Here is a 144,179-nt window from a genome sequence, read left to right as displayed (position 1 = left end):
ACACTCAAGCCTTAAGTGCCTAAAATATTTGACTCACGGCTCAAAAAATTAGTAACAGGGAGTTTCAGTCCTGTTAAGAAAACAGTCTTTTGCTGGTTTAGCAGAGATGTTTCTCCCCTCTGTTAAATTCATTAAGTCAGACTGGATGTTTTTCAAAGCTCTTTCACAGTTACTATGAAACACACTCTGGTCCCATAGGGCAGTCAGAGGATCACAAGGCCGGCTGATCTGCATCTTTTAATGACCCAAACTTAATCACCAATAAATCCCAGGCTGGCTTCTGGTCAACTGCTAGTATTTGAGGATATGAGGCAGAAAGAGGAACATGTTTTCCCTTAGCTGGGACCCTGAACTCACACCTACCATGGGCTGGAACCTAAAGCCAGAATGAATGTACAGCCCACAAGCCTGGTGGCAATGCAGGCCTTATTTTTCACTAGCTGAACTGAACTTAGGAGTTGAGTCCTCAGTCACCTACTGGCAGCAGACATTGCCTCCTCACTTCACGTCTCTTCTCACTTCTGGGACACTGTCTCCTTCTGCGGTCTGTCCACTCCTAAGGATTAAGATGCCTCCAAGCTGGGAGTGGTGGTGCATGCCTGTAATCCCAGCACTCTAGGAGACCAAGGCCAGGAGTTCGAGCCTAGCTTGGGCAACTTAGTGAGACCATGTCCCAAAATAAAAACTAATACTAATAAAAAGGGCTGGGGATATAACTCAGCGTGAAGGCCCTGGGTTCCAGCCCCAGTACCACAAAAAGAAATTTGTTTTTTCAACCAGTTGGCGATCCTTCCTATTTTTCCCCATAGGCCAGACTCTCCCATGCATGCAGCTAAACAGAAATGTCACATTCACCTGATGGCCCTGGCTATACAGAACCTCTGTCCACAGGCATGCTTCAAACTTCAGTTAATTAAAGAGAAGTTTCAAATCAAGTTGCTCACCATTCTAGCAGCTGCTGTACTGGGCAGCACAGATGGAGACATGGCCACCATCAGGGGAATTTCTGCCATGCTCGAGGAACAAGAGCTACTGATCCCTGCCTCTCCACCCCAGCCCCACCCAGTCTCTGTCTGCAGATAGGCAGAGGATTTTCTCTGAAGTGTATTTAGCTCACATCACATTTGTCCTGAAACTGTCCTGTGCCTGTTATGGCAACCAAAAAAGAATGCAAGTTCCTTCAGGAGCTGACCCGCATGGGGAGGCCAGAGGCCATGGGTGGGCCACTAGGACTGTCACCGGCAGAGAACGATGGCCATGTGGATTGCATCATAGCAATGAAGGCAGTGAGAGGGGGTCAGAGAATCCCAGCTGGATGGGGAGGGGATCAGGGATCAGAGTCCAGGCCGACTTCCAGTGGGCCTGGGCCATGGGAGGGTCCAGTGGGCCTTGGGACAGGGATGCGGTGGAGGGCAGGTGAGCAAAGGCCAGAGAAGCCAAAAGCCCAGGGAACTCACTAGAAATCCAAGCCCAAGGCAAATGGGGGTCCACCTGAGGGCCCACAGCACTGCCTGGAGGTCTGCACGGGAGGTGTGGGCTAGAGGTGACCACTGGCCCCATGGTCTCCTCTCCCCTCAGTCTGGCCCTCACGTCTCCTTTCCACCCACAGCTGTCCCAGCTCCCCTCCCGACCCGGGCTGCTCATCCATCAGCCACATCCAGCTCTGCTCTGCTTCTCTATGCCCTCAGCAGCCCCGGTCAGGGTGACTGCTCGCACGCTGCTGTCCAGCCTCCCAGGGGTGCCAGAGCTCCGTGAAGACAGGTGTCCCCAGTGCTGGGTCCACCTGGGCCCGACTGGGAGGCCCAGGACCTGGATGTTCCAGGTGAAGAGGCGCCTCCTTCCCACTCCCGAGGACCCAGTGCTAGGGCCTCTGTGTTCAAGACACCACCACACCCACACAGGAGCACACAGACGCCCACAAACACACAGTTCAAACCCATCCTCACACAAACACCAACACAAACGCTCTCACACTTGCATCCACACACAAACACCCCCCACACACACAACCCCACTCACATACACACAGTCGCAAGCACCCGACACACAGACACCCTCACACCCACACGCGGTCCAAACGTACAGCAACACACGCATCAACACAGACACTGACACCCACACAAATACACAGTCACAAACACAGATACACAAATACTGCACCCCACAAATGTGGTCACAAACTCAGACCCACACTCACCTCCACACTCAAACACACAATCACAAACACCTCCACACTCATATCTACACCCAAACACAACTGCAAACACACATCCACATACAACCCACCCCAAACACAAACACCTACACATGAAAACAGTCACATACAAAACGTTCATCCACACACACACCCCCCCCACACACAGTTCAAACAGACATCCACACATGACCACTCCACACTGAAACACCACACACCCACAAAGTCACACACACACTCCACATACAAACATTCCACATACTCACACTACACTCAAGCCATCACAAACACATGCACACACACGCCCTGCACACACATAGTCACAAACACACAGACACACATCCCTCATAGAAACACCCCCCACACATCCACACATAGAGTCACACACACACACACACAAACACCCACACACTTCCATGCTCATAGGGTTCAGCCCTTTCCCACTACTCGGGAAGAAGGGGAACCTCTCCCTGAGGGTGTGTGTTTGTAACAACTGAAGGCAGCACATGAAGCTGGGGCTGTAGCTCAGTGGGAAACCGATGGTCTAGCATGTGTGAGGCCCCGACTTCCATCTGCAGCACTGCAAAAGATAAAAAGAGGAAAGGGGCAACAAGGAGAGTGCTCCTTCTTGTCCCCTCTCCTAAGTCAGTCCCACAGCCTCCCGTTTGACCAGTGAAGTGCTGCAAATCACGGAGGTTCAGGATGGCAGTGGTGGAGATGTCTATGAGTTTATGGTGGGAGCTCACTACTTTCCCATTTCTCCTGAATGTCAGTGTCCAGGCTTCCCTTGGACCCACGAGGGAGGAGCCCCAAGCTGCCAGCCACACGGAGCAGGAGAGCCCTGGAGGACGCTCTGTAGCCCAGGGCAGTACCTTTGTCTGCACAGCCTGCGGCCCCAGGGTGACCACACCATGGGTTGGAGGGCTCCTCATCCTCTCTGTGGAAAGGATGGTCGATCTGTTTGTCCACCAGTTTTAAGTTTTATAAGTATCACTTGATTCCCAGCCCAGGAAGCAGCAATCACTCCAGGAGCAGGGTAGAGCTCTTCTGTGGTGAGGCCCGGGCAGCAACACCAAGACTGGGGGTTGTGCATTCTGCATCATTAACAGCAACTGAGGAGCACTGGGCTGCCTACCAGCCCCTTCTCTGCTGCTCTGGATTACCGGAAGCTTCCTGCAAGTTCTTGTGCCTCCAAATATACTGGGCCAGGAAGATTTTCCTCCAGGTGTGGGAGGGGAGGTAGCAGGCAAGCAATCAGAAGAGAACCACTCCCCACTCCCTGCCCCATGATTTCAGGGACCAGGCTGGACAGCAGACACCACAGGCCACCCAGCCATGGGCATCTGGCACAGATGGCCTGTGTCCATAGTGTCCAGACCTCACAGCTCAGGTGAATGCATTTCAGCAGAGAAAGCACAGGAAGGGTGGCCATGGCTCCTACTTCTTGCTTGGCCTCCAAGAGTGACTTGGACTGAGAGAACTTTCTGGAACAGAAGACTTCAGTCTTGAAATCACAGACATCCTGGCTAAACCAGGACAAGCTGGTCACCCTAAGACCAACCTGTCTTCTGGGTTGGAAGCAGTCACCCAACTGCATTAAGCCCCCCACCCTTAATGTACATTAAGGGTGTACATCCTCAGGAGAGTGTTCCCTTCATTCTTTTCCTTTCCTGAAGATGAAGAGATTTCATTTACCTTGCTCACCATCTGTGTATCTGTATTTGGGCTTGGCACACGCTCCAGGGAGAGGAATATGTTTTTGCTTCTTGTGAGCCCAGAGGTGCTGATAACTTCCTAATTTAGGAGCAGCAGTTCTCCAGTTTAGCAGCTGGCACCAGCTCACCCAGCTCCATGAAGTATACGTTTCTGCAGAGACTGGAGAACAATGAGGCCTGGCAGCCTTTCCCTGGGTTTTTGGCAAGCTCAAAACTACACTTCTTTGAGTACACTGAGCCTTGTCATTTCTTATGGATTCTTTGTTTCCTTTTGTTTTCCTCCCCTCCACTGATGCTCCCAGGGAAACAAACACGTGAGTTCCCAACCCCACCATTCTGCCTCTGGCATATCCTCCCTCTCCTCCCAGAAGGAGCCTGCTTTTTGTCATTGGGGTCCCCTACGGAAGTGATGTGACTATTGATGAAGGGGAAAACATTGCATATATTTCTGAATCTTTTGCCTATTGGTTCTAATCCAAGAAAGTTAAAAGCCAGAGAACTTGCCAAATATTCTGTTTTATGTGGGATGTGCCTGGGGGCAGTGCAGTCTCCTAACTTCCAGCCCAATTAAGAGGTTTTTGGGGCTTAGAAACCCCCCAGCTAATTTTTCTCAGGTGAGCCCCAGAGGACACAGGTGCATTCTGCAGTCTACCTCCTGGCTAACTAGCTGGTTTATCAGTCCTCCCCTTGATCATAGACCAAGTGTACCTATGTCCTGCTCCAAGCCTTTCTATTACCCAGCCCCTATCCATGTAAATTTCAGGGCCTTCTGTGGGTGTGACTTTCTGCCCCATTCCTTGGCCCCACGTGACTTTCTTTGGCCAATGGGATGTTAGCAGACATAACACAACAGAAGCTGGAAAAGCATTTGCACGTCACTCTCCTGCTCCTTCTCCTTTGTCCAGAGATCAGGAAGAGTATCCCGGAGGAGGAGCGGTGTGCAGCTAAGCCAGGCTACCCAGCTGTCCCAGCGGCCTGTGTCCTAGACAGGCCACCTTGTACTAACCAGCAGACACCCAACATCTGAAGTCCTGCCCAGCGGAGCCGCCTGAGTCCCTGACCCACAGACTCGTGGACCAGTGTTAATAGTGCAACATTATTGCTAGTGTCAGGTGAAGTTTTCTTTCATTGTGTTTTTCCAATTTGTATTTTTTATTAGTACGAGTTTGCAGTATATAACGATCACATTTATTGTGGGGAGGTGGTACGTGTACATAGCACATCACAATTCTTTTTTCATCCCCTTCCCTTCCCTCCCTCTCCTCCATCTCTTCGTCCCTCCCATTTTCAAGAAATATCTATCTCCCTATTTTCTATTATCTTTTATTTTGCTCTTTATTTATATTTAGGGTTTCTCACATAAAAGAAACCATGCAATATTTAAGCTGTGCATACTATTTATTTCACTTATGTTAGCGTCTTAAGAGGCATCCATTTTCCTACAAGTGGCCCAAGTTTATCTTTCTTTATGGCAGACTAGTATTCTACTTTGTATAAATACCACATTTTCTTTATCCATTTCTTCTTGTCTATTCTACAACATTATTGTGGCAATTGATGACAGTCACTTGACTCCCATCCAGCTACAGAGGGAGCCTTCAGAATCTCTGCTATCTTGGGACCCAGTGGAGTACTAGGTGTAGCTGGAGGGAGAAGGTACCAATGGAAAAAGCTTAAGTGTGCACTGGGCAGTCACAATGTGACTGTGGGCCACCTATTTGGTTTATTCCTCTCATATTCTATTGCCTCACCTCTGAAATGGGAAAACCAGGAAGATAAACAGTGAGCCTCTGAAAAACTAAGTGAGATTTCCAGTAGTCTCACTGTTCTGAGATCACAGGAACTAGAAATCGGAATTCATCCTAGAACAAAGGCCTGGCTGTATATACGGCCTCTCCATAGGAAACCCCTACAGCCCTGGCCCAGAAGCAGGCATGGGCTGGGCACGAGGAGGGACCGCTCCTGCCCCTCCTCAGCCTTGGGTTACCTCCATCCCTGATTGGGCTAAGGTAACTAAGCCCAAGCAAGTCCACCTACCAGAGGAATGGAGGAACTTGGCATGCCGAGAGACAAGACCAAAGGGCCAAAGACATAGGGAGAGAAACCAGACAAGGGAAGGAAACCCACAGCGACTCATATTTGGACTTGGCTTCCAAGGGCTTAAGACAAAGATGAATGATATGGTAAAGGCAACAGAGGAAAAGATAGATGGGAAAATGCATAGCATTTCATCAGCATTGAAAAGCTATGAAAGGAATTAAAAAGGAAAATTTGAGAACTAAAAAATTCAAGAACTAAAACGAAGAATTCAGTAGATCGGAGTTTGCAGCCTTGTTGGTCATTACGACTCTCTGATGCCATGGTAGGCAGCCTCTCACTAGCTGCGCTCCACCCAAAGAAGAGGGTTGGTAAGGAGGGCCCCATGCCGTGGCTCTCACAAAGCTAACTGCTCACAAAACCAGCAATGGAAAAGCACCCAAGAAACTGGCTACAAAACCCCCTCACAAGAGAGCACCCTCTACTGGAAGGGGGAAGCAACCTCGTTGTTATAAGCCTGGCTCTGAGGTACTCGGTGATGAGACGTTATCGAAAGTCTACCGAAATTCTGATTCGAAAACTTCCTTTCCAGTGTCTTGTATGAGAAATAGCTCAGGACTTCAAAACAGATTGGTGCTTCCTACTGGTGCTTTGCAGGAGTCAAATGAGGCCTACTGGTTGGCCTGTTTGAAGATACCAAGCTGTGTGCTATCCATGCCAAACATGTAACAATTATGCCAAAAGATATCCAACTAGCATACCTTGTACAGAGAGAATATACCTAAGCATCCACTATGATGGGAAACATTCCATTCTCAAAAACACTGTTTTTCTCTTCTTCCTTTTATTGGTATTTCTGAATGTTAAATATTTTTTCCATAGGGTCAAAAGGTACCTAAGCATATGACATCAAGTAGGAAAATAAAGGACAGAAACCAGAAAGTGGCAGTTTTTTCCATTTTCATGTGTGTGTGAATTTTTAATAGATAATGTGGGAATATAAAACATTAACACAAGTCAAAATATTTAGGAACACATTTTAGCAGTTAAACTTCTTAACAATGATAAATTTTTTGGGACAAAGCCAATTGGACAAATCCAATTGGATTTTTTAAAAAAGTAAGTATATTATTTATGGCCAAATAATAATTCATTAGGTAGATTTATTACTAATATGACATATCCTTATGACAATCTATTCTTTTTTTTTTTTTTTGGTACTGGGGATCGAACTTGGGTCCTTACACTTGTAATCTATTCTTAATAGATTAGAACGAGGAAAAAAAAGAGGATTAGTGAATTGGAAATAGCAATAAAGAATTCAGGCAGAAACACAGAAGAAATATAAAATATGAAAAAGCATAAAAGATGCATGGATAAAATGTAAAAACTATTCTATATGTAACTGTAGCCCACATAGAGAAGAAAGAGATGACTAGGTAAGGAAATATTTGCAGAACTAATAGCTGACAACTTTCTAAACCTGAGAAAAGACATTAATCCATAGATTAAAAATCACTACATACTCTGAGAAAGAGAAATATAAAAGTAATCGCACCTCATGATAGTTAAATTGCTAAAAATAAAGACAAAAAATGTCTTGAAAACAGAAAAAGAAAAAAGAAAGAATCCCTTCAGGGGTACAACAGTAAGACTAAAATTGGCTCTTCAACAGGAATGTCATGTCTAAAGGCCTGGAAGGAAGACTAACCTGGAATTCTACATCCAGTGAAAACAGCTTTCAAAAAAGAAGGGAAAATATAGACATTCAAAGGTAGCAAAAACAGAGAGACTCTGTCGCCTGTAGACACAGCCTAAAATAAGACAGAGGAAAGGGACCCCAGAAGAAAAAACTTAAAGGCATAAAAATTAAGAGCTATAGTTATAGAGAAAGAAAAAAAATAAATATAAATATTTAACTATATCCCTTGTCAAAATTTGTGTCTTGTGGGATTTTAAAATATGTGTAGATCATAAACAAGTCTCAAAAACAGACTTCTGGATCACCTACAGCAACCCCAAAGGGAAATGAGATGGAACACTCTGATACTCAACCACCTGGACTCTCTGAACTGGCAACAAAAGAGGATCTGGGAAAAATGAAATCAGAAATAATTGCTCAGATAACAGCAAAGATTGTGCTCATGGTGCAAGACATGATTAATAAATCTAGAGAGGACACAGATAAAAACATAGAGGATCTGAGGAACATGATGGAATCTCAACATAGGAAACAAATGGAATCCATAAAACAGATGCAAACAGATTTCCAAGAGATTAAAAACTCCATCAAAAGTCTGCCCAGCAGAATGAACCAATGTGAGGATAGACTTTCACATATAGAAGATAAGATTGCAATTAGTGAGGAGGAAAAGAAAAATTGCTTTAAAATTGTAAGGGAACACGAGAAATCAATCCAGCAGCTGCTAGACGATGCAAAGAAGAATAACATAAGACTGATTGGAGTCAATGAAGAAAGAGGAGAGAGTGCAGATGACATAAAAAAAACTCTTCACAGGAGTTATGGCAGAAAACTTCCCAAGGAGAGGAAAAGAACTTGACATACAGATAAGTGAGGCATATAGGACTCCAGCTAGCCTTGATCAAAAAAAAATCTACACATAGGCATATAATAGTTAGGATTCCAGAAATCCAACAGAAGAATCAAATTCTACAAGCAGTGAGAGAAAAGAAACAAATCACATACAAAGGAAAGCCCATCAGAATCACAGCAGACTTCTCAATACAAACCCTCAAGTCAAGAAGAGCTTGGAGTGATGTATTTCAAGCCCTAAAGGAAAACAGCCTCCAACCCAGATTGATGTACCCTGCAAAACTATCTTTCAAAATGGATGGAGAAATAAGATACTTTCATGACAAAGAGCACCTCAGGAACTTCATGAATACCAAACCAGCACTCCAAAAAATTTTAGACAATACCCTAGGAAAAGACAATGAGGATCACAACCCCGGGAAACCCAGCAGAATGAATCCATTGGGCGTGACAAATTAAACACAAAGGGGGAGAATCCAACAAAAAGAAAAAGTCATGACAAGGATTTTAAAACTTTTAACTTCATCTCCCTAATAAGTGTATAATTCAATCTTATTATTGTACTGATTAGTATTTTTCTGATTCTAGAGTTGCACACCATTCCTTGTGCTATACTGGCTATTTATCATCTTCTTACATCTACATTTTAATTGGGTTGTCTATTAATGAGTTCTAAGAATTCTTTATATATTCTGGTCATAGGTTATATGTATTGTAAATATGGTCTGTTTAAGGACCACTTTCCATTTTAATGATGTCATTTAAAGTTCTAAATTTTGATGGAATCTCATTTATCAATTTTTTTCTTTTCTACATCATGTTTTTTGAATCCTAGGTAGTTCTTGCCTACCCTGAATTCATGAATATTTTCCCTTATAATTTCTTCTTAAAGTTTTATACTTTTAGGCTTTCTTATTTAGGTTCATAGATCCCTTCGAGTTATTTTCATGTATGAAAAAAAAGGGTTGAGGTTAATTTTTTATATACGGATACCAGGTGTTCTAGTGCCGTTTGCTGAAGACACTGTCTCTTCCTCTGCTCTTGAATTGAGTTTATATTCTATAAAATGCTAATGTTAAATAATCTTTCAAAACTCGGTGGACCATATATGTGTGGTTCTATTTCTAGATTCTCTGTTTTATTCAAATGATCTATATGTCTTTCCTTACACCAACACTGCCTTGATTACTGTAGCTTTAGAAGAAGTCTTAAAATTAGGTACTGAACGTCTTCCAACACTTTTTTTTTAACTTTTCTAGGTCCTTTGTACTCCTGCATAACTTTTAAATTTCAATATCCAGTTCTTCATTTATAGCAAGTATACACAGACCTGAATTTTTATATATACCTTGTGTTTTCTAATCCTGCTAAATTCAATTACAAGTTCTAGGGGCTCCTAGAGATTTCTTAGTCTTTTCTCTGTAGATGATCATTTCATCTACATATAAAGATTTTGCTTCTGCCATGCCAATCCTATCCTAGTTGTGTCATTTTATTGCCAGACCATTTTGGTGGGGACTAGGTTTCAAAGTTTAATGGACAGATAAAGAGTAAGCATATCTGCCCTTGTTCCCCACCTGAAGGAGAAAGCATTGTATCTCCTCCATTTATATAAGGCATTCTCGCTGGAAGTATGGAGTACATGTCTTTAATCTGTTGAGAAGGTTCTGTTCTACTTCTAGGCTCCTGATAGCTTTTACCATGAACAGCTGTAGAATTTAGTCCAATACTTTTTCTTCAACTAGTGACAGGATCATATGGCTTTTTTCTTTCCTCTGTTAAAATGATGACTTTTGGGGGTGGATCTTCCAATGCTGAACCCCAACACTGCCATCCCTATAACAAAACCACTTTCTACATCCTGCCAGATCTGACTTCCAATAGTTTGTTTTGTTAAACAAATTTCTATCTATGTTCATACTTTTTTTTTCTATTATCTTTATCCAGTTTTAGGATTAGCACAATGTTGAGTTTCTAAAATGAGGGGAGAAGTGTTCCTTCTTTTTTCTGCTTTAAATGTTTGATATAATTTATCAGTTAAAATGTTTATGAGCCTGCTGTTGTCATATAGGTAGGTTTTCAAGCTAGGAATATACTTTCTTTAATAGGTGCTATTCAAATTTTATATTTCCTCCAGAGTTAGTTTCATTAATTTGTCTTCCAAGGTACTTTTTAGAAGTTGTCAACTTTATTTCAAAAAAGATTTTTGTAATATGCTTTCTATATCCTTTTAAATTCTGTAAAATCTGTGGTAATGTCTCCTAGATCTTAATACTGTAATTTTAAAAATGTATAACTGATATTGTGCAACAGGAAGAAAAGGTCTAAAAAAGCAGGGGAATTGTGAGGGGTAGGGAAGGGAAAAAAGGGAAAGGAAAAGATATAAGAAGAGGAAAAAAAATGGAAACAAAGTCTTTGCAAATAGGGAAGGGTGGAGGGGGTGAAGGGAGGGCAAGGGAAGGGGAAAAAAACAAGAACCAAGATACTCTTGTAAAGGTACAGGATCCCAATGATGAATGTAACTGTATTTTATACCAAAAATGTACCAATAAACTTAATGGGAAAAAAAATAAAATAAAATATGTGTAGATTTAAAATCCTTCATAATAGGAAAAAAGTAGGCTCAATAAAGCCAGGTCTAACATTGTGTGAAAGAAATAAGTCTTAGATTATATAACACAGTTATAAGTCACAGATGCATGTTATAATATTCAGGGTAATTACTAGAATACAAATAATATTTAAGCATCAAGTATACACAAGGAAAATAAATAATAAAACTTAAGCTAAAAGTAGGCAAAGAACCAAAGTCATGAAAAAACAACATAAAACAAGTGCAACACAGAGTAAATGATAGATATAAATCTAAATGTATAGATTACTATGTTACATGTAAATGGGTAGAATACTCCAAGGGAGACTAAAATCATCTGAATTTGATTTTGTTTCTAGTTGGTTGGTTTTTTGTTTGTTTGTTTGTTTGTTTGTATGTTGTGGTGCTGAGGATTGAAACTTTTGTGCATGCTAGGCAAGACTTCCCAAGAGCTACACCCTGCTCAAACTTCAATATATGTTAATTACAAGAGATTTGCCTCAAATAAGAGCAAAAATGAATGGAAGTAAAAGTTGGGGGGAAAATATTTCAGATAAAAGAAAGCTGCTATCACTACATTAATATTAGACAAAGTAGATGTCCAGGCAAGAAGCACTGTTAGAGGCAAAACGAATGTTTCAGAGTAGTAAAATGAACAATCTATCCATACAGTAAGAATGGACAGAACTAGAGAAAATGACAACTTCACAATAATAGGAAGAGGTAATCACACTTTTCTCAATATTTGATGGAGAGCAGGTAGAAAATTCGGAAGGATGTAGATCAGGAAAACACACTTAGTGTGACCTACTTAGCACCATATCCAATGATGAGGGAATACACATTCCTAAGTGCACGCATAACACTTCATAAAATGAGCCAGGTACTGAGTCATAAGGCAAACCTCAAATTCCGAGGGATTTAGATCATTCAGAGGCAAGTCCTTGGACCACCTTAAAATCAAACTAGGAATTAATAAGAAGAAGTTAATTAGAAAATCCCCTTCTCTGCCTTACTAGACAATTCTGGCCTGAGATATCTGTCCATCCCTCTGTAATTCATAGAGGACCTTAAAGGAAGGAAAGACCACCAGCACCACTAAAGCTAGCTCTGACTTAGAAATGCCAGCACCGTATCAACTCAGAGAATGGAGGAGCCAGTGCTACAGAAGCCTAGGGAAGCAGCAAATGCAAATACACTGGGCTTTAATCCAATAGAGTAAAAGGAAATATGACTTTGGCCTTCATGAAGCAGAGGTAAACTGAACTCTGGATAAAGTTGGGACCCTGGAAGACTACCCCTTCTTAGAAGAAAGACAAAAAACTCAAGTACTTGATTCTGCTCAGAAAAGGTGCAAGGAAAGTCTCACAGTAGCAACTGAATCCCTAAACTCACCCCACCTCAATCAGATTTAATGTTTTAATTTTTACTTTCCAGAAAGTAAAGAAATCCCTCTGTCAAATGTCATTTCAGTGGGGTGAATCCTTGGCTGCTTGGCTAAAGCAAAAATCAATTGCTTCCTAGAGACACTTCTATTGCAGGGAATCTCATAGAAAAAACCAGCAACACACTGAAGCAAAACTCCCAGTACTTCTTTAATATCACAGACTTCGAGAGGAAATGGCTGACAAAAAAGGAAAGTAAGTAGATACAATAAACAGGGTAACTGGATCCCTAGGCTATGCTAACAGAATTGTGCAGATCAAATTATAAACCCAATATGCTTTAAGTGATGACACACATAAAGAAGGAATAAACAGCATGTTGAAAAAGCAAGATTCTATGAAACAAAAAAGCCAGAAATAAATTAGAGTTTTAGGACTGAAAATGACTCCAAAAGTTGATTTTAAAATGTGATAATTGTTTTAATAGCAAAGTTGGTAGCATAGGCAAGTGGAATGATTTGTGAACTGGAAGACAGATGGAGGGGGATTTTAGGGAAGGCAATGGAAATATGAAGAGGCAGAGGGACAGAGATGGAGAGAGGGAGGAATAAGGACCAGGAAGCCAGAATGCAGGGGGCTTCTGAGCAGGGAGGTGACCAGTATGAGACTCCCCAAAAGGTCCCCATCTAGGTATGTCGAAGCCTGCCCATCTCCCAGTGCTGCAGGCCATGTTCTTGTTCTGGCCACTGAAGAGACTTGAGGGATCACTTCATAGCGGGGCCCCATGGTTCTCTTTCTGATGCCTGGACTGAGCGAGACACTGGGGGGTGAGGCTGCTATGACAGTGACAGATATCAGCTGAGTCAACTGGGAAACAGCTAAGAAGTGGAGCAGAGGATCACAAACTGGATGCTCTAAAAACGTCTTTCAGGAAATATCAGTAAATTGGGATCACTTTCTTTGACTGTGGGGTGGATCAGTCAGTGCTTACTAGAGAAACAGATTTAATGCAAGATATACAAGTATATAAGAGTTTACAAGACTGGCTTACAATGGCCGCCCACAGAGTCAGGTGTGGAAGAGTGCAGAAGGCTTGTCTTTGCCCTGGAGATCTGACCTGGAGCTCACTGTAGTGTCCCATGGGAGTCATATCAGGAGGCTGAAGGGCCTGCACCCGAAACTGAAGAATCTGCACTGGAAGCCAGGAGATGGCGTTCAAGCTGAAGGTAAAGACTGGAGCTCCTCTGAAGAAACAGAAGCAAGCCTTCCTTCTTTGTTTCCCTTTTATATCACTCTATTGGTTGCTGTCACTCACACCCAGTAAATCCCAGAAAATCTTCAGGAAATCTCTTCAGTCACACCCAGAACTATGGTGATCCAATTTAGTTGGGTGATTCTTACTCAAGTTGACACAATCAGTTAACTATTGCAATCCACCCCTTGTCACCTTGACAACCAGACACATTTCTTTAAACCATAGTCTCCAGATACAAAGACAAGTTCATAATTACACCTAACATGTTATAACTATCCCATGTACAAACAGAAATGCATTAATTCCCTCCCCAGAATAGAAGGCAAGTTTTCTTTGGGTGATGCTTGCTCCTAACATTTCAGAACTTATTCATCATACCATAGGTTTAACAATACTTAAGAACCAATATTAAGTTTATCAATATTATATTACATAGGAAACATATTAGGAGAGAAGTACTACAATTATAATCCTCATTTCTGTAGCTGATCATGGGGTCATAGCTGGTATTTACAGCTACCTTCTGCTACCCATTCTGTATTCCCTTTGCCTTCAGCAAGCACCTCAGCAGGTCTTGGTTCTTTCCCTGGTAGGGGGACCCACACCTTCATTCCCAAAGGTTCTGGACCATTTCTCATCCTGCCTGGATTGCGTTGTTGTAGTTTCCCACTGACATTAATAGCAGGGTATGATAACACTAGGAGGTTCCCTAAAGGATCTCCCAACTCCAAGTATATTTTCCTTTCCTCCATTGTGGAGTAATAGTCCAATTTACCCTTGATAGTGTGAGTCAATCACCCCTGCCAACACTGTAACTCCCTTTTTAGCTTGTTTACTCAAAGGCATGAGAAGAACAAAATGATCCGGGGGAAGGCGTACCTTCCAGTTCAACAGTATCACTGTTGTGCTTCCTGCTTTAAGCCTTCCCCTCTCTGGAACCAAGACTTCTAAGCCAGCAGAACATAAGCTCACGGGAATAGGAAGCAAAAATTATGCTAATGGATCACTAGAGTAATGGTGAGTGGTACCATTCCCACTTCCACACATTGATTCCTGGATCTGTGAACCCTAGCTATGGGAGACAGTACCATACAGTGGATGCTGATTCAGAGCATATGCAGCTAACCCCAGACCCACCCAGATCCAGCAAACCCCTCACTGCTAGAGGGGAGAGTAAGGAGGAGAGGAGAGAGAGAGGGAGCAGATGAGAGAATGGAGTAGAAAACTCAAAAGCAAACTGGACAGGGAGGCTAAATTTGTGGCATTAGAGTAGAGCTGAGGGCATCAGGTGCCAGTCCCAGGTGTCTAAAGTGGGCCGGGTGGGAGTAACAGGAGCTCAGAAGGCAGATGTGGGAACAGGGCAGGGTGGGTGAGCCCCCAGGCCCTGGGCCTGCCAGCTCCTCCTCCCTCTCAGAACGGAATCAGTCAGGTAACTGGGGCAGGGGAGTCTGCCTGCAAAGCACCAAGAGGCCACAGATTCGAGGGTTAAGGAGGTGGCCTGGAGCCTGGCAGCAACTCTGCTGAGAGGAGCAAGGAGAGGCCAGGGCAGAGAGAAAGGGGGAGTGGAGAGGCCGGGTTAGGACTAGGATGGGAGTGGGGGTCCCCACAGGGTCAGCAGGTGGAACCTTCATCCTCCCCCAGGCCTACCAGGGGACCCCAGGTTGGGAGCGCTCAGGGTCTGTGAAGAGGGTTGGAATGGGGAGTAGTCCAAGGGTGAAGGAACAGGGTTATAGGGAGCAGGAGATCTGGCCACTACCAGTTCCAAACAGGCCAAAAGGTCTCAGTTCCATCTGTCCACAACTGTAATCTGGGGCCCAGGATGGAATGGGCAGAGCGCTGCACCCGGGTCTGGACAGCATTCATGAAGCCCCTCTCCCTATCTCCCTTTTGCTGTGGGCGCTGTCAGTGGGGGTGCCTGGGGCTGCTGGGCATCTCTGATGAGTGGGTAGGTGGGGAAAGCTCCAGACGAAGGATGTGGGGCACATTGCTAGAAGGGGCACTACCACCCCTTCCCACATCTGGGCACCTTCAGAACCACGCCCCTCATTGGCAGAGCTGAGACCTTAGTCCTTTGGCCCCTGGATGCTGTCTTGCTAAGGTTATGTCTGGTCCGGTTCAGAGATGATCCAGGAGGTCAGTGGTGGTTCTGGGAGCAGTCAGGATGAGTTGTTGAGATGGGTCATGATGAGAGGATTACTGGATGCAGTACCAGTATTTACCACCAGAGAGAAGCACAGGGCCACACTTCAAAATCTGATCACCCAAAGCAGCCTGCAGAATCTCAGGGGGTGAAAAGGGGCCTGCCACTGTGGATCCCCACGCTCATCACACATTTCCTCTGCAAAAAGCACACAAGGAATTCAAGTGACGTGGGGAAGCTGCTGATTTTCAAAAGACAATAAAGAGGCAGATCTGAAAATGTCCCTTGAAGGGCTGCAGATTCTCAGTTCAGAAGCTGGGGCAGCTGAGACCCCGGTTAAATCACTGGCTTAAGTCATCCAGCTCTTCCTCTGTCCCCCACTTCAGTTCTCTCTCCAAGCCTCCACTGGTACCTCTCAGGAGCTTCACTATGGGGTGGAGATGGGGCCATCCAGGCAGCCCTCATGGAGGAGAGAGTAGCCCTTGAACTTGACCTCAGTGTAAGACAGAAGCTGATTCCACTGAACAGTGTGCGGTGGGCAATTAGTGGAGTAACAGCTTGGGCAGAGGCAGACGGAGAAGGCTGGCACAGGTGAGGGGAAGCAGGCGGTGGGGGTGGATGGGACGGGACGGTTGCAGTATGCTGGTTCTTGCCAGCTGCCTGGGCTTCTGCCTTTAGAATCGGTGTCTGGCTCACTTAGGAATTTTCCTGAATTCCATTATGTTGAAAGTGCAGGACATGGCAGGAGTTCTCCAGATTATCTCATGTGGAGGTGGGAGTAAGCAGACGGTTGCCATGGCCACTGTGGTGGGTTCAGCTGCCCCTTGGTGACTGGAGGCCAACCCTGGAGGAGGAGAATGGCCTTGCCCCATTTCTCCATCATGACTCGAACCCCTGGCAGCCAGAGCTGCTGACCACAGGGGCCTGGTGCTGACCTCATAACTGGTTGTCCCTGGCAGCCCAGGGCTCCTAAATCTGAGGCAGCTTCATCTGGGAGGTGCAGCAAGTGGCCCCCACCCTCACTCAACCCCCTCAAAGTCAGGGGACTCCTCCCCAGGCTCAGCCGCACCCAGCAGAGCTTCTTGCTGCTCCTACTGTAGATGCAGGAAACCGAAGGGACAAGCAAGGGGCGGTGGAGGCCAGGATGGAGTCTCTGTGGCTTTCGAGGGGCCAGTGCCAGGGTGGGCCCTGCTGCCCCAGTCAGTGCTGCTGCTTCAGTGGGGAACGACCCTAAAGATTCCACCAGCCTGACCTTGGTCCTCACTGCCTGCATGGGCCTCGCCTGGTCTCCCAACCCCAGACCCCATCCTGTCCTCCTTGGCAGCTTTTCTTATGAACTCAGATTTGAGAAGCTGAGGTTAGGACTTGGGCCCTGGAGACCAGCAGAGCCAAGCGCAAGGCCCAGCTCGACTCATCCTGAGTAGGAGTCTGAGTACCCCACAAGGCATTGGACTCAGGGCAGAGATGGAAGCTTCCCCTAGGGCAGTGGTGAGGGTCAGATGAAAGACCTGCAGACGCCCTTTGACAGGCCTGGCCAGTGCCACGTGTCAGTAACAGCTGACACCATTTCAACTGTTTTCCCTTTTACCGAGGCTGGCCTCCCCTCTGACCTCCCCAGTGAGGCATCTCTCAATCTCCTAAATGTCCTGGGTGGTGCTAGCAGCATGCTTGGCTCTCCTGGTTTGGGCCATTCCATAAAATGTCCTCCAGTCAATTTTATTTTTACAAGTTAACTGTGTTTGTTCCCAAACCCTTTTGATGTTGGTTTCTCTTGAGGTTATAAATTCACTATTTAAATATTATATAAATGAGTAGTGTTCTAACTGTGTAGTCCCATGACTCCTTTACACTCTTGAGCATTACTGATGACTCCAAGGAGCTTTTTATGGTGGGGTTTATATCTATCTGTCTTTACCATAGTCAAAATTAAAACAGGGAGATTTTCTAAACACACGCTCACATCCATCAGAGTGGGTCAGGGGTGCTGGAAATCTTTGCGTTTATATTCATGAGAAAAGGAGAGCTCGAAGGACAAATGACATTTTAATATGATCTTGAAAATACCTTGGACTTGCAGATCCCCAAAGGGTCACAAGGGTCCCTAAGATACCTGTTCCACCCTCTAGGAGCCTCTGATGAAAGGCCAGTGTGGAAGAAAGTTGATGAATGTCAAACAGGTTGAAAGCTTCCGAAAGCCTCCACAGATGAGGAAAATAATTGGGAGAAACAACCACACAAATAATGCAGGACTCGTCTCCACATTTCTTGCCCCTTTAGAGAAGCCAAAACTGGAAATCAATGGTGATTATGATGCGGTTTTGTAACAAAGGCCTCTCCTGTCGGCAGACCCATGCTCAGGGAAAAGGTTTTGGTTCTATACCAAAAGACAGAGAAATGAATGTGCTTTAAATATTTTCAATAAAAATACAATGTTAAAGAAATATCCATTGGGTTACGTAGAATTTTCCCACCTGTCCAGCCTCCCCAACTAACTATATTTACAGACACTGTCAGACTGTTGACTCAACCCAGCTCCTCCACTACCACAAATGACCCTTCTGCCTGTAGGCGGGATACCAGCCCCAAGTCTGGTCCTTGCCTTTCCTCATTGTGCCTTTGACCACCATCGCTTGACACATTCTTCAGTTACTCTTGAGCATGGGATTGGAAGTCAGGTTAGCTGGATTCCAACAGTAGTCCCTTAAAGAAGTCACCTAGCCTCTCTGAGCCCCAGCTTCCTCCTCCACAAAATGGGAACTTATCTACAAGTGTACATTTCTATCAGCTCTCAATGAAGGCCAGCTGCTTGTGCAGCTGTGGGGGGTGCTGTGGTTATTAATGTCGCATTCCCCCGTGCAATGCCCCTCACTTGTCCATCTCACTCCCAGCCTTGGTGACCATAATACACCTAGACCACAACAGCCCAGCCCCGGCCTTCCTGCCTCTGGACTCTTCCATCAAACCAAGCCATTGTTTTGCTCAGGATTGTCAGAGTGGAGAGCTCATTACACTACTCATCAAACAAATCCTTTTTGACCCAGTGTCGACCTGCGTGGGTGGCTTCACCTCTTTGTGCCACAGCAATTACTTCCTTCCTAAAGGCCATAGCTAAGGTGTCCTCATGGCTGGGATCTGGATGCATAAGCCCTAAACATCTTTCTAAGAGCCCTGGACAGCTGAGTGCAACCCATTCCTCGGGTAGGAAGACAGGTACAGCTGCAGCACCTAGTCCCCTGCCTGGGGCCACACAGGATGGGGCAGAGGTCTCCCTGACACTAGCCTGGAATGTTCTGGTTTTACCTCCCCTCCCCTGTGCCTCCCTTTCTGGGCGCCTTTGCTCACCCTGTTCCTTCTCCGGAGATGCCCTCCTGCCTCTCTAGACCCTGCCAGTCCTCCAGGATCTGAGATTTGGCTACACCGGCTGCCCAGAGTGCCTGCAGGCCCTGTAGGGTAGGGCCCTTGTTCTGTCATTCACATTAGAGAGGTCACTCACACCCCAAGGCTGAAGTCTGGGAGTTGCCAGGGAGATGTGGCAGAGTCGGTGGGCTGGATAAGACCAGTGGTAGAGGGGGCCTCTGGCAAGAGGGCTGAGGCCTGGAGCATAGGGCACTGACATTACAGGTTCAGAAAGAAGAGGGGGCCACCACTGAGGCTGGGAGACAACCAGGAGTGTAGTGTTCTAGAACCGAGTAAGAGAGTCTCGGGCAGCAGGAGCAGTCAGGGGGAGCCAAGAATGGTATCCGCACAGGGATCCGCCTTTGGTCTGCAGGGGGGACAAACGATGAACCCCAGTTAACTGAAATGTCACGAACCCCCAGAGGAACTTTCTTCTCCTAGTAAGCAGACCGACTGCCAAACAACTGTGCTGGATTATTGTACTTTAAAGTCTATCAGTAAATATTTGAGAATGTTTATTTTCTCTCCTTAATAGCTTCTATTTTGCATCTCGGGCCCATCAGCGTGATATAGGTTCTGCTGGCCTTTTAGGTAAAAACCTTGGTCATGCTGAGTCAGAGCAAGAAGGTGCAGGGTAGCTGGGTGAGGTGGCACCTGCCTGTAATCTCAGCTACCCGGTAGGGCAAGGCAAGAGGATTGAAAGTTCAAGGCCAACCTGGGCAACACAGCAAGACCTTATGGCAAAATAAGAGATAAAAAGGGCTAAGAATGTAGCTCAGTGCTTCCTGAATTCTATCCTCAGTTCTAAAAACAAAGTGAAAGCGGCCTTCTTGAAGGTGAGTGACAGTACCTGGGCCCACATGACCCAAAACAAAGGTACAGTGGCTTCCACGGGGGTGGGACTTGTGGGCTTGGAGCAGGATCCCAGAGCCTTCGGGTCCTCTGGCTGGTGTGGGCTCCGGAAGGACCTACAGTGTGCAGGGATTGGTCCTCCTGCTGCCCGAGGAAGTCTGAGCCCCCAGTTCCGCCTTTCCCTGGTCTTGTGTCCCTGTCCCCAGAACCCCTCCTCATGGCTGCAGAAGTTCTGCATCACAGTACCTTGGTAACGCTCTAATCAATGCCTGTCCATTTCTGATCAATATCTGTCTCTGGAGTGGGCACCTGGGTCAGGGGTGGGGTGGGAACCAAGTGTACTCGTCTGGGTACCTCTGATACCAGGCACACAGCGCCACAGTGTATGTTTGTGATACAAATGAATATATTCATTGCGAGGTTTTGGTACATTTGCATATCATGGGAAAACCTGGCGACAGGAGCAGTGGATGAGTGAATGATCAACCCGCGCGCCCACCCCAGTGCCTGGCCCATTGTCTTGTACCAAGCATATGTTCAGAAAGTTTTGGCTGAGAAAATGAGACATTGGTTCTTTGTATAATTTCTAGCTAGGGTGTGTACCTTGGTGTCTTTGAGGCTGAGCCAGAGGGCAGGGCAGTCCACAATGGCTGTGACTCAGATCTCAGGGGACTCCTGGCCACAGCCAGTCCCCAGAGGCTGCTCCTGCGGGAGGCTTAGCCCGCTGGCTGGAAGAGAAGCTGCCAGCTGGGGTCTCAGCTGTCACACTTTTGGCTTCCCTGGAAACTGCTCACTACCTAGACCCCAGCATGGGTATCACAGAAAGCCCCAGACTACAGGACCCCAGGAACCACTGTCCTTCGCTGAGGGCATTTGAAATTTGGCTAAAGGCAGAAGGAGTCCTGATTCTCCGAATGAAGGCAGCCATCGAGGACAAGTGCTAGGGTCGGGGGCCATGTGCTGTGTAGCACCGCGGTTGAAAGCACTGACTTGAAAGTTTAACAGTAAAGTATCTGAGCTCGTAGCCTACTCTTTTACTGAGGACCTGAGCTGTGTGGCCTCAGACAGGTGTACAGTCTCTGTGATCCTCAGTGTAGCCAGCTCTGATACCCACTCATCAGCATGACAGACCTGAGTGCAAAAAGGGCCAGTGGTGTCCCCAAGGCTATGAGATGTCTGCCCCAGCCTCCCGCCAGGGCACCAGGCCTTGAATCCAGCTCAGCTGAGACCCACAGCTCACCCTACCCCACGCTGTCTTCTGAGGCTGCAACGGTGCAGGACTCAGTGGGTGAAAATCAGACTGTCCTTCCAGGTGGAGAACAGCTGAAGACAGGGAAATGGCAGGCCTGGGAGAAGCAGCCGGCACTTCCCCACCTTGACTCCCTGGATCCAGCCTTTGTCTGCTCTGTCAGGAAGGGGGTCCCCAGGGAGCCACAGCTGAAGGTCCCCCGTCACCTCATGTGCTGCCTTGGCCAGACCCGGGTGTCTGGGAGGCCCAGGTTTCAGCCCCAACTGAGGTCCCTCTACTCTAGATCTGACCGGGGCCTTTCAGGGAGCAGAGCTGGGGGAGCTCCCAGAGAGCCCCTAGAGCCCCCTGGAAGCCCAACCTGCCCCAGGCTGCTGCCCCAGTGAGGGGCTCTCCCCTGTGGGTCGGAGGGCTACCTGCACTTCTCTGTGCCCCAGACACTGAGCCAGGCACCCACAGGGCAGCCAGCACCTGCTGCTCAGCAAAGTAGACGACTCCTCCTTCTCCTTCTTTGCCCAAGGCCCAACAGTAAAGAAGCCAGCAGCAGCCTGCCCCGGGGCCCCTGGGCCCAGAGAAGGAGGACACAGCCACTTACAGGTGGCTACTGAGATACACAATTGCTCTGCCCAGCCCATCTCCCCGGCCTGCAGTGGTTGCCTCTGCCTTCCAGTTTATCTTGCAGGCTCCCTGTGGACAGCAAGCTACAGCCCCAGGGACCCCAGACCACCACGGCTCTCCAGTGACCTGCCAACCTCTGGTTTGTGAAGAAAGGGCATGGGGAGGAGTAGGAGAGAGGGCCAGGGTGGGAGGGGTCAGGACTGGGGTTCAGACTTCTGGAATGGAGCAGAGGTCATGGGGGCAAGCCCAGCCTGGGGCCATGAGGACGACAACGTCAGTGAGCTAAGAGATACCAGCCTTGCAAAGTCCATGAGGCTGGGGCCATGGAGGTTACAGAGCCCCAAAGGTCATGGGCCCTGAAGCTCTCTTGGAGAGTGGAAAACATTCGCGTTTCGTGCCTTTCACAGGCTGCTCCCTCTGAAGCATAACAAACTCAGTGACAGCTGGACTTGAGAAACTCCAAACTGCCTTGTGGATGCAACTGGGCCAGCTGGGGAGCTGACAATAGAACTTCATAGAAAGAAGCAAAAAGAGCATCCAAAAACCACTTCTACCAAAGCAGAGGGACAGCTCTGTCTTGCCTCAGGTCAGGGTCTTGCCTCACTAGTGGAAACCAGGTAATCTTCCTGGGAAACCACACACACAGAAAGGGCCTGTGATTTAAACTCCTGAACCACTAATTCCAATCACAGGGCAAGAGGACATTCATCCCAGGACAACCAGCCAGGAGCTCTGCTGGCCAGCTGCTGCCCACTCAGCCCTGCTAGGGCCCCACAGGGTAAAACACAGGGATGGGCCACTGGGTACCCACACCAGCCCCTGCTTGCTGACCAGTTATGGGTCCACCTTCCTGTGGTCCGCTGAATAGTGACCTCCACAGATGACTACACTGTAACCCCAAGAACCTGGATGTACATTCCCTTACATGGCAAAATGGACTTGCAAGCCCAATGTAATGAGGAAGATCCTCAAAGAGGCATAAGAGAGAGAATCAGAGAAGGTGATGTGGCCCCAGAAACAGAGGGGGCGGAGAGAGATTGAAGATGTTATGGCTACGAAGATGGAGGAAGGAGCCACAAGCAAAGCCATGTGGTGGACTCTAGAAGCTTGGAATGGCCAGGACAGATCAGATTGTCCCCAGAGCTCTGGGAAAGGAACACAGACAGGCCTGCTCTCTTCACTTCAGCCCAGTGAGACTGACTGGGCACTTCTGACCTCCAGAACTGTAAGTTAAGAAGTGTGTGCTGGTTTTGTGTTTTGTTTTGGTGTTTTGGTACCGGGGATTGAACTCAGGACCTTGCACTTGCAAGGCAGACACGGTGCCCCTGAGCTAAATCCCCTACTGTGTGTGTGCTATTTTAAGCCACCATATGCCTGGAGTCGTTTGTTATAGCAGTCATGAGAAACTCACCCAAACCCAGGGGTCCCTGCTCTCCTACTGACACAGCCCCTACCACCCTCAATCGCCAGTTTGCTCTGGCGCCCCCAAGGGAGCTGGGCCCTGAAGTTCTAGGAAAATCCAAGTCAACAAAGCCATGTTTTCCTGCTAGTCCCCACAAGACCCACCTTACCTGTAGGCCAAGTGGGGCCCCAGGACGAGGCAGTCACCAACCTGCATGGCACTTCTCTTGCCCTTGATGAGGCCTGTGGTATTTTCCCCTCCAGTCCCAGATAGGAGTATTTGAAAGAGGTGTGTGAGCCTCATCAGAATCTTTCCTGAGCTGGGAGTGGGTGGCCACGTAGCAGAGAGGTGTTGGGAAGAGGTCCAGGGAAAGGGAGTGGGGCACCAGCCCTCAGAGCCCTGCCCTGCCTGTCCGGCTCCCAGCTCCCACCTGCCCCTCCTCCCAACTCTGAGCAGGCACACTTTTGCTCAACAGAGCTGCTCCTGGCCATGCTGAAGGGATGGGGTCTTCCCTTTTCCCAGCCTGAACACCCATGCCCCCCACACACCCCAACATACCACATTAAGGGCAGCACTAGGGAGACAAGCTCTCCCGGGGCATCTTCCCAGAGTAAGGGGACTAACCAGGATCTATGCCATGCCCAGGGTGGCCCAGGCTTTCAGAGCCTCATGTCTGAGACAACCTATGAAGAGTGTCCCCCTTCCAACCTCCAGTACCTCAGAATGTGACTCTATTTGGACCTGCAGATCGTTAGAGAAGTGATTAATTTATATGGAGTCATTGGGGCAGTCCCTTGTCCAATGTGACTGGTGTTCTTCTGAGAAGAGGAGGGCATCCACAGAGGGAGGACCATGGGAAGAGGAAGCAGGAGGGCGGCCATCAGGTGGCCATGGAGAAACCAACCCGCTGGCACCCTGGCCTTGGACTTCCAGCCTCAGAACTAAAAGAACAAAGGTCTGTCGTCTAAGCCACTTAGTCCATGGTTCAGTGATAATGACAGGCACTAGAGACACCAGGGGCCTTAAACTCTCAGCCCACGGAACTCATGTGGGCCACAGGAGTGAGGTCACCTACCCTGCAAACTGCAACATCTAAAAACAATGGAGACCCACTGTGGCCGGACCAGACCAGCACCTAGACTGGCGCCCTCAACAGGACCCTTGGAGGGCATCCCAAAAATGTCTCGACCCTTGTCTCTGCGCTCGAGTTCCTTCTGCTGTTATGGGCAGGCTCACACCCCTCTCTCACCGCTGCCCTCTGTGCTGTCCCCTCACACCCAGGGAGTGTCTGGCTCCTGTGGGTGAGATGCTGACTGGCTTCCACACGGTTCCCCCACATCTGACGTGATGTGGGAAAAGCTGACCGGCTGCTCGTGATGGAGGGGCACACTCCGCAGGCACCGGTCACTTGGGTCCATCTTTAATTATGTTAAATATTAATGAAAGTACAGCATGACAGTGATTCACATAACATACCTTACAGGACTATGGGAGTACAGTTTCATACAATCCGTAACTTCAATACCAGGTTGTGAGAAACGCTCCATCTCGCTTTGGTTTGGGGTGACAGGCTAGAGAGCCACCACCTGAAATGGTACCTGCGCTGTCAACGAGAGCTGGGCCTCAACAGAGAAAACAAAGGCAATGGATGTGGCCTCTGGAGAGGCCCCTAGAGAGAAAACCATGTCCGATGGCACTGGGTGGCACAGAAGGGGTGGGCCAGCATATATAAAAAAGATCAGTAATGAACCAAATAATATTGGAAATAATACCCTCAGTAATACTTCTGTAAGAAGCAGATTACACTACATGTTATTCACATGCATAGGAGTGCATAAGGGAAATCCTTTGTAATCATGGTCGGAGTGGAATAGTAAAACACACACTGGAAATGACAAGTTAATTGGCAGAGAAATTAATCTATAAAAGCATCCTGTCCAGAGCAGAGGAGCCTCATCAGCAACAGAACTGAGGGGAACCCACTCAGAAAACGCACCCACACATGCACACGCTGTGTTCCAAATAAATACACACACGCACACGCGCACACACACACACACACACACTGAAGTGATATCTCCCTAAAGCATCCTTGTTTCAGGCCAGCTCTTCCTGCTGGCTGCTGCTCTGCGTGCTGGCTGTGAGTGAAAGGCGGAGATTGTCCTTGCACGTGGGTGTTCAGGACACACAGCTCCTTCAGTAGAACCAGGCCCAGCCATGCCTGTGCTGGGGGCTCCATGGGCACCCTCCAGTGGGCTGAGCTCCTGCCTCTGATGGCAGGACAGATGACGCCAGAAGGTTCGGACAGCTGAGCATTCCAGGTCCTCATGCCACCCAAGCCCAGCCTGACTCACATGTACAAGTTACAGCTGGGTGTTTAGTGTCTGCACCTCCTGACTTTGGCAGACCAGATCTGGGAACATAGTTTACAGGATGCTTCCCTCGACAGCACTCAGTGCAATCCTTTATTGTCTTCCTGGCCTGGGGCTGTCCGCCAAATGGATTCAAGCATTCTTTTCAGTCTTACCCATGACTTCCAAGAAACGACAAGACCTTCAGCACATCCACCGTAAACTACATTGCCAAGAGGTCTGGAAAGTTCCATCAAGAACATGGCTTAGCAATCACATTCTACAGCCTAGGATTCCACATTCAGCCCAAGTTTAGCTTGTGCATTGTGTTTCTGATTCAGGACACAAATATCTCCTTGAATAAGGAATTCTGACCACACATGGTGGAGAACATGGATAATAAACTACCTCCAGCTGGGAAGGTGAAGGGATGGAACTTGTGGCCGGCCAGAATAAAAAAATTAAACCCCCTCAGTTCTCGGGTGACCCTGTATACATGATGAGGGCTTCAGTCACCAAGATCGTCGGTGTAGTGCTCAATTCCTTGAGGTTGCTCTATTCCAGCATTGACGGCAAAAATTTCTCCTCCAAATATAAACTGAATTTCTTGAGAAAACAACTAAAGAAGCAGAAGAGAGAGCTAGGGCTAGTCAAATGCAGGAAGCAGTTTGTTTTAAATGTATCCATTTTCTATGTTTAAACATTAAAAAATCGTGAGGGCAGGGTGGGAAGAGGTCAGAGAGAGCAATGTGCTGCCAAAAATGAACTGATGTTTTCCTCCTGGAAGCAGTGAAGTGACCAAACAGGGTTTATTTCTAATGTTACTGAAGGGCTCACTCGGGAGTAAAAAAATGAAAATAAAAGCGACTCCGTTCTCCATAGAGGATGCGTTCTCTGCACAGATGAGGGGGTGATCTGACAAAGAGTGTTCCGAACTGGAAACTGCATGTGAAGTTTAAGTTCTGGCAAGCCCTGGGCTATGATCTCTATCGAGCTGCTTAATCGGGTCCCAGAAGGGTCAAGCCCCAGAGTGGGACTCCAGGACAGGTAGAGCTGGGCTGTGACCTCCCAAGGCCCCTCTCTGCGGCTCAAAGCACTCTTGGAGCAGAGCTGAATTCCTACCAAAGTGCAGCTTCCAAAGGCCTCAGGTGGAGGAACTCTGGCGGAGTCTCTGAGCTACAGAGCCACAGAACATCAGAAAGGAAGTTCTGAAATGGTGCTAATTAATAGGTGCCTGGGGAGGAAAAGAAGACTGGAGTCTCTGGGGTTTTCTCCAGCTGTGAGTAAAACAGCTCCCCACCTACAGAGATTGTTAGAGTCATGGCGATGACAGAGTCAGTGGGCCCAGTGCCCAAGGCACTCAGCTCTCATGGTGCCTTCCACGCAAATGCTTCATCAGCAAGAACCTGTGCCAGCCTGGCATTGAAAGGCCCGTAGAAGTCCCGCAGAATCTTCTGTGTGACCGGCCACATGGGCCCCAGGTTCCGATCCTCAGGACGCCTCACATTGGATGCAGGGCTCTTGGTCATCAAGGCCTCTTGCTTCTCACTTAGGGGCCCTGGATGGGAAGGGAAAGGATCTTATAAGGCTGAAGATATGGCAGAATTTTTGCAAAAATTCCAGCTATGCTTGATGCTGACACAGGAGTTTCCTTTAAGAAGAATGTGTTTGAGAATTCAAATTCTCTGGCAAGAACTATTTGGAGATGAGGGAGAAAGTGGAACTACCATTATGAAATTCCAAAGAAATCTTGCGTCCTGGTGTCTAACACCCACACTCGGCGTCTGCCTGGTATTTTAAGATGATGCCACATTCACCTGAGGCTCACCTCAGGGATTCATTTCTGGTTGCCCTTAATGGCCTGCTTTCCATGGCTCTCAGCCTGTCTTGGATAACTGGGTGACCTGCCAGGAACAGTCCAGGCACTAAAGTTTCCCTCTGAACCAGCCTGCTGGAATTCTGCCACAGTCATTTCCACTATGCTATGAAGAGGCCATAGGGGGGATAAGCCACCTGTGCCCAGAGACTCACCCATGGGACATGCATCAGTGACAAGAGGGCCTGGCATAAGCCAGCAGGGGCTGCCACTCCATCCCTCAGCTCCTTTGACCACAAGCTGCTCACTGGTTTAACCCACCTGACCCGGTCACTGCCCAGGCTTCTTGAGCCCTGGCTCTCGGGATCTGGCCAAAGTCCTTAGCATATCCCAGTGTCTTAGGGTTATACAAGATAGAAAACGACCCTTACTGTCCTTTTTAAAGACAAAGACAAGCTCATTAATCATTAATGTGACAGAGACCATGGGTGACCAAAACAAAGAAAAAAGTGACCACATTTCAACACATTAACAGCTGTCCAAAATAAGGAGAAAGAAAATAAAATGACTAAACAGTCCTGAGTCCCAGTGGTATAAGCAGGTATAGCTCAAGAAATATTCAACTGGCAAGATTCTTAGGCAAGATCCTTACAGAGGGTCACAAGAGGTTCTTCCAGGAAGAAGTATGATTTTTTCTAACCCTGATCAGCCTTTGCAGATGTCCTTGGTGACCCATCACATAGCAGCACTCCCCAACTTTGCATATACCTCTGTCACTGCCACAACTAGTACCATGGCCGGCTAGCACTGTGTCCCGCAGAACTCTGGGCTAAGGACAGACTCCCCCTCCCCAGAGCCATGGCCAGCAGCCAAAACGCAGCCACGCAGCCCTGACTCTAGAGATTCCTCCAGCAACACCTGAGATGAACAGCCCATTCCCTCCTCCACACCTCACGCCTCCTGCCGCACTGTTCCAGTCACGCACTGTCACATGGTCATTCCTTCAAAGCTCAAACTGCTCCCTTTTCTTCCATGAAGCTCCTACAATCCTTGGACAGCTGGGGTTCCCAGTACGGATCTATTGTAAGGGCACTAACCACGGCAGGCAACTAGTTAGTTACCCAGTGTATTCAGCTGTGGCCTTCTTCTCTTCCTCTACTAGACTGCGAGCTTATGGAGGGGAAGCTACCTCCTTTGCCCTGGCGAATCCTTCACCACATTATTTGTGTATAATGACCCATAAGCAGCTGCTGCTCGATAAACACATACTAAAGTAGCCTCCCAGCAGCCCTCTCTGCCCCAGATCGCCACATCTATACTGGACCCGGTGTCCACGGGCTCACACTGTGCTCCCTCAGTCTGAAGTACAACACGTACCCAGGTTCAGGAAGTGGAAGACCCTGTGCATCGTGTACTTGACATTAGATGCATGGTCTTCCAGGCGCAGAATGAGGAACTGTTCCTTATTAAAAACAGTGAGCCAGTCCAGAAGGTATACAGCATACAGCCCAACCTGGAGCCTCACCTAGGAGAGAGGAGAAGGACATTATTTCAGGAAGCATATTTCCAAAAGGATCATGGCATTTCACTATAAAACAACACAGGAGAGACATCCTAGCTCACAATCACCTTCAGAAGTTGCACTTTAACACAACATGCTCCCGTATCTTCATGGGGAGCTTTGCAATACAAGAGCAAATACTCACACTTAGGGTTGCATTTACTTTTGCAACAGCCCCATAGGTAGCTACACACCTCCACATCGTAGGTGAGGACTGCAGTGCAGAAAAGAGGTCAAGGCTGCAGCAATCTGGAGTACACATGTTCTTTGCATGACATCTTAGTTGTCTTCCTGCTCCCAACACGACCTCCATGCCCAGAACACAACGGGCTTGGAAAAGTCAACTGCAGATGTCTCGATGACAGCCCAGGTATAGTAACAGGAAAGTGTGTGTATATATATCTGAATTTAATTAGTATGGAATTAATCCAACAGATGTAAATCCTTTCTCCCTTCTACCTATTTATTGCCTGGGTCATCCTCCTGCTGTTACTTCTGTTGCGCCAAACTGCAAAATGTATCATGAAGAATTAACCTGCCCAAGAGAGGTCTGGCCTTTGCTCTTGGCCCCTGAGATGTGCTTCCCCAGAGGAGTGTTGCAGTTAGCCTGAGGCTCTGGCCACAGACAAGCTAATACTGTCACTCCTGACAGGGTACTGGGCCACATGGAGGGTGTTGGTTCTGACCTCCGGAGAGACTGAAGAAGACTAAAGGTCAGCCACAAACCAATATGTGATCGAGCCCCAAGAAGAACTCCGAGCGCTAAGACTTGGGTTGGACAAAGTCCATGAGTGTGGTCACATGTCCATCATAGCTGAGAGGTGCTTGCACTACCTACAACTCCAGGAAAGAGAGGACCAGCAGCCCTGTACCCGGAACCCACCCCCACCTCCACTGTCCCATGCATTCTTCCCTTGGCTAACTTCAATCTGTACCCTTTCCCTGGAATGGATCACAACCATGAGTACAGCAGCCCTCGGTGTGTCCTGTGAGCCCTTCTAGAACACTGCTGAATTTTGGGGGTGTCAGGGCCCCCTCCAGAACATGCAATTTGTATTGAGTGAGGTGTCTCATTTCCACATCCCTGTTTGGTTCTCCCTTTGTCCAAGACCATCAGCAGCTGCTTGGACCCTCGCGTGGCTCCCGAATGGACATCCCACCTCTTGTCCCTACATTCCCATCCCTTGTCCTGCCACCAGAAGGCATTTTGCAAGGCAGAGTGGGCTGTGGCCAGCCCCTACTCAGACTTCACAGCTCCTCATGCAGAAAACCCTTGGTCTGGTTGAACTTCTAGCTCATCCAGTCTCCCAGCCCAGACTCCTCTTTGGGTCTCCCATTTCTTGAGGCAAAGCTCTGCAGTCCTTCCTTCCTGCCCAGCTTGAGCTGGAGCTCCGTGAGGGCAGGGACCAGGGCTCTGCCAACAAGCCTTGTGCCGGTACTCAGTCTGGTTTTTGGTGGGATTGCTGAACAAGGCATTAACAATACGATGATGAAACATTTGATAAAATATGTAGACACTAACTAGTTTAATCTCTCACTGTTCTTTTTCCATTTCATTATTTTTCTAACAATGTAGGAAGATGGGGAGGAAGAAAAACAATTAGAGGGAATAGATAAGTTACCTCCAAAATTCATTAGCTGCCTCCAACCCACACGTTTTTCCTACCTTACACACCAGCTCATAAAAAAGACCTCAAATTGGGCTGAAGCTACAGAGAAAATGAGTACATGCCAGTCTCAGAAACAAATACACATGTTGCCTAGAATACAGAAGAATGGGTAAGAGAGCACCATGCTGTTCAATCATGGGCCTTGCACGGCTTTGCAATTCTCTTTCCCTGTCCAGCTCACAAGCTGCCCCTTTCAGAGAAGACCAGTATGACTAGGTTTATCTCTTCCAGAGAACCTGCCTTTGTGACTTGAGAAGCCAGGATGCAGGTGTTTGGAGTGGACGTAGCTTATCACTGCTCCTGGTGTGATGATAAAACATTCTCTGCAACCTCATTTGTGCCCAACTTCGGCACATCCCCACACCTTCCTCGCTACAATGGGACGAAGACCTGCAGCAGGACTTTCCTCACAGGCAGGGAGGAGATGCACTTCCTGGGTGCCACACAGCAAGACCTTGTCTCACCTTCCTCTCAGAAAGAAAATGCAGTGCTGAGAGAAGCCTTTGAGGTTCTGAGTGTCAGCTGACTCACTAACAGAGACCCACGGTGGGCAGGGGCCGGCTTGGGGACAGTAGTCAACGCCTGTCAGAGGCTCAAGCACATGGGATTTGTTCTACCACAGGTGAGTCCCGAGGAAGAGTGAGCACCCAGGGAGAAACTGGGGAGCCCCTCGGAGCAGCCCATGGAGCACTGGAGGGGAGTCCAGAGACCACCAGAGGGGAGCCCAAGGAGCACCGCAAGGGAGCTAGTGCTGAGCTGAGCCTGGTGCAGCCCCAACTTCTCCCCAGACAGGCACCATACTGAGCCTCTCTGGCCCCTACTAAGGATTTCAACTTGAACTCCCCGCCAGTCTCCCAAACTCCCTATATTTCATTTATGCATTCAGCAAATACTGTGAGTTCAGGCCATGTTCTAGGTACCAAGCTAGCAACAGAGATACGCTGCTCTTTACAGGCACAGCCCTGGCATCATGGAGCTTGTGATCTGGTGATGGAGACGTAGCTAAACTGTTAAAGAAGCAAATATCTGTAATCACCAACTGTGACACAAGCTTGAAGAAAGTGAATCAGGTGCCCAAAGAAAACAGAAGACGAGATTAAAAGATGACCCAAGACACAGGGAGTCCTTCAGCAAGCACAAAAGAACATCCCAGGGCAGAGAAGAAATGGTTAAAAGGCTCCAGAACCACAGTGGTTCCCAAACCTGAGTACCCAGCACATTCACTGCAGGCCTGTGAGACAGATGGGTGTCCCCTCTTGCCAGGTTTCTGATTCAGGAGGTCTGGGAGAAGCAGTTTGCATTTCTGATGAGTTAGACCTGCTAGGCATGGCAATGGGGAGGGAGGGCTATGCAGGGTGCCAGTATATCCCCAAAAGCTGCTCCCCACCCCTGTGCTGTGGCTGGGCCGGGATCTGCACTTGGAAGGGAATTTTCTCCCCTTCCCAGAAGTGAAGATTCATCTCCAAGACACCATTCCTAACTTCCTGTGAAGGGAATATTAACAGCAAATGAACTGTTCTGGCCATATCTAACCAGCTGTGACCACTTCTGTCCTCTACACTGTCCTGCCCTGGGGATGTCCCCTGGACCAGAGGATCCTGCTCAGCTACTGTTCTTAGCAAAACAGAAATTAAATTTAAGAGCACATGCCTTCTGCCGGCTCTACACTTTGCTTTTAGGATCTAAGTAGGGAAGGTGGGAACACTGTGGGTTTCTAAGGCCTCCACAACTGGGTCTTGAGCCTTTACTAGCTCCAGGAGGAGCATCTCTGTGAGCTTCTGTGTCCCCATCTGTAAAACAGGGATGAGTTAGGGCAGTGGTGGCAAACCTATGGCACGCATGCCACAGCAGGCACACAGAGCCCTCTCTGTAAGCACATGAGCCAAGTCATCCCAGCTTCCCCCCAGCAGCCAAGCATCGGATAACAGCACACATACAGGTCATGTGCCTGCTGGGAAAGGAGTAATGGCACCAGGCAAGGACGTCACAATCTGCGACTCATAGAGCCACACTGCCCCAAGCATTCACATGGCCAGTCAGTATCCAGGTTTAATTACAGTGTTGCCGCTTTGAAATAAATAACTGGGTTTTCGATTGGAGTTTGGGCACCCAATCTCTAAAAGGCTCACAATCACCAAGTTAGGGGGCCTATGAGATCTGAAAGCAATTAGAGCAGTGCTCAGCAGTGCTGAACAAGAATTAGTTTCCCTCCACTCTTGCAACAGTGGAATTTTTTAAAACCCCTTTTTTCTTAAAAAAAAAAAAAAAATCAGGATGTTTCTTTCAGGCATGCATGGAAGTGGAGAGAATCATGAGGCACTCAGGAACTTATGGCCTCGTCTCAGTAGTGTTCCCACTTTCACAGCTGGAGTGTGGACTGGAAGGAGGGCGGAAGGGCACATCCCTCCTTGCTGTGGGAGGAAGTGGCTGCAGAAATCCTGCCTCCAGGAAACCTATTTAGAGACAAACAGATGCACATCTAGCCTCCCTGGCCCCAGGTACTGCCTGTCACAAGAGAAGGTGCAGGGGGTGTGGCCCACTCCCACCGTGTGGACTAAAGTGCCAGTCGGCATACAGACCCACACTTATATCAGAGATTCACTCTTCCACAGATACCAGCACAATTCCCGGCTACGAAGGAGACTCTGCCAGCGTCAGGAGCTCTGCACTTTTCCTAGCCTTCCCAATCACACTTAGGGTAGCTTCCTCTCAGGAGGCCCCTGATGCATCCCTGAACCTGATCCTCTCTGCCCAGGCATTTTTCAGGACTTGGTGGCCACAGGGCCTGGAAGACACAGTTCCAGCCCCTCCTGGGACCCACACTAGCCAGACACCATAACTCCCAGTGTGCTCATCTGCTAACAGTGATTCTGACCCAATCCTGCCTTTCATTTCCCTGTCTTCCCGTCAACTCCAGCTTGTGTTGAATCCCATAGGCTCACACACAAGAGAAGGTTCAGAAGGCCAGGTGGGGGAGGAACATCAAGGCAAGAGACACTATGCCTTGCTCTAGGCACACATGACCACTTCTCCTCAGACACAGCCCACCCTGTACCTTCGCTCTCAACCCCCAGGACCTGCCACAAGGTGGGAGTACAGTAGTACCTACAAAATACTGTACTACTGAGGACACACTGAAGTCCTGGAGGATGCTGGGTCATAAGGCCTTGATGTGGGCCCCAGCTGTTCCACTGACTGGGTAGGTGACTCCAGGAGAAGACAGCCTGTCTGAGCCTCAGTTTCCCAGGTGTACACAGGAAGCCCCAGGCATGGGACGGCCTACATCAAAGCTCAGTGCCAGGCTGATGTACAGTCTATACAGGCTGAATCCAGCACTTCCCACCCACACTGGCACATTCAGTACTCTCAGTGGACTCCACGGGGGAGGCACCTGGGCAGAGGACAGCCAGGCAAACAGGATCACCTGGCCAGCTGGGGCTGCAGCACCACCTCAGACCACCAGAAGGCCCTGTACCAAGCTCTGCCTTCCCTGAATGAGGCCCCTGTGAGGGCAAAGCTCTCCTTTGCTTCCTCCTGGATTTTCCTGGAACGTTTCCTAAACTATTAAGCCCCAAGGATCTCAAAGCATGCCATTTAGTAGCGCTCAGGACTTTCCTAGCTTTCTTTGCCTCACACTTACAAATGCTGGCTGACTAAATAAGACCTTCATGCCAGCCAAAGATGTGACCTCAGGGCTATGAACTTCTGTGGATGCCGGAGGCACCCTCTGCGACTCTCCAGGGCTCTGTGGGAAACAGGGGAAACAGGAGTTCTGGGGAACTGTCCTTTTGTGTGGCTTGGCCAGCACATCCCCTTTCTGACCCAGACCCTGAGCCCTGTGAGTCCAAAATCAGTTAAGCTTAGGAGTGAGAGGTGGGCAGGAGGCTACACCAGGCCTCAAGGCAGTCCTTCAGTGGTGGTTTCCAGACTGGGGTGACAGGGGGCGAGGAGGAGGACTGGAGCACTGGTGACGGAGCCTTGAGGTGGGGCTGCGATTTCTTCCAGCACCTATGAGGGTGCCGAGCACAAAGTCTCCATCGGGACGAGGCCAGTCCCCATTTTATGCCACACCTATCATTTCTTTCCTGGACATGGCTCTTCCCTCCTCTATCCCTGCCTGGGTGATCTTCAACACAGGCAAAAATAAGCAGCAGCTGAGAATAAGGGCCATTCCAGCCCAAACACTGAACTGGGCATGCTAGACTTCGTTTACCCCTTTCCTCCCACCACCCTGACCCAACCCATCCAGAAGTCCTTTCCTTCTTCCTCCTCATAATTCCCAAAAGCTTCCTCTGCTCTATTACCCTCTGCCACAGCCCTAACTCTGCCATTAGCTCCTGTATAACAGCCCTAGAAGACACCCCCACCCCCATGCCATCCTAACTTGAGTCAGCTGCTCTCTGCACCAAGCATCTTTCTAAAGTGCAGGACTGCTGTGGCTACAGTGAGGGTCAGGGTGCATTGCTCCTAAACACGGCACCTTGGCAACTGCGACTCCTACAGGAACAGGAAGGCTGCTCTCACCTTCTCCACCTGCTCCCCCAATGCTGGTCATAACCCCAGCCTTGCCTGATGCAGATAAAAGCGCCCTCCCTACACGTGAGAGAAAGGCTGTCCTCAGCCCTGAAGATACAAGGAGCACAGGAAGTTCTGAGCAAACAGGCCTTGCTGAGTTCCCCCTTTTGCTACCATTACCTCATACTACCTTGGTCCAATCACGCTCTGCATGCCTGTCCACTCTCATTAAAACTAAGCATCAAAACACCCAGCTCTCTCTGTTGCTTCAGGTCTTTATTTCCTTATTAAGGCTTCTGTGTCAAGTAAAACTTCTATTAAATACATGTGTCAGATTTTCTCTTGGTAATCTATCTTTTTGTTACAGGAGTTTCATCCATGAACCTAGCAATACGTGAAAAAAAGATACTCCAACATCTACACTATTTGGTGGGCTGGGAAAACGATACCCCAAGGCCTGATACCTTGACATGCCAAGAGGCCTCAAACCTCCCTCAAGATCAAGGTCGTGCTGACCTTCCCTCCCAGCACATGGAGAGGCTTTCTGCAAAATCCCCTTGGCCCCCCACCATGATCGGCTAGAATAGGAGCACAATTGCCCTAGTCTTCTTGATGAAATGTCATTAACAGAGAAGACCAAACTCACCACAGGGAGAAAGACTGAAGTCTGTCAGAAAACCTGGACACACTGTCACACACCATTGTCCTCTATTTTGGTCCACAGAGAATCCCATACAAACCATGTCTGTTCTGTGGGCTGAAGGCACTTTGTCCAGATCATTTCATGTTCTTTAAGCCCATGGAGCTCCCCTAAAAATCATGTGCTTCTCTTCTCCCCTGACATTTCCCTTCTCACTTTCCCCTATGGAAAAAGGGATCTGTAAGTCTCTGAGTCACTCTGGGCTAATGGGTGATCACATTCCTGTGATTGTCCCCTGTGAATGATTATTTCCCATTCTAGCTGTTAATACCTCTGTACATCTTTCCTCCTATTTAATCTGCCTATGAGCAGATCACTCCAGCAAACCTTCAGAGGATGGAAAGGACATTTCCCTGTGTCCCCACACCATGTATCTTCCACTGAAAACCCTCCCATTTCCTGTCCTCATCCAGACATCTTTTGATGTTCCCAAGTTCCTGGCGACCAAGCCCATGCACCCTGACCCTGGATCGCCTCCCTCCCACACCCTGGCTATGCTCTGCTCCAACAGATGCTTTTAATGCCCATCTCTGGCCTCTGCATAGGGTGCTCTGTGCATCATCACCTTGGTCAGCTCATCCTTGAGGTCTTTGGATATACATTCCCTCTCCTAGGTAGCATTCTACCCTCTGCTCTGTCCTCAATGGCCTCTGTGGGGGGTCAGAGCGCCCACAGAGCACCTTGGCCTCTATCTACTCTTCCTAGAAGGCTGCACTGGACCACAGGGACCAAGCCTGCCCTGTTCCTGGCTGCAACCCCAGGGCCTAGAACCACTCAAGGAACAAAGAGGAAGGAATGAATGCAGGACTGGGTAAAAGAACCATCAATCTCTAACCCTTGCAATAGCCCTAGTAAAACAATATTACTACCCATTTTATGGTGAAGCAATTGAGTCTCACAGAAGCTAAGACAACTGCCTGGAGTCACACAGCTAGTAAATGTGGGAGCTGGGACCTATACCCATACTACTATCGCCCACTCGTCCTGAAGGTTCAGTGCTGTGATTATCTGATCCATGTTGCATCTTCCTTGATGAAATACAAAGCCTGCCAGCGGGGCCACCTGGAATACTACCTACTGCCTCTACATGCTCCCTTCAGAGATGTCCTAGGTAATGAGGCAGAGGGAGTGAAGCTTCAGCCTTGAGCCCCACTGCCCTAGGATATCCGAGCCTCCACCACAGTGGCTCATGCCTTACCCATTGGGCAGAGCAAGGCTGGTAAACCCTAGTGTGGGCCAGGTGGCAGTCTTGGCTACCAGCAGCACAAACCCCACTGAGGAAGCATTCAGGACCTCCCAAAGCCAGGCTGGAAAACTATCCTCAGCCAAAAGGTACAGAATCACTGCCACCAACATTTTTTTTGCATAAGGAAGGCTGGAAATATACAGATATATTCCTTAAGAGAAAGCAAGAAAATGCATAGTGGGAACAATGGGAAATATTGTTCAATTGAGACCCTGTCAAAAAACCATTCAAAATCACTGGCGGGTAATTTTTAAAACCGAACAATACACACTACACCAAGGTGCTCTTAATACAATTTGAGAGCTAGGTGTCCTCCTGTCTGCAACTCTAATTGCTGTGTGTGTTTTAGCAGCCTCGCTTAACGGTAATCTTCCTAAATGCACCCTGGTTCTTTCACAGAAGGAGGGGACAGCACTGTGACTGGCTGATCAGCAGGGAAGAAAGCAGGAAGACTGCTGAAAGGGCCCATCCATATTCCCAGCTTTTATGTCCATGAATTTGTTTTCCCATCACCCGCCTCTCAAAGGCAGCTGAGTGGCATTTGCACATTAAAATGCCCCTGTGTTTCTGTGCTATACCCAGGTCCACAATACCCCTTGCATAACTACAAAGCAGCCTGCTTTGCACAGGGTGCTCGGTGAATACGCACAGGCATAGCGTTGTTGAGGGTGTTGTTGTAGACGCAGGCACGCAGTGAATAATCGAGCATGCAATTTTCAAACAGCTGCAGAGCTTCTGTCACTTTTTCATGGAAGTCATCTGCAGATTTATTCGAACTTGCAAAGTAGAGATAGTCTGAATACAACCTGTGAAAAAAATAAATGGATAATTTTACCATCTACCCATGTGAAATCTCGTCCTTTGGGTGACAATGAAAATCAATGTGCAATTACATTATCTCATTTTGTTCATTAAAACACAACCATTCCTCTCCTTCCCTTGCAGACAAGGCCCCTACCTGCTTCCCTTCTTGCTGCTGTTCCTCACACAACACCCAACCTTCCCGCTTAGACATGTCTACACTGCTCTCAACAGCAGTCATCCAGTGGGCTTGGTTTTTGTTTATTTATTTTTAATTCTTTATAGTTACCTCCCTTTGAGGCTCTGTTTCTACATTAAATCACAACAATCATACAATAGCAGAGAAGCCACAAAAATTTTGTACACGTTCCCTTCCTCTCTCCTCTTGGAGGGATCAAACACAGACTGTCTGTCACTCTCGCAGTATTACAATCCCTATTGAAACTCCTGGCTCTTCCCACAGACATTCCTAACATTTTTAAAAAGTATTAAATGTATCTGTCTAGACTCCTAGGGACCTGTTCTGTTACCCAAGGTCAAAGCACCCACATGTATGCATCAAACAACTGCAGCCAACTGTGTTACCCCAAGGGCTCGGACCTGTGCACACAAACACACTCATGTGCATGTAACCATGTTTCCCATAGAAGCTGATGGTCTTCTATGACCAAAGTTGGCTTTGAACCACCCTGTTTCAGCAAGAATCCTGTTGCTAAAGAAAACATGTGAGAGGTCAATGTTTGGGGCTGAGCTTTCTTAGACTGGGGCCAATAGTCCAGATCAAATCAGCACTGAGTCACTCCCCTAGGTGCCTGATAGTCAAAGTGAATTCAGAAAGGTTGGTTTACCATGACATAGAAGGCGCACCAACCAATCAAAGGGGGCCCAGTCAACCCGGGCCAGCATGATAAGGAAGTCTCCTCTGCTTTAACCAGTACCGAAGAAGCAACTGAAACAACTAATCTACTTCACGTTTTCTGCTTCCACAGTCTTCTGCCTATACTGTCCACCCAGTCTGCTCAGCTCATCGGGACACCTTTCTATTGCAAGAGTAAAATGCCATCCAGTTCATGAATCACATTCATAAAAGCCAATTCAATCCTGAAACAAAATCTGTTGACTGTTTTCAGACACTGCTAAGCTGCTTTAGTCAGAATTCCCCATCATCCGGCTCTAATCACCCTCTGATATGATTGGTTCTCCCGGTCCACATGTCTGGCTATCTTCAGCCAGAATGCTACAGGGCTATGGGGTATAGATCCTATAGGGCATAGCTAGAATCTCCCTTTTCCTGGAAGTTTCCCCTCAGTTGTTTTCCACCCACCAGTCCCTCACCCAGCATCTGGATATAAAATCCATTTTTTTTCATACGTTTTGAGTTGAGCCCAATCTCTCTCCTCTATTCCCATCATAACAATCCCTATTCCTATTGCAATAGCCCTGAATAATGTCTGCTTTTTCATTTTAGCAAATGTCAGGATGATTTTTTATTAACAGAGCTTCTGAGCTGTGAGTCTTCTCCTCTTTTCTTCTCCTCCATTTCTGCTTGCAGAGAAGCTAAGAATTTCCTGTTTTTAGCTTCATGAATCCCCCTTGGTTATTGTTTATTCCAGATATTTCTTCCTTCTTTCTTCTTTCTTCTTCTTTTTTTTTTTTTTTCGGTACAGGGGATTGAACTTGGGTCCTTCTGCTTGTGAGGCAGGTGGCAGAACCACTGAGCTAAATCCCCAGCCCATCCTTCTTTCTTCTTGATACACCTCCTCATACCGTCACAGTTCCACCAGTGCCCTTCACCCACTTAGACAAGCCCCAGCTGCACTTCCTGCCAGGGTGAAGCCAGGCTGATGCCAGATGTGACCCCATGGCTCTAAGTAGACATGCTCTCTGCTCAGCTCCATATCTCTTATTCCCCTAACATCTCCAACCTGTTTTCCTTTTCCAAGTGAAAACAATTCTGACTGTCATTACACACCACAGATCTGGTGTTGTATATCTGCACTGACAATCACACCAGGTGTTTCCACCTGGGACTCAGCCACACACACCTCTGTAGAAGTTGTGGTCTCCTTGCCCAGTGAGCAGCAGGGTCCCTCCTCCAATACCCTTGTCTCTAGTTAGTTACATCGTAATTCCTCACATGTCCTTTCTTAGGGATCAAAGCAGATCTTATCTCTGGAGCACCACCCCACAGAGTACTTCTGCAAGGCCCTCGAGAATTCATCCTTGGCCAAAGGTTGCCTCTTAGACATCTTAATATCTTTTGGGAGGGGTCCACAGGTTGTCTGAATCCACACATATGCCAGAACAGATTGTCTTGTTGATTTCACCCTGGTCAGTCAAACTCTCCAAAAGGACTTGCCTTAAGATGAGTCATTAAAATGCTAAGTGACAAGAAAGAAAACTGGACACATATGAGTATATCCCCTGTGTTATCAGTCAACTACTGGAGCCCCAACCTCAGCTGTGCTATTTTCTTTCTTCAAAGAACATGCACCAAGACTGAAACATACCACTGCGGGCTATCACTACAGGCCACCCATAACAGGACCTAAAGGCTGACTGATAAACGCCTGTCAGATTTGCATGGACGTCAGCGTGTGGCTCAGCTGCATGAGCCAAGGGTTCTCATGTGGCAATGTCCGATGGGTGTTCTTCCCAGCTCACATATTTCCTATCAGTCCTAGCAACAACATGGCCCAAACCAACTATGTCAGAGGAAATTAATCAATGCTTCTGAAACTGTTGATGAAGGCTACATTTAATAAGCCCAAGCCCGGAGTTCTTACTAAGGACACCCACAGAACTATCCAAATCATTCAATGGAATTAGATTTCTAGCACATAAATTCCTTTGTAAAACCCATTGTACTGAGATTTTTTTCCCCTTATGGTATAACATTTCTTGTGGACATTTGGCTTATAAATAAAACAAGAGTACTGAAGCCTGCCTTGATTTTAGATGCAAAATAACTTTATGGTAAAGAGCAAAATAGAAGATAAACAAGAAGTAGGAAGAAGTTCAAATCTCCAAATTATCTATTCCATTGTTTCAAAAATAGTTTAAGATATATGCCAATTTGTTTCATTTATACTATGTTTCTTTTTGTTCATTGCAAAGAAAGTTTTGTCCTTTTGTTTGCTTCTTCTTTGTAAGAGAGAGTCTTATTGTGTATGACTTGTACTCTGAGTAACATTTTGGCCATTTTTTTTTTTTTTAGTAACCAATTTTTTTTTTTATTCATCTTAGATTTTAGGCTGCTTTTTGTCTTTGGAGGCTTTTAAAAAGAAAAACGAATTAGGTCCACTTCAATGTCCACTGATTTCTTTTTATGAAAGTTACATAATCCTGGCAGGTCATATCGAAGCTCTGTAATAATATCTATCTTGATTTTCCATTCTGCAGCTTTTTTCCGAACATGCTTTATTATTTTTGGTCCCAAAGAGAGGATTCATAATCACTGTGCCAAATCACTTGGGCATTCTGTTAGATAATGAACACACATCATACTAAATCATATCAACATTTGTTAATTCAAACTCTTCCACATTCCTATTAAATATTTCCAGTGCATCTTCATCTATGTCGAATCCAACACACATCCCTGCTGCTAACTTTGCAGTTCCAATGCTAAGCATTCCACAACCACATCCTCGATCTGCAACCACTTTATTTTCAATGTCATCGTATGTGTTATGGATTGTATAGAGCATACAAGCTGCAATGAGCAGCCGGGTTGGATACTGTTCTAGACGGAGCTTGCCATCCACTTGTTGAAGGTGACTCTTTGGTTCTCTAAACTTTAACTTCATTTTCTTTCTTTTTTTGCTATGTGCTCACTCACAGGGCTTAACTTCATTCGATGTGCACAGAAATCTAACCAGATCTTTTCTTGCTACTCCCACTCGTCATGCTAAGCCCCTTTTCAGTGCCACTGCCTGGGGACAGGACAAGAGAGGCGGGGATGCACAGACAGCCTTGTCACACCACCGAGGTGTCCCACACTGGCCTCAGGCCCGTGGGAGACCGTGACGGTGCGTGGAGGGGTACAGTCCCTCATTCAGCGAACCTACACCCCTGGAGACCACTACTAAAACAGGCTGTCGGCCATTCTTTTAAAATCATGATACACAGTACATTAACTATTGCTAGTCTCTAATTATTGTTATAAAATTTTATTTTTTATGGAAGAGTACTTATTATATTTTCTTTATTAATATTTACTTTATTACATTAAAATAAAAAATTTTAACATCACGAAAAAGTCTACAATTCCACACAATTCTTCAGAGGTCAAGGAGTAATCCCAGGGGGAAAACTGGGACATGTCCAGCATTCCAATCAGGCAAAAGCACCCCACCCAGGTGAGACTGTGAATTTCCATCCATTTGCAGTGCATTGAGGTGAACACACAACCCACTTCTGTGAGTCACAACCCACTTCCTTGAGCCTTCGGTGTTAGTTGCCAAATGGTGAGGGGGGAGATGTGGATCTTCTTGGATGAGCAAAGACTCAGCAGAAAGCAGACCCCTTCTGCAGTCCTGAAGTCCTGACCAGTTGGTAGAAGGCCAGCCCACTTCTTCAACAGGGTGACAGGAGACTTCTATGGCCCCTTAGACAACTTCATGTTGACTCTGCCCACAGATCGATCAGGTGGGCTTCAGAATTATCTGGACCCCCACCACTAGACTCCATGCTAGAGGTCCTTAACATCCTGCTTTGTCAACAAACATCTGAGCAGAGACTTCATTCATCTTAACATATGGCCACCACCTCCTGTCTGTATTAAACAGCCGACGACAAGTGATATGTCCAAGTTCTAATCCTGGCTGCCAGTGAAATGTGATCTTAATTGGAAACAGGGTCTTTGAGGGTGCTGTTAAGTTGAGGATCTTCAGATGAGAACATCTGGATTTAGGATGAGTCCTAAATCTGATGATCAGTGTTCTTATGAAGGAGAGGAGAGAAGAAGGCGCAGAATGTGATATGTTGTGATCTGAAGACAGAGACAGAGATTGGACTGATGCAGCTACAAGCCAAGAACTCCAAGGACTGCTGGAAGGCACCAAAAGCTGAGTCTGGCACAGGGCTGATTGTCTCCCAGAGCCACTGGGGGGACAATGCTGCAGACACCGTGATTTTTAGGCTTCTGTAAGACAATCAATTTCTGTTGGTTTAAGCCTCCAGGTTTGGGGTAACTTATTAGAACAGCACTAGGAAATGAATACAAAGACTAAACCCAAATTCCAAGGGAGATGGGCATTGTTATAGTCAACAGCGGTCTCCCATTCTGAGGCCCCCGGAACAGTGGCCCCAAGACCATACATAGTCCTATGGCCAGATTCCCCAGGAGGCAACAAGAAGGAAGGCAAAAGCAAGACAGTGACCTTCCTTCTGGGGAGCACTTCTCGGTCTCCCCAACAGATGAGGATAAAGTGCCATCAGAATGCCTTCAATAGGCAATGCGGTCCCCACTACTACTCTCTGGGAAAAGGAATCAGTTAATGATCCTGGATGAATGAAAGCCACTTGGAAGGATTAATGACATTCAGAACATCACTGGTCATTCGAGAGATGTAAATGAAAACAACGCTGAGATTCCACCTCACCCCAGAAAGAATGGCTGCTATCATGAAATCAACCAATAACAAATGCTGGCGAGGCTGTGGGGAAAGAGGAACCCTGCTCCACTGCTGGTGGGAGTGTAGACTGGTGCAAGCACTGTGGAAATCAGTATGGAGATACCTAAAAGAACGAGGACTAGAGGTCCCATTTGACCCAGCTATTCCCCTGCTGGGAATCTTCCCCAAAGAATTAAAAGAATCATATCAGAGCGATATATGTACACCCATGTTCATAGCAGCACAATTTGTAATAGCTAAAACTTGGAAGCAGCCCAAATGCCCATCAAGTGGAGACTGGATAAAGAAAATGTGTTTTTTTTAATAAAATGGAGTACTACTCATCCATAAAAAATGAGAAATTAGAGACATTTAAAGCTAAGTGGATGCACACTGAGGCAATACTCTTAAGTGAAATAAATAGGACACTTAAGTGAAATAAATAGGCCATACATGTATAAATACTGAATAGTTTCTCTAGTGTGAGAAACGGAAAGTGTAAATAAGAACTGAAAGGTATAATAGATAATGTGAAATAGGAAGAAAAGAGGCAAAAGGGAAGGGGAAGTGGGAGGGGTAGGGGAAAGGAAAGAAGGGAATGGAATTAATATGAGAAAATGGAAAAATGGCAACAAAATCTTTGTAAATAGGGAGGAATGGAGGGGTTGAAGGGAGGGCTGGGCAAGGGTGAAAAATAAGAACCAAGAGAGACTATGTAAAGGTGCAAATTTCCAATGATGAATGTCATTATACTGTACAGCTAAAATGTACCAATGATTAGAATGAATAATTGATAATGTGAAATAGGAAGAAAAGGTCCAAAGGGGTAGGGGTAGTGGGAGGGGCAGGGGAAAGGAAAGCAGGGAAAGGAAAAATGATGAGAAATGGAAAAAATGGAAACAAAGTCTTTGTAAATAGGGAAGGGTGGAGGGGGTGAAGTGAGGGCTAGGAATGGGGAAAAAATAAGAACCAAGATGCATCATGTAAAGGTACAAGTAAGAAATGTAAATGTGTTGTATACCTGAAATGTACCAATAAAAGAATTTAAGTAAAAAGAAAGAAAATGCTGAATAGTCAGCAAATGCACCAAGAATAAGTATTTAAAGGGCTGCAAGTGGGAGCAAGCATACACAGGTAACACGTTGTAATGTAAAAAGACCTACCCCATCCACATTTTAGTCTTTAAAATCAACTGCAGTGATGAAACAGGGAAAGGAGATGAACATGAAAAATACATAAGAGGTTTAGCTGACATGAGTGCATACTGAATCGTCACAGAACTGCAAGGAGACCAATGCACCCTCAGGATGTATTAACACAGACAGCACTGAGACCACTGGAAAGCAGAGCAAAGTGAAGCATGAAGAAGAGCAAGCATGCTTGGACCCCAAAGGACATTTGCCTTCAGGTTTGGGTGCCAAATGGTGATGGGCAGATGCGGATCTCCTTGGATGAGTAGACTCAGCAGGAAAGAGACCTCTGGAAGGGTCTCAGCAGACTCAGGAAGCAGTCCTGAAGAACTGACCAGTGGGTGGAAGGCTCAGGAAGAAAGACCAACTGAAAGACCAGTTTCATGACAGGGAAACATTCTCTAGTCAGGGAAGTAACCCCAGTGACAGGAACAGCCTTGGCTGAAGAGGACAAGGGCTCCAGGGCAGAGTAAGGGCTAGGGGGCCTGATGTTCCCCAGTCTTGAATTTCAGTGCTGCCAGGCCCCTCCTGCTGCACCACCTCATTTTCTTACTCCAAACCATCCTGAACAGATGGGTGTTACATTTGGCCAGGACTGTTTCCAAGGGCAATTCCAAATATAAGCCCAAATACATTCCAGGCCTTCTGTGCTTCGGTTATTTTAGAAGGCTGCTGGTGGAGCCCTACACCTCAGGGTAGCTCAGCCCCCTTCCCGTGGAGTGCACCGGCCCTGGGGCCTCAGGGTGGGCAGTGTGTGTTTGGGGAAGAGGAAGAATCCTTCTGCAAGTGACCTTTTCTTTTCCCATGGGCAAAAAGGAGTGGCCTGCAGTGAGGTCCAAGGCCCCACCCCATAAAATGCACTTGAGTACCCAAGGCCTCTGCTGAACTGACTCAGTGACATTAAAAGGGTACCACTCTCAGGCAATGGGAGTGGATGTGAATGCAGATCATCATACTGATGGCTATTAAAGCAGGAGCAAGGGACTGGGGGGTGGGGGGTGGTCAAGAGTAGATCCTTGCCTAGCACGCATAAGTCCCTGAGTCCCACCCAACGCTGCACAAAAATAAATACAACAAAGCAGGAGCAGCTAGCAGGCTGTGGCCAGGCAACTTGCAAGCACCCTCCAGGTTTAGGGCCTGCAATTGCCTCAGACTGATATGGATCTCAGCGATTACTGAGGAGTTGGCCCCAGGCCCTTGGGTGAACACTGCACACATGTTCTTGTTTAGTCTTTACACCCACCCCATGAGATATTCACTGCCCCATCTCATGGAAGCCACTGACATTTACAATGGTTCAGGAGCTTGCTCAAGGTCATGCAACCTAGGAACAAACCCAGTCTGCTGGACCCCAATCACAGAATGTGGCCCCTCCCACCATGGTTTAGGAAGGGAAACAAATCAGTGGCTCACTACTCTGCAGTGCTATTTCAGCCAATGGTGGGTTTTGTTTGTTTTAATGTTTCTACTGGTTTTGGTACACAGTGATTTAGAAGCACAAGTCAAGTTTGCTACAGAACTACTTAAAAAGTCCAGGGAGACTGATAAACAATTACAATGGGTAACAAAGCAGCAAACAAACATTAGGGATGAATACTAGGAATGTCACTGAAGAAAAGCAATGTGTTTATGGAACATCATGCTGGACATACAATAATATGACAGCAATAATAATGATGATGATGATGATAATGACAGCAATAATAAATAAATGTTGATGTAATTATCATATAGGAACACACAGTGTGATCTTTTATCACTTGGGTAGGATAAAGTTCACTGGCTATTGCACCAGCTACTTAGATTTTAGCAGTTTTAGCTCCTAAGTGATAATTTCCTTCTTCATTGTCCTTCCCTGTATGAGGGAAGTCTGCAAGTTCTAGTTCCAAGGTCACTAGTTTGGTGAAGCCTCTCCTGTAGTTGATTCTTCCTCTTCTTGTAGTATTTCTGTTCATAATACTTTAATAATATGACATAACGCACACACCATAAAATTCACCCCTCTACAGTGAACAACCCAGTAGTTTCTAGGATATACACAAAGTTCCACAGCCATTCCACCCTAAGTGTCTATTGGTTGTAATAGGCCAGTCCCTAGACAGGCCCACATCAGAAGTTACTAAGATTCAACCAGAAACCACAGAGAAGTACAAGCTTCAGTCTCGGGTTCAACTCAGAATAATGTAGCTTCTTAGTGGTCCTGAGCTGGGACATTTCCTGCAATTACTGCTCCAAGCACCAGACTTCTCAGAGCCACACTCTGAGAAAGGATCTGCAACAGATGCCGGAGTAGTAGATGGCTGGGTGCCCTGACCCCTCCCAACTAGTGCACCACAGCTATGGCCTCTTCCATGTGCTCCTTGAGTGCCCGCCCTCCGATTTCTCAATGACACACACACGAATGACCACATTTCCTACCTAAAAGCCTTTGACAGGTGGATACACGCATGTCCTCCAACACACCCCCACCTCCATCTCATAGTTCTGCAGCTACATGGAGGTCATAATGAAAGTGGTAACAAAAATGAAACCCAGAGCACCTGACCTCATTATTCGCCATTTGCCAGCATCCAAATTTAAATTACTGATCAATAATTTCCCAACCTCCGATACGGGGTCATCAATAATGATTATATAGTTTTTTTTTTTCTTACAAGGAAAAACGAGCTATTTCACATAGTTAGGAAGGAACCCTTTTGTCCTCTGAATCACGAGCTGAATATCTCATTACAAGGCACAATGAGGCAGGATTAGGGGTAGAGCCTACTTGGAAGAAATCTCTAAGGTCAGCTTAAACCGAACACACAGGTGACATTGATAAAGGCTCATTTTCTACCTGGTAAGAGCTTCCATGTTTGGGCCTAAAACATGTATAAATGAACTCAAAACTTCCTGTTCACTGGAGCCATTGGGCAGGGGAGGGAGAAAGGTCTTGTTTTTCCCATGAGATCTGAGGTTCCTTAAACACAAGTTGAATTCTGAGTGCATCTCTGTTTTTCTAGTGCACGGGGGTGGATATGGGGGCTAAGCTAGTGTTTATAGAATAAAAGTCCATCTTCTCAGGGTGGCACCAACCATCCCTGGCATCTCCAACCCAGTATGGTTTGCAAAGCACCTCCCACAACTGGCAGTGTGTCTGATGGCAGAAATCTTTACAGGGAGAAAACTAAGGTGCACTGAGGTTAACCTTGGTTTCCAAGCTAGGCCTAGGTCCTGGGCAAGGGGCTTTCCCTCGACATAGCCGGCCTCACTGAGTGGCCACAGAACCTTGGGTACAAGTCTTTTTAACCCTCCTGGTTGTCCACCCTCAATTCCCCAGATCCTGACCTGAAGGATCACCTCTCTTTCAGCTCTGCACCTCTGCAGGTAGAGAAACAACATGGCTCTTTTCACCAGGATGTGCCTCCACACCCTGCATGGAGCCGCCCTTCCCAAACAGTCCCTCTGGGAATGCACAGACTGCCAATGGCTTCGCAAACACATCCCCAAAAAGAAACAGTGTTGAACACATGGGAGTTTTCAGCTTGATGGTTTTTCTCCCACCAAGAGGAAGACGCAGTCCCTCACCCGGTGGTCACTCCTGAATGGTCATCAGAGAACCCCTCACAAAGGTCCCAGATGTCCTTGTGGCCTGGCTGCTACAGGCTCTCCTGCCCAGCTCTGTGGGCTAAAGCCAACCCCCTGCCGCTAGTGCTGGACCGTTCCGCCCTATTAAAGACACCTCAGCCACCTCTAGGGCCCATGGGAAGGTATGCCAACAACTCCCAAACAGGAGGCAAAGTGCCTGAATTCACCAGGAAATCAACCGGCAGTTTAAATAAAGACTGGTACAGCTTCCTCCAGACCACTCTGTCTTTCTTAATCGTCCAGCCTTAGAGCCAAGGAGAAAGAGAGCTGAAGGAGGGACGGGGGAGTCTGAGAGTCAATTGTGGCCCTTGTCCCAGTGGCCATCTTCCCCACCATCTCCTACCCACAGGGAAGTTCTCTTGCAGCTTCCCTTGGAGAAAGTTTGCATTAGTAATGAATCCCTCAGTAGTGGGGAACAGCCTGCTTTTCAGCCCTTGTGCAAATCGGCTATGGAGAAAGGACCAAGGTCAGGCTCTCTGTCGACAGGAACACATCAGCAGCCTTCACTCTGCACTTCTAGACCTGGGAAGGCAGAGCTGTGGGAGGAGGGTTTTCAGCACAGGCTGTGCCGCAAGAGAACTTCATCTCAAGCCAGAGGTCTGTGGCAACCCCAAGGCCTGGACATTCAGGCATGTCCACCGTGTTGCTTCCTAACCTAGGGATGGTTCCCATTCCCTCAGATGGGAGCTAAGCAGACCAGGCAAGTCAGGCTCGGGCATCAGAGGCTAGGTAGAGAAACAACATGGCTCTCTTCACCTGCCTGTGCCTCTACAGGATCCGTATTGCTCCCAGAACTGTGCAGAACTGGAACATTATCCTGCCAAGGCCTCATAGTCCAGTTGACTCAGGAGCTACCCAAAGCTGAAAAGGCCTGCCTCACCCAGGGAAAGGCTCCCAGGAGTCCACACCCAATGAGAGAAGCTTCACCCAGGGACAACTCTGAAAAGCATCCCAGCTCCAGAGCTCCTGAGGGGTGAACTTCAGTCCAACTACATCAAAGCCCCACACTTCCCTCTGTCTGTTCCACTCCCAACACCCCTCGCAAGGATTTTCCCAAAAGTGTTCCCCAGAAGCCCCCTGCACATAAATGGTGGTCACAGAGTATGTACCCAGGGAATGAACCCAACATATGGGTAAAATGCTTGGCTTCAGTCAGATCCACACTGGAGCAAATCCCAGCCTGGCCACCCACTAACTAGGTAGGTGACTTAGCTCCACTGAAGCCACAGGCCTCACTGAGGCCCATCCCTAACCCTCCGCTAGACACAGGCTCCATGAGGGCAGATGGGATGGATTTTGCTCTCCTCTGTACACAATGCCTCAAAACATTAAAAGCGCTAGATAAATATATAGTGAGTGATCAGCTTGGTTATTATTATTATTAGCTACTATTGATATCTAACTATAATAATAACTACAAGTATATAATATTTATTCTCCACAATTTCAACACATTGCTACATATATGAAGTCATTTCATTCTCACAGTCTTAAGGGAGGACTCTCCCCCACTTTACTGAAAAGGAGGTGAGACACGGAGGTTAAGTTACTTCCCCAGGTCACAGAGCCAGCTAGCGACCGAGCTGGGGCTCTAATGCAGCCTGACTGGGCACTGCAGTTTTCTCTGTCATCACAGCCCTGGCACACCTCCCCACATGCACTCAGCAGCAGAAGCTACTCCTCACCCACATGCCCACCACACACGCTGCGCAGAGAGGAAAATCAATGAGACCTGGATTCCTGTCCAAATGTTCAGCCTCATCATTACCCTGTGTCCCCATGAGCAACTGCATACAAATGGATGCATTTCATTAAAAGCCTCCTTCCCTTCCTAATCATCATGAGTAAGTTAATTATTTAACCAGTCCAAGAGGGTGTTTAAAAAATCAGTTTATGTAAGTAGATAAAGTAAACCCCTTCCTAGGCTCAAAGGCTCAAGGGATTTGGGTCAAAATCAAGTTCTACTTTTTAACTAAGCTCAGATCTCCATAGAGCCTATAGAGCCATCATCATGAAATGTGAAAACCAACAGTTCCTGCAGTGGTTATTTCTGGGCATGGCACTAAGACTACATGCAGAATAAAAGCAAAATGTAGAAACTGTAAAACCCTTCACAGATGGTGCATGACCCCTCTCCAAACATCCCTTGAATGGAAGAGGAATACACTGATGTCAGAGAGACAGCACCTTCCAGCCATTTTTCTTTCACATTGAACAAGGCTACAACTGCCTTTCAGTTAAGAAGCAAACTATCAGCCAGGTCACAAATGAAGACAGGCAGGAGGCTAATGTGAGATGCCTCTGAGAAGAACAGTCTTTACCATTTAAGAGTGGGATTAAATGAAGAGAAATTCTGCTCCTAATTGGTGGCTTCTTTTTAATTAAGTGAGCCGATTTAGCATAGGAATGCAGTGCTTTATTTCTAAATTGTTACAATCTCTTAAAGAGAAAAGCGTGGAACATGAATTCTTGGCTGGCCTTTTTGCCATATGAACCATTCCACCCATTTCTTTCCATTATTTCTCTGTTTTTCTGCAGTGGAAAAAAACTGTTTACATCTTTCCCTGGAAATTTAAAAGTGATTTGGCTTGGCTTCCAATTCTAACATTCTCAAACCCTCTACCTTTGATCAATTATAGAAATAAAAGCTAAATGTGAATATAAAACTAGAAATAATATTTCAACCTCCAGCTGGCACTGAACAGCCCAAGGAAACTCCCACTTGCAGAAGTGCAAAGTCATAGGATAACTGAAGTGGGCTGAAGGCCCAGGAGCCAGTTAGACTAATGGGGACTTGGGCTCAGATTGTTTGTTTTTTTAAGGGTGACCTAAACACAAAATATTTATCATCTTTTCTGGCTAGGATGGAGAAGGAGCCAGCCACTTCAGATAGGCCATGAGTCACGGGTTGAAAAAGGAGAAATTTCTATTGTTACATATTTTTATAAATGTTTAGGAAGTGATAAAACAGCTGCTGCTGTCAGTAACTCATAGAGAAAATATGCACATAAATGTACTCCTGCTGCTGCTGGAGCTACCATCAAGCTAGAAGTTACTCTTCTCTGGGTGGTGAGGCCAGGCACCAGTTTCCTGAGCACCAGGTGAGGAATGTAGAGATCCCAGCCCCAGATGACACCTTGACTGTGGCCTTGAGAGTGACCTTGAGGTAAGGAACCCAGCAAGGAGGCACCCAGGTTGCTGATCCCCAGAAACTATGAGATATATTGGTGTTGTTTTAAGCTGCTACCTTTTAGAGTAACTTATTACTCAGCAGTAGGTAACTGATACAACAGCCACAGAAAGTGGCTGAATGTCCTGATGCCCACTGATGCCCTGCATCCTGCTCTCTGCTCCTTAGCACTGTCATACTTGTCAAGACAAAGCCAAAGCCCACTTCTCATCTCCCAGAGGGCAGGCAGTGGGCCACCTTGGTCACTCACCAGTCAAATACTCAGCATCCCACACAGTACTCAGCATGTGACAGGGGCTCAATAAATGTTTGAACTGATGAACTATTTCTGTTAACCTGAAGACCAGAGAGGAAAGAAATCTTCATCTTATTTATTCTTTTGAAAAAAAGAAGGAAAACACAGCAGCTCTTGGGAGGAACCAGGTAAGGACAGGAGCCTCCCAAAAGATGACAGATGCATGTGGCTGGGTAAAAGAAGCGAGGTGGGAGAGCTCTGCTCCTGGCCAAGCACCTGAACCTGACCAGCATGAATGTCCTCCCTACTCAAAGGCTTACCGCCAGAGTGTTTGTGTCCTCAGAGGCAGACCCAGACTCCAAGAATCAAAGGACACAGGGAGCCTAGCTCCATGCTCCAGTAGAAAGACAAACACAGTCTTTGCCTCTTTACCCATTGTCCCTCTGCTCAAGATGCTCCTTCCTCGTGGCCCACCTTCTTCCTTGCTTATGTGGCACACTCTTATTCATCTTTGAAAACCCACCCTGACATTGGCTCCTCCAGTTCAGGGCACCCTCCTCCAGCTATCCATGGCCCTGCCAGTCTCCTCAAACAACTGTGAGCTCCATTCCCCCCAAGGCTAAAAGGGCTCTACACACAGAAGCAAGTCCAGCCAGACTGATTCTCACTGCCCAGAGAGCTACCAAAGCCGGCTGCTTTCACTCCTCTGGCCCCTGAAGTTGGGCACAGGTTGACCTTCCTCAGAACTGGAAACCAAGAAGTGACAGGAAAACATGAGGTGAGCAGAAAGCACACACTTGAGGCAATGTTCCATCTTGTGAACTTGGACGGGTGCTGGTGGGGAGGGGGCGGGCCGCAGCTGTGAAAGTGAAAATACCTCAGTGGGTGTCGAGGGTTGGTTTCCTCGCTGGCCTGTTCCCTCTCCAGGCCATGGTTATGCAACCATGTCTACACAGAGCACTAATGGCTTAGGTCAGCTGTTCCAGGCCCAGGGAGCCCAGCCCACTCTAGGAGGCATGGGCTGAATTCTGGCCTCCAAAGGGTAGGAACTAACAGGCAGGACATGGCTGTTCAATCTCCAGGGATCCTAAGGCTAGGAGACGCAGACAGCCAAAGGAACCACACACAGCAGCTGCCCAATGCCGTGGCCCCAGGAGGGCTACCATGTGCTCAGGGAGGGACAGTCCAGCTCTTTTCTGACCTGTCACACTCAGAGGAGGTGGACCCATTCTGAGACCTCCACAGAAAGATGCAGAGGTCAACACAAGTGTGGACTTTCAAGTGAGTCCCTTACAGCAACAATTCTAAACAACAGAAGCAATAAACAAGACCGTATATTCACCGACTGTGTTCACCCACACTATACTTATCTGCATAAAAAAGAAGTCTGGAAGAAAATACACCAGAATATAAATAGTAGTTACCTGGATGGGAGATTATAGGTGTTTTTGAAAACAGTGTTCCTTTATAGTTTTCCAATGTATTCTAACATCTCCACAACAAACTAACTACTGTTATAATTGGAGCCAGAAAGGTGTGCTATATTGGAGGAAAGAGTCAGGTGAGTGTCCTAATGCTACTGTAACAAACTGCCACACATCGTGGGCATGTAACAACAAGGATGTATTATTCTTTCATTGTTCAGGTAGCCAGAAGCCTGAAATCCTAATTTGGCACACTTGGCACCTTCTGAGGCTTCTGGGGGAAAAATCTACTCCATGCCTATCTCGTAGCTCCTCCTGGTTGCCAGCAATCCTTGGCATCCCTTGGCTTGTGGTCACATCACTCCAATCTGTTCACATGGCACACTCTTAAGGGAGGATAGTGCCTTGTGTCTTAAGGTAGGATAGTACTTGCATAGACCCAATATCCAAATAAGGTCATAGTCACATATATGAATTAGGATTTTAGCATATCTTTTGGAGGAGGAGGCATAATTCAACCAATAACAAAACATGGTTAATCTGGAGGAAAATAAGACAAATATCTGTGCTTAAATATCTGACAGGCTTTCCCAGTTTGAAAGGATTAGACTTGGACTGAATGGCTCTACAAAGAAGAAATGGGACTAACTTGTGGATATTTCCCAAAGATGGGCTTGCACTCAAAATAGGAAAAATTGAGCTGTCCTGACCTACACTGGCCATCTTGGGTGGGAAATCCTGTCTCAGAGGATGCTGGACAGACTGGAGGCCCACTTATGTCTGATATGGTAGTATTTTAGAGGCACTGGACTAAATAATATCACAGGCCCAGCAGCCTTCTGTGATTCACACAGGCATTGCCAGTGGCTTCTGCAATGCCCCAAGCTGGTCAGGCTACCTCCCACCTATCTGTTCAGGATCACACTAGCTTCACCTCATCCAGGCAGGGAAACCCCAGATCTTAAAGGCAAAGCAGCATTGTCTAGCTTATTTCTTCCTTTTGGTCTCAACGAAAGCTGGAGAGAGCACATTCCCGACTGACAAGGAAAACAGGCATCAACCAAGTCAGGAAACTTGGAATTCTGGGAGTTAGACAATAGGAAAAGTCCCACATCTCCGATTTTAAGGGTGTCCCCAAGCCCTGAGAACACCAGAAACCATTCCACATCCCCAGGTCAAAGTTCCCAGAGGCCATGGCCCACAGACCAGGGTCAGAATTGCTAAGGAAACAGTCTTCAATTTGTTTAAAGGGAAGGGAGATTGCCCCCAGAATAATATTTACATTAGCAATAACAGTGACATTGGAAGTTAAGCCTGTTTATTTCTTTTAAAAATAGAGGCAAATTCTTGTTTGTGATGGGAAGGAAACACTGCTTTCCAAAGTGCCTTTTCTTTTCACCCCAAACACAAAAATAAAAATCGCTCACCTCTCCACAGGGTCCCTGAGCATGACGATCAGCTTGGCATCTGGCTGAAAGGCGTGGATGAAGTCCTGGGTCAGGAATGGCGGCTCGCCGTCTGTGCTGTTGTCATAGAAGAAAGTCCATGCATTGTTATCCCACATGGTGGAAGCACTGGCCTCCCCTGGAAATAGAAGTTCCTGCAAATGAGCAGCTGTTGAGCTACAGGGTGCAGCTTCCCACTGTGTGTTGGAGGCCAAGTCTGGCTCCCATGTCTTCCTCTTAAATATTTATGGCAGGCAAGCTCATCAACCATCCCTGGCAGATAGGACTCCAGAGCAAGAACTGCTGCCTATCCCTGCTGCAGTGACCCCTGCTGCTACCCCAAACCTCTGTCTGAAAACCCAGGAATCCATGAAACACTGAATGCCTCCTCTCTAGATCCTGTCTTCAGGGTGAACAAAAATACAACCCTTTAAAGCCCCTTAATTTCACAATATTTAAGGGCCCACTGAGAATGTGCTAGTTTCCTTCAAAAAGCATCAGGAAGAAAGGAGTAGTTTAGGGGAATGAACCCTCACTAGGAAACCAAATGCAATTTGCATCCATCTTTCCTTGAACAGGAACAGTCATGGGGTGCATTCTAGATCCTAGTGAAAAGGATGATTTGCCAGAAGCACAGGGGCCTCAGCATCAAGGTCTGTCTGCTACATGACCATGTGTCCACTGTCTTCACTCAGTACTGGCTGTGAGAACAGATCCCAGGCCCATTTTATCACAGTTCATATGGCCAAAGGATGAGAATGTTAAACATACCATGGAGGACAGAGGTGAGGCTGAGACACAGGCACTGTAATCACACAGAGTCTCTAAAATTGAGCCAACTCACTGATTTTTTTTTTTTTAGGACTATCTTCACAGATTTAGAAAGAATGGCAAATCAATCAATCAGTGATACAATTTCTGGACACCATGCATAGGACTATACATTAATCTCCAGGGCATTTTTTCAGGGAAAATCTGAACTAAAAGATTAAGTCTCTTTGGTTAGTGATAAGAACATTATAATCATTCAAGAAGCTAGCAAGGCCCCATTTCTTCTGCTGGATGTGTAATCATATCAGATGAAAATTTCTGTTCTAGCCTTTCTTTCTTATATTTTAAAAGACATAATACCCTAGGATACAGAAAAGACAAGTCAATCAGAGATCCTTTGAAAATTCTACTCAGAATGAAAAGGGAATACAAAAGACAAGTGAAGTATCTAAAACTGAATTAGCACAAATTCTGTCAGATCTTAAAAAGAAACTGGTTCTAGAACCACAGAAGCATGTGTCCATTTACCAAGGGCCGTCTGTCCATCTATTCATCTCCATCATTCATCTGTCCAGGAAGCATTCAAGGGATATCTAATCTGTGCCCTGCACTGTGCTTGGCACTGGGGACAGAGGAGAGAAACTAGACAGACATAGATGCTCCCCTGTTGGACCTTAAAATCTAAGGTGATGACAAACAATTCAAGAACTACCGGCTACCATGTGAAGTTGCCAAGAAGGGACAGGGCACAGTGCCATGTGCGAAGATGTAGGGACTTTTCAACATGCCCAAAGTCCCAGCCCCTTGGAGCCTGGCCTCTTGAATCCTGAGGTTCCTGCATGTCTCTCACTGCTAGACTGCTGAAAGAAGGCCCACTTTGATCCACAGGCCCCAGTCAATGAGAACTTGCTGCCTTTGCCAAAGATATCGGAAGGAAGAGCAGGCGCAAAACTAAATCATATTCCAGGGCTGGGAGAAGACTGGAACTGATCTGGCCTAACACTTCCATCTTACAGGCCTGCTGACCAAGTTCAGGATGAAAGCCTGACTTGTCACATGGCCCAGAGCTGGCTATGACACAGGCAAGACCAGAAGTCAGCTTTTCATCTGCCTCTCCGCCTCATCTATCACACGGTAAAGCTACCATTGCACACACCAAACCCTGCTTGAAGTAAATACCACTGTGGTATTTTTATTTCTTCTTCTTCTTTTCAAAATCTAGCAGTAACTAAAATCAGAAAACCAAATGAAAGCTCTCTTTTTTTCCATTCATTATCTAAGTCTCTGTTTCCTGGTCCTAAGATGAGTATTTTTAGCTCTTTCATAAAATCTGACATATTCCCAGAAACATATGGTATGGCAGTCACAACAAAATATTAATTAAGTTTATTATGTGGGGTATTTGGATCCCCAAAATAGGAAAACTCATACACACTTCATACTGAGGTTATGGGGTAAAATCTCACTGCCTCCCAATGACTTGACTTTTGAGTTGAAAAAAAAAAAAGAAACCAGTCCAGATTTAGGCACATATGCCTCTCCTTAGCCACGAGAGTCCCAAGAAAACATCCTTGTTCAAGTGGTTGATTACAATTCACCCTGCTCAATTAGAGATTCATTTAATTTAAAGAATCAAAATATAATAGATCTAGGAAAATAAAAAATAGATCGCTGGCTCAGGTAGCCAATTTAAGCAAAATGAACGATTAAATTTCTCTCTTTCAGAAAGCAGCAGTGGATAAATGCCTTGTCCCAAGCTGACTTCCCTAAAAAGAGTTATATTGGATGAACAAGACTGGAGCTCTAATGCACAGCATGATGACCACAGCTAATAATGTTTTGAAAAAGCAGATTTCAGGTGCTCTTCTCATTGAAGGGGGGAGGGGATGAATGGGAACCTACGTGAAGAGATAAGTATGTTAACTTGCTTTGCTACAGTAATCATTTCACTATGTACGTCAAAACATCATTTGTACAGCTAAATATATACAATAAATATAACTGTAAAAAGAATGAATACATATCATAATAAAACATTTTTGTGAATTTTTAAAATAAATGATTAATCGAACAGCCTCATTTAGAATGCCCAAAAATATTAGGCTGATGAGGGTGAGGCCTTTTAAACAGCAATGAGTCCCAGGTGCCATGTGGAGCCCTGCATACTTCAGGAGTAGACCTGGTCACAGTGGCTGGGGTTACAACAGCCTGAGTATGAAATCAACAACTCATCAGTTGTATTTAGGACCTTCCATCCAAGCTTAGATCAACAGATTATGAAAGGAAGTCAAGTCTGCCTAGTTTAAATAAAAATAAAGATATGGCAACTTATTTTAAAAGCCACTTCAGCTGTTCTTGAGTCTACATGTAATCAGAAAGTTGACCAAACATTTCTGTTCCATAGTAACAGTACAAGTAATGTGAGCATTTTAATAGGAGTGAGAGTGGTGACAGAGTGGTGGCCAGGTAGGGAAGTGGAGGCTCAGTGATCCTCTGCAGTCATCTGAAAATGCTTCTGAGGTGAGGCAGAGCTGGACAACCCACAGTATGAGCTGGTTGACCCTCCTGAGGGAAACCATACCAATAATGATTTGATTCATCTTGCCCTGCTCCTTTGCAGAGCTGGCCTGCAGTCCTTGATGGATTTGGTGTGCAGCCAAGTCAAAGAGATCCAGGTAATCTTCCACAGGATAGCGGTCTCGAAGCCCATCTCTCAGGCGGACGATTCCTACGGAAAGCAAGAAGCAGAAGTTTGAAGACAAAGTTGCCACTGCTAGGTTGGTAGCTTCCTGGAGTGACCAGAGAGGGAGGGAAAGTCCCAAGGGGCCCAGCTATAGCAGCAAAAGGCTCAGGCCAGTTAAGCTTCAGGAGGAGGCATGTGGGATAGCGACAGGGCCTCTGCTCACCGGCTGTCTTCTTTCAACACATGCACACTTCAAGGAGTGGAGGAGACCAACGCTAGCGGGCAGTGGCTGCTTAAAGGATGGCACACCTATTCAAGAGCTAGAAACATGTTTACGTGGAGGGTTAAAGTTTGGGGCTGGTCACAATATATACCAGTAAAGTGGCCAGACAGCAGTGGAATACAGGATGCACACCATGTTATCAAACAAGAAAAGATGAGAAAGGGCCTCCAGTCAGAGGAACAGCATTCAATCCACTTCATGGGACCTTTCTTCATGGGACCCCCAACCAGCATCTGCCTGGTATTCTATCTCCAGACCTCCTTGGTCAACCTACCATTTACTTGTGTGAAAAGTAAGAGGAACTGGGTGAACACAGACTCTGGCATTGGCCACATACAGGCTAAATTTGCCCTTTGCCTTAAAAATGGATAAATTTCACTTGTAAACATTTTGAAAACACACTGACAAACCAGAGCTACCAAAGTTACTATATAGTAGAAAGACAACACAGATGGTCAAAATACACTTCTTCTTTTTTTTGGTACCGGGGATCGAACTTGGGTCCTTACGTTTGCAGGGCAGGCAGCGGAACCACTGAGCTAAATCCCCTGCCCCAGATGGTCAAAATAACAGGAAGTTCAAGGTGACACTGAATACCAGCTTCCAAGGCACACCCTGTTTTTCTCTCTCTCCTGCCAGTGGGAAACTTTTTCATTAGGGAAAACAGGGAGCAATGGAGGGGAGAGCCCCCTACAGTGGGAAAGTGTATTTAGACATGTCTGGCCAATGTGTATGGACATGAAATCTTGGCTACCATGGTGACCACGGCTAAACCAATAAGGAAACACTCTACTTTTGTTCACTCCATGCTGAATGTCAAAAGTATAAAACCAAACATTTGTCGTCAGAAAGTATATTCACAGTTGGTTTAAGGAAAACTTTTAAGATTCTCTTCTAGGCAACCTGTGTCCTTTATGCAAAAAACACCCTCACCCAGACCAAAGGCCCTCCCAGACCTTGGCAGACAACAGACCATGTATCATCCCATAGCTCCAGTGACCAAACGTCTCCTGGCAGAAAGGAAAGGTTATGGAGAGGAAACAGTGACCAGAGGGACACAGGGTGCTTAGGGTTGAGCTGCAGCAGAAACCACCCTACAAAGAAGGATGGGCAGTATCCAGGGTCAACCATGTGGCAAAAGGGCGTGGAAAGCAGGATCTCCGATGTCCTCCTTTTGGGTTTCGTACCAAAACATGTGATGCAAACAGGGCAGGTCACTGAAACTGAGACCCAGAGCATCTGTGTCTCCACTAGTCATGGGGACTCCAATAAAATAACACAGACCTGGGCACCAGCCACGCCAGTCGAGTGGGCTGCTTCTTACTGACCAAAACTCCAACATGTATTGCTCACCACCAGAGTCATGTGCCGAGGCTCTTCAGGACAAGAGCTGTCCATTCTGTACCTGTCCCTGCTCTGCATACAGCTAACACTCAATCAAGGTTCACTGGGCAGTTAGAAACTGGCTTCCAGACCTTGATGGCTCTTTCCCTGTAATCTGTTGCTATGCTTTCGAAATGGTTTGGAAATGGTGTGTTTCCCAAAGGTTCATTTGCTATAAGGTTGGTCTCCAGTGTGGTGATGTTGACAGGTGATGGGACCTTTAAGAGGCGGGGCTTAGTGGAAGGTGATCAGGTCACAGGTGTACTGCCTGGAAAGGAATTACTGCTAGTCTCTTGAGGTAAATGAGTTCCTGCCAGAGTGGGTTATTACAAAGTGAGGTCACCCAGAGCTTAGCTTCTTCGGCATGTGGCCTTTTTCTTTTCTTTGCAGTGCTGACATGTCGCCAAGGGACTCTCTCCAGAATGTAGCACCACAGTTTGGGCCCTTCAGCTGCCAGAATGGTGAGCCAAACAAATCTCTTTCCTTTCAAACTACCCAGCCTCTAGTATTTTGGTAGAGCAACACAAAACAGACGAATGCAACTTTCTAGTGGCAGGTGAAATGTCAGATATCTGTGTCTCAGTATGTCTTCACATCTCCCCTGTCCTTTTTCCTAAGGGAGCCTCACCCTGGTCCCAAACCCAGATCTAAAGTGTGCTGAAGGAGTAAAGAAAGGGAACAAAAGAGAGGAGACAAGGAACTCACCAAACCGCTTCCGGGTCCACCAGTGTGGCTCCTTGATGGCAGAGAATTTCACTTCTGGGTGGAGCCGGAGACGGTCATAGAGGTCAGTGGTCCCACACTTGGGCTGCCCAATGATGTAGAAGTGTGGCAGGCAGCGCAGGCGGAAGTGCTTCCCGTGCACATGCGACAGGTGGCCCCAGAAGGCCTTGCGCAGGGTGTCGAAGGTAGAGCGGAAACGCTTGGAGTAGAGCACATAGGAGTTGGTGAGGTAGGGATCCGTGGTGTTTCTCCCAGAGAACTCCTCATACCAACAGGGGCTCTTACTGTTGGGAAGGAACTTATTGGGGATGACTGAAAACATCTGAAATGAAGAAAAAAGAGGGAAACATGCCAGAGGGGGAAAAAAACAGTGAAAACACATTCTAATCACAATGCAATAGTGTCCTAATCTGGATTACAACATTCAAAGTTGAACTATATTTCACAGTGGTTCAAAGATAAAGCTAAACTTGGTAGACGACCAATGGCTGTGTATTCTTTGTTTCTCTCAAAATTAATTTTAAAAAATTTTGAAGAGTGAAGATAAAAAGTTTAAGCAATATTCATTCTACCATGATTTATCTTTCCTATACACCACACACACACACACACAGCAATCTAATTAAACAGGTGCAAATTTGTTTTACCAGTTGTATATTTAAATCACCTTTAGAAACAAAAATACAGAATAGGACAAAATTTTTAAAAAACAGCAAATTACACCCAACTTTAAATTTCTAAGTGATGGTGGCCTGCAAAAGCAACTTTAACCACCGTGACTCCATTTCAAGCAAAAAGTCCTAGAATGCAATTATGAGGAAGGGTGGTTCTTAAATATTTCTAGCTGGGCCATTCAAAACAGCAAATTCCCTTCTTGGTGTTCCATAGTATAAACAGTGTGCACTGATCCGCAAGACTGTCAGATTATCCTTGTTACAGCTGAGAAATTTTTCAATCATTCTCTTTCTATGTTCCCAAAAATGGTGATAGCAAAGGATGTATCTAATTTTTTAAGCCAATGAAGATCAACACAATGCTACTCACATGCAACTCCTGCCTCTTGAGATCTTGTAAGACTGGGAGCTTCCTGGTCGTGAACTCAATCCTGGCAGTGATGCTGTTGATAATTAGTTTAATGCTTGGATAGTCCTTCATGTATGAAATATTGTTTACAGAGGGTTGGTAATGATGCTCTTTCATATCACTGGGGTTTTCACCATCCATCAAGCTAGGGTTGTTAGGGAAGCTGCCATAATGGAAAGGAGATGAGATGAGAAGTTCCTGGTGGGCCCCAGAAAGGATGTAAGAAGCCATCACCAAGGTCATTATTATCAGTCCAAAAATGAGGCTACATCTCTTGCCCTTTTTAAAGCGCAAAAACCCACCCCAGTTCTCATTGCCTTCAGTCCTCACTTCAAGAACAGCAAGCAAGTTCATCTGCTTACTGTCTACACGGAACAGAATTTTATTTTCTCCTCTGCACGTGGGGCACACCTGTTGACTGTGCTGAAGGCCTCCTCGGCAGCCAACCTTCTGTTTGTGTGCGTTGTCAGGTATCAAGTGTATGCAGCAATTAATGCAGTGCCTCATGGTAGTGCCCTTGGACTGCTGGCTTAGTGAGCCATGGGCAAGTCCTCCAAGGAGTCTGGACACGTGCAACTGTGCTGGGAAATTTTAAGGACGTTTTGTTATTACATAAGATGGTCAGAAGGCACAAGTAGCAGAAACAAATATAAAAATGAGCAGCCACCAGCACACTAGAGAATGAAGAAGCACATCCTTTAGCTCAGGTCTGAAAGACAACACAGGGAAGTGATCTCTAATTGTCATGTTCCACAAGAGCCACTGAAACATGGAGGCTGTCACGAGTACAGGAGTAATTCTGCCTGTCCTTCAGGTTTTTCCCATTGCACAAAAAAAAGGAGGAACAGTATCACTGGAGAACATGGAGACACACCAGAAATTTGAAGATATCATGGTCTTCTCATGGACAGATGGCCAAGCGCACTACCCATGGAGACACCTGGAAGATTTCTACTTTTACATTCTGTGTTCCTTTGGGATGTTTCCTCTTCATAGGGAACAAACTCTTAAAAATGTCAGATTACCTAAACACAAATAAAATAAGACTTATTATATGATGTAGTAACAGCCAGAACCCAGGGATCATCTTTCAGGGAAAAATAGATGTTCACTTCTCTTTCCCATTTCTCACTTTGAGTCAAGCCAGCATGGTCACAAGTCAAGAAAATCATATAGGATAAAAGGAAGGCTCCAGGTCCTTGTGCTTGGCTTTGAGGTTCAATCTCTGCCACCAAATGTGGTCCCAAACACTGGCACCACGTCCAACACCTCATATTGTGCACAATGCCCCGTATTCTCTAATACCTCTGCCTTCATACATCAAGTTATGGCATCTCGGAGTCCTACCCAGGACTTTGCATTCATTCTCAGATTTGGGCAGTCACAGCTATGAATTTGAGGGATGAATGGAAACACCGGGGGTTTTAAGTCAATAAAAAATATAAAGAATAATTTTAAAGAGATGGTTAGTATGAGAACAAGCAGAGAAAATAGGTTTTTTCACCCTTCCTAATAGCATCAGTAATCTCTTAGCTAGAGCTAGCCTTTACCATCAATTTTGGAAGCAAAAGTTAATGAAAATTTAGAAACAATGAAATGATTCTCTTCTTCAGTACAGTGTATCATATAAAAAAACCATTTGACTTTAAGTTATTAAGCAATTAAATCCAGTGTACAATATTCCCCTGAGCAGTGCACACTTCAGACCCTGAAATAATTTTTCACTTTCATCATCCTGGGGAAGACATGATTTTTAAAAATCCATTAACACAATCCTGTGGTTGTAAAATGTATTGTTTCCCAAATGACACTTCTTTGTAGATGTCATAAAAAGAGTATTGGATGAGCATAAAGAAACCTTCTTGTTTTCCAGCCCTGGTAGACCCCCACCTACCAGCATTCTGACCCTAAGCAAGCCATCTAACCTCTCTGAGCCTTGGTTTCCTCACTGGTAAAATTAGAATAATAATAACTATCTCCATTATAAATTTGTAAAAAAGTACTAAATGAGTTAATATATGTGTAAAGAGTTTGCATAATGCCTGACACATATTTAGCATCTCATAAGAGCCAGATAACTGATAATAATAGCATCATCAACTATATCATGATTTTTAATTGTCAATGAATGCCAAGATCATTTGAAGTACAATAAAAAGTGACAGATCCTCTACCACATTATTTTTTCTCTAGGGACTGAAATCACCTAAAGATGGCAGACTCACCTCCAACTTTACGCACACAACAATCTTTATTGTCCCTAGAGAGGTGGCAACAAGTAACCCTTCAATGGAGCCTCCGGGGATTGACTGGCGGATTGAACAACCAGGATTCTCCAGGAGAAACTTTCATTTTCCTTGGACCAAAAAGACTTATGTTTTCTTGAATTATCTGGTCAAGAAATACCCAAGCAGTATTTCTGAAAACTTCTTCCATTCAAAATGTTCAGCATCCCATCAGCAAGTATCTTTGCTTAAATTACTTGCAGAAAAGGTGGGATGGACAAAATTACACAGAATTCTTTACAGCAGGGATTTTAATATGCCAGCAAGCCCTGTGGGTCCACGCTGGAGGGATATAATACACAGAATTGGTGAAACATAATTGGCCAATGAATTTCTCCCTAAGGTCTCAAGGAACCAGTCTAAAAAGTGCTGATCAGGAAGGACTGAGTTGAGTGTCAGGCAGAGGCATCTGTAGGAGCACAGAGGAGGAGAGAGCAGGACAAGCTGCTCCAGGAGACCAGGCCAAACATCTCAGACTCCAGTGTGCCCTCTTGCATCCCCTGGGGCAGCTGGAGAGGCACATCAGGAACTTCAAGGCTGAAACCTCTGGTTCCAACTTGCTCAATCACCCCTGACCCATTGCTGGGTACAAACAATTTTTCCAAACCAAAGAAACAAAAGGGCAAGATCCCTTACTTAGAAACTCCATCACTACAGCCAAGAAAACCTTTTCTCACACAGAAGACAAGGCCAAGTCTAGTTTAAAAAGAGACTCCCATCCGAAGCTCCTCGGGAGGGAGTTTGCACCGTCTTTCTTCTGTGGAAGGTCTAATTAGATTCTTTCTAAAAACAAACAAATAAACAAAATGGACTTTGAAGCCACAGGACAAGAATGTACACAATCTGGACACAACAGAATAGGCAAAACATTCCTAACCAAGAGCAAAAGTGTCCTCTTTCAAACAAAGTAAATAACCTGTAGTGGGGAGAGCAGATAATCTCTAAATTTGGGGGGCGGGGGGATAGACTGAGACAGATGCTGACCACACATTTTTTTCTGCTGGACAGCTGCACCTCTGGCCACACTGGCTGCTCTAAGGCTCACTTTTTAAACATAAATAACAGGGAGACAACTTGAGGTGCCTTACAAGCCTTAGGAAAACACTCAGATATAGTATTTGCTCTTCTCCTATATTTTAGTCATTTACTCTTTCATCAGAAACATTCTGAAGGCTGACTGTGTGCTAGGCACATCTAGGTATGGGAACCTAAAGCCAATACAAGATAGAGGTGTGTACACACGTACACACACACACACACACACACACACACACATTCATCCTCACTTCCTGGCACAGAGCTTCTAAATTCTTGGAGTTTCCCGAGTGATAGGAACATGTGTTGTCCCTCCAAACAAACCCTTTTCAAGCACCCCTGAGTTTATGCTAATGAGGTGATTCTTGGTCCCCCACTAGGAAGATTCAGGATAGGAGCTGAACAACAGGAAGACAAAACCTTGGTTAGAAGCCTGGAATTTTCAGCTTGGCTCCCCAACTTCCAGTAGGAGAAAAAGAGGATAGAGATGAAGTTATAATCACCAGTGATCAGTGATATGATTGATCAGTCATGCCTTTGTAATGAGAACTCCACAAAAACCATTAAACAATAGGGATCCTCAGAGAACTTCGGGGTTGGTGGACCCATGGAGATGTGGCATGCAGAGCAAGGGCAAGAAGTTCTGTGTGCCCCTCTCCCTGGCCCCTGCCCTGGGCATCTCTCCTATTGGCTACTCCTGAACTCCCATGAGAACCTGCTGATCCTGAGGAAAGCACTTCCTGAGCCCAGTGAGGCATCTAGCAAATTTCCAAACTACACAGGAAGCTGTTGAAACCTCCTGCCTTTGGGGCCAATTTGGACCGAAGTGTGGACTCCCCAGGGAGCCAGTACTCAAGAGTGACACCTGAAGCTGAGGAATTCTTGTGGGATTGAGCTCTTAAATTCCAAGAAGTTCCTGTCAGAACTGAACTGAACAGTAGGTCACCGGCCCACCACCAGTTGGCATCAGACGGAGAATTTTGTAGGGATTAGAAACACACCCCTGGGAGGCCTCTTTGAAAAAAATATTAAAATACCTTACACTTACAAGTTTAACCAAAACATATAGTTACTGTGTAGCATGTAAAATACACCTCAATAAAACTGATTAAAAATAACAATCTTATGACCAGAGGAATATATTGCTGGCGCCCTTGAAAACGAAGGGCCTAGAGCTTTGGGGCTTCCAGAAAAACTCTCTCCTTTATGGATGGAGTAGTGCAGAGGTGGGTGAGAGAGGTGGCTTCCTTCCTACCTGGGCTCTTGTTTCACCAGGAGTTGAGGACTTGAGAACAGCAGGACATAAAGAAGTTACAAGTGAGTAAAATAATCTCAGGGGCTGATAAAGGCTATGAAAAAAACGAAAAGGCAGAAAACGAACCATCAAAATGGGGATATTCAGTGCTGCATGTGTAGTACTTGAGCTGGATAATTCTTTGCTGTGGGGGCCACTCCATGCATCACAGGGTGTTTAGCAGCATCCCTGACCTTCACTTACTAGTTTCTAGTATCCTTCCTGCCCTAAGATGTGACAACCAAAAATATCTCCAGACATGGTCAAATGTCCCCTGGGTGGCACAGTCACCCTTAGGGTGAGAAGTGCTATCTTAGAGGAAAGAGTATGATGCACAGGTGACCAGAGAGGAATTAACTTCAGGGAGACATCTGAGCTGAAGCCTCAGGGACAGAAAGGAAGCCAGTCCCACAGAGACCAGGGGATGTAAGGCATCATGGAAAGAAGCTGGAGGAGGCAAAGCTCCTGAGTACTACGGGGGTAAACCTTTGGAGGATTGGGCTGGTGGTGGGCAGAAACCAGACGGGCAAGAAGGGACTAGACTTGAAGGCCAGAGTCAGGGGTGGGATTTGCTCAAGTACATAAAGAGAGGTGTGCTACATATTCTTTCAAAAGGGCCTTGACAATATGTGTAGCTATTAAATGACACAACTCAGTGGAGAATAATCCAATTAATGTGACTGTACTGGAAGAAAATGGATTGCTATTATGTTCCTTAATTGGCCCTTTCCATATACCACAAATTATCCCAGAAACAGCCATTCAGAAACCCAACACTCAGATTGTTCTTCCTTCAAAACTAAGTAATGCATGCTGCGGTGTACTTCACCTGTCTGCAGTGACCACATTTGGTGCCAGTCGACTCAGATTAGACCAGCTTCTTGGCATTCCCATGCATGGATTAAACCAAAGCACGGAGGTATATATTTCAGTTAGATTGCTCCTCAGCCTGGGCTCCTTTCTGTGCCCTGTGGGTGCAGGCTGTAACTGGGAACTTGGTGCCACTGTGAAAGATCAGATAACGGTCCCCAAATAGAAAGCATTCAATTACCCAGCCTTTGCTTGGATGCCCCCTATTAACCTTTGCACCTCAGGCATCATTAGCAGGCCGTTTATAACAAAATTGTAATTGAGAGATCCAGAAATACCATTTTAGATTAGGTAATTGAATGCCCCCTTGGTGTAAGATCGATAAAGGGCATCCAATTTCACCCTAGGAAAAACTTATTAAATTATTGTAGCTATAAGCTGATATAGCAGAAGAAAGATGTATTAAACTTCAAAAGAAATCTGGATGGATTTAAATAAATAGCTTCATTTGGGAAGAACATTTACATCTGCCCTCTGGGGAGAGTCAGGGAAAAATAGCTAATTACATTATTTTACTTTTATGTTTTAAGGGAAAAAATGTGATGGGTCTTAGTTAACCTTTATTAAAACACAAAGCCTTCTTCTGATTAGTATGTCTAAATGCTGACATCTTTCTCTGGGCTATGTATATGGAAATACATTTTTTTCAAAGGATATTAATCAACAAGTAACGGAAGGATTTTTTTTTTTTACATCTAGCTCAAAGATATAAGGTTGTCAATGAGAACGAGAAAAAGCTAACAAGACTGAGGAGTTCTATACAAACAAAAAGTTAGCAGTTTTAGTCTTATACCTGCAGTTTCACACTTTTAACCACATCACAGCCAATATACAGAATTAAGCTCTACTTCTAATTGAGAAGGGCCTCTAGCATAGTGGAAAGGACATATGTAGTGGTCATGGGGGTCAGGATTTCGAACTCATGTACCTAGTGATCTCACATGAGTCTCTTAAGCTCTCTGGCCCTCTGTGTTCTCAGATGGCATCCTTATGAGCAAGATATTGTGCACAGCACTGGAGTTAAGAGTCTGACTATTGGAGCCAACTTGCCTAGACTGGACCCTGCACAGGACATTAAAACTGTCTTCCCCACCCCCTTTCTTTGGATATAAATTGGGAGCAAGGATATCATAGCACTGCTGTGACCATTAAATGAACTAATTTGAGTAAAGCACTTAAAAGAATTTTTGGTCATAGTAAGTGCTCAATAAATGTTGGCTATTGTTACATATGCATAGTTCTGGCATACAGTATTTGATAGTTTATTATTGCTTATGATAGTTTGCATTACTGGGCCCGGTTTATTATTCTTCCCTGTATTCACGCTCTTTGTCTCATGAATGAGTTTGTTGTTCCTTCAACTAAAGGAGTACACTATTTCTTCAACCTTTGGCTTAAATTGGTTGACTCACTTCAGCCAACAGAATGAAGCAAAAATGACCATGTGCCAGTCATAAGCTCAGGCATTAAGGCACGCCATATGTCTACCTGTCCTCTGGCATCTTTGTTTTTGCCAGAGAAGAACATGGTGGGGCTGAAAGAAGGATGAGAGATGCATGTAGTAGAGCCACCTGACTAAGCTCTCTACCTGCAGCAGCCAGCACCCAGCTGACTGACCCTGGCCAATCCCTAGGGATGTAGAGGAAAGAATAAAGAGCTGCTGTTCAAAATCACTGAGGTTGTTCAGGGAGAGCTCATCACTGGATACAACTAACTGATACATTCTGTTACAGGTTATAAACAATAGGTGTTAAAGTGAAACTAGAATAACTGTAGGCTTATGAGATCCAAAAAGTGTGTTTGTAACAGTAAAGCAAATTAGGGGCACTTCAGGCCAAAGCAATTCACCCAAAGATGCACTGAATCCATTGAATCGGTGTTTTTTTCCATAAAGAATTTCTCTGCTAACACCAGAAGCTGATATGCTAAAATGATGCTGGAAACCCAGATAAGAGCTGATCCCAAATCAGGACACAACTGCCCCAAACGTCAAACAGCAGATTATCTTCTTGCACATGTGTGTTTATGACAACCACAGCTGTTTTGTTTCGGTTATCTGGACAACTGAGCCCACTCTCGCACCTCCCCACGAGGAGGTCTTCCTCCTGGCCTCTCTTCAGAGTTGCTGTAATTTCTCCCTTACTTCCTCTCTTTAATTGGATTTCTATGCCCAACTTTGTCTTTCCTGGTGCCTGGGACACCTTATCCATGCTTTGTCTACAGCAAGGATTCTCTAACCATGATCAGCAACATCTTCCTGGCTAGCCGAGATATGTGCCATATGAACCAGAGGTTGATTTTCAAAATTATTTTTCAGGCATTCTGAACTCTATAGTAAGTTTGTCATCAATGTTATTTTTGTTAATAACAACTTCCTTACATGTCTTATAGCACCGAATGTATATTCTAAACTAGCATTCTGAAATTCCACAGACTGGACCTCTAAGAAACATGCATTTTCATGGAGATCAACTCTCTACAATCTGCAGCCATCTCCTCCCTTGCATCTTATCCAGGAAGCGCTGCCCAGGATGCCCACTGGTCTCAGCTTGGTAGAAAGGTGGTGGCGGATCACAAAAATGGTTTCCAATCAGTCGATCTAAAGCATTATGTTAGGCTTTGGAGTTGAGCAGGCCTGCCTTTCAATCTACTTCAACTGTGTATGGGTTTTATGACCTCAGGCCACGAATTTAACCATCCTATGACTTGGTTTCTTCATCTATAAAATAGCAATGAAACTATCATGATCTCCCAGCATGAATGTGAAGAGGCAATACACATGAAATGGTGAGCTCTGCATACCTCACAGCGAGACTCTATAAATGAAACACACTCTTTGCATTATTATTGGAGAGGGGGCCTCAGCAAGGCCAGTAGCTCTGGGCAGCCCAGTACAGCTGCATGGACAACTCTGGAAAAGCTCAGCCCTACAGAATGGCCATCCAAGGTAGAACTTGTTTCATTGCTAAACAGAGAAGGCCAATTTTCTAGAAATGGGTCCATCCCCAAAGATCTGAGGAAATAGTGGGTACAGTCAGAGCCCAGGTCAAACCTGGCAGGCTCAAGAGAGCCATCCACCTGGCAGTGCAAGCCTGCACACACCTGGTTACCTAGTCTTGCTCTCTACAAGGAGGAAACTGAGTCCCCGCATACTCTTAAATTTCCCAACTCCTTGTAGAAGAGCAGGGCGGACGAAAGACCCAACAGTCTTAGCACCCAGCAACCCCGCCCGACCCCATACCTCAACTGAGAAGCCCATCCTGACTTCTGCTCATCACCCCGGCCTGGCCTCAGATGGTCCAGCAGCTCGCCTGGGCAGCATTCCTTCCCCTCCCAGTTCCTTCAGGAATCTCTTGCTAAAGAACAGCTTCACTGTCTCAGAAGCGCAGGCCAGGGAAGGGAGGGAGGCTTGCCAGGAGGGAAGAGGAAGAAACGGGGCTGCCTCATTCACTCTCTGCAGAGCGCCTTGTCCGCCTGGGGCATTGAGTCTTAAACTGTCTCAATTCTGACTCTATTCATCACTCAGGCGTATCTCCTCCAGGCTTCCCAGAGGGAAGGCAACAGGCACACACCAGGATAGAGACGAGGAATCCGGAGCAGAGGCTGGCCTGGAGCCAAGCATGGGGGCAGGGAGAAGGAGCAACAGAAAGCAAAGAGGGGCCATGCCAGGGCTGGGGGCTAGAAGAAGGAAGAGACAGGGTCAGCTCAGCTGCAGCTGAGACCACCACAGAGAGGAACAGAATGGCCCTCAAACAGAAGGCAGGCCTTGGAGAAGGGTTGGTTGCCCCCAACCCTTTTTTTTGTTCCAGCACATCAAGGAGATGAGCTCGGGCTCTGTGTGACTGGAGGTCCTGCAGGGAGGCCCCAGATGCCCAGGCATGATGAGGGGGCTTCCTTGACAGTATGCACTTGAAACTTCAGAGCCTCAAAGGTGTCACCTTCCCGCCAAGACAGGCCCCTTCTCCCAGGGATGTCCCAGTCCTGACTTGATCACTAGCCTACCCAGTAACTTCTCTCCAGGCCTGTTTCCAATAGGCAAGTTGTGTATTTGAGGCTACCTCTTTCAGCCCTAACACTCGCAGATGTGATCTGAAGTTAATTTCTGCTTAATAACCTCAGCCCTCCACCCTGTCATCACCTGTTTTGCCTTCCCAGGATGCTCAGCTAGCCACCCATGGTTTTGAAAAGCTGGCATAGCACTTGCTTTATTGACTGCCGAAGAAGTTGGACAATCAACTCAAAAGGTACACGAGTTTCCTCCTGAGGAGCAAGCAGCCCACGGCCTTTAGCACAAGTTGATCAATCACCCACACTGGGCAGGACCTGCATTTGCTGGGGCTATGGATACCAGGAACAAAGAGCCCGGGTTCCGGGAGCTGACTCCCAGCTAACTCCAGAGCACAGGTTCCTGGGGCTCCAGGAAAGTGGCCTCCCTCAGAGTTGTACCACCCATTCCAAGGACAAAGCTTCACAGCCAGCCCCACACTGGAGAATCTGCAGAAGATCCAGCTCTGCTCAGTGGGGACCCAACATCTTAACAACAGCAGCGACATACAGAACCACAATCCCTGGCAGGCTGGGCAGGAGGATTCAGGGGTCTCTCAATCTTCCCCAACATGGCAGTGGGGTCCAGTTCCTTGTGTTGCAGCCAGTTGCTTCTGTCTCTGAAAAGCCCAAAATACTGAGGTTTTCTCTACAAAGGGACAGAATGGACAAGAGACTGCAAATATGTTCACACTGTAGTTGTCATCCAGTGATTTTGGTATGCACAAAAGGCTCTAAAGGTCTTTGTGACACAACCAATAATTTTCTTTTTCTGAAGCTAATGGGGGGAAAACTATTTCAGAGCACTTATTTTATTATTTCCAGTAGTAATTCAAATCTGTGTAGGTATTTAGATTTTCAACTCAAGCTTCTCTTTCTATAGACTGTGGTTTTCTGCTAAGGTGAAATCCACTTGGGACAAGCTTCATGGTTTGCTAAGAAACCCTCCTTCTTAAAATGGCTCTGGGTGACTAAGTGAACATAGCCACAGAACCAGGAAGCATTTTAAGGGAATGTGTGGACTCAATGACCCCAGAGAGAGTAAAGGAAGAAGGAAATGCACACTAGTCCAGAGCCAGCCACTCACAGAGTACCATGCTAGGACCCTTGGAAACGGCAATTCTCTGAGGTCAGCATGGGGAGTTCCAAGTTCCAGGTGGGAAACTGAGCCACGGCCGGGTTAAAAACATGCCCAGAGTCACACTGTTCACTAGTGATGGAGCCCAATCCCATGGCAGGTCAGTTTGGCTGCAAAGCCTGTGATCTTTCTCCTGTGCCACAGAAACAAAGCTGTCACCAGCCAACTCAGAGTAACACGTCAGCCATCACCCCGCCCTCAGGCCACCTGCCTCCCAGGCCAGGAAGAGGGCTGAGCTGTAGCCTCAACCAAGGCACAGGGCCTTGCCCAGGGTGGGCACTCAGTGAATAGTTTCTAAAGTAACTAGGGAAGAAAGAAACTCAAAACATAACGAGTCTCCAGCAAACTACAGAACTGGGTGCTTGCTGCTTATAAGGAGAGGGAAACCAGCTAACAGCAACTAGGGGCTTCCTTGTGTCCAGACCCCAGGCTGGGGTTTGTATGGACCATCCTGTTTAAATGCCATGGTAGTCTAAGAGGAAAATACAAGCATTATCTCCACTTTACGGATGGGGAAACTGTGGCTTGAGAATGTAACGCCGAACACCCTCTTCCCCTGTACAACTTGCACAGGCAGGAGAGACTGGGCCTGGGGTATGCTGGGGGTCCAAGGGCCTGAACTAATCACCAGCTATGCCATAACTTCCTTAACTAGCCACGTGACCACAGGCAAACCCCCTTCACCACTGAGACCCTCATCCTCTTCTCAAAATAGACGTGGAAGGCTCAGCATTCGCACATGGACCCAGTGATCTCAGGAACCTACGGCATTTGAAAATCCCTTATCATTCTTTTTTGCCTGCTTCTGAGGGTTCCAAGTCTGCAACATCAGACCTTAACAACCTGGAAAAAAATACTACACAGTTTCAGACCAGGGGTCATTTTTGCTCTTGCGCAACAAGAACACAAAGATGTGTGGTCCAATCTGGTCGCCTTCCAACAATTTTTCCCTGATGCAAACAGAAAGTGAATGAAAAGAAATGGCACACAGACTACATATTAGGCCCAAAGGTGGCTCTGGTCCCAAACTCCTCCTGTCCACCTCGACCTGACTTCAGGGACATCGCAAAGGCTGTGAGCAGCAGAGATGGCAGGCCAGATGTCTTTCAGGACTGGTGGAGACGAAAGGTCTCCCGTAGACACAGAAATCACACATCCAAAACCAACTGTGAATAATGATTTTGCAGATGTACAACGGTGCCCTAGAATGAATACATTAGAGGTGGCACAATCGAAAGGGGAGCAGCTGCGCGTTCCCCACCAGATGGCCTTGCTATCTGAATAGTTAGTTGTAAACATTGTTTTGTTTTCAAAGATAAGCAAAATAAGAATCTGTTTAACCCTTGAAGGAGAAGAACCAGCTAAAAACACTCCATTGGAAGCTATTTCTTTGTGATAAAAGAGTGGGCAACCTGATCAACTGTCCTTGGAGGCTTTAGAATAGATGAAGCAGGAGTTATCATCCACCATGCACCCCCAGGGAAACCAGCCCTTACCATCATGGCAAGGGCAAGCAGATGGTCCAAGCACCACCCCACGTGTGGGCGTGGAGACCCCAGGGGTATGCAAAGGTGTGCCAGCACCCCAAGGGTTTGCAGCGATGTCAGCCCCAAGCCTTCCCAGCGGACATGGGGATGCACCAGCCCCCCAGCTGTGTGCAGAGGTGTGCCAAGGCCCCAGGTTTCTATGAGGATGTGCCAGTCCCCCAGGAGTATGTGGAAGTATGCCAGCAACTTCCCCTGGGATGTGCAAAGGTGTACCAGGGTACTGCTGGAGACTGCAACACAAGCTGAAGCTTTCATGTTTGAAAGACTGAAACACCAATTAACATCACTTTAAAATTAAGTTATACCCAGCTACATTACTAAATGATACAAAATCTGTACCAAGTTGCAGCTTGCCCTGCTGGCTGTAGAACCTCAGGGAAAACGTCTGTGTTCTGCCTTTGGAGGAGGAAAATTGGAGAGGCACTATTATAAGACAAGACGGAAGAAAGTAGCCTGAATTGAGCACCTGTTCTCTTCCCAAGCTGGGACCCAACTGCATTTCATCTACTCCTGACTGCTGGCAACACTAAAGGTGAGTGTGATCATCCCATTATACATACAGGAAAACTGAGGCTCTGAGTAGGTTAGTCACTTGCCCTAAGTCACATTGCAGGCAGGAGGCAGAGCTGAATTTAAACCCAAGCTCAAGTCTCAAATGCCCCTCTCCCCTTGAAAATAGGAACATTGTACATTCACATCCCACATCATTTTCCGGGAGCCAACTGTAGGATATACTTTGGAGGGCTTTGTCTTCCACATACAGTTCCACCTGGCTTCCAGTTTTGCTTACTCCAATCAAGTACCCCTTCTGTAACTGCAAAGACAACAAAGATGTAATAATAAATACCGAACAATAAATGTGTTGCAAACAGAAATGGACTGGGCTGAAGACTCTGGGCCTCAATTTCCCCATCTGTCGAAAAGCATGCACTCCTTCCCTCTCTCATCAGATCTTGTAGAACAGGGATAGAGGGGAGGCTACAGGACTTCCTGAGGCAGGGATGACTGAGCTGGTGGGCTGTGTGAAAAGTACAAATGAGAAGTTACACATAAGACTCATTTTAACCCCTCATTTCTCAAGTTATTTTGCAATTCCTTACATCCTCCCACCAGCTACACTATGATGTTCAACTGCTGTAAAATGATGATGATGATGATCCAATTCCCACTTAACTCAAATGATGCACCTGGGAGTAAGTGCAGGAAGGACACTGTCCTCTGCTTTCTCTGTCAGGATGAAGAAAAATCTGAGCAGACCACAGAATTTCCCAGGATGGATGCACACCTTTATAAACAGGCACAGGCCAGAAAGCACCAGATCCAAAAGCAAAAGGAAGAATATGACCCTGGAATGACACTGTCAAAGTGCCTTGTAGTCACAGTGCGCATGACAATGGGCATGTAAACATGATGGGGCGCAAAGACGAGGAGCCCAAACCCAGAGGGATATAAACAACACACACACACACTCACACACACTCACCAATGTGCCCATTTGGGTTGTGTCTACTCCTTCCTGGCTGTGTGTCCTTGTGCTCACTGCTTTAAACTTCTAGGCCTGTTTGCTCCCTTACAATGTTGAGAAAAGCATAGCATCTACCGCACAGAGAACTGTGAGATTAAGCAGGTTTAACTATGCGAAATGCTTCAGTGGGGCTACCAACTTCCGGTACCCAATAAGCCCAAGCCATAACCACTACCACTTCCTAGGGTCTCCTTCTTGCCTTTTCTGTCTCTGCAAACAGGACTTCAGCCAACCACAGGACTTTGGCCTGGTATCTGAAGTCCCAGCCAGGCCTGAATTGGTGGCAGAAGACCTATGTTGGGACCAAGGCAACACATGGGCCAGGTTTGAATAAGACCACCCGGAGGCACCCACTTTGCCTACAGTGAGGCCCCCTAGAAGCCCTGGGACACTAGAAGGCTGGAGCTGCCTCCGGGCGGAAAGAAAGAGCCAGAGAAGAAAGTCTCTTTGATTTTAGAAAGCAGTCCCAGTTTCTGAGATCCACTCAGATCTGGAATCTAGATTCTCAACCTCTGTAAACTAGGTCAAACAAGTATGTATTTATAGACATATCACCCAAGACACTGAACATGCACATGCCCGGTCTATCAGGAAAGGCCTTTTCCCCCTATTCTCTTCTCATTTAGTAAAGATAAATTTAAAATGTTTGGTGACCTTTTTTTCAGTCTGTCCAAGTTTCAATATTTGAAGCTGGAGAGGTAAACATTCAATAAACATTACACGAAGGGTAAATTCTCCAAGAATGCAATGTACGTCTTGGGGGCAGCTAAGACACTGCTCCAACTATGGCTTCTGAACTGTCTCGTCAAGAGCAGCGCTAGCTCTGGAGGGAAGCTGCGGCTCACAGCTAGGTGAAGTGGGGGAGGAAATGGGCGGCCAGGACAAAGCATATAAAATCAGCCATGTTTCTCGAGCTGGTCTGCGTCTTCAATTCTATGTAAACAAGTGAATAAAAGAAAATTTGTTCAAAAAATAATAAGGACCTTGGCTCAGGCCAACCATCTCCCACAAAGCAAATGATCCATGACAGGAGAAATGTGTAACCTCCTCGAATTAACCACAGGAAAATGGAATCTCTTCCACAAAGACCTGGAAAGCACTCGAGCCTCATAAGGAAGGTCTGGACTTGTATGCAGAGAGCAGACTTCCTCAGGGGTGAAAGGCAGGTCTCAAATTTTAAAAAGAAAAAAAGTCTTTGTAGCTGACTTCTTATCAAGAAAATTTCCCTGGTCTCTATTTCAGAAAAATAAATATTTGGCCAAAGTACACAGTTGTTTGGACCTCAAGTTGGTTCACAGTCAGATTGGATTCCCGTGGACACAATCCAAGTGCCTATGTGATGCCTTCTCCATCCTTCAGAAGGCACCATGGAGGCCAAGTAGCAGACCTGAGCACTGGACTTGGAGTCCGGGACAATTCAGGGTGAGCACAGCAGGAACATTCCTGGTACCTGGCTTTGTGGCGCTTACAGCCCAGTGGACCCACAAGATAATGCACGACCACAGCAACTGTGTGACTTTGGGAGATCGCCTGCCCTTGGAGCCCCTCCTCACCCCTGGGCTTGTAAACGAGGATGTGTACTGCACCTCGGCAGCACCACAGGGAGATTTAAGCTGAGAAACAAACCTCGACCTTAAACTGGCTGCCTCTGCCCGTCTCTCACTGTCTTCATCCCACTGTTTCTGCCTCTGTCAGTGTGTCCATCTCTCTGCCTTCCCTACCTTTCTCGGCCATCGCCATTTCCTGTAACACCACTGACCCTGCTGGACCCATCCCTGCTGCCTACCCTCCAGACCTGAGCCAAGGCAGATCAAGCTGGGCCCCTCCATTTTGCATCTTTGTGGGTGTCCGTGTTGACTGGCACCCACCTTAGCCATCAGGCAATGAGCTGCATGAAGGCAGGAGAAGGTCTGTCCATTTCTACAGAAACTTTCTGAAGGAAGAAGATTAGAAAGGGAGGGAGGCAACATATATAAAAATGGAGCACGGTCACTCCCAATAAATGTTTATATTTTTTGTATTGAGAACAGAATCTAAAATTCTACAGGTGTTTAAATCCTGCCTCTTCAGATGAGTCTCGCCTCACTGAAAACCCATTCCTTGGTGTCTTGCCAGCTGGATGCTCTCACCAGCCTCTGCCTTGGGGTGTTCAGGGGAACGGTCCTGGTGTAACGGGCCTGAGGGTTCCTGACTCCCACAGAAAGCTGCACCCTCCCTTGCCACGGAGTTCTGGGAGCAGATACATGGAGACTCGGGGCATCTCATTCTTGCCAACCTCGAGCACACCTCCTGGCTTTTCTAAATAAGCTGTCCCACTCAAGAAAACACCAAAATGATGTATCTTAGTAAATTGTATGATGATTCTTATCTGTGGGTAGTTTCGTTTTCTCCATTTTGTTTTGTTCTGCCTCATTTTTAGTTCTCATGTCCTTTTCAGGGGAACTTCCTTCAGAATCGGGATGACACCATTATTTACGACACACCACAAAATCCTACGTACTGAGGCAGGACAAAAGAAGGAGGGGAAAATCTCCCCTCTGTGGATTATGTTCCTTTCTTTCCAGTAAAGGAAATTAAACAGTGTTTCAAAAATATCAAGTGTTCAGAGTCAACTAAGAACTCAAATTAACCTTTCCCCTTTTTCTTTTTCTTGTTCTGGGCCCACAGCTACTTTTCCCCCTTTTAAACTACAGAAAAGTTAAATACCAAGTCACTTAGTGAGCTCCTCCACTGAATTAATTTGAGAGACTTGCTGATTTTTATGGGGGCAAAAATTTTGGGTTCCATAACTTCCCAGCACATTAAAGAATCCTGAGGCTGGAAAGCTTTTGCATCCACCAGCTCCATCCCAGCAGGGCAGAGGGCAGAAAGAGACTGCTGTTTCTCAGCCTTCTTAGCAACCCCGGGCAGGACTGGAACTCTGTACCAGGGCTCTGTCTCCATCACAGCCAGGACATGTTCTGTACCTGCTTCTCTGTTTCTGGGCCTGCCCCACACCTCTTATGAAAACAGTTAAAGAAACAAGTCTAAGCTGTCACATAGTAATTCCAGATTATCTTTTCTCTCAATGTTGGCAAACTCAGATTATGTTATCCTCTGGTGTAATACAATTGACATCATGGGACTGTTATTGAGTTCACTCCATCTGGTCTTTTCACACCCAAAGCCTTGAACAAAAATGATCATGAAAAACAAATCTCAAAGACTTTTCCCCCCAGGAATGGCCAAAAGTGTTCAGTTTATAATTTAAAAAAGAGATGGAGACATTTCATCTGGAGAGGGGATAACCCTACCTGGCTGCCAAGCACCTCCCTGCCAGAGAGGTGAGTTCCAGCCAAAGTGATAGCTCATTCTCTGCACTGCTATCCCGTGGCCCTCCTGCTCCCCCACCAACTGAGCCCCAGCCCAGCCACAGCTTTCTGAGATCATGCAGGGCTTTCGAGTGACTGCAGGACTGTGCTAATGTGCGCTATACGCTCAGCCTCCTCCAGTGTCCCATCAGTCCCCATTCTTCTAGGGTCTGACCCACCCTCAAAGGATCTGCAGCTGGCGTGTGGGAACAGCTACACAGTCCAGAGTAACTGGCTGGGCTTTTCAGAGCATCACTGAGCCCACTGCCCCCAGACCCGGGGACAAGAGCACCTCCAGCCTCACACACCCACCAGAGGACACAATGGATGTATCAAGGCACCTGCAAGCAGCATACTTCAAAAACCCCTTAAAATTATCTTTGGTGATCACAAGAAGATTAGAAACATTTAAGAGGTATCATGAAGCTCTTAGATATTTATCTACATTGGATATTTTCTGGCCAGTAATTTACATGCACATTATTCATTGAAATTGCAGGCGTCTTTCAGACTTATTCAGAACAATTTGCTCAGTAATCAGTGCTATTCCTTGAGAAGGTAAACAAAGAAGGGCTCGCTTCTGTCCTGGTTCCTAAAGCCGGCAATCCAGGTGAGCATGGAGGCTGCTGGAACGGAAGTTCAGGGGCAGATGGTGGCATCTGAGAGACCACCTCATTTAAAGCCCTCATTTCCAAGACAAGAAGCAGGGTCAGGCAATCTGCCCAAAACCAAGGCTGACTTGGAAGATCCACAAACAGAGAAGTTGGAGCATTTTATTTGTTGGGCAATTAAGCCTATAACTCAAAGCCTACACCATCAAGTACTTTGGGAAAGAAAGTTAGAAATTGAAGTCAATATCATTTCCCCTCAGTAGAGTTGTGTTTTCAAATTTCATTAAAGGTTGTGTCTAAGCATATAAAGTGAGACTGATCTATTGAGGCAATTATCATGGTACTCAGTGTCAAAACTCCCAGAAACTTTGCCTCAACTAGCGAAATAACTGAAGCCAAAAATAAGCATATGGGTAATTCCAGGAATAGCCAACTCAACTTCTCACCTTCACCGGAGGGCAGAGGCACAGGCAGAGGCAGGGGATGCTGGAGCGCAGTTTCCATGTCAGAGTGGTTGTATGTATTGAGCACTTGGAGCAAAGTGGTGGTTACAAGGACAGGAGCCATCTAGATGCCTGGGCCTCTTGTCATTAAGCCCATCTCAGTTCATCTTAAAAATGAGGACGACAGTAATAAGATCAGTCCAGTGAACCACAGAGAACTAAGAGACTCCATGGGAAGAGTTGAGCAAGGAGCCTGTCACCCTATAATTGTCCGAATAGTTGGTAGCTGCCTTTATTATGATAATCACTATTACCATCATTATTCCTATATGCCACCTGCTCTTTGGTCTAAGTCTAGTAACGTGCAAGCTATGTCTCTGGTCTGACCTGATCTGTGTCATTCTGAGCTCTTCTAGAAGCCTGGCTCTCTGAAATGCATCAGCAATGAATTACTTCACTGTGTTGCAATAGCTGATCCTTCATATTGTAATCCAGAAAAAGAAGATCAAAACACATGCATTTTAATGTATTCTAAGTCAGTTGTGAAAAGCATTGCTATGTATTTATAAAAAAAATTCTTTCATCACCTGCCTTACTATCCCTGCTCTCATATACAGGGGGAAAAATAAAAGGGAGACCTTGTCTTGGGAATAACTGCAAAACAATTGATTTTAATAAGACACACAAATTCAACAATAAAAAACAGGATCTTTTTTATTTTAGAATGTCTGGTCTTACGGTATTTTGGACCCAAGAGCACACGAAGAATGTACAGCAAGGAGATAGTCCAAGCTAGGAAGGAATTGTCAGAACACATCTGAGCACATCTCTCCGGGTTGTTTGTGACAGACCCGAGTGGGACAGGACCAGGCAGGGTGAACTCTTGGCTGCTCGGCAATGAGGCCAGCTCCTCGTCACTGCAAAGATACCCATGGAAGTCAGCATCACTCCCTAGGGCCCCTCTCAAGGAGCTGGTGAATCTGTGCTTTGAGATTCACTAGATCAAGTTGCAAACTCCCACAAACCAACATCCCACGGAGTTCCCACATCCTGTAACATTCCTGCATATAGAAAAAGTTGAGGTTCATCTGAATCCTGCAGGTTCTGCAGGGCAAATAATGCCATGTGGCCAAGGAAATGCAAGAGTTTAGCAAAGTTCAAGTTAGTCCTTCCTGTTTTCAGGGCTTCCTCCCTCACTGGCAGGACAGCGTGGACGATGGTAGACAGAGGTGTGTGACACTGTACCACTGCAGAAACCATCAGGGCCAGCCCTGGGGACTTGGGAAAGGGGAGCCTGGCAAGTTTCAAGTGTCTCTATCCCATGCTGTGACATCAACATCAAGGTCATTGTGCATCAAAGGGTGATACAGAAGGAGAAACATGAGCAAGCAGAGCAGCATGCAGGGCCTGTGGCTCGGGAAACGCTAATCAGGCTGGGGAGTCCAAGTTTATGTTTTCAGGTTGCAGAAATTTGACTCACTGACTTTAAACAGGGGAGGTGGTGCATCAGACCCCCAAATCAGGACCAGGGATCCTCCACAAGCTCCTGCTGAGGAACATGTGGACACAGAAGCCAGCCTGAGGCCTGGCCCCCACCGACAGTCAGCTTGTCTCTGCCAGAGCAGATTCCAATCCTTCCAAGAAGGGAACCAGATTTCTCTCACTGCCTGACTTCAACATTTTCTGTTCCCCCAGGCCTGGCCAACCAGGATTGTGAGCTTAGGTTTCATTAAATGTGAACTACCATAAGGGTGAAGAAGTCACCTGGCTGGAATGGGAGTTTCCCTGAATCTAAGATCCAGCTGTGTCCCTCTTTAGCTACAGGACACTGGACAAGTGGTCACATCTGCTTCCCAGAGGCACATGAAAATAGTGATGTAGGCCAACAACCTTCAGGAGTAAGTGAATTAGGACAATTGGGTAAGTTTTGTAAAGAGAAAAAGGCTTACAAATGCAAACATTTCTCTTTGCAATAAGTAAGAGCCACACCATGTCCAAGAAAACAGTTTCTGGGAGAAAAAGAAAAATTTGCATTAAGGGTTTCAGAATAAAGCACAATGTATATCTGAGGTTTCTAACAGTCCCATGCCTCTGCCCTCTGGAAATTTCTTACAAGAAAAATGCAAGTGACCGCCTGCTGGAGGTCATTCTCCCTACCCCTGAGGGCCACATGTGACCCTTAGATTAAGACAGCAGGCTCCAAGTAAATCCACTCCACATCACAGGCTAGTGGGAAGCTTTCAGAATCTAATGAAGATGACAGATAACATGTCAGGTGGACTAAGTGCTAAACGCCAGAAGCTGCTGACACACTAGCGTGCTGGCTTGCAAGTCCCTGCCTGCCACAGCCTGCACAGGACACCCTCCTGGAGACCCCCACTACTCTTCCTGAAACAAAAGGCAAATTCAGGAGGCAGAAATGAAACCCAATATTTTTCTGTTTTTTAGTATTCAGAGTTGCTGTCTAATCCACCGGAGTTGAAAATTAAATTAAATTTGAATTTAAAAGCAGAGTTCTCACTGACTAGTGCTGCTGGTATAGCTCAGGGGAGACAAACTCATGTACGGTCTTCCTGGCATGGAGCACTGGAAAGATACTTGTTCTGAAAGGCACCACATGGTATAAATGGCAGGAAGAGCAGGGATCAGACTTCTAGGACACTCCCTCTTGGGACAAAACATCCAATAGGCAGGACTGAGATAGGCTAGACAGAGACCAAGAGACCTGTCAGCAACCAGTAGAGGCATCCTCAAGGCCCTTGGGGAGTCAGCCCCCAGTCCTGCTCCCAGGAGAGCAAAATGTTAGGAAACATCCCATCATCCCCTTCAACTCCCTGCTCAACTTCAGCATCAAAGGGAGAATCCCCATAGCAGTGCTGTCCAGCAGAAACACAATGTGAGCCACAACATTCCACAAGTTAATTTTCATATTTTATTCATCCTAGTCTATCCAAAATATTATCAATTCAACATGGATCCGATACAAAAGTTATTAATGAATAGAAGTTAATTAATAGAAGTTTCTATTCATAATTCACACTAAGTTTTCCCAAGAAGTTTTTTTTTGTTTTTGCATTTATCAACATCTATCTCAGTTTGGATCTTAACTTTTCACCAGAAGTACTTGCTCTGTATTTAAAGTTCATATAACGTACAGATAGAAAGAGAGTTAAATGCCCAAGTTGCTCCAAACATTAAGTCTTCCAGTAACTGAAGTGAAAATTCATTTTTAAATGTAAATTAGTTAAAGTGAAACAAAACATAACATTTCATTTCCCTGTACTAGTCACATCTCAAGTGCTCATGGGCCACTTGGGTCTGGTCTCGCCTTGGGGGATAGCAAGGTGGGGAGGAAGCAGGTACCCAGCATCTCTAGCATCTCAGGAGGTCCTGCTGCTCTAGGATGCTGGGGACAGATGGGAGCCCTGAAGGGTGAGCTCTTACCTCCTCACTCCCCTCCCTTCCAGCCTCTAAACAGAGCCCCTGAGAAGCCAGCTTCCCAAAATGGATGGGAGTCTCACCACAGGCACTGGTCCAGATCTGCCGAACCTGCCCAGGCAGGGCCAGGGCAGGGAGTAGTCATCCCAGGTAGAAGTCTAGAGTGCTCTCCCCTTCAATTTCCTGCCTATACAGGGTGACCTGTACACCTGCACTCAGCTTGTGGGCAGGAAGAATACTCAGTAATTCCAGCTACCTCTTCCCAGTCACACTGAGCAGCCCTGAGGGGAGGAAAGGCATGAGCTCCTCAAGAGAAGGGAATGCACAGAATGGGTTGGTTCGGACCCAGGACTGATCTGCAAATGAAGTCTGGTTTCTGGCAAAATATGACCATGGAAGGTTGGAATCCAGAAGAATCAAGGGTATCTTTCTGGGGCACCATGGGGAACTTCTCTCCCCAGTTCATCCAGTGATTATCCCCGAGGTCTTATCTTTTAGGGAAATTGGGCAGGGGACAAAGGGAAGTCTGCCTCACCTTCCATTTTTCCAGGCTCTATTTTACCTTTCGGGGGAGTCTCCAATTGCTGATGGGAACCCTATAGTATGATCACTCGGATGATCCCCAGACCAGGCATCTACTCTTGGGCATGTGCCCATCAGAACTCATCATTCTAAACTCATCAAAAGACAAAAGCTGGAACAACCCCTGGATCTATTTGTAAAGCTCCAACCTGGAAATCGCATGATGTCTACACAGAGTAGGATGAGTAAATGGAATCCAGCTATGAAAATGAATAAGCAACACCAGGGAAGAATCTCACAAATGCAGAGTTGAACAAAAGAAATTAGATACAGAGGAGAACATAACCACATAATTTCATTTATAAAAAGTCCAAAAACAAGGCAGAAAAATCTGGGCAATGGGAGTCAGGATAAAGGTTTCCCTTGGACAAGGGTGGGGAAGTGGTTAAAGACCTGAACTGGGCGTGCGGCTTCTGGAGTGCTATCCACACTCCTGATCTAGGTGCTGTTTGCACAGGTTAGCTCTGTCTGTGAAAATCTGTCAAGGCTACACTCATGATAGGTGCTCTTTGTGTATGTTACACTCTAACTTAGAAATAGTTTTTAAAAAACGAAGATAGCTGGATCAGTACCATTAAGTTTCTGTCCTGTAAGGAACTAAAGGAGAGGTGAAGGGTCGATGGTCAATCCCACACTAGAGATCGAGCCAACACAGTCCACCAGTCAATGGATAATCTGGCCCTTGCCCTTTGACCCTGAAGGTGAGTATTCTCCCATCCAAACAATGCCCATCTCCTTCCCAGAGCACCAGGCCAAAGCCTCCTCTGTCCCAACATTGGAAAAGTTAATAGAGCTCATGACCACTCAGGGTTTACTTTGTGACCCAGCTTGCCAATGTCAGAAAGCTAATGACCTCTGGTTGCTAGACTTGATGGGTTTCCAGGGTCTTAAATTGCTCCTCTGGGTGAATTCCAGATGGACTTCTTAGCAGCCACCTGCAAGCCAGGCATACAAGAGCAGGGGAGAGCTCCAAGGCCGGACTTTAAAAAGAGATGTCGCCCATATGTTTTTTCCCCTCTTTCCACAGAAGGCTTCCTTGGAGCAGAACTGCACATAACAGCAAGCCCAGATACATCCTGCTGTATACCCACAAAGTGACTTGCGATGTGTCCCAGGGTCGTCCTGTCACTCTAAAGTGTGTCCCCAGCACAGGGAAGAGCTCCAATCCTTACCCTTTTGCCATAGAAAGTTCCCACCCTGCACATGGCTTCCATAGAATTTCTCAAAGTTCTCAACTCTCTCCATAGAGAAAGAAAATAAATAAATCTCTGGACCCTTAAATACCAGCTGAGGAAGCTGAGCTCCCCTCAAGGCACTAAACAATGTTCATCATTTGGACTGCAGGGGTGAAATTCTGGGGGCAGGCAGGGGAGAGGTGTGTGGATATAGTTTTATGGGAAACTGGTCAGCTGTGGAAATCAATCCAGTCTCCAGGAACAAGGATTCTGGCACATTCTGAACCTTAACAAAGGAACCACAGGTCCAGGTGCCTCACTAGGGTTTGGGTAACCTCCAACCCGCAGGCACGGCCTGTCAAGGAGGCCTTCCAGGACCTCCCCCTCCTGTCCTCTGGGCTCAGTGCTTACTTGCTTCACCCCCTCCGAGCTTCCTCCATCATTGCCTGGAGCTCCAATGCCACACTGCACCCTTCATCAGAGCCTGTACACTGCTTAACACCCCACCCCATGCCTCACCTTTTGGTGCTGCTCACAATTAACGCTAGATGCTCACTTGAAGAAGTGTTGCCACTTGGGCACTCCCTGGACTCTAAGCTCCATGAGCGTAGAGCTTGGGCAAGTCACTCACTCCTGCCTCTCACAGTCAGTGCTGAATTTCCTGTCTGTGTCCCCTGTGGTTTAGGGTTCAGAATGGGGATGCTAAAGCATTCCAAGCGCCTGGCTGTCCATAAAGTCATTTTCACCTTCTCTGACATCTCCTGTTGCACAAGAAGAGCTGAGCACAGCCACTGGGACAAGTCCTAGAATCAAACATCAGCCCAGGGACTGCTAGCTAGGTAGAACTGGGCAAGTTATCTAACCTCTCTGAGCCTGTAGAAACAGGTGTCATGTTGCCTACTCTTCAGGACTAGAGAGACTGACTGAGCACTGCAAAGCAGAGACCACAGAGCCTCAACTATGACATGTCTTTCTCCTACTTTCATAGTTTCTTCCATCTGAGGTCATTGACCAAGAACACCAACTGAGGCCCTCACAGGAGTCTCGTGCCTGAACCATTTGTCCATTACCAGACCCCTCTGGGTGCAGCTGTGCTGGGAAATCTTACTATTCAAGATATCTTAGATTCTCACATGAGGAAATAAAAGTATCCTTTTGAATATAAAAACAATGAGTGTAGATGTTTTAACAAGGAAAATAAATAAAATGAGCTTTCTTTGAAGATGCAGGTGTTCTATTTGTTATTGACTGAATAAGTTAAGTACTGGCTGAATCTTCCCATGATTGGGAGGATCGGATTCCAAACAACCCAGACTTCCCTTCACAGGTCCTCAGAACAGGGGACTTCCTGCCCTGCTTTCTCTCCACAGCCAAGAGGCATACAAGACAGTTTCTGTCTTTCTTCCTCCCAGCTCATTTAGACTCATCAGCTTATGACAATGTGGGGAGAGCCCAGCGTCCTGGCTTGCTCTGAGCTCACAGGTCCAGTGGCCTTTGTACAAACCCAGGACAAAGGGAGGAAACCCTAGGAAGGATACATTTCCCTCCTCACACGCTGCTCTATCTATTTTCTCTGAGCAGAGCAGAAACCTCCCACACTGCTCCCCAACATAAAGGTAACTTTAATCCTCATTCAAGATCCAGTTCCTATTTAAATCCTGAAAAGTCTAGGCTCTCCTTGTCTGGGAGCCCCCTCTTTGGCAGCCAGCCCTGGATGCTACTCTCTCCTGGCTTCAGAGGGGGAAAGGGCACCCACTGGGCTTGGACAAGTCTGGGCTCAACACGCTGGAGGAGAACAAAGACTCGACACAAATGAGCATGGGTTCCTTCCAAGCCCTTAGCCGTGTGCTCCAGGGCAGGGATGCCTCTGTGCCTCTGCGCTGGATTTTGTTTCCTCTCCAAGCCATGCTGTGCCCCCACATCAGCTTTGTGAGTTGGCTTCTTCATGATTCAGAAGTGACAAGGGTGACCTGCGGTGGCCCCTGAAATCATAGGCTCTCTGTAAGGGCATTCCACTCAGTTAAGAAGGGGAGAGTCCAAGCAGAAAATAGAGATGAAAAGCCAAGAGATGAGCTTCCCTTCTAGACCAAAACACAGAGCCACCTTAGCCGTTCACTGCACTAGATAATTGCTGTTTGTCAGCTCTTTCCACTTTGCAGTGAAAAATCACCAGAACTTGCTACAGACACTCTGTCTCACTCTCACAGTGAAGGTTTCATATTCATGTTTCCTCTTCTTCTTAAAGCTGTCAAGACAGTGGATTTCACTAGAGAATTGAATTCTTGCTCCTGTCCTTTCTGAACACCCAAGAGGTAGACTGTTTCCGATTCCTGATGCATGGAACCTGAGAGACCCACATGAAATCCCAGAGCCAGGTGCAGAGAACGGCTCTTCTCATTCAGCTCCGCAAACACCTCCCAAGTTTGTACTCAGTCAGGCACCCTGCCAGACTCATGTCACCAAGGTGAGGCAGCTGCAGCCCCTGCCCTTGAAGCGTTTAGTCTACTCCACCAGGTGCTCTAAATCAAGTCATTCCAGGTCCAGCATTATAAAAGGTTCCTGAGCCGGTTCCACAGTCACACGGTAGCCTTCATACTCAGACCTTCTCCCCACTTGGTGTAATACTCTGCTGTCCCCTTCTAAAATTCTTAATAATTTATTTTTAAGAAGAGATTCACATTATTATGTTGCATCGGGCCCTGCAAATTATATGGCTGATCCCGGCATTGCCTGTAAGAGTTAATCAAGACTAGAGAGACCGAACTCATCCAGGGCACCTTGCTTATTCCTGATACATGTTACAGCTGAAGAACAAATACTCAGGAAATGGCATTATGCCTTGGGTTTCAACTCATCACTGATGTAAGCAGGGACATTTCCAGGAATGGTTCAGAATGAACATCACAATCTCTACTTTACCAGGCGGTTAGCAAAAGCTGATTCCATGAGCCTGTTTATCATAACTTTGATCTCTAACGTCTAACGCAGCTCTGCTTTATGATTTAAAAAACATGGGCCCTTTAATTTATCACACTAATGTGATTACACATTCATCCCCAGAGTCTAGGCCATATCATAGGCACTCAAGCGAGGCCACGGGTGAAATTTATGAGCTGAGATTTACCTGCATTCAGGCCCTATAAATGGGAAATCTTTACCTTAGTCAAGTGACGTGCTCAGTCCAAAACCTGAAGAAAAATTAAGCCCTTCAATCAGTGTCCTGCTTTGTTAGTTTTTACAACTTATCCCAACCCTGCACAATTTAAACACCGTTTACAAACAAGTTTCACTTTGATCTTCCTTGGTGGAGAATGCAAAATCAATTAGGTACACACAGATAAAGCCCTCACATCCCATTCTCGTGGCATCTCACAATTAATGCTGCCCATGAGGCCAGGCAGCTGGACACGCATACACACAACACACACACACACACGCGCGCGCGCACAGGCACAACTCCTCTGGCTAGGACAAACGTCACTCGACTCTGGAGCTGAGCCTGATGATGTAGAAATATCCCAAGGCATGGTTATTCTGCATTGTGAAGAAATCAGTTTGTAGTTTAATTAAAATACACCAGAGCATAGTTCAGTTGGAATGGAGACTCCCATTGAACCTAATTAGGCTGCAAAAATCTCAACCTTAAAAACATCTACAAGGGGGAGGATAGAAATTTTGAGTGCATCTTTTGAGTGTTTTCAGCTTTTCAGTTCCCCTACTCTACCAGTAGAATAGTTTCACCAGGAAAACTAACTCTCTGACATGGAAGGATAGTAACAGGTCTCCTCTAATAAACCTCTGGCAGGTGAGACAAGAGCACTCAGATAAGTCAAGTGAGCAGCCCTGAACACAGCACAGCCAGTGAGAACCACAGCCAGAAGTGTGTGAGTCTGAACTGAGGAGGGAGCCCTACAAAGTAAGACCAAGCAATCTCTTCAGACTGCCTGGGTTCAAGCCCTGACTCCACTAAGCTGTAAGAACCTGGGCAGGGTGAACGCTGCTGAGCTCAATTTTTGCTTCTGTAAAATGGGGGTGTTAATTGTTTCCCCTTAAAGGTTGCTGAGGGTATATGTGCTGACGAAGCAAGCACTAAGGTTGCTGAGAGTATTAAATGAAATTAGGTAGATAAAGCCTTGATGACACCTACTCAATACATGTTGGTCACTGTGATCAGAACTCAGATTCCCCAGTTCCCTGTCCTCTGTCCTGTTATCTCACACTGCTCTCTAGGGTTCTTTATCTTGGAGACTCCCTCAGACCTGGGAAGAACATACTGTGTGTATGCACTAGAGATGATGCAGGAAGCACCGCAGAACACAAGGCCCCAGCACACATTAAATGTGTATCACATGGCTCTTCCAAGTATTCGTTGACCTAATGGGAACTAATTTTAATTGACTGCCAATTGGAAGGGATCCAAAAATAATCTAAAAGATAAACAACAACAATGAAATTTATGAAATTCTAAATGCTTCCAAAGTGCTATGGATCCCTACATTTAATAAAATTAGAAGGCAGCAGAATATGGTCTGCAGCTGGGCTAATGGTAATGTACAAGCATCCATTTCCTGGTCTTGATGCCTTAAGGTTATATGAGACATTATCATTGTGGGAAGTTGGGCAAAGTTAACAAACTCTGAGCTAATTTTGCAACTTCCTTTTTTTTTTTTTTTCTGTAGTGAGGATTGAATCCAGAGCCTCCACACTGAACTGCAACCCTAGCCACCCTCCTTTTTGAGATACGGTCTCCTTAAGTCACTAAGTTGCCCAGGCTGGACTCAAGCTTGCAATCCTTCTGCCTCAGCCTCCCAGAGTGCTGGGATTACAGGAGAATGCTACCATGCCAGCTAAGTTTTGCTATTTCTTGTGTCTGAAAGTATTTCAAAATAAAAGGTTAAAATATAATTATCAGGCAGCATTCAGGAGTGCCAAAAGACTAAGGGGAATCCTGGAAAATTTTCAGCCTGTTAACACAGTCTCTGGGAAGTGGTGCGAACTCAGGGAAGCTCAGGACAAGATGCTGAGTAATATCTGGAATGATTCCAGAAAAATCTATGCAGGGAAAAGTTATTTCCTTTTATCTCTTCATTTACTAAAATACAGGAAAATTTCATGTTTTGTTCATAGCTTAAAAATTAATCATAAGCAACCGAAAATGGAGCTGTATATTACTACTACGACTACTGATAAACATTTATTGGAAAAACTTCCTCAAGGATGTCTAGGGAAGAACAGAGGGACATTTCATATATGGAAATATGATGGGAATAACTCATTGAGTATCTGCTGTGCATCAAGTTAACTGGTTGGTGCCTTGGGAGTGATTTCCATGCTGGAAAGACTGCTATCACTGTAACATGTCATTAACCTTGATCCACTAAACGTTGCCCAGAGCAGTCTGATAGAGTGCCTGGGAGACCAAGTGCTGTCCCCTGGACAACACTGTTCCCCTGGTAATGGCAAGCCTGGGGCAGGAAGGCAGACTGGGAGTCCACAATGGCAGGAGCCTCAAGGAGCTGAGTTGCTTGCTGACAACTGGAAGCATCTGCAGTCAGCCATGGAAGGGAGCAAGAATTCTACTTGAGAAGGTTCAAGGGCAAGTTAAGTCCTGAGGGTGGGCAGGAGAGGAGGGCGATGCTCCAGGGAGGGGATGGACCAGTGTGGGAGTCATATATGCCTAGTCCCTCTACAGATGGTCCCCTGTCTTGGAATCAGGCTGCTGGGAAATGTTGCCAAACTCAAGTTAACAGCCTGCACTTACCTTTGGGATTTCAGTCCTGTCTTTATACGGGTGCTTTCAGCTTCCTGGCCCAAGACCTCTCCCGCAAACATGTGCTTACATAAAAATAGCTTCTCCTCAGATGCCAAACCTTCAACAGAAGGCAGATATGTTGGAGTTTTCTTTGTTTCTTGCTCTTCCTGTATTCTGACACTGCAGCAGCTGCTGACCAGCCAGGCTCAAACAGGAGCTCTTCATCCAGAAGGGAGTGGTGAGAAGGGGGAATTACAAATGACAATTTGGAGGATGTAGAACAAAAGAGAATCAACCCACCTGTAGCTGAAACTAAGCTTCTCTCTCCCACACAGAACTAAACCCCATCCCATCAACTGGTTCCTTCCTGGGGTCTTGGCATTGGCTGTTCCTCTGTCCAAGTCTGAGGCAGTGGCACCTTCTTGTCTTTCAAGGATCAGCTGAGATGTCACCTCCTTGGTAAGGCTGTCCCCACCATCCAGTCCGTCACTCTCTCCCTCACACGGGTACTTAGGACCCTCTGTGCCTCACTAGCTGTGATGTGGCCACTGTCTGTCTCTCTCCAAGGGAACAGACGCTGTGACTACTAGGGCCACGTCTGTCTAGTTCTTGAAGCAGCATGGGGCACAGCCGGTCCCTACTAAAGAACTCTTTACACTGGGCAGGTTGTGCAGAGCCTGAGTCAGAAGAGTCAGAGAAAGCAGAGGGTCAGGCTCCCAACTGTTCTTCATACAGAAAGCTGAAGGACCAGGCAAGTCACTTTAGTTTTGTTTCCCCTGCCATTATAAAAGGAAGTGAGCAGAGTGGGGAAACAAAAAAGATGATCTGAAAGACCCCCGCCATCCTTGCTATATGGACCGGGGGCCTCAGTTATCAAGACACTTCTGCCCACTCTTGCCAGCCTTCCTTTCACCCACCTGTCTGTCTACCCACCCGCCCGACCCCTTTTCCCCACAGCCTAGGCCCTGGGGACACAACTTTCGATAAGACACATGCCTTGTCCCAAAGGAACAGAGAACCTTCCAGTGGCAGAGACAAAAAGGAGGCGATTCTACACTGATTAGCTAGCTGTCAGAGGACATGCCTGTGCCTCTGGCCTGGCCACTGTGGGGAGGTGGGGTGGGACTGTTCACAGAGAAAAGGAAAACAAATCCAAAATCCCACACTCATTATAGAGTGGAAACAATGTGTGTTAGTTCCATCCAGGAAATCTGAATGCGACACCTGAAGATTGTCCCAGTGAGTCTCAACACAGACTGAGGACAACTGAGGCTCGCTCGCGAGATCACTGTGCCGTGCCGATCACCTTCCTCTCATCTTTGTCATGGATGAACTGGAAATGCTCCTCTGCACAAGGAATAACCCTTGCTAAATTCCAGCACAGCTTCTTAGCTAAAGAGTTGAACACATGTGGGTCCATGTACGTGTGCGCACGCAGGCATGCATGCACACACTCCCAGAGGCCCAGCACTCACCTCCCAAAGACCTGATGCGCCTGAACTGATGCCACAGAACTGATGTAGCAGCAGAGGACGTGCATTTTTCCAAGGCCCCATGCGGGCTCCAATGGGGCATCACTGAATAGAGCCACTGAGCTCCTGCCAAATTTCCTTATCACAGTGGTGAAGGGGCACTAAATTGTCAATGATAACAACACGAATCACATCCATGAGGATCTTTTGTAAGAAATCGTTTTTTAATAATTCCACCTCCTCCTTGTCCTCCTCCTCGTCTTGGTCCCCTTCCTCTTTCAACTTCTCCTGGGTGACGTTAGCAGGACCCTTGGCATCACCGACTTCCCTCTAGACTCAGTCAGCAGCACCTTCTGGGCTCTTCTCTCAGCTTCGCCAACTCAGTGATGTGCAAGTGGTTTTCATCATCACTTATAATAGTCCCACCTCTCACCCAGGTTTTTTGCTACATCTCCAACAGAGGGGCCAGTGTTTGTGGATTTGATCTTGAAATAAGCAGCATTCTCGACAGAACAGGAAGAATCTAGATGGTGGTCTCCTGGGGGCAGTAGGGTCCTCCTTGCCTTCCTGAGCTGGTTCATATCCATATCTTGATCATGGCATTTATTGTTTGATTTCTTTTGGGGGGGCGGGGATCAAACTTGGGACCTTGCGCTTGTGAGGCAGGCGCTGGAGCCACTGAGCTAAATCCCCACCCCCAATTGTTTGATTTCTTTATCTGTCTTTGCCATTTCACCAAACTCAGACTTCTCTACTCTCTTTCACCTCTCAGAGCACTCCTCGGACAACTGTCTAAAACTGACAGGGACCTCTAGGCTCTTCTTCTAGGACTTTCTCTGCACATTTGCACATCCAAGGAGGCAAAGCAAACATCTTGCTTTCTGGTTTATTGGAATCAGCTTCAGCCACCCCTATTCTCTTATTCTGCAGTCTGGGCACAGCAAGTGCGACATGGAGCCTAGCACTCCTCAATCTCCAGGACAGCTGCTCCATGAGGCTCTCATAGCAGAGCCTCCTAAGCAGAGAGAACATTCCAGCCACAAAACAGGCCTATCTATCTCCAGGGGCTCAAGTGGGTCTTGGAAACAAAGTACTTGAAAGGATGGTCTAGGGACACGGCCGAGCCCTGAGGACCACACCCACAGTCCATACAAAACCCCCGGCCCCCAGAGGTCTCCAGTTTGGCCCCTGCATTACTCTTTCAGTTTTAGCCAGCACAATCCTTTAAAAAATAGCTTTCTAATGTATCCTGGAGTCACAATCATAGCCTCTTGTTTATGGGTTTGGCCAGATCAGATAAAATTTCATTCTCTAAACTGGTTCCTAATTTAATTACTCCCGGGATAAGCAGTTGGCTTCCCATGGCTGCAGGGGAAGAAGAACTAGAAAGCTGCCGGCGCCACAAGTTGCAGTTCTTCCTCGGCAGCGGGTAGGGACGAGCCATTCTCAGGCCTTTGTCAGGTCAGAGAGGGTTAGAATAGTGGACTGGGGCAGGCAGCCACCATCTGTCCATCCCGCCCTGACCTACTGCCCCCAGCTGGTCAAGAAGGCATCCTGGGTCTTACCTACAGTTCATGGGAACATTCAGAGTAACTAAATTGTGACTCCAAACACCTGGATTCAATTTGGTTCTGTGTATGGACTCTCTAGGCCTCAGTTTTTCCTTCTATAAAAGGGTTCTGAACTATGTTCACTGGAGACCTTTCCAACTCTAAAATTCAAACTATTCAGTATCTCAGCCAAGATCATAGCAAGTAGGGAATAAAGACCTCATTTGAAAGCCAAGCCATCTCTAGGGCCAGAGGAAGGAAAATAAGTAAATAAATTTTATTATTAAGAGAAAGTAAAAACATTTCAAAAAATAGAACCCTAGAAATAGAAATATATCTGCATGAAAAAAAAACAGTTCACTAATGTTTACAACAGCATTTGTCATAAGACCCAAAATATGGGGAAAAGACAAATGCTACCAATGAACAAACAGATAAATAAAACTGTGGTATATCCACACCATAGAATATTATTTGGCCATAAAAAAGGAATGGCATACACATGCTGCAACATGGATAACTGTGCTTACCTATGCAAAGGGAAAGAAGTCAGTCACCAAAGACCACATTCTATATGATTCTGGTCATATGAAAATCCAGAATCAAAGAATTAGAATTGACAGAGGCTAAAGTACATTTGTAGTTACCTAGGCTGAGGAACGTGCATGGAGGAATGGGAAGACAGGTGGTAAGAGCTAAAGGGTGGCAGGGTTTCTTTTTGAGATGATGAAATGTTCTAAAGTTGGCTGTGATGAAAAACAAATGCTGACCAGGTTGTGCAGAAAAGGGAACTCTACATTGTGGCAGAAGTATAAGCTAGTGCAACCACTATGGAAACAGCAAGGGGAATCCTCAAAAAATTAAAAATAGAGATTCCATTTGTCCCAGCTGTATCTCTTCCGGATATCCTCCTGAAAGAGTTAAAGTCATTGTGTTATAGTGATACACGCATACCCATGTTTATAACAGCACAACTCATAATAGCTAAATCTTAGAAGTAGCCTTTATACCAATCAACAGATGAATAAATAAAGAAAATGTATATACAAAATGGAGTACTACTAAGGCATAAAGAAGGATATTTGAGTCATTGATAGGAAAATGGATGTACCTTGGAACTGTAATGCTGAATGAAACAAATCAGAAAAAAGTTAAATACTCTATGGTTTTCTCATATGAGAAACTCAAAGTATAAATAATTTTAGAGCAAAATAAGAGATAGACTGTAAGAAACAGGGAAATAGACCTTGTAGAAAACAGAACTCGGGAGAGGGGAAACAAGGTAGAGGGGAAGGGAAAGGGAAGTAAACATGATCAAGATACCATATGTGCATGTACCAATACTCCACAGCAAATGTATTTATTAAGTATCATAAACATATACTAATAAAAAGAGAAGAAAAATTGGCTGTGGTGATATAATGTACATATCTGTGACTATACCAAAAAATACTAAATTATATACTTTAAATGAGAAAACTGTATATGGCATGAGAATTCTATCTCACCAAATCTGTTTTTAAAAAGAGAAGGTTTGAATGGGTTCAAAAAAAATCTGTGGTATGATTTTCAAAATAAATTAGATGAGTTTATATAGAATATATTATGTTATATATATATTTATATAAATTCTCCAGTTCTGGCAGCTTCTGGGCAATCCAAAGGTGATTTTCAGTGGGCAAGTCTTCCTCCTATAATCTAAAATAACTGCTGACTCAAAAGTGGGCAGGCCTGCATTTTTCTATTGATTTGTTTCGATTTTAACAGCTGAAAGCAAATTTATTTTCTACCACTCCAATGGCAACTGAAGGCTCATGTGCTTTTTAATACATCATTTTTATTCTGAGCCAAAAGTGTGCAAGGAAAAGGATCCATGGACTTTCAACTGCAGACCAGAGAGAAAATGATTTTTTTTCTTTTTCTTTTTTTCGGCCTGCAAGACAGTTTGCTGAGATCACGTTTGCTAGCTCCTACTCTCCTGTTCCGTACATCCTCCCCATCTAATTTCTCACTGAAACTGCTATCAAGTGGATATAAATAGCTTTGCAGAGTTAGGACGACACAAAATGTCAGGCTGATACCATTCTCATTAATCGGCGCATCCTTACATCCCCTCGTCTATTCTCACTGATAACTTTCTTAAGCAAGTTCAGCAGGTCCTGAAAGCAGCTGTTTCCTCTGACATTCAATATAGTACACTTGGATCGCTGTCCTGATATGGCCTTGGATAGGGTCTCTCTGAAACACACTATCTTTACCAAATACTATGACGATAAGGAGGGTCACACCATCATGGATAGGATTAAGATGACCACAAGAAAGATAATAAAGCGTTTCCACGGTTCAACAACACCCAGGACATGGAAGACAACGGCCCCCATTCTTAAGCTTCTATAATGCATCTTTCAGGTGAGATTTGGTCAAAGGGCCAAATGGGAAGCTCCACGCTTGATGATACATGGAACCGGAAGAGACACGAACTCAGGGTCAGTCATTCATCTCCCCTTGGACCACCTTCTCTTTCATTTCTTCTTCCCTGTGGGGTTCAGCATGCTGAGATCCCAGAGAAGGAGAGGCTCCCAAATGGAAAGATGCCAGACACTCCTACACTCAGGACTCCATGTCCTTGTCAAGATGGAGGTGGGGAAGGAAAGCTAAAGGATCTCTGCTCTCGAGGATCCCAGTCCAGAGCCATCAGAGCTCAGTGGGATGGAGGAGGAGCTGTCCCTGCCCAAGGGGAGGGGCATGGGCTGGCTGGGAAGCAAGGACAACATATGTCCTTGGTTCCAGTCTTGCAGGGAGCCAGAGCTACTGGACTGAGCTGGAGGCCAAGGGCCCTACAAGTCTCTTGCCAGGACCTTCCTGGCTCTCATCTCATGTGCTCTTCATCCTGCAGTGAGAGAGAGGCTGCCAGCTGGAGGGCCAGCCTGGATTTGGGGCCAGCCTGGGGACCAGACTTCTCCCACTTCCAGGAGACCAGCTAACCTCCACTTTCCCTTCTTCTATTTGAACATCTGGGCTAATGGGTTGTTTTTGCTTGGGGGTTCTTTTGGGGGGACTGGGGTGTTTTTGTTTACTGGGGTGGTTAGTTTTGAAACAGAGTCTTCCTGTGTTGCCTAGGCTGACCTCAAACTCCTGGGTTCAAGAGATCCTCCAGCCTCACCCTCCTGAGTAGCTGGGACTACAAGCTCATACTACCATGCCCAGCTGAGCCAGATGGTGAGGAGGAATTCAGGAAATACCACCTAAATATGCCACTCAGTATGCTGATTCCTTTGAACTAAGGCCAGATGAGGAAGAGGACAGAGGCAGAGGCTCTCGGCAAGCCCTCTTATCTGCCTAGAGAGGATCCTCCAGCAGAAATTCAATGCCATGAATTCTCTGTCTTAGTTACTTTTCTTGTTGCCGAAACAAAATACCCAATATCCAAAGTTAAAAGAAGAAATGTTTATTTTGGCTTACAGTTTGTAGAGGTTTCAGTCAAAAGTTGGCTGGCTCCAAGGCAGGGTGGGATGGCAGAGGGGCATCACAGAGGAGAAACAGTCCATGGTGTGGCAGGGCAGGCAAAAGGCAGCAAGGTAGCAAAGCAGCACAATGACAGCAGCCCTCTTTCTGTACTTTATTTTCTATCCAGGCCACCCGCCCTTGGCACTCACACCCGGGGAAAGCCTTCCCATTATGCACTTCCAGAACTATGCCAAACCTATCAGTAGACTAATTTAGTAATCACACACCCTTGTGATCCCAGCATCACACACTAAATCCCAGCATCACACATTCTAGATCCAGCCCCCTCTGAAACGCCCCACCTATGACTGCACGAAGCTTTGTGGGGACATCTAAACACAAGCCATAACACCCTCCCAGGCTCTCATCAGCCAGGTAAGTTAACATAGAGCAGAGGAGAGGAAGCTAGAGGTTGACCACCACCTTCACACCCCCTATGCCATTCTTCCTCCCTGTTCTCACCTATTTTGAGGCTGCTCTAAGACAACTTTGATGACTAGAAAGCAGAACAATTGCTCCCCCACCCTCCTATGACTTGCTGGCCATACCCAGAAGCCCCTAATCCCTCCTCCTTTCTCTGGCTCGGGATGACCTTCAATCATCCCTACCTTTCTTTCAGTCTCCTGTTTTGCAGGACTCCTGTATGTATACAATCAAATATTGGTTTTCTCCTTCTCATCTATCCTTCACTAACTTAATTTGTAACCCAGACAGAGAAACTAGAGGGATAGAGAGAAGTCACTTCTCACCTCACCTCAGTTTGGGCTGCTTCAAAGACAGTCTCAGGAATACCTTTCCCCAGTATGGGCAGAGAGCCCAGCCAGGCTCCATGACAGCCTTGTCACTCACTCTGAGAACAGAGTGGGCCAGAGAAACAGGCAGCATTGCACACATCTGGGCTTTTTTCTAGGACAATTAAAAAGTGAAGCTGCCCCTGGCAATCTGACAGAGGAAGACAGCACACAGAGGCCCTCCCAGTTCAACCCTGGGTCTCACAGCAATAAAAACTTCCTACTTCCTCTACCAGCCCACAGAAAGGGCACTGACACATTCTCCTCAGTATCCTCCTAAAGCAACAGCAGCTCCGATATCAGGACACAGAAGTCAACACCCAGAAGCCAAGCCCCCACCTGGATGTCCAGGATACAGGACCAAAGAGACAGGCCAGACAATCCCAGGAGGCCTGGGCCCGGTCTGCCCCCACACTCCTGAAATTTAGCAACAGAAGGAACTGAATGAAGTGCACACTGAGAAACTCTGCTACCCAGCCCAGATTCCCCCTGGAGATCCCTTACACACACAAAGCAAACATGGCTTGTTGTGTGTACATTTGGAAGAGTCTTTATATAAACAGATTCACAAAACAGAAGGAAATAATCCTCCATGAACCAATAATCTGATTTGGGGTTTAGAAATTATGGTTGCTAAAAATACATGCCACGACATACTATATATTTTAATGCAAATATTTACATTCCAAACAAAGGATCCTGGAACATAAAGGCAAGCTATTTATACCAGCTATAAGAAACACTAACAGTCCCTGCCTCTCGTCTGGATTCATGGCTCCAGCTTATATTACTGAAACACCAACCAAATTTCCACAGTATTTTTTCCCAAGACTCTCAAGGCACCAAAAAAAAATGAGAGGGCTGGGGATTTAGCTCAGTGGCGCTGTGCCTGTCTTGCAAGTGCAAGGTCCTGAGTTCGATCCGTGGTACAAGAAAAGAAAAATACTATGGTTGCTACCTTCTTTATAATATCTCCCAAACCTGATGCCAGAAAATCCAAGATCATAACAGTAGGCTCTGGACTCTTCTGAGTTTAGTGCCAAGCACTAACTCTCCTGTGCCATACTATCAAATCCAGGATTTCTTTCTTTCTTCCCAGTGAATGCTACAGAGTCTCCAAGAGAAACCAGCCCTTGGAAGAATCATTCTTAATTGACGTGTGAATTCAACAAATGGCAGTGACTCATAATTAGGAGTGTCCAGCTTTGTGAAAGAATAACAAGTCCTACATACCCTCTCACTGTAGAGGGGCCTATCAGGCTGGGTGAGCTGACTAAACCCAGGAAACTGGAACACAGTACCACATGGGACAGATTCAATGTTGAGAACAAGTCAGAGGAAGAAGGTTATACTTAGGCTCATGGGGGAGATGGCAGGAGTGACTAGCAAAGGCTTCCTAAAGGCAGCCATATCCAGGCTCAGCTAGCCAGGTAAATGATTTCAAAGACAGTCCAGTCTAGCAGACATGCAGACCAGACTGGAGGACAAAGGAAGATGAGACAGAAAAGATTCCCAGGCTAACAATCAGCCACTACCTGTGCTCCAAGTGAGTTGTTAGAATGCAGCCTTGGGGTCCACAAATAATTGTTATCTCCATTTGGCTAATCACTCCCCATCTGCCCAGAAGTGAGAAAGGAACATGTTTCTTGAATTTAAAGCCAGATGACACCAGAGTTGACACACACTATGCACACTGGCCGTCCCTACTATTGTATACCTAATAGATGTCATTTATCAACCCTCACCGTGAGCCAGGCGCTGGGTTCCACACTCTACTGTTTCCTGCCCAATGGAGGCAGTTCCAGGAGTCTACACTTAGTGGTGTCCACACTGTCCAAGAAGTGCGGAAGGAGGAACTGGACTTGCACAGCCCAGGCAGGCTTGGCCCAATAATGAATAGTTACTTCCTTTAGAGAAAGGGGGCTGCCAGAGAGAGGCCACCAGCTCCCAGCTCTGCACACGACGGGGTAGGTGAGGCTGCCACATTCTCTAACATCAGCTTCAGTCAGGAACAAACATCACATATGATCTCCACCTGTCTTCTTCCTCATCTACCTCTCCAGAGGTTCAGAACTCCGTGAGAACAGTGAGTGGCCAGATGTGGGGCACTTTCCTGAATCCTAAATTGTTCTTTCTAACACTCAAACAACCCAACAAGGTAGAGATTATTAACTTCATTTTACAGCGGAGGAAACAGACACGAGAATAAGCTACTTACCAAGGTCATGGAACAAAGAGGCATGGCAGGGACTTGAGCCTGAATCGGTGTGGAGCCCAGGCTCATTCACGACCTAGGCAGCCCCTCCAAGCACCCACAGAATCCCACATCTGTCTGCGGCCCCAAACATTTTCTGACCAGAAATGTGAAATGCTGGCTGCTCTAACTGCCATAAGTGACAGTGAGCTCACAGTCACTATGAAAGGGCAGACCCCTCTTCAACGGAGCTGAGATTAACGGTACATCTTACCCTTCCTCCAATCTCTCAGATGCACAGATGCAGGTTTTGACCTCAGGGCAAAGATATCCTGGGCCCAGTCCCAAGGGCCAGCTACTCTATGGACACAGAAAAGTAGGACAGAACTCCATCCTGGCCGCCTTCTCAGTAGCCACACCACTATTCTTTTGACCACAGGAAGCAAAACAGCCCAGCAAGGCACATATTCCATTTCAAGAGAAAATGTAAAACCATCAAGTCTCAGCATACTGTAAGAAAAACATAATTGTACCTAGGCGATATCTAATTATTCACCCATGTTGGGGTATTTTCTAGGCACCTGGGTGACTAGCCTGCCTGTTGCAATATTTTCACCACAAACAATTCAGGAAAGTGTCCAAGTTTCCAGTATAATGACACCCTCTGCTTTTGAGGATCTGTCAGCCTCATTTTCTTCAGAAACCTAAAAGGCCTGGACCAGGATGAGTCCTAGAAATATAAAGTAGGTGTCACCCGTCAGGAGGCTCTCCATACCCCCACTCAGGACCCTTTGAAGCTTAGAGGCAGGCTCAAGATGTGACATTCAAAGTTGAGCTACACCAGCACTTCTCCACCAAGAGCTGCCCAGTCTCCCCTTTGCTTAACTGCGTCAAGCAGCAGCACAGTCAGACTGACCCAGAGCCTGCCCGCAGAACCAGTGAAGGGGACTTGGAGGGCAGCTGCCCACCCACTTCCCTCCTTGCACAGATGAGGAAATGGAGCCCAGAGTGGAAGCCACCAGCTTCAGGAACTGGAATCCAAGGCAACCAAGGGCACCTGACTTTATGTTTTTTGAGGTAGAATATGCTAAAGGTCATGTCCCCTGCCAAGACATACACATATACATAAAAAGTCAGACATGCAGGCCGGGGATTTAGCTCAGTGGTTCTTCCACCTGCCTTGCAAGCACAAGGATCCGAGTTCGATCCCCGGTATCAAAAAAAAAAAAAAAAAAAAAGACGTGTTGTTAAAAAAAAAAAAATTAGACATGCAATTTCAAGGAATTCAGAGACATCCTTCCATTCCTGGATTTGAGCTCCAGAGCTAAATATATATATATATATATATATATATATATATATATATATATATATGTGTGTTTTAAATAAATAAATATATATATCACAAAAGCCAGTGTTCACTGAGTGCTTACTGTGTATCAGGCACTGTCCAAACACCTGCCAGGGTTTAACTCTTTTATAGGACACTGACATGGGGGAAGGAGGTGAAGTAGCTAAGAGCATTCTAACCTCTAGGTTCTAACCAGGCTCCCCCTGCACTTTCCCAAGGCCTCTGGAAGCCTCCTGTCAGCAGCGTTATATAATTCTGACTTGCACAAGTTCCACCTCGCCCACTAATCTGAGCACTGTGCCACTGTGTGTTGAGTGCTGACTCTCTGCCCCCATGCACCTGGCCAGGGCTGTGCCTAGAGGGATGCATAAATGCTGCAGATAGCTGCTGCAGATGACAGAGATGCGGTTCCCCTTTCTTCCACATCCCTCCAGTTCTGCAAAGATGAGAAACAGCTTCCCACTCGCCACCTCCCCCAACTCAGCCACTTGCTGATTCACACCTGCTTTCTCCTTCTGGAGCCCAAAGTCCCGCTTGTTATTCCATCCCCACCCCACCCCCCACCCCACCACCACCATCCTCTTCTTCCTCCACTGTCAGTCCTTGCTCCTTCCTCTGCACAACTGGATGGCCAAAATCTCAGGATGTATGATCTCCAGCAGTCTCCCAAACCTCTGGAGGAGACAGAGAACACATATGTGGGTCCTGCCTCCACAGGGGCACCTGTGATCTCGTAAATACAACTATGATGATCAACTGCCTTCCTCAACTTTCATATTAAAAAAGTCTACGTTGGCCAAATTAGCACAAAACCTTTATTTTTCTCTCTGGATATTTAACCTGGGTATACTAAGTAGTAAATGATATCTCATGCGGTGCAGACACAGGTCTACACATATCATTTTGTCCTGGTGCTTTATTTTAAAGGAGAAGCCGTCTCAGTAGAGAAATCAGATCATAATACTTGGGGACAATAAAGAAATGCATTGTGCCAGTTGGAACAGTCAGACTCCCAGTGCTTCGCCAGCTAAGTGCAAATAAAATCTTTTTATTCACAGCCCAGGAATAAAGTTACCCTTTGAAGTAACTTAATATCATACCTGAGCTTACCAATTTATAGACCAAAAGGGGAGGTAGGTTGCATTATTCTCACCAGTGACTGAGTCACTTCTAAATCACATGCTGCTAATAACATGTCCTCTGATTGCTGGAATGAAAGACACTCCCAAGCCAGCTATGATTTTTAAAAATAGCTCCTCCTTTAGAATTGATAACAACCCCCTCTCATACAAAGGGGCTTCAAAAGGCATCTCTGAAATCCTGGGTCTGCTGAGGCCACAGGGAGGGAGACAGGACCAGGACATGTAGACGGGAAACATGTGAGCCTCCACCTGCACCGAGTGTCCATTCATCGAGGAGTTTGTAAGATTCCAGCCCAGCACGAGGGTGGTGAAGGAGCCAGCCAGTCTACGAGCTGGGGCTAACTTTGCACTCACCAGCTGTGTGACTTTCAGCAAGTCACTCCACTGCTCTGAGCCTCAATTTCCACATCTGGAAAAGAAGGCTCCTCAATCCACACCTCTCCTGCACTTTATTTTGCCTTTTTTCCCTTCCTCCCTACGTCTAACTACACCTTAGGGATCAAGAGTCTGTCTGACAATGACATTTTTGTCTGCCCCTCCTTTGAAGGATGGGTCCCTGTATAATCTTATCTCTCCAGAGGCTCAATTGTGTGATCTATTTGTCGAATAAAACTGTATGAAAAATTTTATGTAGAGTCTCACTGTGTGTACAGTAGGGTTCATTGATTAGCTACCAAACTCATGACACACAGGCATTCGAAGGAACGTCAACAGGCCTCATTTCAAGCTCCATTCAGCCACAAGCCCACTAGGCAGCCACCAATTCTTAGTCCTTTGGCCCATAGAGGGGGGCGATCCTGAGTGAAGCACATCTGCCTGCCAATGTGACACCCTCTTCAATACATAAATACAGGGCCAAATATCGTGCTTCTGACTCCTGGAAGGGCAGTCACATCCACTTCTCTACCCTGTTTCTCCAATTTGGGCCACATTTCAATACCCAGGCTTGAGAATTAACCGGACCAGTCAACTGGCTAGTGCTGTGAGGAGGCTGCTCGCTGTTCTACATAGCCCCCCATCCTGCCTCTCTCCCTAGCTCCCTGTGCTAGCAGGGCACTTCCCAGCCCAGCACTAGTCTATAGCTTCCTGTCATGCAGGCTCAGACCTCCCAGGCTCCTCTAGATAACTTGGGGTTATTATTTGTTCCTTCCAGCACAGAAAAAGGCAAGTGCCTCTTCTGACACCTCACTTTTGCTGGCCAGGTTCAGAGGCAGAGCCAAGCGGAGAGAAAGGTATGGAAGGAAGCAGCAGCCCTCAAAGCAGCCACAGTGATGTTGCTGAGTCCTTGGTGAGGACAGAGGTCCAGGCAGCTAATGCTTTAGTCACCAATGAAAAGGAAAGCAGATCAGCCTTCCCAGACCTACACAAAATCCTAGACAACTTAGGATTAAGTTATCTACTTCCACACACTTCCCACATGAGCCCCTAACTGCTGTCATACATGTTCACAGGAACAAAGACACAAGACACTGCTGGATTTCCGTCAGAGGACCCCTGAGGGGGCTTCCTGGGGAGCTGGGTTGGAAGAGAAAGCAGGCCCTGCAGCTCCATTTCCTGCTCACCTTTGCCTTAGGCGAGCCACTTCACTTCCTGACTCAGTTTACCCATCCAGGCAGTGGTAGAAAACTAATCTTCCTCCTGGTCTTTCCTCAGATTTGGGGGAGAAAAATTTGTTTAGTGTAAGCTAATTTAAAAATAATTTTATTCCCACACCATTTGAACAGAATCATGTATGATTTGTGTATCTTTATGTATCAATCAAGAGATTCTGGTTCAACACACAGTTTGCAAAATTAATAAATGTCATGTTCTGGAAGGAAGGAATCCTGATTTTGCAACGTTCTGGTTGGGGTGATAGAAAAGCTCTAGATGGGAGGATGGTGTGAGAGGACCCAAGAGAAACTTTGGGCAAATATCTAGGCTGGGTTTCCTCCTGGGCAACCTCTGTGAGGGCAGATGCTCTCAGACCGCCTTTTTGAGTGGCTACCTTAATCCAGCAAGGCGTACCGCGTCTTTAAGGAATTGCAGTTGATGGGTACCGCAAGCCCTCAGCTCAACCTCTCTGAACACTGGTCCCAGGCAGGGCTTCCCAGCGCCACAACTTCATTCCTGGAAACTCCGAGTCATTAACGTACCCAACGTGGACATGGCAAAGGAGCCAACTGTCACAGCGGCTCCGCCCCCGGGATACCTGGGAAGCCCCCACCCCAGCCCTCCTGGAGCTCTTCCAGCCCCGAGCCTTGCCGCCTCCATCGTGAACCTTTCTTCAGCCGCCGATGTCCAGCCGCCGCCAGCAGCCTGCAACCGAGCCCCAGCCTTCGGCGTCTACACCCGCCGCTCCAGCCGTGCCGAATGCCCAGGGCCAGAGCTAAGACAGGCGAACAACGTGGGCACGCGGAACGCCAACAGACAATCTGCGGCGTCCAGGACCCAGGCGGCTCGGAATCCTAAACACACACGCACACACGCGCCCGCACGGCGGCCAATCCCTTAGCCGGAATCGAAAGGCGCTTCCACAGCTCTTCATTCATTCCCCCCCGAAAGGCCAGGTTCCCTTCGCCCCTGCGCCTCCATGCGCGATCCCAGAGGGCTCCACGGGGCCAATCGCGCCACGACTCGCCACCAGCCTCCCACAGCCACCGCGTCGCCTGCACCAGCACACACAGCACAACAGATCACACTCCACGACGATCAACTCTCCCCCCACCCCACCCCGCGCCGGAGTCGCTGCCTTCCCAGCTCCCCACAGCCTGGACCCCCGCAGCCCGGGCTCCCCGCCGCCGACCCACCGCCCGGTTCAGACCTGCCTCGCTTGGCTCGCCGCGCCCAGACTGGCCCGGGGACGCCTCGGAGAAGCGCCGGCAACTCCCGAGTCACGCCGCCTCCCTAGGCTTGGCGGGGGCGGGGAGGGGCCGAGGGCGGGGAGGAAAAGGCGGGGAGCAAAAGTTCTAGCCTCTCGAGCCTCAGCCGCGCCCTCTTCTCCTCCTAGGCCGGGCCTCACAGTCCTGTCTCCCGTAACCGAGTCACCCGGGCGTCAGCGCCTGAGATCCCCCTCTTGCCCCTCCAGCTTTGCTGAGTAGAACGCCCCGCAGGGCTAGAGCCGGGGTTCTGCAGGCGGGTCGGAGCCGGAGGCTGAGAAAGAGAGAGACAAATGCCCACCTACCTGCCCCGGACGCGCCTGGAAACTTCCCCAAAGTGTGCCGGGGGTAGGGTACTGAGAGCACCGCCGAGGGAATCCCCGTCCCCCACTCTACCCACAGCGTGCTCACGCCGCGCTGTGTTGTCTGTCCGTCGGTCCTCTGCCGGCAGCTCCGAGAGCTGCGCGGCACAGGAGCGCTCCGATTCCGATGCCTGGGGCGATTCTGCGGGACAGCCTGCTGGTGCGCGCCCCGCGGCGTGCATCCTCCGTCGGCCTGCAGCTGTCCACAGCGCCACCACCGCGCCGCCGGGTGCCGGGTCCCCAAGCTCCGGCCACATTCTCTCTGGCTAGGGAGGGGGCGTGTGAGCCCTAGCCTCGCCGCCCGGCAGCCCTTCCCGCAGGGTCCTCCAAAGTGCTGGGTGCCTAGAGCTCCGCCCGGACCAGATAGTGGCAAAAGGGAGCCTCCCGATTGGGGGTCCTGGAAGCCTTGGGGAGGCCAGACCAAGGGGCACGGGGCCCAAACCTGCCTGGGCTCGGCGTGCTCGTAAGTTCATTGTCTGCCTGGGCCGCCGCCGCCTCCGCTCCGGCACGCCGCTGGGAGTGAGGCTGCGCGCAGCCTCCGCCGCTCGGACTCCTATCGCCCTACCCAGGCCGCCGCCGGCGCTGCCGGACCGGAACCCGCAAAGGGGCACTGGAGCCCGGAGCCAGACCTCTGCCGGCTAATCCTCGCCGCCCCCATCCCGGTACCTGGTACCCAACTTGTACCTGAAAAGCCCGATGCAGCCTGGAAGCCTGTGCAGCTCGGGCTCCACCGGAGCCTGCCCAGCCCTGCGCCTCGAGCCCCGCGTCTAGGGCTCGTCAACCTGACTCCCCGAGCGCAGGGAGGAAAAGTTTGGGAGTGACGTGCAGACGGCGAATGAAACATCCGAACAGAACCCTCCCCCCGCCCCATGTCGCGTGGACACACATCAGCTCCAGTCTGGAATGCGAGATCTAGGCGCGCGCGCCAAGCGGTGGGTTTGGTCTCCGCCCCCTCCCCTCCAAGTAAACACGGTGTGATGCGCTGATTCCAAAGGAGCAAACTGAAACCCCGAGAGTCTGGCAATAACCCCCTGCCAAGGACATTTTTTAAGGAATCTGGCGTTCTGGAGCGAGCCCATACATTGATATTCTAGGCCACGATGCTGGTGGGTTCGGCGCCCTCTGTTGTATTTTTGCATCCTGAGAAGGCTGGCTTGGTTCCTCTGCCCAGGGTGTTTGCTTCTTCAGGGAGGTAAGATTCTGCGGGACCCGAGCAGGCAAGCGACACTGCCAGCCGCAGTGGCCCGGAGGCAGCTGCTCCACGGAACCACCTGGGCAGCCCCAGGACAAGGAGCTGGCTCCAGTAATCAACTCCCCTGGTATTAGTTAATGAAAAGACACCTGAAACTCTGGGAGACGCTCTGGAGGGTGCTTGGGACACCAAACCCAGCCTCTCAGGGAACTGAAGTCCAAGGGACAGAAAAGACCGCAGTCTTTGACTTGCCCACGTTCCCGTGGCCAGAATCCAGTGCCCTGCTTCGCAAAGCAACCAGAGAAGTGGTCTCTACAATGTAAATTGTGCATGGATAAAGGATGATTCCTGGAGGTGCCTTCCCCCACCCTCTTTTTTATTGCTTAAGGCTTCACCTCACCCCCAGAAGCTGTTACCACCCTGAGGTCATAAACTTCACAGCATCCATGGCAACTGATTCAGAGGTCACAACCAGAGGATTATAACTGCAGATGGGAACCCAGGATGAGGGGAGTTCTTTAAAACCCTGTCTTGTTTTCCTGCAAATAATGCCTCTTACATAAAATCTGCAAGGAAAGATTAATGCAGCAATGAGAATCTCAGAGTAGGTTGCTTTTTCCATATAGACTTCACTTGGGTGATTTTGGGGTTTTTTAAATTATATTTTTAAACAAAAACCTTTTTTCTGAAAATACAATGAGCTGCTTTCTGCTGGGTTCACAATTCCCAATAGATGATGATGCCATTTTTCAAGGTCTTACACATGTTGTGGCTTTGGGGCTTATTTATTAGCTCCCAAGAAAAGTCAGCCTCTCAGTGAGCTTTATATACTCGAATAATTGCATCAGAGGACACAGTGCAGGTTGCTGTTAGAGAGGGTGAGTTGTGCAGGCGTCTGCAAGGAAGGCTGTGGGCCAGGCAGCTGTCAGACCAGAGTGTACAACCAGTTTAAGCAAACACAGGGAAGGTTCTATGGAAACAGCAAGAAGGAAATCCCCTCCTATAAGGGTGTGTGGAACATTATTCCCCGGCCACACATATGGCTGTCGTTCCTCTCTCCCTTCCAAGTAACACATGCCCTGTTATGGAGATGGCACTGGGCCCACCCAGATGACTTTCAAATTCAGGTGTCAGAAATCATGGCTGATGTGGAACAAATTGTTTTTAAGTAAAATCATGGTGCCACTTTGTTATGAATGCCACCAGGCACTTTCCAAAGGGATTTATACATGTGCCTAAGGTTAACTGGAGGGTGATTTTTTTTCCCTTCAACATTGATTTCAAAAATTATCCAAGAGTTGCGCTTAGGCCTGTTATTCTGGAGAGCTTGGAGAACACACAAATACTGGGCATGTGTGAATGAGTGGGTGGATGTGTAGCCATGAGAGAGACTGATACTGGCAGGGCATTGCCACCTCATGGGTAAAAACAATGCAGATAATTAAGAGAACAAACATCCCTCCCCCAGATATGCACACTTAGGCACCTAGGCTTCTGTTACTGTGAAGTTATACTGTCTGGTTTCAAATCCTACTTCTGTCACCTACTAGCTGAACAACCGTAGGTAAGTCATTTCTTTCTGTGCTCCAGTTTGAGACTTGCAGTAGCACCTGCTAGTGGTAGATTGAACTATTGATCTCAGCTCTTCATTTTCCCCTGGTGCTTTTATTAGTCTGTTTTGCACTAACTATAACAAAATACCTGATGCTGGCTAACTTTTTAAAGAAAAGAGTTCAGTGAAGCTAAACAGTCCTAGAAGCTCAAGTACCCACATCTGGTGATGGCCTTCTTGCTGGCAGAGTCCCAAGATGGCTCAGGGCATCACATGGCAAGAGGCCAAGAGCATGTATGTGTGTCTCCTGTTCTTTCTCTCTTTTCTTAGAGTCACAATTATTCAACCATGGGGGCCTCTAATTCTAATCACTTCCCAAGAGCTTCACCTCCATACACTATAGGTGAATTAAATTTTCACCCTCTTCATACCTTGCAATGGGGATTATATTTTGACACATGAACTCTTGGGGGACACATTTAAACCATAACAGTGGTATTACACATCTATATTCTTGTCACAGCTCATCGTATGTGAATTGTTCTTCTCCATTCCTTGACTTTGTATTTGCTTTTACACAATGAGACTTGAGGAAATGTAACTGGATCAGAGGCTTGAAATGTGCTTGCGAGGGCTTGCTGTCTTGTAATTGGGTGGTCCGTTATGAGAAAAATATGTCCTGAGTAGCAGCTCCCTCTTCCAACAAGGTTCTTGAATGAACACCCATGGTCCCAAGTCACCCCACTTATAGCTGGACTCAGAGCCACTTCAGCTGACCTACACACATAAACAAGGGTGGAAAAAGGCTCATTTCTGTAAGCCACTAAATGTTAAGACTTTGTTACACAGCATTATTATGGCAGTAGCTTACTGACACGTTACCTCAATGGGCTGATGTGGTAATAAATTATTAATATTTGAAAAATACTAAGCACAATTTGGGGGCCAAAATAAGAGCTCAAAATATTATTATTAGAAATCATCATTACTGAAAGTAGTTTTGCACCTAATAGTCACATAAATGTTTGTTAATCAACTAATTGAATCAGTGAACAAAGAATGACTTGAATAAAGATTTTATAAGAAGTGCAAAGATATCAGAAAACTGGAAGATGAGGGCTCACCTTAAAATCCATTCAGCAGGCATCTTCTGAATATCTGCTGTGTGTCACATGCTGGACTGACTGTTGGAGCCAGGAGGAAGACTGGGACTCAGTCCCCTCCCAAGGAAAAGGATCAACAAAACCTCAGCTTGATAGGCACTCTGTGAAGCACCTTCCCATGTTCCCACATTAGACCTTCACAACAGCTTTCTTGGGTCATTTTTGAGGCCAGGAGACTGAGGCTCAGAAACATTTAGCAAGAAACCAAAGGCCATTCCTGTGCTATTCGTGTTCGCAATATCAATGAAGTCAAGTTAATGGGGGCAAACACATCAGGAATGTGCAATGGGGTGGAGGAGAAAATGAACTCAACTCATATTGCTCTATGTCTCCATGTGCTGGGGCTCAGTAAACACTAAGGCTCATAGCACCCAGGTTCTGCTCTGCCATTGGAAAGGGCTATGCCTGGGCACAAGAGGGCTCTGGAGATCATTGCATAGGCTTTTAAATTCATTTTGGCAGCCCTGGCTTCAGATTTCTGCCACCTCTGCCACTGGCAATGACTTGCCTCCCACTCTGTGACTTTGACAAATTTAGACTGCTTGGTAACCTGAAGTGCATTTCAATTTCATAAATTTAGAAATACTCTGGTTAGGCGGATCCCTCCTGCAGTAATGCATCCATTAAGTGCACTTTAAGCCAATTTCAGTATGCTAATCCATCACAAATCGACGTGAAATTTGGGTTCTTGTGAAAATCTCCTATACCTGATCCAAAACCTCTACAGGATTTAGGATAGTAAGTAGCAGTTCCTTAAAGCAACAGACTTGACTTTTCATCAAATCTTTAGGGAAGAAGGGATGGGAGTAGTTTTCAACAATTGTCCACAATCATGCATTGTCATGAGTACTGTCTGTTCTTACTGGGTACCCTGGGGAGGCAGTTTGCTTATTCCAAAAATGCTGCTTCCACTTTAAGCCTTCAGCACTCCTTCAGAGGAAGGAGGCCATGTACTCCTCTTCATCCTCCGTGCCTCACTCAGCCTGGCCCAGCAGACACACCCAGTAGGTGTTTGATGCATGATCCAATTGGAATCAGCTGCCCTGATTAGCAACTTGTCCATCAGACTTCGCTTTCTATGATTTTTCCTGTTTCCTAAAACCAAATGTTCTCCTTACCAGTGAAGGTCGGGGATCCTAAAATACAGGTTGAATCCTCTGAAGGAAAACTAGAGGCGGCTCCCCAGTGATTTTAGTGATGGCACACTATCAGGATGATGCACCTGTCCAGCTTAGAATCTTGGGGGCCAGGAGAAAACTCAAGACCTATAATTGGCCATATGAAGAACCCATGGGTGATGAAAGAGACATAATGTCATTATTATCACTGCTTGGGATTCTGTTGTTACCAATTGTTAAAGGGCAGTGCCCATTAAGTAAATGTTTTTAGCTGCATAATAGACATTTTGCCAATAAGGTAAAGCTTATACAGGCTGGAGCATTTTACTTACTTGCTTCTGTCAAAGATCTACAACCCATCCAACAACAAAAATGAGCTATTGGTAAATTTAGAGCAACATCAGCTGCCCTAGGTGTGAAATACCCGTACCTTCTAAATAAATTTCATTTTCCTGGTTGAGAGTTTAATGCAGTCAAATGTTACAAAGTGGTGCTTAGGAAGATAATGGGAATGAATACCCAGAGACAGTTGCTCGGAGCGCCTGATGGAGATTCATACTCCTCCCCTGCCCAGCTTTGCTGTTGACCTAGCCACACCTGCTTCACCCCCAGCTCTGTGATGCCCCCACATCACCTGCCCGGATGTCTGCAAGAGTGTCATCCTTAGCTCTTGGCACTGCTTTATCCCAGCCCCAGTTGGCCACCATCCTCTTTCCAGGCGTGGTTCATCCTAGAAGTACCTGCAGTGTTCTAACATGCAGACTCCTAGGCCCAGCACTAGCAGTTCTGTGTCTGTTTTGGGAAAGGCCTGGAATCTGCATCATTCACAAGCTCCCCAGTGCCCACTGATGTCTGAGAACTGCTGGTTTGCACCCACGTCCAGTCTTCCTTGGGGCTGTTGTAGTAGCCTCTTCTAGTCACTCCCCTCGCTCCTTCCCTTAACCCCCTTAACAGGTTCTTTCTGCACACACAGCCAGGATTTTTCCAAAACACAAATATGGGCCTGTCAGCCCTCTGGTTAATCACCTTTGATGTCCACGCCCAGCCACTGCAGCAACAGGATGAGTTGGGTCCACATTACCAGGCCATGGCCAAGGCCCTACAGCTCTAGTCCTGCCTCTTCGCTGGGCCCACCTGCCTCCGGATTTCACACTCCCTTGGCCTTCATGAACACTGCTTCCTGAGGAGCCTCCTCAGAACCACCACCGGCAGACATGGTGGTTCTAAAAGGAATCATGACAATGCATCATGAACTACTGGTATCCATTTCCAGGGATCACCTGCTCTGAGGCAGAGGATAGGTTGAGAAAAACTGACTCCCTAGAAGCTGCTTTGATGAAAGTGTGGTGGTCTGTGGGTGTGAGTAGGGTGCGTCCCTCCCCCATTCCACCATGACCTTGCTAGGTACACATCAGGGCTTAGAAATGACTGCAAGTCCCCAGACTTGGATTCTGATCGCAGTTCCACTCCTCATTGGCTTGACTTATCCTTGGGTGTCACATCCCTCCTTGTGACATAAAAAGTGGGACTGGATAATCTCCTGGGACTGTCCTTCCTCCAACGTATCATTAGGATCTTTGTTACCCATCATGCAAAATGGTCAGAATGGGGTTACTCACTGTCTGTATCAGTTTCCTGTTGATAACTGACAATTAACTTCAAACTTAGTGACATCAGACAACTCCTCCTCATTTACTCACAGCCTGTGGGTCAGAAATCTGGTGGGTTCTTTGCTCTGGGTCTCACAAAAATTAAGTCAAGGTATGAACCGAGCCGGTCTCTAGTCTGCAAGTCTTGGGGAACAATCCAAATTCAAGTTGTTGGCAGAATTAATTTCTTAATATTTACAGAGGCCCTCTTTCTTGGCTGGGGTTCACTGTCTGTCTTAGAGGCCACCCCATTTCTTCTCATGTGGCCACTTCTGCTTCAAAGCAGTAGCAGCATTTCAAGTCCTTGCTCTTCAAATCCTTCTGCCATCTTTTACTGCCTGCTGGAAGGGCTCAGATGAGTACATTAGCCCACTGAGCATAATCCAGGCAGGGTCATCTCCCTTTCTACTCATCACTAATCTCAGTGACATTTACAGTTCTGTTTTTTCTTCAGAAGTCCAGACCCAGGAAAGCTGATGGTGTAAATCTCAGCTAAAGTCCAGTTCAGAAGACAGAAAAATTGATGTCCCAGGTTGAAGACAGTCAAGCAGAGAAAGAGAGACTTCTTTCTTCTAAACCTTTTATCTCAGTGGATTAGATGAAGCCAATCACACCAGGGAGGACAATCTGCTTCCTGCAGCCTACCAATTCAAATGTTTATCTCTTCCAGAAACCCCTCACAGACACACCCAGAATAATCTTTGACCAAACCAAATATCTAAGACATCTTATGGGCAAGCTATGTCGACACATAAAATGAACTATCACAGGGGTCTTTGAAAACTCAGCTGCTTCCCCCATCTTCATCAGAAAGGCAGCCAGCTAGCTCATCCCACTTCTTCAGCAAATATTTCCCAAGCAGGCTCCAAGGATACCATAAGGGAGCCCTCAGAATTTCCACACAGCCCTTGGGAGGCCCCCAATCTAAAGGGTACAGACATGATTTTGATGCTGATGCTGGTGCCAGGGCTGGGGCAGGTGTCCACCTACCACTGGACACAGATTTCTCATGCCAAGGTCCCCAACCCATCACTGCAGGCTACTTCCAGGAGCCCAGTTTACCCAGGGCCTCCCTGCACCATGATTTATTCCTCATGTTTTTTCTGTACCCTTACGGAGAAACTCTTGGCATCTGGAAATACAGTCCGTTGAAGCTGTATGACAGCTGGAAGTTGCTTCAGTACTGGGGTGCAGAGAGTGGGGTGTAGAGAAAAAAGACTGGCCACATACTGATGCTCAGTAAAGCTAGAGAGCAAGGTATTTCACACCCCTCTACTTCTCGGGCATGCTAGGAAATATCCATTAAAAATGTCCTAAAATATATACAAAAGATCTTTTATGTTTTCATCACAAATAGAAAAAACACTATCATTTACTATTTTAAAAATTTAAAAATAAAAAAACAGAACACAAAATAAATACAGTTAAAAGAAAAAGTGATTAAATTCCAGCCAGGTACCAATGAATGCCTCTTCCTTATTAACAAGAGATGAGTGAGGGGCAGAGTTTAAGGTCAAGGCCCAGAGGATTTTCTCATAAAGATGAGTTTTTAAAAAGACTTAGCTTTCTTTAAATGCTTCTGATATTAAGAAAACTGATAAAAGACTAAATCTCTCCATACATGGCTCCCTTGTCTTTACCACCCATCCATGCATCATCAATGGGGTGATGCAGTGGGGTTACATCAGGCTGCCCCACAGGGAGGTGAATCTGTAGATTTGTAGATCAACCATCTTGGGGAGCTGGAAACTGTCCAGGGAAACTGAGCCCTGCTTTAGGTATGAGAAGTTAAAAGTAAATTTAAAGCACATACAAAGGCAACATAACATGCTAAGAATTCACTAGAGCTGAAGATCTTGGTCAAGGGCAAGACCCTCACTCTTCCCTCTCCCTTTCTTCAACACATACCTGCCCTTAGGTTGGCCCTGAGGGGGGCATTCTAGAGGGAGGATCCCAGCACCTGAGAAAGTGAAGAGGAATTTCCTGGACTCAGAGGCCCACGTGCTCTCTGACACATGCAGGGCTGGGTCCTCTCTTTCGATAGCTAGGAAGAGCCTCTGTCTTTCCACCAAAATGACAGTGGTGTCCAGTCACCCTCTGAGGTCAGGCTCTTGCCTGCCTCCTACAGGTACTCTCAAGGGTATGGCGGGTGCTAGCCATGAAGCCAGAGTAGCCCTTTCTATTCATCTGCACGTCATCTCCCTGGCCTGGGCTTCTGGTTGTTCTGAGTGGCGAGCACCCATCCTTTCCCCACTGGACATCAAACCTGAAACCAGCCTCCAACAGAGCTTCCCTCTTCTTTCAGGTACTTGAGATGCACAAGTCGATTTTTTCCATGTTTGCCTCTCTAGGACCTGAGTGATATGCCTCTGTCCCTTAAAGTCTCAGAAGGTGATACGTACTTGAATGTCCTCACATCAACCAAAGTCATGACTTCTTAGGCTGAGGTCAGGGTCTATGGCTCCCTTCTGGTAAAAAATGGTTGCAAATACAATTATCTCTTCTTTCAATTTGTTCAGGAAACTGATCGAGGAGCTAAAGTGTCAAGGAATCAAAGATTCTGAGATATGGTTGCACAGTTCTGTTTGGGAATATGAATTATATGGAGGGACCCATAGAATCAGTCCTTTTCTGTTATACCCAAATGAAGGAGCTACTGTCAGTCTCATCTAAAAGTGGAACACAAACAAACAAGATCCTGCCCCATGGTAACAACCTCACCAAAAATAGTAATGCTGTGAGCTTCTCTCGGGCTTTATAGTTTATAGTTTACAAACCCTTGCTCATTTATCTAGCCCCTTGGGCCTGGTACTTATCTCTGAAGATTCATATAGGAGATATTAATGCCCTGTCTTATAAATGAAGTAGTAGGGTGAGAAAGAGGAGGCCTCTTTCCCAGGGAATCACACTGAATGAATTATAATGGTCATACAGAGGATTTACATCCAAGTGCAGGGCTTCAGATGTAGCTCAGTGGTAGAGCACTCGCCCAGCATGCACGGGGTCCTCCTTCTATCCCCAGCATTGCAAATAAATAAACAAATCAACCGAATGGAACACACTCTTTGCTAAGCACCCTGTACTTGGAAAACCACAAGCTCGTCTCAGCCCTGAGGAGTGCGCTCCATTTGACTCACTTCATAGATAAGGAAGCAAGATAAAGGAGCTTCACTTTGACCCCTTCCTGCATCCCATCCCCTGGAATGTCCATCCCACCCACCCCCTCACCGCTTTGGGCCCCTGACACCCAGGGACTGGGGACCATGACGGTGATTGTCTATGGGTGCTTGTCACTACTCAGGCTTTCCAGTCCCATATTAATAAAACATCAATACATTGAAACCACAGAACACGAGATTTGCCACACCTTGGCTAAGTTCCTGCTGACTCAGCCAGGCTGGGAAGGAGCCAGCTGCGGTAACTTCTCTGGCCCTTCCTGAGGAATATTCATTGTTGAATAGTCTCCTGTTCAATAAAAGGTGCTCAGACTTCTTGCCTGGGCAGAGGCTAGACAGGCGTGGCCCATTCCCAAGGCTGCCATGTCCAGTGGGATTGTCCGGGACCAGCTTCCTCTTCAGTGGGTTTAGCAGGACTCCAGTCCTCCTCCGCAGAGCACCGAGTACAACCAGAATTTGTATCTGCCAGAGCAGGACTTCTGGCTCTTCTTTTTGTCCTAACATGGCTTTGCTTGGTGAGAGAGGCTAATGACAGCCCCTCTGCGGCTCTGTCTACCCATCTGTGAAATGGCTAGAAGGAAATGTAGGTGTTGATTGACTTGTGAAGAAGTTTCCTCTGATTGATCTCCGATAACTTCTTTCTGAGGGCTCCTGCTCAGGCCTGCAGGGCCATCTTCCTGGAGGTTGAACAAGTGAGTCTGAGGTGACTTGAAAGGAGCCCTTGAAATGCCTCAGAGCCACAGAGGACAGGGGGAGGTCCTCACAGCACAAGGATCACCTCGCCCACTCAGTAACCCACGAGGCTTTTTTCTCATTTCTTGGAGGATTGAGAGAACAGCTCCTGTCCTCGGAGCAGGAGGAGGGGCTTAGAGAGCCCCTTTCTGAACAGCTAGAAATGACATGCTGCATTCTAATTCGCAGAAGCCTGGACTAGGGGGTTAATCATGCTTCCTCCCATTTCCACTGCTACTGCAAAACGTGAGATTTCCTTGATGTATGTGCCTGGTCCTTTGTGTTAAGAGCTCACCCCCATTCACCATAGTAGGCACCTGGGGGGTCTGTGCCCCCAGCCCAGCTATCACCCCAGGGTTGGGTATGTTCCCCCTGTGAATTGATCACAGGCTCAAGACTTCAGACGCTGGGCTAATACATGGGGCTTTAATCTGTCCCCCTCGCCGTGGTTCTGTGAGGATTAGCTGATTTCCCAGCTCCTCTGAACAGTTGCTAGCACGGGTCTGAGAGGAAGGGTGGGGAGCCCTGCTTTGGGTGCCAGCATGGTGCACTGGGAGGCACGCAGGAGGCTGGGGCATGACCTTGTGGCCCAGGTCTCTCCCTCCTGAGCCCTCAGAGGCTGTGATCCTGCGGCCTGCTGGGCAGATCCAAGTCCCTCATCTCCTCCCAGAGATGCCCAGCCTCCCTGATCCCCAGCTCAGGAGTGACAGTCACCCAAGTGAAGAGTTTGAGAATTACCCTGGTCCCCAACTTGATTGCAGTGTTGACAGCTCAAGGACCTGTCCCCTCCTCTCCTGTCCAACTGCCATAACCCCAGTTCAGGTCTCTCCCTCCTTCTGCCGGGATCGCTACAACAGCTTCCCTAAAGGCCTCCTTGCATGAGCTTGGCCCCCAATTCATCATCTTCATTGTGGTCAGACCTCACTAATCCCCCCAGCCCAGTGTCTCATCCTCACCACCATCTACCCCCATTCCATTCCTCCCTCCTTGCTGTCACTGCTACAGGCACCCTGAGCTGCTCATAGCTTCCCAAGCACGTGTCTCTTCCTGGTCCCCGTTCCTGCAGCTGGGAAGGCAGCCCACCCCCTCCTGTGTGGTACATATTCATTACCCACTGAGTATCCCTCAGAGTGAGATGGGATTGGATGACAGCTTCTGGCCAAGGGTTTGGGAGTACGATGATGAGTGTCATTTCTAGCAGAAGCATGGAAGAGCAGGTGGGGGCTGCTGCCTGGCAGTGCTCTCTGACCTCTCCTGGGGATGAGATAAGGGACCTCTAAGGTCACAACAGGCTCAGTCACTGAGCTTCTGTAAGGACACCTGGATGTTGAGTCTCAGCATATGCAACCTGTGCATACACAAGAAACATATTGCATATGCAAAGCACTGCCACATGAAGGCTGCTGGTGACTGTGGCAGGCCTAACACAAGCAGACTGGAAGACTTGTATCAGCCCCACTTGTGCTTTCAAAGCGCTGTATGATTTCCATAAGAAAGGGACATTGTCATTATCATCATCCTCATCCTCTTATCACTTCCTGACTACTGTCTAAATACCTCACACACAGCATACCTCACCTAAGCCTCATGATCCCCTCTGAGGTAGGTACTATTTATTGTTCTCATCTTCCAGTCTAGGAAACTGAGGCTCAGAAGGGAGTCGTGTGCCTTAATTAGTCACTCAGCTGTGAGGGGCCCCTGGCCTATGGCCAATGTGCTTCTCCATCACCAGACCCTAACCCTTACCCCTTCCATATCCCCAGTGCTTAGCACAGGTTCTAACACTCAGTGGGTTCTCAGAGAAGTTTGCTGAATGAATTCTTTCTTACCTTTTATGTGATGGAGTCCGGGAGGAGTGAGCTGTCTGTGAATGCTAGGGCAGATGTCTTCATTCCTGGGCAAAAGGAAAAGTGAACCCAAGGTAACAAGCAGGAAAACTGTTTGAATGGCCTGGGGAGGTCAACTCCAGAAAGAGCATGGATGGTGGGAGGAGGGCCAGGGGGTGAACAGACAGTTGCATTTTGTCCTTCACTGATGGCTGCTGGTGCCAAGCTCTGGGAAGAAGGGATACTCAGTGCTGTCTGGGGCAGGGGCTTGTTGAGATCACCATGCCCAGCTGACCGGTTGCTTGGCTCCAGGAACCCACTAAAGGTGGTTGTTTGTTCGTCTTTCTCCACTGGGCTTGGCCTGATGTAAGATCCACTGAGACAGCCAGTGGAGTTTGCATTCACACTTCAGGATCAGCTCCTGGCTTCTCTTAGGAATTAGAAAATCTACAAAGGCCATCTGCCTTCTGGGGCCACTGTCCGCAGGAAGGAGACAAAAGAAGACGGGGTTTTCTTCTTCCTTGGGACAGTGTCATGTCTGTCCCTTGCCATGATGCCTCCAGCCTGAGAAGGAAACCAACAGGATTGGGCAGAGCTGATGAGATCAGAGAGAAGTGAAATTGGAGCTTGACATCCTGTCTGGAGGTGCCCCGCTCTGGACTTTTGGACTGTGAAGCAACTAATGTCCTCATGGCTTAAAGTAGCTTGTATTGAGGCTTTTACTCTTTAGGGCAGATCATCCTAAGCTCATCATACACCAGAAGTCTGGGTCTTATCCTGAAGGCAATAGAGGATAGAAAGTAAATGCTGGTGGGTGGAAGGATGGATAGATGGATAGATGGATGGATGGATGGGAAAAAAAGGATAGCCACTATCTCACAGAAGCCTGAGGCTGCTGTAAAGGGGATAGACTCATCAGAAGGAGCTTTGGGAGGCAGGAGCAGAAAGGCTTGGAAGCAGATAGAAGCTGGGGCCCACCCCCCCCACCCCCTTAGCCCATACCACTCCTGTCCTTGCAAAGAATCTTGGCCCATGGAGTAGCCCACCCATCCAGCCATTAAGACTGTGCCACGAAAACATCAGACATCCAGTGTAGCTTGTCGTACAGATATGAATGATAACTCCCTGGAGGCACAGCACATAGTGTCTCTCCACCCAGAGAGACCTGCTCATGTCTGCCCATGTCAACACACAGTTATTAGAAAGCCCAGTTAATTGGAAAGGCAGCCTCAGAATCACAGGCTTTGCCTCCTTGTGCCCATCACCAGTAAAAAAAAGCAGAAAACCTCAAATCTGAGCCCAGGAACCCTCAGCTGGAGGACTTCAGGAAACAAAACAGATCAACAAATTAGTTTCTTTGTCCTGCTCAGATAAGACACACTGCCTGAGGCAGGCGCCTAATGTACCCTAAATGCTCATTAAATGTTTAGTAAATGGAAGACCGGATGCTCAGGGCACTTAAGGGACATGGTGTGGAGTTAATCCACAATCTCTTGGGAGTCCTGTTGGGGAAGGTACATGGAAGCACACAGACTTGTGTTTGTAATTCTGCTCTCTCATCCCCTAGCTGGATAACCTTCAGGTAGTCCCTTTACACCTCTGCACCTCTATTTCCCCTACTGTAACATGAGGTGAACTCATTTTTGTAAAGGTTGGGTCCCTGTCAGACAGAGGGAGGAGCTCGGTTCTGCAGAGGAGTCAAAAGCAGAGAGTGAAGATGGAGAGAAGGGCGCGGTGAGTCTGCGGGGGAAGAGAGCACTAGGAGAAGCTGGCATGCTGGTCTGTCATTAGAAATGAATGCTTTGCTGGGGATTTAGCTCAGTGGTTTCGGCTCCTGCTTCGCAAGCACAAGGACCTGGGTTCGATCCACACACACACAAAGAAATGAATGCTTTTACACTGTGATTTTTGCCTCCTAAAATGTATTCTCTTTCATGGATTAAATAGTACATTGTTGGGTTCTGCTTATATAGATTGTTTCTCTGTCACCTGCAGATGAGACTGGCTGAGATTTTGCCTCTGTCCTGAAAGTCTGGCATCAGCACAGTATAAAGTGTTACCCTCCTGAATGTGCTTAATCACACTCTGCAGTGATAGTGCTCTGATGGATTCACAGGCTTCAACCAGTGCCACCTACTTCCACTTGGTCAGCTGACCAAAGAGACAGCCTCACTGTTCACATCCAACTTCAAATCTCTGAGGCTCACACATCCTTCTTTTCTTATATGAGCATCAGGGGAGGGTGGAGGTCCTCCTCCAGAGAAGTACTACCTCAGAAAGGTGCTCCTCCAGAGAAAGGACCAGACAGCAGCTTTCCCGTCAGCATTCAGGACTCCCATGGCATCTCCAGAACAGTAGCCTGTGAGGCCAGCATTATGATGAACCTGAGGTATTGAATAAACATTTACACTGGAGTATCCATAAGCAGATGGTAAAGCTTGAACATACAGGAATAACACTGATTCCAGTGGTCCTCACATCCAAGAAACCAGATGAAAAAACACATTGGTTCCAGAATATTCTCTGCATCTTCTGCATGACCCCAACTGACTTGTATTCCCTTGTACCCTCTTGTATGGAGGTCTGAGATCAGCTGTCTCCATTAGCATATAAAAATCTTCCCATTCCAACAATCCCCACTATTCAAGAGTCCTCCTCATACTCCCTGCAGGCTGAAGAGCACAACATTCTGTGAACACAGGAAAATGGGGTGGAGGGTGAGGAGAGGATGTAGAACATGATTCAACAAAAATCCATTGTTCCACATGCCCCCCTCATAGCTCCCACTTGGGCAAGCGCTGGCAAGAGAAATTAGAGCTCTTGCCTAGCAGACAGGACTCCAGTCCTTCTAGTGGCAGGGAACTGAGGAAAAGGCCAGTCCTAGGACTGGGCTTGCATGGCAGAGGAGAGAGAAGATGCCACTGACAGCCCAGAGGTGCTCCTGGGAGGATGATGGGTCCATTGGCTCTGGTAGGCTGCAGGACATATACCTAGAGGAGAGCAAGAGGAAGTTCCCTTCACAGCCTCAGCAACTCTGGTTAGGGAAGCTCTGGAAAGGCAGCAACTAACATCCCTAACAACATAACCATCACTCCTCTCTTTCCACAGGGCAAAGTTTTCTATGAGCACTGCTAGCACCTGGAGCATGACATACACACGGACGGTCAGAAAAAAGCCATATAGATTCCTGCATCTTAAAGACTGTATGTAGAGGATGTGGGCAGGGGCTTCTGATGAAGATGGAAATGGAATGGTCCTCTTTGGTTTAGAAAGTATCAGAAATGAATTGTCTGCTAAAGATAGAAGACTGCTCTGCTGGGTAATATTGATTATCTTTGGGGCCAGAAATTGTTTTGCAGTTGTTGCTGATTGAAAGGTTTTCTATTAATTCTTACTGGCAGGCAGAATAAGAAATATTGAATACTTAATTGCCTTTGAATTAATTACACCCCCAAATGTAATCTCTTAACCAGGATTTCATGCAATCAATGTTTTGCTGAATGACGGTGGCTGGGAAGGTGATGGAGGGTCAGCCCTGGGCGGTGGAGGGGAGAATTAAAGCACTGCACTGGGAAGTGGGTTAATGTAAGCCCTCTCTTATTTCAGTCTTGGTTCTGCTCTTGCTCATTCTTGAACCACTAACAAAGTTGGTGGACATGGGGCTCCTCTCATCAAGAACCTAGAAAAACAGAAGCTGGAATCCTTCGCTGAGGGCATCTGTGGGAAAAAGGATGGAGCAGGAGAGTAGACATCAGAGACCAGATCAACCACCATTCTGCCAGTGACCTTAGAGAAGTTAGTCAGCCTCCTATGACTCTGTTCTCTTGTCTGTAGAATAAGGCCAACTGAGACCCAAATACAATGAAAGAAATAATTAATGGATGTGAAGGCATTTAATAACCTATGTCTGCATCTGCTCATTTGTTTAAAAAGTTTATTTACCTTTATGCATACCAGCACCGTTCTAGGTACTAAGATTATAGCTATGGATAAACCAACTGGAATCCCGCCCTCAGGGGTTATTCCCTAGCAGGGAAGCAAGTAAAGAGGAAGATAAATAAATGCAGTCAGCCCTTGTATCCACTGGTTCTGCATCTGGGAAGGTTGATTGGTCATTCTGCTTGAGGTTGGTTGGTCAACCTCAAATCAAAAATATTGTATTCATACTGACCATGTACAGACTTTTCCTTGTCACTGTTCCCTAAAGAATACAGTATAATGACTCTTTACATAGCATTTACATTGTATTAATTACTAAGTAATCTACAGATGATTTGAAGTATATGGGAGGATGCACATAAGTTATATGCAAACATTATACCATTTTATATAAAGGATTTGAGTATCCATGGATTTTGTCATGTGAAGGGGGTCCTGGAAGAAAGCCCCAACAGATACTGGGCTGTAAAACATGTAGCATACTAATAATAAGTGTAAGGAGAAAAAATAAGTCAGGAAAAGGGAAAAGTTGAGAGGGGAGAGATGGAAGGCAGTGGGTATAGACAATGTCCTCACAGCATACAGGTACAACAGGAAGGAGCTGACTAGGGTGTGGATGGCGGGGAACTGGACTCATGAGAGTATTGCTTGATGATGAGATAGTACAATGGATTTGGATATTGAAGGGTGTGAACTCACAGAGGAGAAAATCTTGATGCAGGAGAAAGTGGAAATTGCTAGAACAGTGCCTTAGAGCAGCTAAAGAAAAGATGGGCTCTGGTTCCTGAGGGTTGGTCTCACCTGGACCAGAGATGGTTCAGCCACACTAAATGGAAAGCAGACAGATTAAGAGGAAAATGGGAGCTACGTGGCGAGCTGGTAGACAGCCTTAGGGGGCTTTAATGTCCTCACTGAAGCAAGTACAAGGCCATCATGGAGAGAGGACATAGGATGGAGGTGCTGGAAATCTTCAGAGACAAGAGAGTAGTAGTATGACCAGCTGTATAGGGTGATGATCCAGAGTTCCAAGGGAGGGCACATTGTGTGGCTGTCTTCCTGTAGCCATGTCTGGCTTTTAGGGTGCATACCAGAGTGGGTGACAGAAAGTGAGATTCAGGGGCATTGTGGTTTGCCAAGAAAGCATGAGAAATGGAGAGGGGTTGGATGTGGAGACCATCATGTCAGCCCAGGGGGTTCACACTGGGAGGGGAACTTGGATGGGGGTCAGTGAGAAGGTGGCATGACCAAGGGACAGAAACTTTTGATGGAATCAACAGATTGTTGAATTGCAAGAAACCAAGAGCAGTAGCCACGCAGACTCCAGATGAGCCTTTGGTTTGGGCAAATTTTCACAGCAACACTTCCCGAGATTTCCTGTGAGGCCAAGATTCCTCAACAACTCAGAAAGCAGAGTGAGTGGACCCCATTCTCCAGGGGTCTGAGGTCCCTGCAGGAGAAGACACATCAGGGCACTCTTCAAATCCACTCAGCTCCCAGAAGGTGCTGCAGGGATTATGCTCCTATTTATACCTTCTGGGCACTGTTCTAGTCCCTGGGCAAGGATTATCTTCCTTGAGTCTAAGAAGCAGAGAAAGAATCTTCGTTCCCATTCTACAGATTCTACAGTAATGTGGATGTAGCTTGGGGAGATTAAGTAATTTGTTCCCAGCCACGAAAGTCTTCTGAGCCAGATTTGTGCCTAGTGCCAGATTATTAACAACTACCCAATACTTCTTCCTCACTGGCATCCCCACCTGCTTCCAGGCAGTGAGCCATATTTAGGGTCCACCCAACAAACATTTCTGAAAGATTATCCTTTGGGCCCAACCTGCAAACCAGAGCACACCTCAGCAAAGCTGCTTCTCCTTCTTCCAGTGAGCACCCTGCTTGAGTTAATAATTCCATTGCCATTAGCACTCCACCTTCAGAGCACTGAGGTGGAATTTTTAACTGACTGCTCTAATTGCCCCTGGATCAGCCCCCTGAATACTAAAAATAAAATAAAATAAAAATTCAAACTGTTAATAGTCATATGTTCCAGTAAGAATTCGAAAAAAAGAATATGAAATCATGCTTTTATAAAAATCACTCAATTTTACTTAAAAATACCTTCCATTTGAAATTCCATTTCAGCCTGAAGACAAGGCTGCAGCCCTCCCTGGGTGGGGGAGGTGTGGACTGGGCCAGGGCTGCAGCCGGAGGAGGCTGTGGAGGGACGATGTTTCCCAGGGGACATAGAGCTTCCGAGCAGTCCAGCCAGGCCTCTCTTCAGGTAACAGACTCGGCTCTTATCTGCACTTGATAAAATCAGCCCTCGTGTAAAGATGCTTCAGAGTGTCTCTGCGGGAGACAAGGGACCATGGAGGAAGATCCATTTTCCTCCACATCCCACCCTTCAGAAACAGCACTCAGGAGGACATCAGTCCAGAGCGCGTAAGCTGAAGAGGCTGACGTTCCCTCCCCACTAAAGACTGGTTCAGAAGCGGGCAGAAGCCGAGGGGAAGTCAGCCCTTACGAGAACTAGGATGGTCCTATTTCCCTCAGTGTTCCCTGCTGAGAGGGTACCCAGGGCATGATCACAGGAGCCCTTTGCTATACACCTGCCGTGAAAAGTGGCAGAAGGATGGCAATTCAGCCTTACAGTGACCTCACGGCCCACTCAAACTCAGCCCAGAGCCTCTGCCCTGTCAGCCCACAGCCCAAGGCTACCAACTGTCCTCAGACCCCTGTGCAGAGTTGGTCCCTGTTTAGGCTTCTTGGTAGCACTTGTCTCTAGTGGTCATTCCCTTTCTCTGCCTCCTAAAGCTCTAGCCATTCCTTCTCATCCTGCATCTACCTGCTTCTTAAAGATCCACCTGCAACTCCTTCTCTGTTCCACCACGCTCATTCCCTGCAAGATCCCGCCCACTTCTTGCTCCTCCTTCAGGTCAACACATATTTTAGAACCTGCCATGTGCCAGGTGCTGACCACACGTTAAGTTTACAATGGAGTGGGGAGGTAGATAGGAAGAAAGAAGCCCTTGATCTTGAAAGTCCAATCTCTTCCTCCAATTACCTCAAAGTGGAGGATTCCAGCCTGAGTTTCCCCATTTAAAAAGTAAAATGTTTGGACTATAATCTCACTTAAAATAACACTGTCCTGCCCAGATCAGTGGTCCTTGGCAACATGTGTGTATAGAACACTTGAGGAACTAGATTTTTATTTTTATTTAATTTGCGCCAGTTTGACTGTGCATAGGCACATGTGGCTAGTGGCCACCATCCTGGAAAGCACAGCTCTAGCCTCCCCATCTTTTCATACCAGGGACTCCAGAATTCTGTGACAGTATTAGCCAAGGTTTCAGTGAAGTTACCTGTGGACTCAGTTGATCCACAAAATAGAGAAACACGGGAATGAAAAAAATTTTGGTTTTCAAACAGTTGGTTTCTCCTTTCAAAGCAAAAGCCCCATCCGCCATATGAGTCCTGAAGAAGAATGGGAGCTGCCATCTAGCCCCCTGCTTCTCTCTACTGGCTGTAGGTTGGAATCTGGTTTTTTGGTACTGAGGATCAAACTCGGGACCTTGCACTTGTGAAGCAGGTGCCGGAACCACTGAGTCAAATCCCCAGCCCCTGTTGGAATCTGTTTTAGGGACACTATTAACCAAGTCCCACCCAAAACAAATAAGTCAGATTCTCCAGGGCTGGAGCTCGGCCTGAGTTATGTATTTGAAGTCACCAGCAATGCTGATGTATAGCCACTATCTCATCCTGCTACCTCACTGAACTGGTGGAGAAACTAAGGCCAAGAGAAGAGTACAGTTTGACCAGGTCCCACTGTGAGTTCATCTCAGACCCTGAGCTGGGACCCAGCTCCCCAGAGTGCTTGGGCCAGGCTGGCTTTTATGCAGAGCTGGTAGAACCAAATGCTGAGCTGTGTGAGAACCCTGCAGGGCCCGCCTTCCAACCCATCTCAGTAACCGAGCTGTGGCCCAAGCTTGGCCTCCATCTGCCTGTGTCCTCTTGATTTTCCATCAGCAATGGGTCAATCGTTGCTTACTGGAAGACACTCTGAAGGTGGCACAGACCAATCCACCTTTCTCTCTGGACTGTGCTGTTAAGACTGGGCTCCATCAATTTGAGAAAGAAACCTCTTCCTGTCATGTTGCAAAACAAGCAGTTTTGTAAGGAAACAGACTAACACCTAAGCTCGTTCCAGATCCTGAGAGACCCAGCATCACACCCACCCACCACTGATCTGGAGGAAGAAAGAAGGCAGATAAATGAGGAGAGGTGGGGAAGAGAGGGGAAGGGTAGGCGGTCCAGGTGCTGGGTCAAGGGTAAGGGTCAAGGCCACCTCCAGGTGGGAAGGACAGTCCCCAGCCAGAGCTGGCCTTGTGGTTCTGCTCAGCCTGCTGATCTGGCAGAGACCACTGGCTGGGAACCTCCTTTTTGGGCTGGACGTTCTCACCTGCATTCTTGGGCTCCATTCCAGAACCAAGAGCAGCCACTCCTCTCCTCTACTGCTGTCAGCACCACCTCCCCAGGAGCCCTGCATTTGTTCCTGGTTGCTCCTCAAGGCCTTTTGTGCACCCAGATAATGGGTAGCAAAAGTTTTGTTTGTTTGATTTTATTTTGCTAGGATTGTGTATTCTCAAATTTGGTCTGGCCTGGTAATGGCCAGCCACAGCAGACTTGGGTTCAAGTCTAATACTTGATAGTGGCGCCACCTCCTATCAGGACCTTGGCCTTTTCATCTTTCAGATAGGGATAAAATGGAGCCCACCCCCAGGACTGCAAGGAGGGAGGGACTGGTCACATAGCCGAGGCACACAGCTGGGGTCCAGGAAGTGTGAGTGTTTCCTTCCTTCTCCCCCACCTGACAATGCTGTCTTCGGCCCTTGGGCCAGTCTAATTCCTCTTTGTTTTCTCCCACGGGTACAGTGGCTGTTCTGCAAATCTGTGCCAAAGCCATGGAAAAGAAAAGAAGACCTAGAAGAGAAGACATAAGATTGCCACCCCCTATTTCCTCCCAGGAATTAGAATGTAAAGTAGCCCCCTCTTCCCTGATAAACCTGACAAACACAAACCATCCCGCAGCCACTTCCTCCTTACACACAGAGGCTTCAAACGCTTTCCCTTGAACAATAGGAGGAAATGAAGGGGAACTGGGAACGAAGCCTGAATATTGCTGAATTGTTCAGAAGCCTGCCTTTAGGATGCTGGGGGCATGAAAAGGAGGAGACAGGAGAAGGGAGGGGGTCGGCTTAACAGTGGAAGACAACAGGAAGCAGTTCAGGGTGAGTGTGTGTCTGATGGGTATGTGTGGCATGCATGTCTGTGTATGCTATATGGAAGCTGTTTGTATGGGTGGTATGTGTGTCTTTGGTGTAGTACTTGGTATGATGTGTGTTTTATATGGTGTAATGTATGTGTGTGTCGTAGGTGTATAGTACGTGGGATGTATACATGGAGGTATGTGAAATGTGTCTGTGGTGTGTGCTATGACATGACTGTGTGTGTAGTTTTATGTGTGTGTTATATGGTATGGTGTGGGTGTGGTGGATGTGTAGGTATATGGTATGTGTGTGATTTGTATGTGTGTCTGTGTCTGACAGGAGGGTTGGTATAATATATGCGGTATGTGTGAATGGTGTGTGCATATGTCATGTGTGGCATGTGTGTGTTATGTGTGGTGTGTGGGTGGTGTGTGCAGAGGCTGTGGATGGAGCTCCCTGTTCAAAAGGATGGAAGCAAGGCCACTGCGGTTGGGATACACCCTGATCCCTAGGAGTTCTCTGCTGGAAAAAGCTGCTGCCAAGCATGGGAAGATGCTATCCAGGGAGACATTAGTGCCAGGACCACGGTGGAAGGCACAGAGTGCCCAGCTTGTGAGTACTCTCTCAGGAAAGCCGGTTTCCCTTTCTACCATGGAGGATCCAGGCTCTTGGACATGGTCCCTAAGTGTAAATACCATTCATGGGCTGAGCCATCTCTGGGACTGAGTTTGGAGACCCAGATTCTCATCCTTGGTACTCCAAAACCTTGGTCAGGAGACCTCAGAAAGGGGGTTCATTTTAAGGGTCAGCAGAACTCAGGCGGAGGTAAGGTGTCATTAGGACTCAACATCTCTCTTTCTCTGTCTCTGATTTCTCTCTGTGTCTCTCTGTCTCTGTCTCTTTGTTCCTGTCTGTCTGTGTTTTTCTCTCTGTATGTCTCTTTCCATCTCTCTATCCCTGTCTCTGTGTGTGTTTCTATCTCTCTGTGTATCCCTCTCTGTCTCTGCTTCTGTCTCTCTTAGTCCTGTCTCTCTCCATCTCAGCCTCTGTGCATCTCTGTCTTACCCTGCCTCTGCTTTGTCTCTCTGGACTATACATCTCTCTCTCTACTTCCCTCTTTGATCTGCTGCATCTAACCCAGTAATGTGATGTCTTCCATCTACTTCCTGATCTCCAGGCTGCTTGGTCCAGTCTTCCATTTGTTGAGCAACTATAAGATGCCACTGTGAGCTCGATATTGAGAGACCAAGGGAGAGCAAGACAGTTTAACCCTCATGGGCTTACTTGGTATTTCCAGCTCTTGAAGTAAGAATATGATTGGTCACAAGCCAAAAAACTGCTGACCTTTTTGGCCTGTCCAATTAGTGGCAGCAAGCAGAGTCACATGACACCAAATTTCTAAGATGGACCCTTCAGTGGAGCTGTGAGTAGGTCAAATCCCACCTGCTTCCTGTCTTTGTAAATAATTGATCAGAACATAATATCAGCTCATTTACATGTTGCTTATGGTTCTTCCACACTAACCCAGTACAGTTGTGCAGTTGTGACAGACACTGTATGGCCTGCAAAGCCAAGAATATTTACTAAGTTTGCTGACCCTGAACTGGGACAACAGATGTGAAAAACACATGAATGTCACAAAGTACCATAGAAATGTAAGGAGTTACAGTGCCAGTTATGTTTCCCCTCATCTTGCTGGGAATTCTCGAGGCTGAGCTGGGCCCCTGTGCATAAACTACTGAACATTCCAGACATTATTTTCCATGGTGCCAGACTTCCAAGTCATTTACAGATACAAAATGGTCTGATCTGCCCTGGTCCTGCTGGTTATGAACATGACTTCCACTGGGGCTTCGTCAAGACAACATGAGCCCATGCAAAGACAAGGGGAGATACAGTTGTTCACCCAGATGTTATGCTCAGCATGTCATCGCCATTATCTCATTAATCCTTCCAGCAGCCTAATGAGGTCGGTTTTGTTGTTGCCCAATTTTACTGAAACGAAGGCTTAGAGAAGGCCTCCCAGTATGAGATAGATCCAGGATGGAATCCACAACTGGCAACAGGCTCCTACCCTTCTTTCCTGAGCTAAGGAGTTTTGTAGAAATCATGTATTTAAGTCATTCATTCCATTAACATTTGAGTCCATACTCTGTGCATATGTGTGTTCTGGGTGCTCGGGAAAACAGGAAGTGATGAGTGGTGCATAGCCTTTGCTTGTGGAGACACCATCTGGGCTGGGTAAAAGGAGAGAAGCACTCAAATTTGAGGTGGAAGAAACTAGCTCCTCTTAGATGTTCTAACTGGTGGCTGTGGTGCCAAAACAGATGAACATTCAGGAACTTTGCTGCTGAAAAGAACCTTAAAAAATATTTACATCAGTGCTGCAGTAGACTACCAGCTGTCACCCAGACCCATCTCTTCACCTGACTTTGGATTACCTTTCCCAGGAGGCATTGCAGAAACAAGGCCATGCAACTGCACTCTCATTAGAGGAAATGAGAGACACTACTTCCTGCCTGCCTGTCAAAACCATACACAGTGTCTTTCCTCCTCTTTCTCTCCCAGCTTGGAAACAGAGACAACCCTAATGAGACCACAGAGGTGATTGAAGATACCATTAAAAATGACAAAGACACAAGATGAAAGGTGCCAGGGTGACTCAATCATTCCTTGGAGGTTGACTTTGGGACAATAAATGGACTGTTACAAGAACGAGAACAACCTTTCATCATGTTCAACCATGTTTGACCATGTTGGGGCATTGTTTATTATAAGGAGTGTTATTCAACATAGCTACTTTCCAACTTTGGCTCTTGGTTAGAATCACATATAGAGCTTATTGGACCCCCAGGTCCCTTGAGCTCACCCTGGATGACCTATTTCAGCAGATCTGATTTGTAGTCTAAACATGTGCATCTTGCAAATGCATGTTTGGTGATTTTGATATAGACCCTGGTTACATAATTGTTTGGTGTCTAGACAAAAGCCCTCATTTTACAGGTATTACCCCCCAAAAAATCAGACTCTTAGAGGTCATTGTATCAAGTCACATAACTCTTCAGAGGCCCAGGTGGAGCCAGAATATAGGTCTCTTAACACCTAGTCAATGACAAGACAAAGCTCCCTATTCAGGATCCACACCTATTAGTAGCTGGTAACATTTTTTTTTTTTTTTTTTTTTTGGTACCAGGGATCTAACTCGGGTCCTTGCACAGCAGGCAGCGAAACCACTGAGCCAAATCCCTGGCCCTGTGATAATATTTTTAAACCTCTAATGGCACTGTTGGGAGATTTTCAGGAAGACCTCTTTTGTGTTGATGGGGCCTAAATGCACTCAAATTGTGCAAAAATATTTTGAGAGAACTGTCATTTGACTTCGAGGATCAAAACAGAATGTTTGTTTGCTCGTGCCTTTCCCACTTACAATACCCTGTTCCCACCTCTGAGGTCAGCCCAAGTTCCCATTCTCTAGTGCAGAGCTGTGGCTTCCAGCTGGAGCCTGGCCCTCAGCCTCTCTGTGGCTCTGTCCTCTGTGTCTGGTGGCTCGGCTCAAGCTGACTACTGTCCTCCTGTCTGTAGAAGCTCAGCTATAGAGGGAGGACCCAGGGCTGCTCTCCCCACCAGGAAGGTACTGGGTTCCAGAGCCTAAATTGCTTTATTTCTGCACTCCCAGGCCCAGATCTTGAGCTTGTTCTATGTCTATGTTTGCTGAACCTCTGATTTCCAGATTGGTGGGACATTTCATCATTCATGTATCATATACTGACTTGATCTGGTCAGGCAGTAACTTCTCTGGTTTTAGACTAGTCTTATAAACTAACCTGGTCTGGCTGTGCTCTAATGTGTCCTGGTGGAACCGTAACTGGCTGGCATGTGAATTTGTCAAATCGCCTCTGTACTGTTCCCCTCAGTCTGTGTCTTACACACCCAGCTGTGAACTATGAGGTCCAAGTGTCTCCCAGCTGCCTGTGAGCTGGCCTGCCTCCCCTCCCCTCCCTCTTCTCCATGCCATGGCTCAGCACCCAGTGGACCCCGGCACACAGTAGGTATTTCTTAATACCTATGAGCCACAGTTCTCAGTTTCAGCCTGGGGCAAACACTGCCAGGGTTTATGTTAACTTTTTCCTGAAAATAAGAGCCTAGCTACAAGTCAGTGAACAGTTCAGGCACAGCAGTCGCCTCTGGGAGCATAATCCTCAATGAGAGGCTTTAGATTCATTAGATTTCTGCATTTACCACTGAAAAAAAAATTTACCTACAGGGCACTGCATAAAATTCCATTCCATATTTTAAAGTCACAGTTGAGATTTTTAATTTCCTAATGGGTTTATAACAGGAGAAAAATTATCCCGTAATATGGTACTCTTGCCAGATGCCAAATCTGTTCTGGTTTTGAGTTTAACTGTATGACCTCCACAGTGCAGAACCTCTCTTCTTTCAGCCCCTGAATTGAGCACTTCGTGGAGCTAGAGCTTGGGGATCCATCTCATCCTAGCCCAGGAGCAGCTTCTTCCCCAGAGTGAGATCATCGGGCCCTCTGGGCTGAAACCCCATGACGCTTGTGGCCCAGCCTCCTGAGGTTGCCCCTCCCTGCACCCACATGGACACCCAGTCTAGGAGCTCTGGGTTAGCAGCAGATACCAATGGCAGTGGGTTCTAGAGCTGTGGAAGGAGCTCAACAGATTGCCTTGCTCAAGCTCTGGTGAAGGATGAGAAACTAGGGGTTCAGACAGCCTTTGAGGGTACATTAGATGCAGAACCAACACTGAACTTCACAGCTCTCCCGTCCACCTCCACATGCACTCAGCACCACCCTGTGTACAGGAAAATGGTGGCCTAGGTCTCACATGGTCTAGTTCTCTGCCTCCTGACCACAGAGCCTTAGTGGTAGTGGACTGGGAAGGGGCAGCAGGGAGAGGAAAACAACTCTAGTATTTTCTGTGTTTTAAAGGAGCTTCTCTATGGCCAACATTGTGCCAAGGAATTTCAGACTCCATTGATTCTCATAGAAATTGAATTTTTGTTCAACTGTTCCCCCAAGGGCCCGTGACTATAGAAAACATTCCCTAGAAGAAGAGTATGATAATCTGTTGGGAGAAAAACCAAATGCAGAAGTGCACTGCATTTTCCTCTTTAAATATGTCATTTAAGATTCAGGGAAATTCAGAGATCAGCGAAGGCCAGACATCTGGTGTGTTAGTCAGCTTAGGCTGTGATAACAAAATACCAGACTGAACAAATATTTATTTCCCACAGTTCCAGAGATCCAAGATGAGAGTGGAAGCATGGTTGGATTTTGGTTAGGGCTCTTCCTGACTACCAAATGGCACCTTCTTGATGAGTCCTCACATGCAGGAGAAAGAGAGCAAGCTCTCTGATGTCTCTTCCTATGGGGACACTAATACCTCATGAGTTTGATGTCCAGAGCATCAGACCTGGAAACCCCCTTAAGCCACATCACCTTCTGAAGCCCCCATCTCCAGTGGGGGCTAAGGCTTCAATATATGAATTCTGGGGAGACATAGATACTCAGTAGTCCATAATAGCTGGCAAGTTGCAAAACTGGGACTAACCTCCCACTGTTGTAGGTCAGTGGTACCAGGAGGGAGGGCTAAGACCACCGACCTGCCAGAGGGTCTCTCCCCTACCTTTGCTTCATATCCAGCACAGAACATGTCTGAATTGCTTTCTGTGTGTCCTGTTTCCAGAAACTTCCATTTTGTTCCCATTCAGAAAGAAGTGAGCCTTTCTGTAGCAAATCCAGTCCCATGGCCCCTGAGCCCTTGGCCTGGAACTCTACAGCTCGGAGAACTGCAGGCTCCCTGGAGACCACCTGTCTTGGAGGTGAGTGCATCTCTCCCTACCCTGCCAGCCAGGTGGATCGTGTCAAAACAGACAGCTCTCACAATGGCTGGAGGGCTGGGCAAAGAGCTGAGAGCTTTGGTTTGTTTTGGTTTGTGGTTCTGAGGATTTAACCCCGGGTCTTCACACTGAGCTACATTCCAAGCCTTTTTAAAATTTTTTTATTTTGAGAGAGGATGTCACTGACATTATGTTGCCCAGTCCAGGGCTTGAACTTGTGATCCTCCTGCCTCCACCTCCCAGAGTGCTGGGATTACAAGCTAAGCTTTCTTTATCTGGAATCCCACTGGTCCTTGGAGCTGCAGAAGTTGCTCCCTGGATCCACGTGGGAAAATGGAGGCCCCTTTCCTGAGCCCTGGGTCTTCTGCAAACTCCTTGAGGGTCCCCTGTCCCAGGCTGTCGGTGTCATATCCAGAATAAGAAACCGACTCTAAAGGAAACTTGCAGCCTGGACTTTCACACAGTACATTCAAGGGTCTTGGGAAGGCAACTTCCTTTCATCCCTTTGTCAGCTCTGACTCTTCCACACCTTGGGGACTTGAGTTTCAGTTTCCTCATCTGTACTTAGATGGGTGGCACTGAAGAGCCCTGAGGGTCTTTCCAGGTCCCATACTCTGGAGAATGATGGGAAGGATGGACATTGACAGAAAGGCCAGTGGGCATCACCAAGAGAGCACTAGCTTTGAGGCATGTAGACCCCATTCAAGGCCTGGCCGCACCCACCCTGAGCTGGAGACACCAGACACCTGAAATAGCCTCTGTGCAGCTCAGCATAGTTTTTAATGCAAATCAGGGGATTAGGAGGAAGGAATGAGATGAGTTAGGTCTACACTTGGTGCACGGAGCCAGCACAGGTGCTCAATAAGAGCCCAGAGGGACCTTTAACTCTGCCTTTCATGATGCCTCCCCAGACAATGTCCTATTGGTCATCTTCTTCAGAGAAGTCCCTCTTGATAGCCTAGGGTGGACTGGGCTCCTGTCCCATCACCAGTCCCTACCCCTGGGGCCCTGGCTGAGAAGCCTAAGGCAGCCTGGCCCCAGGGAGCCTGTGTGTCTTTGGACAAAGCTGGGCTCATAGGCTTTCTCCAGAGTAAGGGCTGCCCCTGCAGTGATGCAGCAATCAGGGCAAGGCCTGCCTTCCCCTGCCCTGCACCTTGTGCAAGGGCCCATTCAGCCGAAGAAAGAGCCAGAGCAGGGTGGTACAGCTGCCTGCAAAGAAATAAATGTTAAGCTTCTGAATTATCCAATCTGCAGTCTATATCCAGCAGTCCATGGAAGGCATTTTACCCAGGGCACACGCCACCCCCACCACCTTCTGCACATCACTACTACCGCTGTCACACCAGGGGCTCCAGGCCAGGGGTGATCATCACCCCCATGCTCTTGGCCCCATGTGTACCGCAAAGCCCCACAGACAGACAGCTGCAGGCTCTGCTTCTCCTTAGTTCTCACTGGCTCTTCAGCTGATCCCAGGCCTCACCATGTCCCCTGCTCTGCTTGGGGTGTGGAAAGGGGTTCTGAAGACACAACTGCAGCTGGTGTCCTTGACCCCTCACTTGGCAGGGCTTTATTGTCTGAGGTCCTAGTTGTGACCTAGGCTGGCTGGGGGCTTGGGCTGTCCATGGGCCCCTGATACCCAGGATGCCAGCTGGGCTGGCAGTGATCTCACCAAGGGTATGACAAGGGCTGTGACAAAGTACCCTTCAGAGCAGGCCTCAGCATCACAGGGAGGTGGAGAGGCCAGAAGGTCCTTGGGGTCCTCCTCCAAGCTGGAGTATTCCTTTGTTGGGCTCTGTCCCCAATCCCAGCAATGTGCAGGGAGTGGGGCTGGGAAGGGGAAGGGGTATGCAGAGAGGTGCAGTTGGGCACAGCCTGCAGGAGGCCCAGTAACATGATGTGAGAGGCATGGGAAAGGGGCAGCAGGGCTGGGCACTGAGGATCTGGCAGGGAAGAGTGTGACAAGGACGAAGCTCCAGGCATGGACAATCCTGCAAGAAGCTGTTGGCAAAAGGAAAAGCTTCTGGAGGTATCAGACAGGAGGATGGCTTGTTCAGATGACCAGGTGACTTTTGGGAGCCATTCTATACAATTTTGGGGGAAAAAAATCATTTCACGGTTAAATTGTGATTAGGGCTGTATGAGGCCTAGTCTTCTTGTGGGCCGGCTATGGCATGCCGAAACATAACTCCATTTTGCCTCCAGTCACAGCTGAAACCTCAATGGTCCCATGATGCTGAGATGTTCAAGGGCAGGATTACATCAGCTGAAGACATCCTGGGTCTTTGAGAAGGGAGTAGAAAGGTTTCACTTGGGGAAGGACAAATTCCTTATATCAGCTTAACTCATCCCACCTACTGTTGTAAGAATGTCTTTGCTCATCTTGCCATCATAATCAACATAAGATCCTCATGGTCCTGGGATTACCACCACACTTTGAGACATTTGGTACTTCCTCTGATTATAAGATCCTTGTCAATTTAGGATTATAGCCACCTTCTGAGTCATTTGTTACTCCCTATGAACCCAATAAATAGTGGCAAGCTTGGAGTGCCATCATCTTTGCTGCCCAGAGCAGCATCGATCAGCCCAGAACCCGGCTTCTTCTCTAAGTCTTGTTTCCTGTCTTTATTCTTTAATTTGCCTTGTGCTGCTGTGGCTCACAGGAGACCAGGACCACTGCAGGAGTTCTGGTAATGCCCTCTTTCCCTGTTCCCTAAAAGTGACCACAGTCCTTCAGGAAGACTGAGTCCTTTGTCTGGAACCAGCCCTGGCACCCACTTCCTCCCCTGCTTTCTTCCTCTTCCAGAACAGCATCAGGCTCAGTCCTGGCCTTCCAAAGCCCTTACATACCCCATACCCACCATGGGCTTTGTGGCCAGGCCAAACATCAGCCAGGCTGTCCTACCCCTTGTGTTCAGTGGGGCTGCACAGGCTGTGGCCCTAAAAGACAGGGGTACTGGTGGGACTGAGGATAATTTGTAGCAGCAACAAAAGGCCAGTGTCAGCAGACTTCAGCCAGAGGATCTGGGCTTGGCCTGAGGTCCTCTGGGGGTCAAGTGTGGAGAAAGAGTTGGGATGGAGGGACTGGACTTGATCCCCAGTTCTGTCATAGGTGCCCTCTGGCTGGCTGGGTTGTCACAACATCCAGACCTTACTTTCCTCATTTGAGGAAAGATCACCATGTAGGTGTGATGGGTGGTTGGGGATCAAGGTGCTGTCGAGAAGTCTTGGCTCGGAGCCTGGGCAGAGGGCTGTCCTCCCTCCCTCCCTCTCTCCCACTTTCCCAGCAACAGTTCCTCAGCTTCCATGCCACCCTGCTCCATGAACTTAGGTGGGTCCCATTCCCCTTCTGTGCATCCTCCTCTGTAAATTGTGGGCGTAGGTCAGAAATAGCTCTGAAAGGGGTTTCTGCAGAAATCCTCTAAACACTTGCTCTCCAGGGTCCAGCATGGGCCCTGGAACCCACAGAAATGAGCTCTTCGGGGATTGTGCTCACTCTGTTAGCCAGCCAGCTCTCACAGTTACTCCAGCAATGATGCATCTTCCTTTTTACCTTCACCACTCAGATGATGTGTTTCTCACACCCAAGTAACTCCCAAGAGAGGCATAGCTCATGGGGGATGGGGTGGAGGTGAAGCTAGGTGGGGCATCCTGGGAAATGAGCCATGTTCCTACTTTCTTCCAGGGATCGAGGCTCTAAGGCTCTAGCTTGCCAATAGGAACTTCCCACTAAGCACTGATTCCACAGCCACTCAGAAGCCATGTATAATTGATGAGCTTCAATTCTTTCTGTGCAGACCCTGGGATGACAGTGTGGCCATAATGCAGGATGTTAAAAGCTTCCTGGGAAGCCATTGCTAGGCTCCAGGAGGGGTAATTAATGTAACAAAGGGCTTTCCAATTACGATTCCTGCTGCAATTTAGATTCCCCTACAAATCCTCCTGAGAGGCTTCAGAAGCACCCAGGCCTTTAGGACCTGTTTCCCTTTCATTTGCATCTGTTCCATTCATCAGTGAGAGAGACACCCACATAGTGGGGTCCAGTCCTGTGTTCCAGGGACAAATGAAGACAGCCTTTCTTGGCCACAGCGCCCAGAGTGCTGGCCACATTTCTTAGTCTCTGCTCTCATCTTAAAACAAGTTATTCCTGGTCTCCAAAAGGAGCCCTAAGTGACAATAGCTTGCCAGCTTCTGACACTAGAGGAAGCAGGAATTCGGTTCTGCTGTCAGGAAACTCTCTGGGAGTGCAGGAATGCAGGTAGCTGTGTACTCAGCTGCTCCCAGCTGGCCTTCCATCCTTACAGCAGCTGGAGAAGCAGGTGGTCAGCAGCTGTGGTTCCACAGGTGTCTGCTTGAACACCAGAAAGGCCAAAATATCACATGGTGTCACACACACACAGAAATAGCAGGACCAAAACGCACAGCTGGGTGCACCAAATACCATTCTCTTCTCCAGATCCCAAGAATGCTGAAGTCACTGAACAAACCCATCCCATGCTGAGCCACCCCCACCCCACCCTGCTCCAAGGTCGTTCCACAGAGCGGAGAAGTGGTAGCTTTTCTTACTCACTGGGAGAAAGCTGGAGGTTCTGCTGACCCCCACCCCAGGAGTGGAAGGATGGAGAAAGGGGGACTGATGGCCTCAAGTGCACGTCCAGGGGCATAAGCAATTGGATGAGCAGATAAAGAAGGAAACAAAATAACTCCAAAAATGAACCAAGGGAAGGAGTCTTTTTAAGTAACATCATTGACAGCATGTCAGTGGTGTGTGGGCATTTCCCTACAGACCCTCGGGAAGAAGCCATTCCTATCCTTTTTCTCCTGTCTCTTTGCCAAATCTCTCCCGAGTCACTGATCTTTCTAGCTAGCCTCAGGCTGAAACTTGGAAGTTTCTAGGTATTAAAAATTAACATGGGCACTTGCACTTTCCTTAAAGCAAGAATGAGCTAAAATAAAGAATTTTAAAAGTCAGCTACCATGTGATCATTTTTCCTGCCCCAGTTAAAGGACTTGACATTGTCACTCATTCACTGCACAAATGTTTATCAAGCTCCTGCTTGGTGCTTGGCTCAGTCTGAAAGGGTCAGGATACTATTTAAACTTGCTTGAGTACTTACTTCTACACGTTCCTCACATTTGCACACTTCCCAAATCAGTCAGTTTAATTCCACAATTTGTCACCTCAGGAACAAAAGCAAAAGCATTGTTCCAGGTTGAAATCCCTGGACAGAGGCAGCCTGGCCAGAAAGGAGGGGACACCATAGCCTAAGGTTACCAACGTTGGATCCCTCAACCCTGGAGCAGGGGCTGGCGTGGTGGGAGAAGGATCTAACGGCTCCACAGCAAGGAGCATATACCAGTAGTAGTTGGAGATTCTTTTCTAACTTCTGTTTTAGTAGAGGAAGATGTAGTTATCCCTGGTACAGTCATGAACCTCACAATGAGGTTTCCATCAGTGTTAGGTCACATACACAGCAGAGGCCCCATAAGCTTAGATCACCTGATGACAATGTAGCCTTTTTATTCTGTTTAAGCGCACTTTGTGATGTTTGCCCAAGGATGATATAATCATCCAAGATACATTTCTCAGAATGCATGCATTCCATTAAGATCTGGAAGAAATTAGCAGGTTCTAAGGTCTTAGAGACTCACACTGACCAAGTGTAGGCAAACATCAAAACAAGGAGTTGTTATTATTTAATGTACTTTAAAAGTTTATTTTTCCGACTCCACCACATTTCAGCCTCCCTGCTGGAGCCTTAGACACACCATGCAAACACCCAAGCTTGTAAACACACTTCTGGCCATCTGAGGAAGGCTGCATGAAACAAACTGGCAGGAAATGTCACTTGGACACTGCTAGAAAATGAAGAAACATGGACCTGCCCAGTTAATTTCAAATGCTGTCACTGTTTGGATGACACATCTCAGAGGAGGACACATTCTCCTTCGCAGAGTGTAAATCAACCCATTAGTCCTATCAAACTCCGTGAAACAAGGCAGCAAGTGTTTATGCAATTTAAACAGTGGCAGCTGGATGGCCAAGGAGACAGCCGCAGTGACTTTAAACAAGTTGCAGTAGGGGATGGATGTGAACAACTTCTACTGTGACTGTCTTCTCAACAAGGTTGGTCTGTGTCCTGCCCCCAGCCCAGTGAGGGGCCCCAAGAGTTGAGTTTGGTCATTACTCAAGTCCGTCTCCAAGGCTCTGGGCTAGGGACAACCCAAGATGCTCTAATACCACAACCACCTTTCCATCACATAGGGCATGGGACATCAGGCTGGGTACTGGTTTGGAGGTACAGTTCCTGGCCCACCGTCATCCCACATACCCACTGCTAGAACTGCTTGGGGCCTGGATTCTCTCTTGAATGAAAGTAACTCCAGTCCATATCTTCTGGATTGTAACACCTCAGGACAAGGGGAGTCTCCCTCACAGCCTGTAACCCAATGCCAAGCAGCATTTGTATTTGTTGAATAGATATCTGCTAATTGCACTCTAAAGTTTGATTCTTCCAGCCAGCTCATGGCAATTTTCAAACGTTTTCCAGCTCTCGATCTCTTCTCCCTAATAGAGAAACAAACATTTGGTGAGCATCTAAGATGTACCAGGCCTGGTGCTGTGCTGGGGTCACAAAAGTGAATAGTTCATGGTCTTTCCTTGGGACATTCAGAGCCTCACGGAAAAGACAGAAAGTGAACATACTGTTTCAGTGTGGTTCTCTGTTCAGCTTGCTCCTCCTCAGTTTTTAGGTCCAACTTCAAGGGCACCTCTCTAAAGAGTCTTCCTTGAACATCCTATTTAATACCAGTTTCCCCTGTTATCTCCATCAAAGTACCTATTGCTAAATGGCTGTACAGTAATATTTATTTATCATTTACCTATGTATCCCCACTAGATTATAAATTCCATAAAAGCAAGAATATTGTCTATTTAGTTCTCCCTAGTAATCCTAGTGCCCCGAACCTGGTAGGTACCCAATAAGTTTTCCCTAAATGAAGGGCTGTTTACAGTGATCTCTTTGAATACAGAATTAAGACTTGCAGCCCTTCCTGCTGTGGCACTCCTTAGACTCTTTCTTTGGCATGTGCACCGCAGCAGGCATGCAGAGCCCTCTCTGTCAGCACACAATCCAAGTCACTCCAGCAGCCAAGCATAGGATATTCAGGTTTAATTGCAGTGTTGACAGTTTGTGATAATTAAGTACGATTTGGGTTGCATTTTGGGCGCTCAGTCTCTAAAAGTTTCACCATCACTGACCTAGACTACACGTGTAGTAGGTGTTCAATAAATACTATTTAAATAAATGAATGACAATACTGCACTATGTCAGAGTTAAGAGGGAGATAATTTAGTCCATTAAGGGCGAGAAATGGTCACAGAAGGCTCCCTGCAGTATCTGATACCTGACCATTAGTCTGGGTCCTAATGAATTCATGCATGAACTAACTCAAGAGGAAACAGAAAACCTGAGCAGTTCTATGACCACCAAATAAATTGAATTATTAGCCATTGAAACCCGCAAGCCTCAGATGATTATACAGGAGAGTTCTATCAAACTTTTAATTGCAGTGTTATATGAATTCTTCCAGATAATAGAAAGGGAGAGACCATTCTGTGAGGCTAGTGCAACCTTGATAATCAAGCCAGGTAAGGGCAGTATGGGAAAGAGAAACCCCTGGCTGACAACTCTTACAAGCATGCAGGCAAAAATCTTGATGGATGGCAACAATCTACATCTGTCAATGCCTAATAATACCTCATCATCAAACTGGATTATCCTAGGAATATGAAGGTGATTTATTATTAGCAAATTACTAGTAATTTTGATACACTAAGAGATTAAGGAAAAATATAACCATCTCATTATTAGCAGAATAAGGCTTTAGATAAAATTTAACACTAATTCATGATAAAAATTCCCAGCTCTCTAGAAAAAGGCAGAAATTTCCTTAATCAGACAGAAAAAAATAAAGTAAAATATTTACATAAACATCAGTTGGATATTAAAACATTGAAAAGTGTTTCTTTTAAAATCATGAATAAAATTATGAGAAAAGAAAAAAATGGAAACAAAATCTATGTAAATAGGGAAGGGTGGAGGGGGTGAAGGGTGCACAGGTAATGGGGAAAAAAATAAGAACCACGATACATCATATACAGGTACAAGCACCCAATGATAAATGTAAACATATTGTGTACCTAAAATGTACGAATAAAAGAATTTTTAAAAAATAAAATAAAATAAAATCATGAGTAAAGCAAGGATGTCTAAGATCCCTGCTTTATTCTGCAGAAAATATTGATTAAATATAAGAGGAAAGGATTTACTCTTCAATAAATGGTGTTGGGAAACTTCATTATCCAAATATAAAATAAATTGGATCCATACCTCAGATTATGTGGAAGGGGAGTGACAAAAAGCATTAACCATGAAAGAAAAAATACAAAACTTAATTTAGAAAATCTTCTGTCAGTCAAAGACACTATAAATAGGAAATGACAAATTGCAAGCAGAGAAAGGTTAGAGTTGGAAGCAGCAGAGAGGGGGCCTCCTGGAAGCTGGGGAGAGGGAAACCAGAAGTGAGGGGGCCACTGAGCAGCAGCAGTGGCCAGGGGGTACAAGGAGCTGCCTAACCATGTCGTACCAGAAGGTATTTCAAAACAATTCTAATGCTGTGGGATGTCCATGTGGAAATGACTGCAAAGCACAGAACTGTCTTCAAGTTCAAAGCAATAGCCTCCAACCTTTCCCATATGTTGGCAGAGATGACTTAGAATGGCAGGATCCAGTGAACACACTGAGACCTGCTGGCTCCCAACATCTTATTTATTTATTAACTTATGGTATTTGGAATGGATCCTGCAAGCTGCCCGTATTGTCAAGTCATTGCTGACTCTGAGCAATGTCTTCTCTGTTCCATTTCTTCCTAATGAGCACACAAACTTGAGCACTTAATAAAGCAATGGCTTTCCAGGACAAATGGCCTTCCAACAGAACACTCTAAGGAGTCAGTGATTTCTGACTTTTATTAGCAGAACTGACAACTCCAGACAAGGAAATTAGAAATTTTGAGTTATTTCCAGATTGGCTGAATTATAATAGTAATTGCAAAGCAAAGTCACAGAATCCCAGGCATTTAACACTAGATATTTAATAACAGGTCCAATTCTTTTCGACAGATGAGATTATGAGATGTTGGGACAGAAGCTGACTGACTTGCCTAAGGTCACTTGTTAGGTTAGTGGTATCCATTAACAGTCCCTAAACACTCACTGAGCACTTATTCCCTGTTAATCTCTCTGTTAGGTGACGAGGACACAGTGGTGAATGTGACAATGTGCCTGCCCTTGAGGAGTTAGCATTTCAGGTTGAGAGAGGAAGATGGCAAGTAAGTAGGCAATTACATGAAACTGATCACATCAGACACTGGCTAGTGCTATGAAGAGAATTAGGGGCAATATGATAGATAGATCCCAGAGCTGCTTCCCCTGGGAGGGCGAGGAAGAGTTCTCGGAGAAGGAGCATCAGTCAGTCTCCAATCAAGAAAGCAGATGTAGAGGGCCAGAGATTTAGCTCAGTGGTTCTGCCGCCTGCCTCGAAAGCACAAGGTCTCAAGTTCGATCCATCCCAAGTACCAAAAAAAAGCAGATGTAGGGTCGGAGATACCTCAGTAGCACCACACCTGCCTGGCAGCCACAGGGTTCTGAGTTCAATCCCCAGTACTGGGAAAAAAAAAAAAAAAGAAAGAAAGAAAGAAAGCAGATGTAAGCCAATAGAGGTAGTCCACACCTATAATCCCAGCACTCTGGGAGGCTGGAGGATCCAAATTTGAGCCCAATGTGGCAACTTACTGAGACCAAGACTCTGCCTCAAAAAAAAAAAAATACCCTAAATAAATAAAAAGAGCTGAGAAAGTTGCTCATTGTGTGAAGGCCCTACATTTAATCCCCAGTACTACAGAAGAAGAAGGAATAGGAGGATGAGGACTAGGAGGAAAAGGAGGAGGAGCATCTCCAGCAGCTATAAGGGGAGAGGAAGGGTAGGAGGAGAAGGAGAGGGGAAGGAGGAGGGAAGAAAAGAGGGAGAAGAAGAAAAGAAAAAATAAAAGAGAGCAAATCAAGGGCTGAAGGTGTAGCTCAGTGGTAGAGTGCCTGCCTGCTCAACATGCTTGAGGCACTGGATTCAATCTCCAGTATCCAAAAAACAAAAAAAGCATGAAGAAAGCAGATCAAGAGAAATATTTTAATGTAGAGAACTAATTACAAAGCTGCTGGAAGGGTAGAAAGGACCAGCCATATCAGGAGGCTTCCCCAAAATTAGAGAGCTACTCTAATAAATGGCAGCTACCATAGCCCTAGCTGGGGAGACAAAGGGAAGGAATCATTCTTGTTCCAAAGCCCAGAGGGCACCATAAAGGGCAGCCCTGTCCACTAGGGTCTAGAGCTGCAGAGGAGATGGAGCAGTTGCTGCAGATGCTCCTCAAAGCTGAGAAAGGTGAAGGGTGGAGAATACCCTGCCCCACCCCCACCTCCAATCTATCACAGTGCTCCCATCCCCTGAGTCTAACCAGAAACCAAAAGACAAGCAAGGCTGAAGAATGCTCTTCCCTGGAGCAATGCAGTGTCTGCCACCGGTGATATAAAGCACAGCAGGCAAAGCAGTGGGTAGATCTTAAGGCAACAGACA

At 46.8% G+C, this 144,179-nt stretch overlaps 1 protein-coding gene and 1 pseudogene across 10 annotated transcripts; both read right to left on the bottom strand.

Moving 5' to 3' along the window:
• Positions 1–24,791: 24,791 nt before the first annotated feature.
• Positions 24,792–106,890, bottom strand: Chst15 (carbohydrate sulfotransferase 15). Of its 10 annotated transcripts, none has more exons than XM_021253314.2 (9): positions 106,703–106,890; positions 62,114–62,727; positions 61,664–61,865; positions 60,602–60,941; positions 58,129–58,275; positions 54,759–54,915; positions 37,896–38,052; positions 28,932–29,079; positions 24,792–27,296 (listed from the first exon to the last, which is right to left on the bottom strand). In XM_021253314.2, exons 3-9 carry the CDS (start codon positions 61,841–61,843, stop codon positions 27,106–27,108), a joined length of 1,320 nt encoding a protein of 439 aa, XP_021108973.1. In that variant the 5' UTR covers positions 61,844–61,865; positions 62,114–62,727; positions 106,703–106,890; the 3' UTR covers positions 24,792–27,105. The 10 variants fall into 10 exon arrangements, with proteins under 10 accessions (XP_021108973.1, XP_087041314.1, XP_087041315.1 ...); XM_087185188.1 differs by adding an exon at positions 79,848–80,011 and having other exon boundaries at positions 61,664–62,727; positions 106,703–106,870; XM_087185189.1 differs by lacking the exon at positions 106,703–106,890 and adding exons at positions 79,848–80,011; positions 105,602–105,940 and having other exon boundaries at positions 61,664–62,727.
• Positions 38,059–54,748, bottom strand: LOC147825717 (rRNA N(6)-adenosine-methyltransferase METTL5 pseudogene; annotated as a pseudogene).
• Positions 106,891–144,179: the final 37,289 nt, after the last annotated feature.

This window comes from Heterocephalus glaber, unplaced genomic scaffold (genome assembly GCF_053883595.1).
Source record: "Heterocephalus glaber isolate CG9 unplaced genomic scaffold, H.glaber_assembly_v1.0 deba00001497, whole genome shotgun sequence".
In the NCBI taxonomy this organism is placed as follows: domain Eukaryota; kingdom Metazoa; phylum Chordata; class Mammalia; order Rodentia; family Bathyergidae; genus Heterocephalus; species Heterocephalus glaber.
The sequence above is the reverse complement of the archived record's forward strand: the minus strand, read 5'-3'. Positions and strand labels throughout refer to the sequence as shown.

Coding starts and splice junctions, on each gene's coding strand:
- Chst15 (XM_013069973.3), bottom strand. CDS start 106,862: ATGTTTCATTCGCCGTCTGCACGTCACTCCCAAACTTTTCCTCCCTGC. Junction 58,276..60,601: donor GTGGACCCGGAAGCGGTTTG/GTGAGTTCCTTG, acceptor TGCTTTCCGTAG/GAATCGTCCGCCTGAGAGAT. Junction 29,080..37,895: donor CCCTCAACAACGCTATGCCT/GTGCGTATTCAC, acceptor CCTCTCTCCTAG/GTGAGGCTCCAGGTTGGGCT.